Genomic DNA, 122,206 nt, shown 5'->3' with positions numbered 1-122,206 from the left:
TGATCCCCCCGCTTTTTACTGAGAATGACGTGTATGGGATGGAATACCTTCGTTGGTCAATTTTGGGTCACCTGCCCTGTCCACTCCTCTCTGGAGGTGTGACCCCCCCTTCGGCTCTTCACTCATAAGCAGTGAGGAATTTAGCAGTGACCTTGGTTTCTCTAGAAAAAAGTACAGCAAGAGCCTTTTTTCATAACAACCCTACCGGTGCCTCAGTGATAACTACAAACTTTGAGCGTTATCAGTCCTAGAAGCAGACACTGTCTGCAAAATATGCAGTTAGTTTCAGAAAGTGCAGTTACTTAGAAGAGACTTAGCTGAAATTAAAAATCATTGAAAGGAAAATTGGCCTGGTTTAGGTAATTAAGTAATCATTTTAACCCCAGTATAAAACACACCCTTTGGGCCACATATTTAGCTTCAAATGATTTGTACATTCCTGTTATTTTCAAATTGCGCCCCTGCCCGTATTGAGGTTGGCAGACCTGCACAAACAACTGCAACAGAAGCTACAACTGACATTTACCTGCTGAGATTCAAGTATTGTAGTGCTGAGCATTATTATGTGTTTCATAGTTTCCAAGATCAGTCTAAGGAAGGAAACACAGTTGCATACCTTAAGATCATTAATAAGTGTCAACGGCATAAATATTTTAACCAAAGTTATATGGATTCAACAAAAAAAACCCACACCACCAGACAAAAAACCACCACCATTTCCCCTAACATCAAAATAAAGCATACTTTATTTTTTATTTTTTTTTAAAAAAACCCACACCATTTCTTTTTTACAGTTATCATACTAAGTATTGTTGTAGGGGCCAAATAGTCTCCTTATTTCCCTCTCAGTTTCCCTAATGTTTCAGTTACATTTGTCTAACATTTCAAATCATAGAGCTTGGAAGGCATCAAGGAAGCCAAGACACCTGAGAATGGCTAGCAATTGGAGCTCCTGAATTCTAGCCTGTAGCAGGAACATCATGGAGATGCATTGTTTTCAGCTGTATTTATGTCAGAAATTAAATTTCTCATATTACACTTAAAATGCATACATCCATTAATATCAGACAGGATATTAAAAGTTCATTTTAAACTCCTACATGATTCATTAATGAAGGCAGCAAAACAGAGGCAAGGCTCTGTTACAAGCCTGTAATATGTGCTCAGCTATTACAAAGGAGACATAACACCTACCAACTTCCACCTTTTCACAGGCATTTATAAAATACTGCCAAGAACTATGCTTACCAATTTATACAGTCAGACTTCCATGATTTTGCAGAACCTTTGGGGTTTACACATTTCAACTTGTGATTTTTTTTTGTTGTTGTTGCTCTCTATGGTATCTCCATCTTCATTCCTACTGGTTCGATAGTACTAAAATCTCTCATATTTGTAACACACTTTATCACTTTGAAAACCTATTTTAATCAGAATTATGCATGTGTGCACACATGAACAAACAGAAATCCTCTAAATAAACAGGAAGAAAAATCTACCTTTACAAGACTAATGTTTTATTTTGGAAATAGATTTTTACTTTCTTCATTTCTCTTTCCAAATCTTCTGCAGTACTAAAAAAAAAAAAAAACAAACCACAACAAACCAACCAAAACAAAACAGTGTGAAAAGAACAAAAAGTGTAAAAGTAACATCACATTTTTAACTTGCTCTCTGCATGCCTGAAGTAAGAATTTTTCCTGCAAACCACAGATTATTCAGGCCAGGAATATTTTAGCATATGGAACTATGTTAGTGAATTCTAGCCATCACTAGTTTTGCAAATTTACGAAACACATCAGATACTGAACTACATTAGGAGACTGAGTAAAATATTTCTTCCCCATATTTTCCTCTCAATTTCCTTTATTTTCACCAGACTCCTGCAAAGTACTGAACATTAATCCAGAGTTTTCACTAAAAAGGAGTAACTAGAAGAGAACCTCCAAGCTCAGTTCCAAAACCTTCTCTTTATTTTAAAATACGTGAAAACTTTGAAATTATCAAATGACATACCTCTTGATAAGATTTTATTCAATGGCATGATTAGGGTAGCTTTCTTGACCTGCAAAGCAAGAATGTCACTAAAATAGCTGTCCTGGTTTGGCTCAAACCAGGCCAATTTTCCTTTCAGTGACTTTTACTTTCAGCTAAGTCTCTTCTAAGTAACTGCACTTTCTGAAACTAACTGCATGGTTTGCAGACAGTGTCTGCTTCCAGGACTGATAACGCTTGAAGTTTGTAGTTATCGCTGAGGCACCGGTAGGGATGTTATGCAGAAAGGCTCTTGCTGTACTTGTTCTTAGAGAAACCAAGGTCACTGCTAAATTCCTCACTGCTTACGAGTGAAGAGCCATGGGGGGGTCGCACCTGCAGGGTGTCTTCTCCCTTCTCGCCCTTCTGGTATGGCCAGTGTCCAAAGAGGACTCTGTCTGTTTTCCTGCTGCCCCCGATCCCGATCCGTGCATCCTTGAATCCAGTTCCTGTCCGTCGCTGGGCCCAGCCTGGGCCTTCCCAGAGCCTGCCCTGCAGTGCTGGTGGTGACGTGACTGACATCAGGGGAGCTTGATCTTGGTTTTGTATATATTTGTATATATTTGATTATTTCTATTATTATTATTATACTCTTTTCCATTATTATAGTTTATTAAAACTTTTAACTTTCCAACCCATAAGTCTCTCTCCCTTTTCCCTTTCCCTTTCCCTTCTGGAGCCGGGGGGAGGGTTAATAGAGAGCGTCTGCCACAGGTTTAATAGCTGGCCCAGCTTTAAACCGTGACAATAGCACAACAGACAGACTTTTAAACACAATCTATAGAGCATAAAGGATAAGCAGTTTGATGGCTATACTAACAAGGTATTTCTTATTCTTACCTCCACACCTCATCATCTCTTCCACTGTTAGTGAGACTACACTATCAATCAACTGTATCATCAAAGTAATAATTAGGCTTTAAAATATTTCCATTTAGTACTTTTTAGGCATGCTAGAGCTGGCTCACAGCATTGCTCTATATATGCAACTGGCTGGTTCAGTAGAAGAGAACATAGATAACACAAACACAATGAGAACAAGAAGAAACACCTTAAATCAGTATTGCTGCCAAACACTTCACATTGTAAGGCTTCAGCCCCAGTGATCAGATTCCTGAAAGCCATCATCACAATTTAAGCTTTGTCAGTGTTAAAGGAGTCTAAAGTGAAAATCCAAGAGGAGAAAGGGCAGTGGGCAATACTCATATGGCAGTTTTGTAAGCTCTCAAACATGTCTACAAGAGCTGTCTAGAAAATGCAATAAGATTCTCATCCAAGCAAAACATTTCATTGTTATAACAACCACTTTTGGGAAATAAAAAAGAGTCATTTTAAATATATACATTAGTCATGCCACATACTTTATTACTGTAATATCACATCCCATTAAGAGAAAGCACAGGAGGTTGTTGGAAGGAGTTAGAGTAGGGAGACACTTACTAGCATGAGCTGCTGCTTCATCTGTTCCCACATACTGGAGCAGAGGCAAAGTGAAAATGGTCAGACTCAACGCTGTGGCCCAGGAAAGCAAGCGCTAAGAGGGCCCTGCCGTAGCCACCACCCTTCACACCCAACCCAGCGGCTCCCCCTGCTCCGGTCTCCTCAGAGCCTCCGACACTCCAGCGGCTCCCCACCCTTCTCAACACTGACCGGAGCAGCGTGAGGATGTCCAATTTCGCCTCTGGCTTGGCTGACAGCTCGGCCTTGGCCACTGCGCCCAACTCCCACTGCAGCAGCTCCATGGCTGCTCCTTCAAATGTCCCACGCGCACTCCTCAGCAGCACAGCCATCTATTGCTTCCGCCTGGAAGGACAGGGCTCCCCAGCAGCCCACATGCTTCTAGCCAATCCCGGGCCTCTTCCTCTGTATCCGCTTTTCGGCTCTCGGCTGCTATGTGGGAGGTGATGACAGTAATAACTGTTTCCTTACAAAATGGCCCCCACGGTGGGGCCAAAAATGCACCGGGCAGTGAGTGGGGACAGCCCCAAGCCTACCTTGTGACAGTTAGGCCTAAATCAAAGCCCTGTGTTAGTCACCTCGCGTCAAAGGTCATCAAAAGGACATTTGTTAGTTGCCGAGCTTATTTGCCACTAAGCCCTCCCAGTAAAAAACCCTTGACTTGTAGTAGGCACAAGAAAGGAACAAGGCAGCCCTTTCTCTCAGGTATTTTTCAGATAAAGAACAGAAGGGAAGCTAGAGTAAAGTTAAATATTTGTAACAAGGGCAAAAAATGGGGAGAAGGGTAGGCAAAGAACAATTATCACTTCTAAGTGAAGGCAAATACAGCTCTCTGACCAGTATTTTACTAGAGGTAGAACTGATAGTTATTAGATAAGTTATTAACAAAAATATACTACAATAAATAAATATTAAGTTAATAGAGCTGCACTCTGTGGAACTTAGTATTTGACTAATCTGGCAGCAGCAGCTAGACTGCCACCACATTTAGTGGAGCTTATGCCAACACTCCTGCCTGTACACCTAACCTGGAGGCTCAGCAACTGAAGAGCTAACCCCAGAGTTCACATAACACCTCTCAACACTATTCACAGACTCTATGGAGATGCTTCAGCTGTAGGGGAAAAGTCAACTGTACTATCACAAAGAACACAAATAAGACAGCACTGGAGTAAAAGGCAAAGAAGTGCTTTATTAAAAGCCTGAAACACACAAATAAGATACATTATGTACACAGTGGCACATAGTGCCAACATTCTGCTTGAGTTCATGTAGAAGTTATAACAGTTTGGCCAGAGGTTTTGCTAGATTCCGTATGACAGCAGAGTTCAGCTATGCAAGGGTGCTTGGCATTTTTGCTGCTGGCATATTTGCTCTTGATTGTCTGCAAAGAGATAAGCTCAATTAATTTCACCCTGTTCATAAACTTACACTACTCCAGCTCATCTGAGGCTTAGTGGGCAGGCTAAGACAGTTCTAGCACCTGAGACCAGATCATGGCTGGCTCATGCCACTTTGGCAAGATAGAGATCGTCAGCTGAAGTGAGCAGGTCTGATACAAATCTGATACCAGTGATTCAAGTCACAGCTAAGCTAACTTCAGAAAGCCACACATTGACACTTGAGCACATATACTCCCCACCTGCACCATGAAATTCTTACTATGTACTTGGTAAGGCCCCGATTCACAAGAATTATGTTCTTTGCCATGTGCTGCATAACTAGAAGGTCACTCTCAGTGTAAGACGTAGCATTGCAGAACTGGTGTCTGAAAGGAAGGGAAGTTATTAGACAAGCCTACTAGAACAATCTAAGTTCATTGGATTCTTTGTCTTCTATTGGGCTCAGGCAGTTGCAGTCTCCTTTCTAACAAGAGAGGATTAACAGTTACTGCCCTAATTCTGTCCCCTTGTAATGGGCCAAGGGGAGACAAGAACATGCTGAGATACCATGAGGGAAGAGAAGGCATGTACTTGGGCCAGAGCAGCCTTTTAAGCTGGTGCACAGGCACACCAGGTCCCAAACTAGGAGGTGGTCTGACAATCATGACTTACCCACTCTCCTCCATCGAGGACTTTCAGAGCCAAACAGGAAGCAGCAGCTGCAGTCTTGAATGGAGGGAAGTGAACCACTTCATAGTCCACAATGGACAACTCCATCAGGTACTTGGCCAGAGTGTGCTGTTCCAAGTCCACCTGTAGTAAGTCAGAGTTGAGTATTGGCTATCTATCTCCAAGGCAAGAGCATCCTGTCAAGCCTTTGTTTAGTCAAGCAGGAAGAAATACTTCCTTAGCAAACATTTTCAGAGCTATAGGCTTGAAATTCAAGTGGCTTAATCACAGAGCAGTTCTGAGCTGTATTAGGCTGCTCAGAGTGTAGGATTACTCCTTTCAGTGGCAGTCTAGCAGTCACCTGCAGTAGTAGGCAGGCATTTTAACTCTGGTTTTGCCTGGGTTAAGCTCATGTGACCAAAACCAGATAAACAAGATTTGTTTCTATGTGGGAGACTGCTCAGTTGCTAAACGGTTGCAATACTGTCCTGGTTTGGCCTAAAACAGAACCAATATTCCTTTCAGTGATTTTTACTTTCAGCTAAGTTTCTTCCAAGTAACTGCACTTTCTGAAACTAACTGCATGTTTTGCAGACAGTGTCTGCTTCCAGGACTGATAACACTCAAAGTTTATAGTTATCACTGAGGCACTGGTACGAATGGTATGCAGAAAGGCTCTTGCTAAGACTTATTCTTAGAGAAACCAAGGTCACTGCTAAATTCCTCACTAATTACGAGTGAAGGCCACAGAAGGGTCGCACCTCCAGGGAGAAGCAGATAGGACAGGTAACCCAAAATTGACCAATGAAGGTATTCCATCCCATACATGTCATTCTCAGTATAAAGTGAGGGGATCACGGGGTGTCTCTCTCTCTTCTTCTATGGCCAGTGTCCGAAGAGGACTCTGTCTGTTTTTCTCCTGCCCCCGATCCCAATCCGTGCATTCCTGAATCCAGTTCCCGTCCATCACTGAGCCCAGCCTGGGCCTTCCCGGAGCCTGCCCTGCAGTGCCGGTGGTGACGTGACTGTCATCGTGGGAGCCCGATCTTGGTTTTGTGCATATTTGTATATATTTAATTATTTCCATTATTATACTCTTTTTCATTGTTATAGCTTATTAAAACTGTTTTAACTTTCCAACCCATAAGTCTCTCTCCCTTTTCTCTTTCCTTTTCCCTTCTGGGGGTGGGAGAGGGTTAACAGAGAGCGTCTGCCACAGGTTTAATAGCCGGCCCAGCTTTAAACCGTGACAAATACTTAAAAGTTCTGAATCATATTAACAAGCTGCCACAGTCAAGTGTTGCATCTTCCAGATACTGCTTACAGTAACACCCATTTTCAGCATTACCTCTGCAATCTTTGAAGCCCTCCTTAGTGAGTGTAGAGGGAGAAGGCAACCCAGATCAAAGTCCAGTGCTCGCAGGATCTTCATCTCCATCTGGCAAATCTGGGACTTTGTGTAAGTGTGATCAGTTACAAAGGCAAAGTCTCCAATTTCTGGGGGATACATCTCTTCATATTTGCTGGCAATTAACATAGCTGTGACACCAACCAGCTGCAACATGTTCTTGGAAATAGCATTGTCATGTAGTAAGCAGCAGTAGAGATTTGTTTATCTGAACGACTTGGCTCAGAAGGCAGCTTTTCAAGGTAGCCAACGTAAGGTTTGTTCTATGGCAGGATGATCATAATGGCAGATGCAGAATAACTGTACATCTGTTACCTCTATTAGCATCTGCAGGGGTATTAGAAGGCTTTGAGATCAATTCAGGGAGAGAAGCAAGCAGTTTTGATATATCAAGTCACTGTTCATAGTTGAGGGGGTTATATGATGCATGCAATTCAACATCAAATGCCCTTTGTTGGTCAACTGCTGTAGAATAATTTTAGTTAATTGAATTTTTTTAACTGCATCTTTTAACTGTATTCTGTTGTCTGAATAGTCTTGCTTAGCATTGGTAGCTAAAGTTGCTGAAGCCCTGGGCTCCAACCATTGCGAACTCTTGAACCTATCTTGAACTGTTGCTTGAATACGTGAAGGAAGGCCCTGAGACCAGTGCAAACTGGAAGATAAGGAGGCTACAGCTGTCAGAAGAAGCTGTAACTCTTGCAGATAAGATTTTTCACGGCTCGCTTGGAAGACCAAGAATCCAATAAGAAACAAAAGGACCCCAGACCGTTAACTACCATTGGACCAAGAGGCACGTGCAGAGCACATAAACAGAGTGCGAAGAGCGGGCACATAGGTTGTAAGGGTATAAATGCCCAGGGATTTCTTTGTTCTGCATCCCTCCCTGGAGGCACCTAGACTGAGCTGTCCCTACGGCTGCACTATTCAATTAAACTATTTATTTTCCTGGAAATTGGCATCTGATACTCTGCTTCAGGAAACCTAGGGTGAAGAAATTTCTTTAACAGTTTGGCACCCCAGATGGGACCCTAGGCCACCACCTTCGGATCTTCTCGTCTCCAAACATCCAACTGCTGGCATTGTGTGAGTTCACCTGGGACCTGTGGAGCAGGAGGCATCGAAGGAAGGGTGAGTGTTAAAATTCCCTAAGCAGATTCGGAAAAAATACTGTAGGGGGTTTGAGTCCTCCTTAGTATCAGGGTGGATTCAAGTCCCTCCCTTGCTGCAGCTTATTCACAAGTGCGCAGCCTGATTAGCGTAAGGCGCGTGTAGAAGGGGGTTTGAGTCCTTCTTGGGAAAAAAGAAAGGGGTTCGAGTCCCTCTTAGAACATATTCCTTTAGACATAAACCGTTGACCAAGTCTGACTAGGACTGGATCCAGCCACACCTAGACTCCTCTCTGAGAAGGAGTTTAGAAAGCAAGGGGGTCCTTTCTGAACCTTGTGCCTCAACGAAAGGGTCTCCCTGACAGTTGCCTTTTTTTCTGACAATGGGAAATAAACTCAGCATAGAAAAGGGGATGCCCTTGGCTGAGGTATTGCAAAATTGGGAAAAGATTTATGGTACAGCTAAATTATCAAAAAGGTGCGCAGTTACTTTATACCAAGAAGGCTAGCCATTCATAACCAGAGATGGAAACCTGGCAGAACGTTGGCCACTGCAAGGAACTTTCAATCAGCAAAAACTTACCTTTTTGCAGCATCATCTAAAGAATAGATTCCCAAGACAAATGAAATATTAGTATATATGAGATAACTGGGCATACGACCACCATAAAGAGGATGGTCGAAAACAAATACGAAAACCTCAAGAACTTACTTTAGCTGCAGCAACTGTGAGTAATTTAACCAAGGTGCCTACAGAGCTGATCTCTGCACCACCCTATAGTCCTCCGTCTGTATCGCTTCTTGCTTCTGCTAGGCTTTACCCTGTGGTTTCCAATGTGATCCTTAATCCTCTTTCAGTGCAGCCAGTGGCAGCGGGGTGTGTGTGTGTGGGGGGGGTGAAATGTTCCTCCCCCACCTCCAGTGTTGTTATTGAAAGAGTTTTTTGGTCCAGACAGAAAGATAATTGAAAAGAATGTGAAATTAACCCTACAGGCAGGGGAAATTGGACTGCCTGGCCTCAGGTTGATCCTAATTGGGATTATAATAATCAAACAGATAGAGATAGTTGCCAAACAGTGGTTAGAAATCTGATAAATGTGATTAAAGTTTACAAGGAGATAAAAAAATAAATTGAACTAAAGTACAAAAATGCAGGCAGAGACCTGATGAGCATCCTGGTGATTTTTGGGGACGGCTCCAACAGGCTCTGCTGGAGTGCAGAGGAATGACGCCACAGGATTTCAAGGACGCATCCGTGATTAGCGTTTTTATGTGAATTAGGCAGCCCCCAATATATGGAAATATTTTAAGGAACACATGCCTGGGTGGCAGGGAGAGAATTTGCAAAAGATTTTGAATGTTGCTGTGTTTATATATGATGGGCACGAGAGAAGGCAAAAGGCTGAGCTGATTGAAGAGGGGGGGAAGGTGAGAGAGCAGGAGGCAAATTTACTGGCCATGGCTTTAGCAAGGAATTTACAAGTGAGAGATAGGGGCTGGGAAGGAAGAAGACTGAATATGAGATCTGAACTATGACCAGGAAAAAGGGAAAGGGGAATGAGAAGGAATGCTGGAAGAAAGTGTTATATATTCCAGTGTGGGAATGCCCACTCTGGCCACAGGAAAGGACAAAAGAAGGAAATTATCACTGGGGAGAATTGTCCCAGGAAGACTCACAATCACAATGACTGGAGGAAAAGTTCCCTGCGGATCTTGGAGAGGGGGAGGGGGGCGGCCAAAAAGAGTAGAGATTTTTAATATGTGGGTAACCCAATTGGACCAGCGGGGACATATTATAGGTAAAATTGAAGGCTGTGAAGTTAAATTCTTGGTAGATACGGGAGCCACATTATCCCTTTTGAATTTTACCCCGAGAGGGTCTAGGACCACAGACAGAATTTTAATACATGGAGTCAGGACAAAGAGAACAGAATTTGAGCAAACCCCTATTAGTAACAAGAGTATATGGGGGCAATTTGTATTAGCAGAGGACTCCCCAGAGTGCCCGTTAGGAAGAGATCTCTTGCAGGCTCTGAACGTAGAATTACACTTGTCACCTGAAGGAATAGACTTAATAATCATGGGAATGACTGTGGTCCCTGAAAGCCCAAATAATGAGCTAAAAATACTAGAAATATTAAAATCTGTACCAACAAAGCTGTGAAGTAGAACCAGCATGGGTGTAAGATTACTAGTCTCAGCTCAAGCCATAAACATAAAAACAAAGGGAGGAAACCCCGCTCCGGCTGTAAAACAGTATCCTATTCCCCAAGAAGCTGAGAAGAGCATTCAAAAGCAAATAGACTGGTATTTAGCCCAAGGAATTTTGCAAGTGTGTATGTCACCGTATAATACTCCTATACTCCTTGTAAAAAAAAAAAAAAGACTAGATTAGATGAAGATGGGGACCCGGAATACTGTTTTGTACAAAATCTATGGGTAGTTAATAAGCATATAGTGACTCCTCATCCAGTAATGCCCGATCCCTCTACCATACTTTTACAAATACCACATTGGGCAAAGTATTTTACTGTGACTGATCTAACTGCTGCCTTTTTTAGTATCCCGTTAGACAAGAGCAGCCAACTTTTGTTTGCCTTTACATGGAAAGGACAACAATTAACCTGGATGTGCCTCCCACAAGAGTTTGCAGGGTCTCCTACAATTTTTTCACAAATACTGGGAAATTATTTGAGAGACATAAAACTACCAGGCAAGTCAGCTCTTGTATGATAAGGAATATAACTCCTTTTTCTTTTTTTACTTGCTATTTGATCTGGGTGTGAGCTATCCTAGGGGTTGAGAAATTCTTTGCCTGTGAGCTCTCCTAGGGGTTGAGAAATTATTTAATTCTTTATCTTATCAGCCTGCTGCGTAAATTAACTGCCTAAGTCTATACTGCTGCCTCTGTCTATACTGCTGGAGGCTGTCCTGAGGAGCCCCGGACCCCTGAGGCCCCAGAAGAAGTCAGGATAGAGGAGGAATCTGTCTTGGTAGATGAGGGCTGGGTCAGGGACCAATTAAACAATCTGGACGTCCATAAATCCATGGGCCCTGATGGGATGCACCCGCGGGTGCTGAGGGAGCTGGCAGAAGTCATTGCTAGGCCACTCTCCATCATCTTTGCTAAGTCGTGGGCAATGGGAGAGGTGCCCGAGGACTGGAGGAAAGCGAATGTCCCTCCAGTCTTCAAAAAGGGCAAGAAGGAGGACCCAGGTAACTATAGACCGGTCAGCCTCACCTCCATCCCCGGAAAGGTAATGGAACAACTTGTCCTTGGTGCTGTCTCTAGGCACATCAAGGATAGGGGGATCATTAGGGGCACTCAGCATGGCTTCACCAAGGGGAAGTCATGCTTAACCAACTTGATAGCCTTTTATGAGGACGTAACCCAGTGGATAGATGATGGTAAAGCTGTGGATGTGGTCTATCTCGATTTCAGTAAAGTGTTTGACATGGTCTCCCACCGCATCCTCGCAGCTAAACTGAGGAAGTGTGGTCTGGATGATCGGGTAGTGAGGTGGAAAGAAAGGTCTGAAGGAAAGAAGCCAGAGAGTGGTGGTCAATGGGACTGAGTCCAGTTGGAGGCTTGTGTCTAGCGGAGTCCCTCAAGGGTCGGTACTGGGACCAGTACTATTCAATATATTCATTAATGACTTGGATGAGGGAATAGAGTGCACTGTCAGCAAGTTCGCTGATGACACCAAACTGGGAGGAGTGGCTGACACACCGGAAGGCTGTGCAGCCATTCAGAGGGACCTAGACAGGCTGGAGAGTTGGGTGGGGAGAAATTTAATGAAATATAATAAGGGCAAGTGTAGAGTCCTGCATCTGGGCAAGAACAACCCCATGTACCAGTACAAGTTGGGGACAGACCTGTTGAGGACCAGCGTAGGGGAAAGGGACCTGGGGGTCCTAGTGGACAACAGGATGACCATGAGCCAGTAGTGTGCCCTTGTGGCCAAGAAGGCCAATGGCATCCTGGGCTGTATTAGAAGGGGTGTGGTTAGTAGGTCAAGAGAGGTTCTCCTCCCCCTCTACTCTGCCCTGGTGTCACGGTTTAAAGCTAGGCTGGCTATTAAACCTGTGGCAGATGCTCTCTGTTAACCCTCCCCCCCCCCCCCCCCCCCCCCCCACGGGGAAAGGGAAAAGGGAGAGAGACTTCCGGGTTGGAAAGTTAAAACAGTTTTAATAAACTATAGTAATGAAAAACAGTATAATAACAATAATAGAAATAATCAAATATATACAAATATATACAAAACCAAGATCGAGAGCTTGGAAATCCTCCTCGGGCAGAGTTGCTCCCCCAGCACAGGCAGAGGGGAAAAGGCAGTAGCTCCACCCAGCACAGGCAGAGGGCAAAATACAGTAGCTCCTCTGCCATCACACCTGCAGGCTTTTAACTGGAGATTTGGCAAAGCTGGTACCAATCAGTGGGAGACAGGAGAGCCCCTCCCTCCTGGGCCCCACCTCCAGGAGGCAGTGGGTTAGTGATAAATAGGAAAGTGAGAATGACATGTATGGGATGGAATACCTTGTTGGTCAATCTTGGGTCACCTGCCCTGTCTGCTCCTCCCTGCAGGTGCAACCCCCCTTCCGCTCTTCACTCATAAGCAGTGAGGAATTTAGCAGTGACCTTGGTTTCTCTAAGACTAATTGGCCTGGTTTGGGCCAAACCAGGACATTCCACCCCTTATTCCATACCATTCACATCATACTCAGATCACCACTACCTTTTCATTTTCAAATATATATACACATATCACTAGTTTATGATTCATCTCTATACAAAAAGTTCATTAAGTTCATTTGGTTGAGGATTGTGGGTTTCCATCTGGCTAGCAGTCTCTCAGCAGTCTCTCTTTTGTCATGGTTCGTGCCCACGGGTTGCAGGTTAAAGATGTCAGACTCGAGGAGGTTACTGGACGCCACTTGATGAAGCTAGCTCCGGTCTCATCACCACTGTCTTAACCTGAAAGACACTTATGCAGCAACAACATACAGTTCAGAATTAAGTAGTCTCACCCAGAATCAGATCACCTTCAGGGACACATCGGACTTCACCATCTTGCAACATCACCCACCAAGTACATCCAGGTCCCTGAGCAAAAGCAATCCCACAAATGGGTTTACCTTTGCCCGTAGCAGGAAGAATCCAGACAGTTTTTCCCAATAGATTCCTTTCATGCACCACCGGGACTTTATCTCCTTCTACTGTACGTAGAAGGTCTGACTGAGCAGGGCCAGCTCGATTGATAGATCCCCTGGTGTTAACTAACCAGGTAGCTTGTGCCAGATGTTTATTCCAGTTTTTAAAGGTTCCACCCCCCATTGCTTTCAGGGTAGTTTTTAACAGCCCATTATACCGTTCAATTTTCCCAGAGGCTGGTGCATGATAGGGGATGTGATATACCCATTCAATGCCATGCTCTTTGGCCCAGTTGTCTATGAGACTGTTTTTGAAATGAGTCCCATTGTCTGACTCAATTCTCTCTGGCGTGCTGTGTCGCCACAAGATTTGCTTTTCAAGGCCCAGAATAGTGTTCCGGGCAGTGGCATGGGGCACAGAGTATGTTTCCAGCCATCCGGTGGTTGCCTCCACCATGATAAGCACATAGCGTTTACCCTGGCAGGTTTGAGGGAGTGTGATATAGTCAATTTGCCAGGCCTCCCCATATTTATATTTCAACCACCGCCCCCCATACCACAAAGGTTTTAACCATTTGGCTTGCTTAATTGCGGCGCATGTTTCACAATCATGGATAACCTGTGCAATAGAGTCCATAGTTAAGTCCACCCCTCGGTCACGAGCCCATCTGTATGTTGCATCTCTCCCTTGATGACCTGAAGTGTCATGAGCCCACCGAACTAAAAATAGTTCACCTTGTCCTTCTGTGGCTTCTGCGACTCATCGTATGGGACTCCATACAGCAGCTTTCCACTTCCGATGCTTTCCTACAAGACGGCAGGATCCATCGGTGACCAGGGCATACTGCTTCTCATCCTCTGGTAATTCATTATATGGTGGGGCTCCTTCAGCACTTGTCACCTCAATTAAGAAATGGATTCGTGCTGCTCACAGGGACTGGACCTTCATTTCTCCTATTCACACTTGGGAAAAAGTGATTTGAGGCCCATCTACCCTGGCTGGGGTCCTGCTCACTGGTAACTGGAGCAGCCATCCTCCTAGAAAAATTCTCTCTGGTATTTCTGTTAGCTTGCAACTCACGTACTCGTGCCTGTAGGGTACTGGTAGGTTGTCCATGCCATCTACTCATGTCCTCCCCATAACCACGCAGGGTAAACCACAGGATACCTCGTGATGTGTTCTCTTAACAGCTGCAACACGCGCCTGTGTAGGTAGAGAGTCAAGTTTATTCTCGATCCTGGACAGTTTGTCTGACAGTTGTTTAAATGAGTCCTTGTTCTCCTTAGTCAGTTTTTCCACAGCCAAGATGCGTGCCTGCAGTGGGGAAGAAATACTATCTTCATACTGTCGCATACAGTTAGCCATTTCGCCCACACTAGATCGTGCCATAGCATCTTCTCCCCATACTAATATTGACAATGTATGGGTATATGTCGGTGGAGCATTCTTCACAACCTTCCGGAACATGGATCGGTTGCATTCCACTTCATCAGGATCTACAGGATCTACAATGTCCCGTGGGTGTCTATAAATGATCTCTTGCACAGCTAGTTCTCTAAGGTAGTTAATACCTTTTCCTATAGTGGTCCATTTGCTTAGGTGGCTCATAACATCATCTTTATAGGGATACCTGCTCTTTACAGCTGACAAGAGTCGCCTCCAGAGACTGATAGCGTTTGACTTTCTTGCGAGCGCCTTATCAATACCACCATCTCTGGACAGGGATCCCAACTGTCTGGCTTCTCTACCATCTAATTGCATGCTGTCTGCCCCATTATCCCAGCATCAGAGCAACCAGGTAATAATTGGCTCACCATCATAATGGCTGAAGTCTTTCCTTATATTTCTCAGGTCCTTCAGGGATAAGGAGTGGTAGGTTATCTCTACGTCCGAGTCCTCCTCTTGTGATAGTTCTGCTTTAGAAGGACCTTTCTTCTGTGATGGGTCTGCTTTAAAAGGACGATCAAGGGAACCCCCATCTGTGTCGGGCCCTAACTCTGCCTGAGAAGGGCCCTCACCTGGGTCATATGATGGCTCTGCCTTAGAAGGCTCTGAGTCATCATCCTCCTCTTCACGAGCTGGTTTCTTTTGGTATTTCTTCCTGGTTACAGGAGCAATTGGTACAGATTCGATAGATGCTGGGGTCTGAGTAGATGCAGTGGCTGTCGTGGGAGTGCTGAGAGTCTGAGTAGCTGCAGTGGCCATCTTGGAGGATGTAGCAGCTGTGGTACAGGCTGCCAAGGTTTCAGTGGGTTTAGTGGCTGTAGCGGCAGTACACACTGTAGGATCTGAGGTGGCTGCATAACACCTACAACTGTCCCTGCACCGATATTTAATCTTATCCCACATCAGAAACACATTCAGGACAAACGAAAACAAAAACATGCCACCTAGACAGCACCATCCTAATTTCGCAAAATCTGGTGGTATCAGCTTGGCAGAAAAGGAGAAGGTGCTATTTCCCGAAGTAAAACTGGAAGTGTAATCACTAACAGAATCAGCTAAAGGACGCCTGGAGCGTGCAGATGAAGTCGCTGCTACGGATTCGCAATTAAAGCTACCCATCATTGTGTCATAGACATAAGAGATCGGAATATTAACTGCCCAGTTTATCACAGCATAAATCAGTATCAAACCCCATACCAAAACGATACATTTTGACCAGCGCCCACTGCTAAACTGCATGTAAACATTCATAAGAAGCAAGCAATAACACAGTGCCCACGGCAGGTAAGGCATCATTGCAATACTCAACTGTGAAAGAAACTCCATAAAAAGATGAGATAACACAGCATTCAAAAATGACATCACCATCTTCACTATCTGTTTTAACTTTCCAACCCCTTGTAAATCTCAAAGGAAGAAATCTGATATTCTCTCAGCTGAGCTCTCCAGGTCTCCTCCCACCAGAGCCAGGATTCAACTTATCAGAGCAACCTGTTGGAGCTTCTCTCGAGCCCCACATTGGGCACCAATAAATCTGTCACAGTTTAAAGCTGGGCTGGCTATTAAACCTGTGGCAGATGCTCTCTGTTAACCCTCCCCCCCCCCCCACCCACGGGGAAAGGGAAAAGGGAGAGAGACTTCCGGGTTGGAAAGTTAAAACAGTTTTAATAAACTATAGTAATGAAAAACAGTATAATAACAATAATAGAAATAATCAAATATATACAAAACCAAGATCGAGAGCTTGGAAATCCTCCTCGGGCAGAGTTGCTCCCCCAGCATGGGCAGAGAGGAAAATGCAGTAGCTCCACCCAGCACAGGCAGAGGGGAAAATGCAATAGCTCCTCCTGCCATCACACCTGCAGGCTTTTAACTGGAAACTGGCAAAGCTGGTACCAATCAGTGGGAGACAGGAGGGCCCCTCCCTCCTGGGCCCCACCTCCAGGAGGCAGTGGGTTAGTGATAAATAGGAAAGTGAGAATGACATGTATGGGATGGAATACCTTGTTGGTCAATCTTGGGTCACCTGCCCTGTCTGCTCCTCCCTGCAGGTGTGACCCCCCTTCAGCTCTTCACTCATAAGCAGTGAGGAATTTAGCAGTGACCTTGGTTTCTTTAAGACTAATTGGCCTGGTTTGGGCCAAACCAGGACACCTGGTGAGGCCGCATCTGGAATATTGTGTCCAGTTCTGGGCCCCTCAGTTCAAGAAGGACAGGGAACTGCTAGAGAGAGTCCAGCGCAGAGCCACGAAGATGATTAAGGGGGTGGAACATCTCCCTTATGAGGAGAGGCTGAGGGAGCTGGGTCTCTTTAGCTTGGAGAAGAGGAGACTGAGGGGTGACCTCATTAATGTTTATAAATATGTAAAGGGCAAGTGTCATGAGGATGGAGCCAGGCTCTTCTCAGTGACATCCCTTGACAGGACAAGGGGTAATGGGTGCAAGCTGGAACACAGGAGGTTCCACATAAATATGAGGAAAAACTTCTTTATGGTGAGGGTGACCGAACACTGGAACAGGCTGCCCAGAGAGGTTGTGGAGTCTCCTTCTCTGGAGACATTCAAAACCCGCCTGGACGCGCTCCTGTGTGATATGATCTAGGCAATCCTGCCCCGGCAGGGGGATTGGACTAGATGATCTTTCGAGGTCCCTTCCAATCCCTAACATTCTGTGATTCTGTGATTCTGTCATTCTAAGCATAGCTCAATAGAACAAGTTGCAGACCACTAAGGTTGTGCAAAACCCAGCTAGAACTGGTCTTGCGGTTTGACTGAGAGCCAAGATGCTACCACGCCTACGCAAGAAGGAAAGGTGAAAAGTGCACAGCGAGAAAGACATATGGCCTTCATCCCTGAGACCCCGGCCCACGACCACCAGGAGGAACTGCGTGTGCGCAACCAGGAGGAGTTAAAGGTGGAGACTATGGAAAAGATCTCCCAGAACTCATTATAATAAAGACTGCCTTCTCGGGGAAAGTCATGAATATGTATAGGCGTCCTTGAAATTATGATGAATATGTAACACTTTGCTACATAAATACAAGATGAACTACCGCGAATGGTGCGCACGACTTTGGTGGGACTACCCCCCGTGCTGCCCAGAGCTGAATAAACATACCTACTTTACAACCCTGCCCGTTGTGGAGTCTGTTTTCCGCACGTCATGTACAATATGTAGATGATTTGCTAATAACAAGTAAAGATGAGGACGCCTGTATAAAAGACACTGTACATCTATTGTCAGTGTTCGCGAGAGGGCACGGAGACACTGCACGCAGACCAATATGATCATTAAGCAGATCTCGTTTATTTACGTATCTGAGGGTACATTTATACTATTCTATTGAGGGTACATTTATACTATTCTATTTTTGTACACACTCTGTGTACATGTCATTTCTATTATGATTGGTTAGTATGCTTTGTTCACACGCCTCTATATTAGTTCTGATTGGCTTATGCTAAAAAGTTATATCTTGCAGGTGCAGCATTCTTTCTTATTTTTCAACTTCCCTACATATCTTGTTGGTCTCATAGCTAAGGCCCTTGTTCTGTATTATGATTGGTCAGTTCATTACCACCCCATTACCACCCCCTGGACATGCCTGGACATAGCTCGTTCAGTACCTCGTTCCCACCATTGTCCCGTGGGAACCCCACAAATCCCCCTTTTTGTTTTTGAATGAGCTATGTCCTGTCCTGTCCTTTTTGTCTTTGTTTCTTAATTGAACCTGGTTCCCTGTGTCTCGCAGAGCCCGGTCAGAGAATCCCAGCCTTGATTACCCATAAATCCTGCTCTCTGTTGTTGTGCCAAAAAGGCGGTAGTGACCATTCATTGCACAGTTCTCTGCAAACATGCAAACAAACAGGGTAACACAAGTAGGATAATGCCTATTATAAACATTCCCATAAGTAAACTCTATCTACAAAACATGCAGTTTGCTTCAGAACATACTGTTATTCTCTGTTATTCTAGCTGAAAGGAAAATTACTGACAGGAAAGCTGATTCTGTGTAAAGGTAACACAGAGCAGGCCTTTTAGAGCCTACTCTGAGGCCTACTCTTGCTAAATCGTTGCTAAACCATCTGGTATCAATTTCCCCCTTTGGAAGTAGTTAGATTTATTATCTCACTACTTCCATATACTTTTCTCAATGATTGTCTTAACATAACCCATGTTTTGTTGAGCCAACTATTTTCTGCTGCATCCCTAATTGCCCTGCTGTCTTCTGCTACTCTCTGTCGGATCTCCGGATCTAGATTCCACCTCCACATATGGTTTAATACATTTGATCGGAAACGATCGTACGCCTGTGCCTGTAGAGACAGAAGCATAACCTCGACCCATTAGTAATAGTTCCCCTGGTCCCAACCACTCGTTAGTACCTGGTTCCCTATACCACACTTTGCCTTTGTTTTGCACATAGCTTGCTCCCTTTCAAACTGCCTCCCAATGTATTACAATCGGGGGTCGCTCCTTATCTCCTGCTAAAGTTAAATGGTTAAGTACATAAACAGCTTTTGCAAGTCTCTCAGAAGGTTCAGTCACCTCTCCCCCTTTTTGTTTTTTGCAGAAGCTGTTTCAATGTACTATGAGCACGTTCCACAATCGCCTGACCCGTAGGCGAATGAGGAATCCCAGTGACATGTATAATACCCCATAGTTGACAAAATTGATGAAAAATCTGTGAACAGTATGCTGGTCCATTATCAGTCTTAAGTTGTTGTGGAACCCCAAGACTTGCAAAGCAAGCAAGTAAATGTCGTTTGACATGACGACCTGTTTCCCCAGTTTGTGTTGTTGCCCATATTACATGTGAAAACGTGTCAACAGATACATGAACATATTTGAGCCTTCCAAATTCTGCAATGTGAGTAACGTCCATTTGCCACAGTTGCAACGCACTCAATCCTCGAGGATTTACCCCTATTCCAATTCCTATGCCAATTTTCTGACAACTAGGACAAGCACTAACTAATTTACGTGCTTGTGCTATGGTGAGCTGAAATTGTTTCGCTAGCATTTTCGCTGATTGATGAAAGAATTGATGGGATAGGCGCACTTGTTCAAATAAATTTGGTGATATTTGCGTATAGGATACAAGCGTGTCTGCTTTATTATTTCCAATGCTCAAATCTTGATCAAATTGATGACTACAAATGTCAGTAACAAAATAAGGTATCTCTCTGAGGTTTATTGCCTGATGCAACTGTAGCAAAATTGTGTAAAGTCGCATATTCTTCACTGGTCGTATAAAAGCTCTTTCAATTCAATTTACAATGCCTGCTGCATAAAGAGAGTCTGTTACAATATTTACAGGTAAGTCCTTCCATTTTATAAAGACCTGGTATATCGCAAAAAATTCAAGTGTCTGCAATGAGTCCTCAGTTTGTCCTGAGAATTTGCAATGTTTCCATTGTCCATCCTCTTGCCAGGTAATAACTGCTGAGTGTGATCACTTCCCTGCATCAGTAAAAACAGTTAGTCCAGTCACAGGTATCTCTGATCTGATAGGTTATTCCTCCCAATCCTGTTTGTAAATAAACTGTAACTTTTTATCTTTTGGCAAATGTGTTAACAATTGTCCAGTAAAGTCCTGTAAGGCTATTTGAAAAATAGTTGACTGATTTGTTAACCACTGTAGATATTCCTTCTTGATAGGTAAATAGATATAATCTGAGTCTAGTCCAGTAATGTCTAGTCTGGTAATGTCTAGTCTGGTCGAGCATTGCCTTCTGCAATAAACCCAGGCAAATTAGTATGATTTCTTACATGTAGAACATAAAACAATGCAGTTCAGATTTGAATTTCTTGCCACAGAGCTCGCAGCAATTCAAAAACACACTGATTACATGTATGCTCTATAACAGATCTATCCAATTGCTTTACAATGCCAGCTACATATGCTGAATCAGTAACCAAATTAAAGGGAATGGGAAAATTCTGAAATACTTCTAATACAGCTCGTAATTCTACCACCTGAGGTGAACCCTTTTTTTGTACTACCATAGATTCCCACTTGCCGTCAGAATACCAGACAAGGCCCGCCTTGCCTGTTTTCCCAGATCCATCTGTAAAAATGGTAATTCCATCCACGGGAGTGTCTGAACACCACACTCTCGTGGCAATTGGAAGTTCCGCACTCAATTTTATAACAGGATGGGAGGGCAAGTGGTAAACAACCTGTCCCGAGAAATTCTCCATAGCTGTTTGTAAAGCAAAGCTATTAGCCATACACCACTCAAAATATTGAGCTGCAATAGGAACAGTTAGTGAGGCAGGATCTCTGGCCACAAGCTCCCAACATCGCATCCGTCCTTTGATGATAATCTGTGCCAATAGCTCTGTAACGAATCTGATCATTCTGAATTCCATTGACCAATTATTGCATACGGAATTTGCCTATCAAACAAAGTGATAATTTGTATTTCCTAATTCAAATCAATACGATGTACAAATTTGGAATGTAGCCTGCTTTCTATTTCTGTAATCAGTTGCTGTACCTCTGCAGTAGTCTGTCATGGTGCTGTTAAATTTGTGTCCCCTGCTAACAATTGGAATAGAGGCTGCAATTGTGACGACGCAAGCCCCAAGTACGGCCGCAGCCATAACTTGAGCCTTATGTCCCACATCTGTACTCGTTCCACAACGGCTGTTTGCCACAGGTCCAAAGCTTGGCAGCTGCGCAGGTTAACCCTGCGTGGAAACACCAGTCCTGCGCTCCCTGCGGTTCGGGCTGCGAGTTGACTGCTTAGGCCTGGAACTGGTTGGGAAGATTCATTTCTGTCAGTATACAGTTTCTCCCCGTGTTTTTTCTCCAGTTTCCCTGTACTCTGCAGCTGGTTGTTATCAGCTGACCTTGAGCATTATACTTAGACCTGCACAGCTTCACAAAATGCCCTAGCTTCCCACAGCAATGACACATCAAAACAGAGTTATCTCTCCCACTCAGCTTCGACTTCTTAAGGCAGTTTTTCTTAAAGTGACCTTCTTGCCCGCATGTATAACAACGATGAACTACCTTAACTGCCGCCGCAAAAGTTTTTGCTAAATGCTCCATCTGAAATGTAGTGGTTCCTACCTTCCCGCAAGCATCCATTAGCTCAGTTAAGGTGGGGTCACGATTCGCCATCCCTGCAACAACTCTCCTGCAGTCCTCATCTGTGTTGTCCCTCGCTAACTGTAGTAACAATGCTTCTTTTACAATTTTCCAATCTAACGGTTGCCAAATATTTCTTCCCTCAGGACCCGCATCATAACTCCTTCTAATAACACATCTCGAATGATCCCTTTCCATTTTACTCCTCCCCCCCTTCCCCTGCATACGCGGGTGGACGCTGATCCTCTCCCTCACCTCCCACATTACCAGATGGACGCAGACCTCCCCCCCCGCCCTGATCTAAAGGCGGAGTAGGGAGTTGTAAAGGAGGTTGAGGTGGCCCTAATACTTGTCCCGAACACAGAGGGGGGTTTGGGGGAGACATAGTCACGTGTCTCGAGGTGTTGGCTGAACGGTGCTGCTGCAATTCCGTCTTTAATTCTTCCAGTCGTCTACCAAGCTCTGTCATGTCAAGTTCGTGTCCATTTCGTGATGGTAACAGTCCTTTAAGTCCTTGTGACTCTGGTACTGCTGACTCCGTAAATGGTGACTTTAACGGTGGTCGTTTAGCACCGGAATGTAAACTTTGTTCAACAGACTCAGGAAACGGCGAATCCGGTAAAGGTGGATATGAAGCAGGTTTACCCTCCTTCTTGTTCTCCTGCTCAGCCTCATCCGTAGAGAGATCAATGAGAGGAGGGGGTTTCGGAGGGGGTTTTGGCCAAGTGTCCTGTTCAGCGTCTGAATCAATTAGTCCAAATCGAGTTCATGTTTTAGGGCGCACTACCGGTTCTAATGGATCTGTAACTATTTTTCTCACTCCCCGCTCCTCAGCTTTTTTCGGAGCCATCCGTACCGACGGCGATAAAGGAGCTGCCACCGGTACAGCCACCGGGGCCGTGGGAGGTGTTGGTCCTGCAAACAGTGAGGGGGTAGTAGACATCTGCGGTCCTAAAGCCATAAAAGCTGTATGTGTGACTTCTCTCTCTGCTTTTATTCCTTTTAACGCTTCGCTAACCAGCCTCCATGTAGCAGACAATTTAAAGGCTTCCTTATCACCACTTGACACTGCATCCCAGAGAGAGTCACCAATCTTCTCCCATAAAGGCACTTCAAAGACATCATTAAAGGTTGTAAAATGTCCTTTATCTTTTGCCCAAGACAGTAACTGCTTTAACGCAGCTTCGTCGTATTTAATTCCTCTCTCAGAGAGTATATGTTAGAGGAGTTTCACCACTGCCACTTCTGTCTTGGTCAGGGTAGACCCCATTCCTCCCCCAGCTGCCTGGGAAGCCCTACCCAGGTTTTCCTTTGCTAGCAAAACTCGGGCTTACCGCATCCGTTCCTGCCGGTGCGAACCGCATCCGTTTCTGTTTCCCGGTGCGAAAATCCAGTGCCGGGGCAGCACCCTACAGCTGGCTTCCTCTCATCCCCCTTTCGGTCCGTTGTCCGCTGCTTCTCCGCAGTCTCCGGGCCGACGAGTCCCTGTTCGGGCGCCACTTGTCAGTGTTCGCGAGAGGGCACGGAGACACTGCATGCAGACCAATATGATCATTAAGCAGATCTCGTTTATTTACGTATCTGAGGGTACATTTATACTATTGTATTGAGGGTACATTTATGCTATTCTATTTTTGTACACACTCTGTGTACATGTCATTCTATTATGATTGGTTAGTATGCTTTGTTCACACGCCTCTATATTAGTTCTGATTGGCTTATGCTAAAAAGTTATATCTTGCAGGTGCAGCGTTCTTTCTTATTTTTCAACTTCCCTACATATCTTGTTGGTCTCATAGCCAAGGCCCTTGTTCTGTATTATGATTGGTCAGTTCATTACCACCCCATTACCACCCCCTGGACATGCCTGGACATAGCTCGTTCAGTACCTCGTTCCCACCATTGTCCCGTGGGAACCCCACAGTCTATGTACTGTTTTAGCAGAGAAAAAAAAAGATCACTGTGCATCTCTTTCTAAGCTTCAGCTGTGTTACCAGGAAGTAAAATACTTAAGATTCATATGATAAGGGACATAACTCCTTTTCCTTTTTTTACTTGCTATTTGATCTGGGTGTGAGCTGTACTGGGGGTTGAGAAATTCTTTGCCTGTGAGCTGTCCTAGGGGTTGAGGAATTCTTTAATTCTTTATCTTATCAGCCTGCTGCGTAAATTAACTGCCTAAGCATATCTCAATAGAACAAGTTGCAGAACATTAAGGTTATACAAAACCCAGTGAGAACTGGTCTTGCGGTTTGAGCCAAGATGTTACCACGCCCGTGCAATAAGAAAAGGTGAGAAGTGCACAGCGAGGAAGACATACGGCCTTCATCCCTGAGACCCCGGCCCACGACCACCAGGAGGAACTTATTATAATAAAGACCGCCTTCTCGGGGAAAGTCATTAATATGTTTAGGCATCCTTGGAATTATGATGAATATGTATGTAACACTTTGCCACATAAATACAAGATGAATTACTGCGAATGGTGCACACGATTTTGGTGGGACTACCCCCCGTGCTGCCCAGCGCTGAATAAACATAGCTACTTCACAGCCTTGCCGGTTGTGAAGTCTGTTTTCTGCACATCAATATTAAAAGAGGAACAAAGATTAGTAGACCCAGAACGGTTCCAGGCTATTGTAGAAATACCTCGACTGGTTGTGACGGACAGAGTTTGTATGCCTTAAACTACTGTTTGACAACTCTGGCTGGAGGAGGGGATGTGTGCTACAGAGGCCTGGAAGTCTGGCAAGAGATAAGGGCCTTGGGAACAGAACAATACCTCTTCTGTGCCTTAATTGTTGTGATTTACAAGTCTGGCTGGAGGAAGAGATAAGTGTCCTGTGGAGGCCGGATGGTATCTTTTCCTTGGGGACAGCCTACATGTGCAACAACTTTGCAAGGCATCAACCACGCTTGTGCAGAAGTGGGGTCATAGAGCGGACACCACAACTAGGGGGGATCACGGCCACCAGACACCCCTTGGGGGACCACCGACTCATTTTGAGAACAATTTAAGACTACAAAGCGCAGGTGTCCCAATTAGCATGAGAAGCGAGCAGAGGGGGGAGACAAGAGGGATATTACCAACCTCTCCTATCTCGCATGCAAATGACGTATTTAGACCTTCTCGCTTGGGATGCTGGTGCGCGCTCCTGCCCGCCACCTGAGGACCGATCCTGCAAGCGATTTACCGATTTACCGGAGGAGCAACTCTGCAAGCAACTTACCGACTCTACAGACAACTTACATCGCTGAATCCAAGGGTGGTGATCTCTCTTTTCCTCTCTCTCATAGTCTCTATCCTCTTTCTCTTTTTCCTTTTCTCTCTTTTCTCAATGCCTTTAGAAACCCAAGACACTTATGACCATGCCATTTTCCCTGTATTAATAAATTGTTCTTGATTTCATACCAGTTATTCGGTGTCGTTTCACCTTAATTTACTCCAAGGTATTTATGAACTAGTTGCGACCAGGTCGTAACACTGGTAACAAAAAAAAAAAACTGCGAGGATTTTTAGGCACAGTAGGATACTGCAGACCCTGGATACTGGGGTCAGGGGAGTTAAATAAGCCATAGACAGAAGCTACCAAGGCAGAGGAAATAGAGCCTATATGTTGAGGTCCAGAGAGAGAAAAGGCTTACCAAGCTATAAAAGGAGCTTTAACTTCTGCTCTGACACTGGGATTGCTGTATTACTCCAAGCCCTTTGAACTATTTGTGCATGAGAACAAAGGAGTAACCAGCCGAGTCCTTACTCAAAAGCTAGATCCACATCATTGCCCTGTGGCTTGTTGCTCAACTTGTCTGGGTCCTGTAGCAGCAGGGAATGGTTCCTGTGTTGAAGCAATAGCAGTGACAGCGACTATCATAGAAGCAGACCATTAATTCTGAGTCACCCAACAACCGTGTATGTCCTGCATGAAGTAGAACTGATTCTTAAACATGCTACACAAGCATTTTCCGCACAGAGAGTGCATTGTTATGAATTAATGATTATAAACGCAGATAATATTATTTTTAAAAGATGTAATGTTTTGAATCCAGCAACTTTACTGCCTGTTCCCTCCGATGGCGAGCCGCATCATGATTGTGCTCAGGTAGTGTTTCACGCCAGCCACCTATGGGAAGATCTGTGAGATCAACCTCTAGAAAACTCTGATCTAACCCTTTTCACTGATGGATCTTCATACTACGTGAATGGAAAACGACACATGGACTATGCAGCGGTGAGAAACTTAGACATACTTGAAGCAGAACCTCTACGACCCTCAGTGAGTGTCCAAGGGGCTGAATTAACTACATTAGCAAGAACAGTCTAATAGGGAAATAATCAGCAGGTAACTATTTATACTGATTCTAAATACGCTCTTAGAGTATGTCATGCAATGGCTATGCTATAGAAAGAACGTGAATTCCTTACCTCGGCAGAAAAGAATATTTCTAATGGAACTGAAATCTGAATGCTGTTGGAAGCTATTAAGCTTCCAAGGGAAATCACTGTAATACACTGTCTAGCTCATACCAAAGGTTCCAACAAAATTGAAAGAAGTAATAAAATTACTTGAACTGGTAGTCAGACAGGTTTAAAATGGCCTGAAGTTTTAAGAATAGTAGTATGGGATATTAAGATATTGAAAATACCACTCGCCAACCTCTAGGGTTGTCATCATCAGGAATAGTGTTTGGCAGACACTTAACTATACCCAGGACCTTTATTCCTGCTAGGACCAGCCTCTTAGATGGAGATGAATGGTTGACCCAGTATGTTTTCTATATGCAACAAGGGTTTGAGGAAAAAAAAGGAAGTATGCTCAATGGTGTCAGCCCACACCACCTGAAATACAGGTACATGATATACAGCCTATAAGCTTTCTTGTAGGCCCCCTTCAGGTACTGGAAGGCTGCTATAAGGTCTCCCTGGAGCCTTCTCTTCTCCAGGCTGAACGAGCCCAACTCTCTCAGCCTGTCTGCATAGGAGAGGTGCTCCAGCCCTCTGATCATCTTCATGGCCCTCCTCTGGACTCGCTCCAACAGCTCCATGTCCTTCTTATGTTGGGGGCCCCAGAGCTGGACGCACTACTCCAGGTGGGGTCTCACGAGAGCAGAGTAAAGGGGCAGAATTGATACCAGACAGTTCAGTTCAGCAACGGTTTAGCAAGAGTAGGCCTCAGAGTAGGCTCTAAAAGGCCTGCTCTGTGTTACCTTTACACAGAACAAACTTTCCTGTCAATAATTTTCCTTTTAGCTAGAATAATAGAGAATAACAATAGGTTCTGAAGCAAACTACGTGTTTTGTAGATAGAGTTTGTTTATGGGATTGATAACAAGGTTCTAGTAAACAAAGATTCATGCTGTTTACGCTTAGTCCTAGAAAAACAAAGGTCTCTGCTAATTATATAAGGCCAAAAGACAAAACAAAACTGTAAAGAACAACTTTGTGATGTCTAAATTAACTTGATTCATAAACTCTTGTGTCAGAGGAGAGATAAGTCCAAAATGATATCTTCTTCTTGGGAACACATGTACTTGTAAACAAGAAGGCCTCAACCATGCTTGCGCACAAGCACGATTTAAGGGGGATTGGGACCACCAGCGACCCCCAGAGACCACCCAAGACCCCTTCCCCAATTTAGTACGCATGCGTAAAGACATTATGTAATGCATTACATAACGTATTATGTATAAGTTTTTGTTTTGGAATGTGTGGGCTTTGCTTGGAATTATGTATATAAGGAGCAAGCTTTTGTTCTTAGGTGTGCATGCTAGGAGGAGAGATCCCCATGCACCCAGCGCTGCAATAAACCAATGTCGGCTTTCTAAACTATCATTTGGTTTGGAGAGTTTTCTTGGTTACTATTTTCCAGTAACAGAATCACCTCCCTCGACCTGCTGGCCACGCTTCTTTTGATGCAGCCCAGGATACGGTTGGCCTTCTGGGCTGCAAGCGCACATTTCCGGCTCATGTTGAGCTTCTCGTCAACCATCACCCCCAAGTCCTTCTCCTCAGGGCTGCTCTCAATCCATTCTCCGCCCAGCCTGTATTTGTGCTTGGGATTGCCCTGACCCACATGCAGGACCTTGCACTTGGCCTTATTGAACTTCATGCGGTTCACACAGGCCCAGCTCTGAAGCCTGTCCAGGTCCCTCTGGATGGCATCCCTTCCCTCCAGCGTGTCAACTGCACCACACAGCTTGGTGTTGTCGGCAAACTTGCTGAGGGCACACTCAATCCCACTGTCCGTGTCACCCACAAAGATATTAAACAGGACCGGTCCCAATACTGACCCCCGAGGAACGCCACTTGTCTCCACTTGGACATCACTATGTCCTTCACATATTCGCTGCAGAGATTAGAGTCAGTACCATCTTCCACATCTATGTCTTTCACATCAAGCAAGCCATCAGAAAAAGCCTGACACAGCATGTCCTCTGAGAGGGCACATCCAGACCTCTCCATGGGGGTTAGAGATGGAGACTCCAACTATAAGTAAACACAGGATCAGCTCGGGCAGCACCTCTGCAGGCCAGTGCAGGCCAAGCAAAGGCTCCCATGGTACAAGCTGCACCAGCACCCCTGCAGTGTGGGAGCACTGGCAGGGACTCATGACCCCTTTTTCAGAGGCACCAAATAAGGCTGTGCTCCTCACTCAGCCCAGCCTCGGTGCAGGGTTAGTGCAGATCAGGGTTGGGGAGGAGGCACCCAGGCCCAGGGAGGCTGCAGGTGGTACCTGAGCAGGCTCTGGCTGGGGCTCCGGGGCTGGCAGCAGCGCCTCCTCCGCGGCAGCCCTCAGTGCCTTCCTGAGCGCCACCTTCTCTGGGGGAGGCGGGCGGGGGCCCAGCGCCCGGCTACCGCCCGCAGCCCCCCGCCACTGCCTTCTCGATGGTGGCCCGCGGCTGCAGCTCAGCGACGCGATTGCCGATGTCCCCCAGGGCGGTGCGGGGGCGCAGCCCCGCCTTAGCCACCGCCCCGCGCTTGGCAACAGGCAAGCTGCTCTTCGCCGCGGTATCGGCCACCGTCCGGGTGTGCTGCGGTGAGAGATGAAGACGGTCAGATGCACCGTAACGGGCGATCAAGCGGGGGGGGTGACGGGCCTAGTGTGCGCCCCCCAAGCGGCAAGATTAGAGGGGGTACCTGAGGGTTGCACGGCTGCATCCCCCCTCAGAAACTGGGGAGTTGGAGGAGGGGAACCGGGAGGAGAGTTGCACACCCCCCCTACCCCTCCAAACTGGTGGGTTGAAGGGGAGGAGCTAGGAAAAGGGTTGCACGGCTGCACCCCACGAAACCAGAGGGTTAAAGATGCAGACCTGGGGGGTTGTATAACTGCACCCCCCCACACACACACACCGGGTCCCCTCCCCTTGTTGCCCAAAAAGTGGGATCTTCTACCCGGTATGCAAGCCAATACACACAGGGTTGAGGTATTTCTTTTATTGCAGATTTGTACAAAGCTGGGAGCTAGGTGGTGTTCCACAGAACTAGCTCAACTCTAGCACAGAATCGCTGCACATTTACAGAGAGTAATTAACATAGTTTTCCATATACTCTCTCTTATTGGTAATATTTAAATTATTCTCCCTCCTGATTGGCTTCTTCCTTTCTCGCTTCAATTTAAAGGAACTGTAGTCTCACGTCCCACAGCGCATGCCCTAGAGAAGGTGGGGGTGTAGTAGACTCTGTTCCCAATTAGGTCAGTGGTCTCTATTTCCCCTACCAATTCTACCTTTACTCTAGTTACTACTTCTTTCGTATTTCTTGGCGATCTTCCCATCTTCAGTTCCTCTGCAAAGACCAAATGTTTCCTTATTTCATTGCTCCCAAAAGCCATTCACATCTACACAACAGTTAACCAATCTTCCCTGACAACCCCTATTACTTAGTAGCTCTAGTTTAGATTATTATTAACTTACCCCATCTATCTTCCTAGACCTCTCAATCTTAAGATTAGTCCCCAGAGTTAGTAAAAATATGCCCTCCTCTGATTTTGCTAACACAATCCTCAGGCTTAGGGGGGACCAAGAAGGGGTGACACAAGAAAAGGAGAAGCAAGTTCACACACACACCACACCCCACCAAGGAGAACTTGGTGGAAGAATTCAGGACGGTTGCCCTGCTGCACCCTGCTCTCTCTCTCCCCTGAAGCTACAGGGTTTCTAGGTGGTGGGAGAAGGGAACAGGACGCGAGTGTCACCGAAATCGGGAATAAAACCTCTTCACACCAATGTAGTATTAAGAAGCAGGCACTTCTTTATTGCAGCGCTGGGGACATGGGGGATAGCTCCACCTACATGTCCACCTTAGCATCAAAATTTAAGGGTTTTTATACACTTTTTCAGTCAAGTCATTGTTACATAACCTTTACATTGATTGGTTTCACCCATCACACGATCACATCAATATTCCAATCTTACTATAATCATTGGTTAGCTCTACTGATCGATATCCTTGATATTTAAATCAAGATGGGAAGGGTAAAGGGATTTCCAAGTAGCATTGCAGAGAAAAGGACTCAGCACACGATCCAATGTGAATCAAGCATAAGCCGTTTATTAGAAGAAAAAGCCCACTTTTATAACATATTTGCTTCTGTACATGCAGCCAGGCACTGTCCATGCAAAACCCGACTGGTCACCCCCGCTTCTGCCACACGCTGTCCACGTGCCCCCCTGCAACCTCCCATTGGTCAGTCCTTTCACCATCCCCCTGTGCTGTAACATGATCCTGCAGGTGCCAAGTCCAGCACTGTTGCCGCTTGTCTGCAGCAAGCTCCGTTCGGTTGCTGGCTGGCCTGAGGCTATCCGCACCCCAGGGCCATTGAGCACTGACACCAATGTGAGGATGCAACAAATGGCGTTTATTTAACTGCGCAACAGCCTTATATAGTCGTCTTGTCCCGTACGAACTCGCACGATAACGACACATCCTGCTCCTTTCGCCATGCCTACCTTCCGTTACAGCCCGAGATTTTCCGGTCGCCGTACCCTAATCTACCTACATTTCCCCCTCCCCATGCTTCAAGTCATGCAAAGTAAAGTGTATCGCTGATTCTGGAGCCTTGCATCAAAGCGTAAGCGTAGCTGGCGGATACAACATCCCGAGCCCAGGTTCTCCAGTAAGATTCCCCTGCAACTCCTGAGATGCAAAGCAAAAGCAAGCTAATCATAAGCGCATTGTTTAAAGCTTTTGTTTCACTCAGCAACGGCCGCCGTTCCTCATCTTTCTTGGCACCCCGCCGCTTTACCAGACTCTCTGTACTGTCATGACTCCTCACGTCTGAAGGTCGAGGCTGGTGCTGTTTCAGCTTCCCCCACAGGTACTCCTGCAAAACATAAAGCTCGGACAGCGTACATATTACTTCGGGTTAGGATTTTGTTTTAAATCAGGGCGCAAACAGCGTGTAGGGACCCACTGTATAACATCATCCCGTTTGATGGCGGCATACCCCCTCCCGTGATGTAGCAGCTCCCAACCTGTTTTCCACTCTGCTGTCCCAGGGAACCGAACCTTGACTGGGGGGCCCACTTCTGGCACCCCTGGACCCCAATGTTGCTCAATTGGGGCACGCTCTTGGTCTCCCCGGGCAAAATGATTTAACGAATAAAGAGCGCGATGTAAAGTGTGAGATTGGTAGTTGACAGGAATTACATCTGGGAATCCTTCCCCCTCCCCAAGAATCTTAATTCTGTGTTTTTGTTTCTTACTCAAACCTGGTTCCCTGTGTCTCGCAGACCCCAGTCAGAGAATCACAGCCTTGGTTACCCATAAATCCTGCTCTCTGTTGTTGAGCCACAAAGGTTGTATTGACCATTCGTTGCACAGTTTTCTGCAAACATGCAAACAAACAGGGTAACACAAGTAGGATAATGCCTATTATAAACATTCCCATAAGCAGACTCTATCTACAAAACATGCAGTTTACTTCAGAACATACTGTTATTCTCTGTTATTCTAGCTGAAAGGAAAACTACTGACATGAAAGCTGATTCTGTTTAAAGGTAACACAGATCAGGCCTTTTAGAGCCTACTCTGAGGCCTACTCTTGCTAAACTGTTGCTAAACCATCCGGTATCAATTTCCCCCTTTGGAAGAAGTTAGATTTATTATCTCACTACTTCCATATACTATTCTCAATGATTGCCTCAACACAACCCACGCAGATCCCTATGATAATTATAATCACAACTATATAAACTATTCCCTCTAATAATGTGGCTAACCATCCTTTTAGAAACAATCCACCGTACTCCTGCGCCTGTAGAGACAGAAACATAACCTCGACCCATTAGTAATAGTTCCCCTGGTCCCAACCACTCGTTAGTACCTGGTTCCCTATACCACACTTTGCCTTTGTTTTTCACATAGCTTGCTCCCTGTCGAACTGCCTCCCAATGTATTACAATTGGGGGTCGCTCCTTATCTCCTGCTAAAGTTAAATGGTTAAGTACATAAACAGCTTTTGCAAGTCTCTCAGAAGGTTCAGTCACCTCTCCCCCTTTTTGTTTTTGCAGAAGCTGTTTCAATGTACTATGAGCACGTTCCACAATCGCCTGACCTGTAGGCGAATGAGGAATCCCGGTGACATGTGTAATACCCCATAGTTGACAAAATTGACGAAAAATTTATGAACAGTATGCTGGTCCATTATCAGTCTTAAGTTGTTGTGGAACCCCAAGACTTGTAAAGCAAGCAAGTAAATGTCGTTTGACATGACGACCTGTTTCCCCAGTTTGTGCTGTTGCCCATATTACATGTGAAAACGTATCAACAGATACATGAACATATTTGAGCCTTCCAAATTCTGCAATGTGAGTAACGTCCATTTGCCACAGTTGCAACGCACTCAACTCTCGAGGATTTACCCCTATTCCAATTCCCATGCCAATTTTCTGACAACTAGGACAAACACTAACTAATTCACGTGCTTGTGCCGTGGTGAGGTGAAATTGTTTCGCTAGCATTTTCGCTGATTGATGAAAGAATTGATGGGATAGGTGTATTTGTTCAAATAAATTTGGTGATATTTGCGTATAGGACACAAGTGTGTCTGCTTTATTATTTCCAATGCTCAAATCTTGATCAAATTGATGACTACGAATGTGGGTGACAAAATAAGGTATCTCTCTGAGGTTTATTGCTTGATGCAACTGTAGCAAAAGGGTGTAAAGTCGCATATTTCTTATTGGTCGTATAAAAGCTCTTTCAATTCGATTTACAATGCCTGCTGCATAAAGAGAGTCTGTTACAATATTTACAGGTAAATCCTTCCATTTTACAAAAACCTGATATATCGCAAAAAATTCAAGTGTCTGCAATGAGTCCTCAGTAAATTCCTGAGAATTTACAATGTTTCTATTGTCCATCCTCTTGCCAGGTAATAACTGCTGAATGTGATCGCTTTCCTGCATCGGTAAAAACAGTTAGTCCAGTCACAGGTATCTCTGATCTGATAGGTTTTTCTTCCCAATCCTGTTTTCAAATAAACTGTAGCTTTATATCTCTTGGCAAATGTGTTAACAATTGTCCAGTAAAGTCCTGTAAGGCTATTTGAAAAAGAGTTGACTGATTTGTTAACCCCTGTAGATATTCCTTTCTGATAGGTAAATAGATAGCATCTGAGTCTAGTCCGGTAATGTCTGTAATCCTTTTATGTACTTTGACAAGCAATTGTGCTATTGCTTCCACTCTGGTACAAAGTGTTGTTTTAGGATGAAAAACCAAAGAGTCCACTCGAGCATTGCCTTCTGCAATAAACCCAGGCAAATTAGTATGATTTCTTACATGTAAAACATAAAACAATGCAGTTCGGATTTGAATTTCTTGCCACAGAGCTCGCAGCAATTCAAAAACACACTGATTACATATATGCTCTATAACAGGTCTATCCAATTGCTTTATAATGCCAGCTACATATGCTGAATCAGCAATCAAATTAAAGGGAATGGGAAAATTCTGAAATATTTTTAATACAGCTCGTAATTCTACCACCTGAGGTGAACCCTTTTGTTGTATTACCATAGATTCCCACTTGCCATCAGAATACCAGACAAGGCCCGCCTTGCCTCTGTTCCCAGATCCATCCGTAAAAATGGTAGTTCCATCCACAGGAGTGTCTGCGCACCACACTCCTGTGGCAATTGGAAGTTCCGCACTCAATTTTACAACAGGATGGGAGGGCAAGTGGTAAACAACCTGTCCCGAGAAATTCTCCATAGCTGTTTGCAAAGCAAAGCTATTAGCCATACACCACTCAAAATATTGAGCTGCAAAATAGGAACGGTTAGTGATGCAGGGATCTCTGGTCACAAGCTCCCGACATCGCATCCGTCCTTTGATGAATAATCTGTGCCAATAGCTCTGTAACGAATCTGATCATTCTGAATTCCATTGACCAATTATTGCATGCGGAATTTGCCTATCAAACAAAGTGATAATTTGTATTTCCTGATTCAAATCAATACGATTGTTCTGGTTTGGCCCAAACCAGGCCAATTAGTCTTAGAGAAACCAAGGTCACTGCTAAATTCCTCACTGCTTATGAGTGAAGAGCCAAAGGGGGGTCGCACCTGCAGGGGGGAGCAGACAGGGCAGGTGACCCAAGATTGACCAACGAGGTATTCCATCCCACACACGTCATTCTCACTTTCCTATTTATCACTAACCCACTGCCTCCTGGAGGTGGGGCCCAGGAGGGAGGGGCCCTCCTGTCTCCCACTGATTGGTACCAGCTTTGCCAAATCTCCAGTTAAAAGCCTGCAGGTGTGATGGCAGGGGGAGCTATTGCATTTTGCCCTCTGCCCGTGCTGGGTGGAGCTACTGCATTTTCCCTTCTGTCTGTGCTGGGGGGAGGTACTGCCTTTTCCCCTCTGCCTGTACTGGGGGCAGCAACTCTGCCTGAGGAGGATTTCCAAGCTCTTGATCTTGGTTTTGTACATGTTTGTATATATTTGGTTATTTCTATTATTATTGTTATTATATTCTTTTTCATTATTATAGTTTATTAAAACTGTTTTAACTTTCCAACCCATAAGTCTCTCTCCCTTTTCCCTTTCCCTTGGGGGGGGGGGGAGAGGGTTAACAGAGAGCATCTGCCACCTGGTTAATAGCTGGCCCAGCTTTAAACCGTGACAACGATGTACAAATTTGGAATGTAGCCTGCTTTCTATTTCTGTAATCAGTTGCTGCACCTCTGAAGTAGTGTGTCGTGGCGCTGTTAAAGTTGTGTCCCCTGCTAACAATTGGAATAGAGGCTGCAATTGTGACAACGCAAGCCCCAAGTACGGCCGCAGCCATAACTTGAGCCTTATGTTCCACAGTACCCACTTTTGCACATGCCTTTATCATAGCATTCAAATCTGTTTTTCCAGGTAAAGCTTCAATGATCTTTTGACAATCAGCATTAGCATTATCCCTGTTTGCCACAGGTCCAATGCTTGGCAGCCGCACAGGTTAACCCCGTGTGGAAACACCAGTCCTGCGCTCCCTGCGGTTTGGGCTGCGAGTTAACTGCATAGGCCTGGAACTGGTTGGGAAGATTCATTTGTGTCAGCATATGGTTCCCCCCCCTGCATTCTGCAGCTGGTTGTTATCAGCTGACCTTGAGCATTATACTGAGACCTGCACAGCTTCACAAAATGCCCTAGCTTCCCACAGCAATGACACATCAAAACAGAGTTATCTCTCCCACTCAGCTTCAACTTCTTAAGGCAGTTTTTCTTAAAGTGACCTTCCTGTTCGCATGTATAACAACGATGAACTACCTTAATTGCCGCCGCAAAAGTTTTTGCTAAATGCTCCATCTGAAATGTGGTGGTTCCTACTTTCTCACAAGCATCCATTAGCTCAGTTAAGGTGGGGTTACGATTTGCCATCCCCGCAGCAACCCCTCTGCAGTCCTCACCTGTGTTGTCCCTCGCCAACTATAGTGGCAATGCTTCTCCCACAACCCTCCAATCCAACAGTTGCCAAATATTTCCTCCCTCAGGACCCGCACCCACAATCACCGGATATGCCCGTGGAATCACAACTCCTTCTAATAACGCATCTCGAATGACCCCTTTCCATTTTACTCCTCCCCCCCTTCCCCCGTATACGCGGGCGGATGCTGATTCTCTCCCTCACCTCCCACATTACCAGATGGACGCAGACCTCCCCCCCCGCCCTGATCTAAAGGTGGAGTAGGGATTTGCAAAGGAGGTTGAGGTGGCCCTAATATTTGTCCCGAACACAGAGGGGGGGTTTTGGGGAGACATAGTCACGTGTCCCGAGGCGTTGGCTGTACGATGCTGCTGCAATTCCGTCTTTAATTCTTCCAGTCGTCTACCAAGCTCTGTCATGTCAAGTTCGTGTCCATTTCGTGATGGTAACAGTCCTTTAAGTCCTTGTGACTCTGGTACTGCTGACTCTGTAAATGGCGAATCCGGTAAAGGTGGATATGAAGCAGGTTTACCCTCCTTCTTGTCCTCCTGCTCAGCCTCATCCGTAGAGAGATCAATGAGAGGGAGGGGGTTTCGGAGGGGGTTTCTGCCAAGTCTCCTGTTCAGCGTCTGAATCAATTAGTTCAAATCGAGTTCGTGTTTTAGGGCGCACTACCGGTTCTGATGGATCTGTATCTATTTTTCTCACTCCCCGCTCCTCAGCTTTTTTCGGAGCCGTCCGTACCCACGGTGATAAAGGAGCTGCCACCGGTACAGCCACCGGGGCCATGGGAGGTGTTGGTCCCGCAAACAGTGAGGGGGTAGTAGGCGCCTGTGGTCCTAAAGCCATAAAAGCTGTATGTGTGACTTCTCTCTCTGCTTTTATTCCTTTTAACGCTTCACTAACCAGCCTCCATGTAGCAGACAATTTAAAGGCTTCCTTATCACCACTTGACACCGCATTCCAGAGAGAGTCACCAATCTTCTCCCATAAAGGCACTTCAAAGACATCATTAAAGGTTGTAAAATGTCCTTTATCTTTTGCCCAAAACAGTAACTGCTTTAACGCAGCTTCGTCATATTTAATTCCTCTCTCAGAGAGTATATGTTGGAGGAGTTTCACCACTGTCACTTCTGTCTTGGTCAGGGTAGACCCCATGTAAACACGTCCGAGCCGCATCCCATGTCGCCCAGTCCTCCCGCGCAGTCCGTAGCAGCCACAAGATAACTCCCCATGTTTTTAATTCTTTGGCAGAACCCGCTGCCATAGCTCGCTCAGCGAGCTGCATCGAGCACCGCTCCCAGGTATTCGGCTGTAAACAATCAGCCGGTCCTGCCACCGCCCCCCCCTTTAACGAGACGGTCCACACACTGGGCTACGTCTTTCGATTTCACAGAAATCTTAAATTCCCCGCCCAGTAACGAAATCACCTTTATCAAGGTTTCCATGGTTCGCGAACCCACTCCGACCGCCTGCGGTCCGCCAGCCCAGCAATCACGTCGGGGTCACCACTTGTTGCCGCTTGTCTGCAGCAAGCTCCGTTCGGTTGCTGGCTGGCCTGAGGCTATCCGCACCCCAGGGCCATTGAGCACTGACACCAATGTGAGGATGCAACAAATGGCGTTTATTTAACTGCGCAACAGCCTTATATAGTCGTCTTGTCCCGTACGAACTCGCACGATAATGACACATCCTGCTCCTTTCGCCACGCCTACCTTCCGTTACAGCCCGAGATTTTCCGGTCGCCGTACCCTAATCTACCTACACAGCACTGTTCACAGTGATGTTTACTGTCAAGTATGCAGAGGCTCCGTGGGAAGCACACAGGAGATTGGCCTGTGGCCTTGCTTGGAGAGCTTGTTGACTTCAGCTCTTGATTCTTTCCGTTAGCTGCAACAATATCCCCCAACAATTCCCCCTTTTTGTTTTAAAAAGATCATGGATACATCCGTATTTCCTTCATTCCCACCATTTCCTCAGGCATCATAGGATCAGCAGATCCCATAAGTTCTTGAACCATCCATACCTTTTTCACTGCTGATTCTATCATGCCCGAGACACACCACAACAAACAACATCCAAACAACAACATCAAAAATATTACCCGTGCCCATATGCTAATAGAAAGAAAATTAATAGCAGTCCTATTTTGCAGTGTAGTGTGTCTAACTGAGTCTACATCTAACAGCAAATTACTTAAGGCCGCAGAAGTAGCATTGGTCTGTTTTGAAAGCCAGCATCCCAACTTATTCAAGGTACTTAACGCTCTAGCAGCAGCTGCTCCAGGCACTAGTAAAGAAGCTGCAAAAATTTTTAATGTAACCCAGACATTGGTTTTCGCTTGAGATGGTATCCATGCTGTAAGGCTTGCTATGAGAGTATATAGAAAAACAGCTATATACAACCCTCCCATCTTCAAGTGGCTGTCTCCTGATTCTGAGTTACTTCTTTTTCCTTTCCCACGGCGGGACGCACACACCTGGCTGGCATCCAACGAGGTCCTACATCTGTGGAAACACAAGCATAACCCCGTCCCCAGGTTAACAAATCATGTGGTCCCGTCCATTGCCCTGTTTGTAAATCTCGAATAAAAACTTTTACACCAGGTTCCATCTGCTATTGTCCTTTCATTGATCCAAAATGCATTACAACAGGAGGATCAGTTTTATCAGTTCGAATTTGGAGAAAGTTCAATACATATACTGCTTTATCCAGTCTAGCTTCAGGTGTCTCACCACTCATTCCCCCTTTTTGTTTTAAAAGCATGCGTTTCAGAGTCTGATGTGCTCGCTCGATGATTGCTTGTCCCGTGGGAGAATGAGGGATGCCAGTAACGTGAGTAACACCCCAAACCTGTAAGAAAGCTTGCACCTTAGCAGAACGATAGGCAGGCCCATTATCACTTTTTATCTGTTTAGGGATGCCCGCAGTTGCAAAAGCTTTTCGCCGGTGTCGAATGACACGACCAGCATTTTTGCCTGTTTGCGCTGTAGCTGTAATCAAAGAAGAAAAAGTGTCAATCGTTACATGAACATATTTTACCCTGCCGAATTCAGCAATGTGAGTTACATCTGTTTGCCAAATGTCCAAGGCCTGCAGTCCTCGAGGATTGGTTCCTTGTATCTGCGTAGGTTGCGGCAGTAGCTGACAATCAAGACACATAGCCACAATATTCCGAGCATCACTGTGTGACAAATGAAATTGTCGTCGCAGTGCCCGATGTCCTTGATGAAAAAACTCATGTGACATACGTGCCTGCTGTTTAATGTCCGGCACCTGCACAGTCATTGTAGTAGAATTTGGGGGGTCAGAAACCAAAGAGTCCACTCGAGCATTGCCTTCTGCAATAAACCCAGGCAAATTAGTATGATTTCTTACATATAAAACATAAAACAATGCAGTTTGAACTTGAATTTCTTGCCACAGAGCTCACAGCAATTAAAAACCACACTGATTACATATATGCTCTATAACAGATCTGTCCAATTGTTTTACAATGCCAGCTACATATGCTGAATCAGTAACCAAATTAAAGGGAATGGGAAAATTCTGAAATACTTCTAAATCAGCTTGTAATTCTACCACCTGAGGTGAACCCTTTTGTTGTACTACCATAGATTCCCACTTGCCGTCAGAATACCAGACAAGGCCCGCCTTGCCTGTTTTTCCAGATCCATCCATAAAAATGGTAATTCCCTCCACAGGAGTGTCTGCGCATAACACTCCCGTGGCAATTGGAAGTTCCGCACTCAATTTTATAACAGGATGGGAGGGCAAGTGGTAAACAACCTGTCCCGAGAAATTCTCCATGGCTGTTTGCAAAGCAAAGCTATTGGCCATACACCACTCAAAATATTGAGCTGCAATAGGAAAGGTTAGTGATGCAGGATCTCTGGCCACAAGCTCCCGACATCGCATCCGTCCTTTGATGATAATCTGTGCCAATAGCTCTGCAATCATGGGAACAGTTTTCTTTGTTCTTGAAGGTAGAAGCAACCATTCTAATACATGTAACAAATTTGATCATTCTGAATTCCATTGACCAATTATTGCATATGGAATTTGCCTATCAAAGAAAGTGATAATTTGTATTTCCTGATTCAAATCAATACGATGTACAAATTCGGAATGTAGCCTGCTTTCTATTTCTGTAATCAGTTGCTGTACCTCTGCAGTAGTCTGTCGTGGTGCTGTTAAATTTGTGTCCCCTGCTAACAATTGGAATAGAGGCTGCAACTGGGATGACGTAAGCCCCAAGTACGGCCGCAGCCATAACTTGAGCCTTATGTTCCACAGTACCCACTTGTGCACATGCCTTTATCATAGCATTCCAATCTGGTTTTCCAGGTAAAGCTTCAATGATCTTTTGACAATCAGCATTAGCATTATCCCTAGCTAATTGCGTAACTAGTGTATCTCGTAAACCAACATCAAAAACTTGCTTTTCAACTGCTTCTTGTAGCCTCTCAACAAAGGATAAAAAGAGCTCCTTGGGTCCTTGTCTTACAGTAGTATACAATTGCATTCATACCCAGCGCTTTTTTTTTTTTTTTTAAAAAAAAAAAAAAAAAGGACCTCCCATTGGTCAGTCCTTTCACCATCCCCCTGTGCTGTAACATGATCCTGCAGGTGCCAAGTCCAGCACTGTTCACAGTGATGTTTACTGTCAAGTATGCAGAGGCTCTGTGGGAAGCACACAGGAGATAGGCCTGTGGCCTTGCTTGGAGAGCTTGTTGACTTCAGCTCTTGATTCTTTCCGTTAGCTGCAACAATGTTCCCCAACATAGCATTACTGGTGTTCATTGTATTTAACTAGCATCCATGATGGTCTCCTAACAAAACGAGAAGTCCAGTAACTTACCTAGTGGGGTGTCTATGGTTACCTGTTTAAAGTTTAACAATCCTATAGCTAACTTTATAGATTCTAAAGCAGAACACAGCACTTCTATTATTATACCTATTCTATTAAACTTATCTTCTTATGATTTTATATTAAATTTCATTTAATTTCAAATATTTATAACAGGAGGGCCGCACAGCCTCCTCTTCCCTATCCTGCTTCTGCCACAGGTTTAGGCGAGCAGCGAGCCTTAGCTAGGCCACAGTACACCCTCCCCCCCTGCAGCATGACACCCCCAGGACACCCCGCTCCCCAGCCACCCCCTCCCCTACGTGACAGTAAGGCCCCACCAGGCCACTCTGCCCGGCCTGTCACCAAAATCGGGAATAAAACCTCTTAACACCAATGTAGTATTAAGAAGCAGGCACACCTTTATTGCAGCGCAGGGCAGCACGGGGGGGTAGTCCCTCCAAAATCGTGCACACCCCCCTCGGTAGTTCATCTTATATTTATGTAGTAAAATATTACATATTCATCACAATTCCAAGGATGCCTATACATATTCATAACTTCTCCCCGAAAAGGCGGTCTTTATTATAATGAGTTTCGAAAAATCATTTCCATAGTCTCCACCTGTAGCTCCTCCCAATTGCGCACACGCAGTTTCTCCTGGTGGTCGTGGGCCGGGGTCTCTGGGATGAAGGCCGTATGTCTTCCTCGCTGTGCACTTTTCACCTTTCCTTCTTGCGCAGGCGTAGTAGTACCTTGGCTCTCAATCAAGCCTCAAGACCAGTTCTGGCTGGTCTTAAAGCAAGAAGTCCAGTAACTCGATTGTATTCAACTAGTGTCCATGACGGTCTCTAACAAAACAAGAAGTTCAGTAACTTACCTAGTGGGGTTTCTATGGTTACCTGTTAAAATTTAACAATCCTATAGCTACCTTCATAGACTCTAAGGCAAAACACAGCACCCCTTCCACCATTATACCTCTTCTACTACACTTGAATTTCATTTAATTTCAAATATTTGTAACAGGCCCACACCTACCCTGGTAACCCTAAGAACCATAGCGGAGAGAATTGATAGGAACGGTGCAGAACCCAGCCTAGCCGCCGCGGGTTTAAACCTCGCATCCGCTGCCGCTCATTGGCCGCCCGCCGCCTCCCTATTGGCTGCCGACGGGCCTTCCCCAATGCGTTACCGTGGCGACCAGGGCCGGACTGCTCTGGGTATTCGAAAAGGAGGCGGGGTTCCAGCCGCGACCGTCTGCCGTTCCCGCTCCGCGTGCCGGGGTGATGACTCAGCTCGTGCGCGTCCCTGAAGCGATTTCGGGCTCTTCCCCTGATGGGGGTCCCAGCCTCCACGAGAACGCGCGGCTCATCCGCGCAGTCTCTCCTGGGCCAGCAGCACTGCCTCAGGAGAGGGGCGGGGCGCGGCGCGGCGCGGTGCCCGCGGCGTGACGGGGAGAGCTGGGCCAGTGTGGGGGACTTACAGACACGATGGCTGACTTTTTTTCTGAAGAAATGAGGTAAAAAGCATGTTTCATGGCAAAGTCCCATTTTACAATTCACTCGGCTGACTTTGATCATCTACATAAGACAGGGCTGCCGTGAATTGATGAAGCCTAGGTCAAGGTCTTCAGATAAGAGAAATGCCCGGGAAATGCCCAGGAAACTTCTTTTTAAAGCATGTTCTCAAGCTGCCTATGTAAAATCAGCTCCTGTGCAACCAGCTCGAGATGAAAGCTAGAACTCTGTATTTATACTGGCTTTTTTTAAAAATCTATTTTCCTATTTTCATCCCAAATAAATGTTTAACCAGAAAAGTCAAAATGCACTATATAAAATTAAAACATTATTGAAAAATAAATGTATATTTTCCTCCTTATATATACATATATTGCTTGCTGCCAAATGTACAATACATAGCTGCAGTTTGTATTAAATCAGTTTCATCTTTGAAAGTCTTTTGTTGCAACTGTCTGCATACAAATCAAATGACTAGACTAAAAACTCCCTCACGGTTTCCGTACTCAGGGCTACCCGAGCAGCAGCCCCGAGTCCCGTCTGGACTTGGATGTTCCCGGCAACGAATCAGGCAAGGAGGGGGCATAGGCGGAAGCACCGCGGGGGCCAGCACGACCGACCGTTGATCAGGTGATAAGAAGCCTCCGGGAGGGACTAGTCGCTGCCCACAGGGGACAGGGCGAGCAAACAGTGATTGGGCCGGGCCACGCCATGCCACGCCACGCCACGCCACGCCACGCCACGGCTGTTTGCAGCTCGTTGGGCAGTTACAGCTGAGCTGCTGTTTGCAGCTCGTTGGGCAGGGTGCTGATACTCTCCCAGTGCACAAGGTGAGTGGGATCGCTCTAAGAGACCCGGAGAGCTGTGAACAGTTGTGGGCAAACAGGGGCGTGGTATGGCAGTTCGCGTGGGGCAGTTCGCATGAGCAGGGCGCACGAGGAAGGCGCCAAGGAGCTGTGAACCAGGGGTGTCACCAGGAGGTATTTACCAGCTCAGTGAAAAAACAATGGTCTCCACCCGGCGGAAGAAGATCAAAATGGATGTGGGAACCCAGACAGAGCTCCCACGGAAGGAGGCAATGGTGCAGGTCGCAGGCTGCAGGGAATGCCACAGCGTCTCCCTGGTAACAGGGGGCTGTGTGCGCTGTGAGCAGGTAGATGATCTGCTCAGCCGAGTGACACAGCTGCAAGGCCAGGTTGAAAGGCTTCAAGCCGAAGTAGAAAGGCTTAGGAGCATTCGGGAGGCTGAAATGGAGATAGACTGGTGGAGCCAGGCTCTGCCCTCCCTGCAACAAAAATGGGAGCACCTGCCAGAGAGCTCCCAGGATCGAGGGGCCCCTGTACTCTGCCCTTCTCAGGTGGAAAACAGTAACCTAAATGAAAGGAGTGAGTGGAGGCAAGTCTATGGTCGTGGCAAAAGGCGAGTGCCCTCCTTGCCTACCTCGCCTCCACAGGCGCCTCTGAGAAATAGATATGAAGCCCTAGTGGAATACAGCCAGTCCAATGGGGATGTGGTGGAGAGGCAACCTATATCAGAGGTCTCACCACAGTCAGAAAAACCTGACAGGCGTATAGCTACCTCCTCCACAAGGAAGAAGAGAAGAGTTTTAGTTGTTGGAGACTCCTTCCTAAAGGGAACTGAGGGCCCAATATGCAGAGCTGACCCCCATCACAGGGAGGTCTTCAGTCTACCTGGAGCCCGAATCAGAGATATCACCAGGAAACTCCCCAACCTGGTGCAGTCAACAGACTACTACCCCCTGCTGATCTTGCAGACAGGTGGGGAGGAAGGTGCATCCCATAGTCTGAGGGGAATGAAGAAAGACTTCAAGGCCCTAGGACGGTTGGTGAAAGAGTCTGGGGCGCAAGTTGTTTTCTCCTCCCTCCTTCCATTTTCGGGTGATGATGTGGGATGGAATAGTAGGATTCTCTCTATTAATGCCTGGCTACGAGACTGGTGCTACAGGCAGGGCTTTGGCTTCTTTGATAATGGCTGGTTTTATAAGACACCAGACCTGACAGTAATACATGGGAAAGGTTTATGTCGTAGGGGCAAAAGGGTTCTGGGACAGGAATTAGCAGGGCTCATTCGGAGAGCTGTAAACTAGATTCGAAGGGGGATGGGGTTATAGCTGGGCTTGCACCACTGGGGCAATGCTCTAGTGTTGAAGACCAGGAGGCCTCCCATCCCCCTAGGGTGAAATCGGTGTGCTCAGCTCGCTCCCTGAAATGCCTGTACACCAATGCACGCAGCATGGGGAATAAACAGGAGGAGTTAGAAATCCATGTTCGGTCGGGGGGTTATGATCTAGTGGCAATTACAGAGACTTGGTGGGACGCCTCGCATGACTGGAATGTGGTCATGGATGGCTATGTCCTGTTCAGGAAAGACAGGCCGCTAAGGAGAGGTGGTGGAGTTGCTCTTTATGTGAGTGAGCAGCTAGAATGTATTGAGTTCTATCCAGGGGCGGATCAGGAGCGAGTTGAGAGTTTGTGGGTATGAATTAAGGGGCAGGCTGGCAGGGGTGATACTGTTGTGGGTGTCTATTACAGGCCACCAGATCAGGATGAGGAGGGTGATGAGGCCTTCTACAGGCAGCTGAGAGCAGTCTCTCAATTACAGGGCCTGGTTGTTGTGGGGGATTTCAACTACCCTGATATTTGCTGGGAGGCCTATTTAGCCAGCCATCCTCAGTCCAGGAGGTTCCTCCAGTGCATTGATGATAACTTTCTGGTGCAAATGGTGGATGAGCCAAGTAGGAGAGGAGCGTTGCTGGATCTTGTTCTCGCTAACAAGGAGGGTCTGGTTGAAGAGGTGAAGGTTGAGGGCAGCCTTGGTTGTAGTGACCATGAGATGGTGGAGTTCAGGATCTCATGGGGCAGGAACAGAATAGCTAGCAGAATCACAACCCTGGACTTCAGGAGGGCCAACTTCGGCCTTTTCAAGCAATTGCTAGGGGAAATCCCATGGGACAGGGTACTAGAAGGTAAGGGGGCCCAAGATAGTTGGTTAGCATTCAAGGACTGCTTCTTCCGAGCTCAAGATCAGAGCATTCCAACAGGTAGGAAGTCAAGGAAGGGTACCAGGAGACCTGCATGTTTAAACAGGGAACTGCTGGGCAAACTCAAGTGGAAGAAGAGGGTGTACAGATCATGGAAGGAGGGGCTGTCCACTTGGGAGGAATATAAGTCTGTTGTCAGAGGATGTAGGGAGGCAACTAGGAAAGCTAAGGCTTCCTTGGAATTAAACCTTGTGTCAAGGTTTAAAGCTGGGCCAGCTATTAAACCTGTGGCAGACGCTCACTGTTAACCCTCCCCCCCAACCCGAAGGGAAAGGGAAAAGGGAGAGAGACTTACGGGTGGGAAAGTTAAAACAGTTTTAATAAACTATAATAATGATAGAGTATAATAATAATAATGGAAATAATTAAATATATACAAATATATACAAAACCAAGACTGAGCTCCCCCGATGTCTGCCACGTCACCACTGGCACTGCAGGGCAGGCTCCGGGAAGGCCCAGGCTGGGCCCAGCGAGGGTCGAGAGCTGAATTCAGGGATGCACGGATTGGGATCGGGGGCAGCAGGAAAAAGGACAGAGTCCTCCTTGGACACTGGCCAAAGGCTCAAGCCGCAGAAGCAGCCCGAAGCAGCAGAAGCAGCCCAAGCAGGCAGAGGCCTCCAAAAACAGCAGGCGGGGGCGAGACCCTTGTGATCCCCCTGCTTTATACTGAGAATGACGTGTATGGGATGGAATACCCTCGTTGGTCAATTTTGGGTCACCTGCCCTGTCCGCTCCTTCCTGCAGGTGCGACCCCCCCGTGGCTCTTCACTCGTAAGCAGTGAGGAATTCAGCAGTGACCTTGGTTTCTCTAACAATAAGTACAGCAAGAGCCTTTCTGCATACCATCCCTACCGGTGCCTCACTGATAACTACAAACTTCGAGCGTTATCAGTCCTAGAAGCAGACAATGTCTGCAAACCATGCAGTTACTTTCAGAAAGTGCAGTTACTTAGAAGGGACTTAGCTGAAAGTAAAAATCACTGAAAGGAAAATTGGCCTGGTTTAGGCCAAACCAGGACACCTTGCAAGAGAGGTCAAGGAGAACAGAAAGGGCTTCTTCAAATACATTGCAGGTAAAACCAACACTACAGGCAATGTAGGCCCACTGATGAATGAGGTGGGGGCCCTGGAGACAGAGGATAAAAAGAAGGCGGAGTTACTGAATGCCTTCTTTGCCTCTGTCTATACTGCTGGAGGCTGTCCTGAGGAGCCCCGGACCCCTGAGGCCCCAGAAGAAGTCAGGATAGAGGAGGAATCTGTCTTGGTTGATGAGGGCTGGGTCAGGGACAAATTAAGCAATCTGGACGTCCATAAATCCATGGGCCCTGATGGGATGCACCCGTGGGTGCTGAGGGAGCTGGCGGAAGTCATTGCTAGGCCACTCTCCATCATCTTTGCTAAGTCGTGGGCAACGGGAGAGGTGCCTGAGGACTGGAGGAAAGCGAATGTCACTCCAGTCTTCAAAAAGGGCAAGAAGGAGGACCTGGTAACTATAGACCGGTCAGACTTACCTTCATCCCCGGAAAGGTAATGGAACAACTTGTCCTTGGTGCTCTCTCTAGGCACAACAAGGATAGGGGGATCATTAGGGGCAGTCAACATGGCTTCATCAAGGGGAAGTCATGCTTAACCAACTTGATAGCCTTTTATGAGGACGTAACCAAGTGGATAGATGATGGTAAAGCTGTGGATGTGGTCTATCTTGATTTCAGTAAAGTGTTTGACATGGTCTCCCACAGCATCCTCGCAGCTAAACTGAGGAAGTGTGGTCTGGATGATCGGATAGTGAGGTGGATTGTGAACTGTCTGAAGGAAAGAAGCCAGAGAGTGGTGGTCAATGGGGCAGAGTCCAGTTGGAGGCCTGTGTCTAGTGGAGTCCCTCAAGGGTCGGTACTGGGACCAGTACTATTCAATATATTCATTAATGACTTGGATGTGGAAATAGAGTGCACTGTCAGCAAGTTCGCTGATGACACAAAACTGGGAGGAGTGGCTGACACACCGGAAGGCTGTGCTGCCATTCAGAGAGACCTAGACAGGCTGGAGAGTTGGGCGGGGAGAAATTTAATGAAATATAACAAGGGCAAGTGTAGTTCCTGCATCTGGGCAAGAACAACCCCATGTATGAGTACAAGTTGGGGACAGACCTGTTGGAGACCAGCGTAGGGGAAAGGGACCTGGGGGTCCTAGTGGACAGCAGGATGACCATGAGCCAGCAATGTGCCCTTGTGGCCAAGAAGGCCAATGGCATCCTGGGGTGTATTAGAAGGGGTGTGGTTAGTAGGTCAAGAGAGGTTCTCCTCCCCCTCTACTCTGCCCTGGTGAGGCCGCATCTGGAATATTGTGTCCAGTTCTGGGCCCCTCAGTTCAAGAAGGACAGGGAACTGCTAGAGAGAGTACAGCGCAGAGCCATGAAGATGATTAAGGGAGTGGAACATCTCCCTTATGAGGAGAGGCTGAGGGAGCTGGGTCTCTTTAGCTTGGAGAAGAGGAGACTGAGGGGTGACCTCATTAATGTTTATAAATATGTAAAGGGCAAGTGTCATGAGGATGGAGTGTTAGGGCCTGGATCGTGGAAGAACTATAGAGAGAACATACGAGTACACTGTTATGTAAGAGCATGAGTCAGCAAGAAAGCATAACGATGTGGCTTGCTTAGGCTCATAGCAAGTATCCAATCAGAACAGTAGAAGTGGCGCGCAGACAGAATGTGCACAGTGCTTGCAGCCAATAGCTTAAGGCATGACCGAGAGATAAGAAAAGTATGTATGTTATAAAAGAGTGTGTTAACTACAATAAAGGGGGCTATTAGAGCATCATATTGGTGTGCTGTAGTCCGTTCCTCGCATGGACCCTAACAGATGGAGCCAGGCTCTTCTCAGTGACATCCATCGACAGGACAAGGGGCAATGGGTGCAAGCTGGAACACAGGAGGTTCCACATAAATATGAGGAAAAACTTCTTTACGGTGAGGGTAACTGAACACTGGAACAGGCTGCCCGGAGAGGTTTTGGAGTCTCCTTCTCTGGAGTCATTCAAAACCCGCCTGGATGTGTTCCTGTGTGACATGGTCTAGGTAATCCTGCTCCGGCAGGGGGATTGGACTAGATGATCTTTCGAGGTCCCTTCCAATCCCTAACATTCTGTGATTTATTAAAATATAAATCTGTTGGCCTATACTTTTGAGTTGAAAGCCTGCCCTTACAGCACAGTTCTAATAGATCTTGCAGGGAAGCCTAAACCCTTCCTTGGAGGATTATTGTCAGATAAGGGCTCTTGTTAAACTAATTTAAGATGGACAATGTTAATTACCATCGTCTTCCTGCCAGAGTAGCCAGGAAAAACACTGTGCATGTGTGTTGGGTAAAACATGAAAAGCTGCCAAATGCTTGTTAAGATGCAGGTTTGGACTTGCCTGTTAAGCATCCAGGTACTAGGTGATCCTCACTGCCATGGCTCAATCATCTAACGTGTTCTCAACCACCTTAATTTGTTTTGGGTCCTGTTGCTAGCTGCTGAAGTGGGAAATCGGCAATTGCTCCAAGTTGAGACAAACATGAAGGCTCTTCAATTATGTTAAGCTAACTTGATTTAAAAAGAAAGAATCACTCCCTTTTCACCTACTTTATCAAGATTGGGCTAATGCTTGGTTTGGTAAAATGCTGTCAGGTCCAGTACAATCACCTCAAATATGAGTGGCACGTGTAAATATTAACTGAAGCTTTTTGTTTGGAAATGGTTTTCAGAACCAAAAGATCACTCTGCTTATGGGCTGAGTATAATTGTAGCACTGTTATTCAACTGACCTGAGCCTTCTGGAAGAAGCAAGGTGAGAAAACCACTTCAAAAGGCATAAATCAGAAGAAAAAAGGATCAAGCTTTGAGAATTATGCTGGTTCTGCAGTGCTGTCCTGAGAAATGAGGGACTTTGATTTGCATAGTCAATCTTGATCACTTTATGTAAAAGCAATGCAACTTTAAGAAACTTTCTGACCATGGTTTTTCAAGTCAGTCCTGCACTGCAGATATTATTTTAACACAGCACTAAGGGAAGAGAATGGAATGCTGTCTCCTTTTAGCCTGCATCCAGGGCTAAACAATAACCAGCTGTTCTATCACCCAATGACCCCTCCCCAGCCAAGTAAGGGAATTGGGAGAAGGAGGGAGACTCATGAGTTGAAATGGAAACAGATTTAATAAAATAAGAGAACCAATATTAATACTAATGGTAATATAAAATACACAGTTATACTCAGCCCATATAGTGGTCACGAGCTGAGCACTCCCAGCAGCGAATCATAGAATGTTAGGGGTTGGAAGGGACCTCTGGAGATAGAGTCCAACCCCCCAAATGCCAGATGTCAAACACTGCGAGCACCACAGCTCCAGTGAAAGCGTGACGGTCACAACGAACAGGAGAGCAGGCCTTGGGAGCAGAATGACGGGCGAGACCCTCCAGGGATGGTGACCATTGAAGAGAGAGAGGGCTGTCCCCAGCAAACTTACCATTTTATAGTGAACGTGACATTTATGGTACAGAATACTTCCCTTGTCCAGCCTGGGTCAGCTGCCCTGGCTTTTACTACTTCTAGTTTAAGCACCTGGCTAACTAAAAACTGCTAATGGCCTTGATCACCATGGAAACCTGCATACCATGGCTGGCAGCAAACTAAAACAAAGTGTCTTATCAACTTTGTTCCTGCCATATCCAGTGCTGCAGCCTTCTCAAAAGTGCAGCTTTTCTGAACAGAAAATTGATTCTATGATTCTGTCCCAGCGAAACCAGGACAAATGCAAACTTGTTTAATAGTTACAAAAGAAACTATAGAGTTTATATAAACAGTCTGATCAGAAGAGAAGCAGAATTCCTCAAGGACATTTCAAACTGGATTGCTGGTGAATCTGATCTGATAAGGTAATTCCTATATAACTCTGTCCTCAAATTCCACTAACATTAATTCAGGTCTTTATTATGATACTCAGGTACTGATCCTAAATACCAGAACAAGAAACCAACATGACAAAATAAGATACATGGAATGATGAAAGATGTACTCATTCTTGCTAACCACTGAATTGATTGATGAATTTCAAGGAAAATATCTAGGGGCTTCAGACAAGAAGAAAATGGGGCACGGGAAGACTGTAACAGATGTAAGGATAACTTCCTCTGAAGACATATGTATTACACTGTTAACAGTTTTTCCCTAAAGACAGAGATTTTTCTTCACAGTATTAAGACCCTCAACATGCATAATGCTTTCTTAAACAGAGCCTTTCTCTTTTCAGTCAGGAAGTCTGAATTTACAGTTTGTTTCAATAACTTGCCAAGTCCCAGACTACTTGCACAGTTTAGCATTCTAACCCTGGACTGCTTCCTTGGGTAATACACAATGGTATAGTTAGCTACAGTACATATGCAGCTGCATTATGGTACAGTTTAAATTTTGAATATTTTTTTTTTTTTAAAGCATGCCCCCCTATTACCTATCCAGAATGGCAAGTCTCTTCTTTTGCCTAGCTAGATATTCAGTCACCACAGCTTATCTTGAACAAAAAAGGAAGAAAAAACAACTGAACCGCACTTTAGCAATGAGTGAGCCACAAATAGTAAAGATTTCACCTGCCAGGTCACTCATCTGCTCTCCATGTAAAATAGATTAAAAAAAAAACATTTCCAATGTAAAATAGATTTTGGCACAATTGAAAGCTATGGAATGCAGCGGGCGGAAAAGAATGCATGGACTCTGCGATCGAGGATGCAAGGGCCAAAAGCCAAAAGGCCTAAGGCTCCTTTATTGTTACTCTACTACCCTATTTAAATGCTACAATGCAGGAGCGCGGACTATGCAGTTCACGATGACATCAGCATTCACACGATAAGCGCTCATCACCCATTCCGGGAAGAGCCACAGTGTTCTGGGCTCAAAACATCAACAACCATTCCTTGTTTTCAGTTCTGTGTTCAGAACTGACTTTCAACATATGTTTACTTCTTTCATGCCTCAAAAGGCCCTGTGAACTGGTCTCAGCTTCTTTATCTTAAAAGCAAACAAAAACTATTCTCAATGCAGCGTTTCCAAGCGAATCCTCTGCTCTTCAAGTAAAGCACAGCTGTTTGCAGGCTGATGGTCTTCCACATTTCGCCCTTTTTTGTTTATTTTGATGACAAGGGTGGTCATGATGTGGGTTTCGGCTTTTCAGAGTCCTCTGATTGCAGACCAGGTAAAGTGAAAGACTATAACAAAAATAAGATTATAAAACCTCCCACTATTGCAAACATCCATAACCGTAAGTTTAGACCCATAAACCAGTTCCTTAGATTTAACCACTTAACATTGTCCGATATATCATCCAAGACACTCTTTTGCTAATTCCTTAAGTTTAGATAATTGATTTTGTAGGGCAGCTTTTAGGTCTTGAACTTAGCTATTTTGAGTCATTGGTCAAAATAGGGATTTCGGGATCCCACCACGTTATGGGTGCAAACAATAGGGGTTCCAGCATGTGTGCCCAATACAGCATATCATCTGCCATACTCCCTTGAGGACAGACCCAAAACAAACAGCTTATTATAATCACCTTTGAATTCACAGAGATTAAAGCAAAATAAGATAAAAGGGTGTTACAGGGTGTAGGCTTAGCCTCAACTTGATACCAGACTGAGGGATTGGACTGGGCTGCTGGCGGCCCTGACCTTGAAGGAATGGAGCTATGTCCTTGAAATGGTTAAACCTGAGAGTGAAGAGGAATTTAGCAAGAAAACAGGATGTGAGAAAAACAAGATACGGAGAGACATTCCAGCTGCCAACCATGGACTCGTGGCCAGCACGTGACGGCCAATCAGCGGTTGTGGTCGGGCACGTGAACAGCGAGCGCAACCAATCATAAAGCTAGCCAGCTAGAGGGGGAAGATATAAAAAATGGAGTAAAATAAATGCAGGCGCTCTTTTGCTTTTGCTCTTGCTTTGCTGCCTGCTTGGAACTATCCTTCTGTCTCCTCTGTTTTTATTTGACCGCCGTGACAAATATAACGACAAATGGTGCCCCGTATGAGGCACGACTGGAGCATGTGAGGAACAACCGGAGCATTTAGAGGTGCTGAGAGACCATAGACGACGAGCGGTGACGGCGGTGCCCAGCGTAGCTGAGACAGGTGGAGTTGAGCCTGAGGTCCGGACCACTGTAACAGACACCTGGAGAGGTGAGCCGTTGGGGACTGATTAACGTGGGTGCTAAAATTTCAGCTGAGGAAAATTCCATACTAATGATACTGATGAGCATACTTGAAAGGAGGGGCATCAAATATGAGGAGAATGCCCTGAGAACATTGCTGGTGCGGTGTAAAAAGAATAATTTGCCAGCTACGGCGCAGACTGCTTTCAAAGTTAGTACGTGGCAAAGCGCTGGAACGTCTCTCTTTGAGGCTGCCTCAAGGGGGGACGAGATCGCCACTGCATTGTTGATGATGTGTGTTGCCGCTTGTCTGCGGCAAGCTCCGTTCGGTTGCTGGCTGGCCTGAGGCTATCCGCACCCCAGGGCCATTGAGCACTGACACCAATGTGAGGATGCAACAAATGGCGTTTATTTAACTGCGCAACAGCCTTATATAGTCGTCTTGTCCTGTACGAACTCGCACGATACTTGCACATCCTGCTCCTTTCGCCACGCCTACCTTCCGTTACAGCCCGAGATTTTCCGGTCGCCGTACCCTAATCTACCTACATTTCCCCCTCCCCATGCTTCAAGTCATGCAAAGTAAAGCGTATCGCTGATTCTGGAGCCTTGCGTCAAAGCGTAAGCGTAGCTGGCGGATACAACATCCCGAGCCCAGGTTTTCCAGTAAGATTCCCCTGCAACTCCTGAGATGCAAAGCAAAAGCACGCTAATCATGAGCGCATTGTTCAAAGCTTTTGTTTCACTCAGCAACGGTCGCCGTTCCTCATCTTTCTTGGCGCCCCGCCTCTTTACCAGACTTTCTGTACTGTCATGACTCCTCACGTCTGAAGGTCGAGGCTGGTGCTGTTTTGGCTTCCCCCACAGGTACTCTCAAACCTGGTTCCCTGTGTCTCGCAGAGCCCGGTCAGAGAACCCCAGCCTTGGTTACCCATAAATCCTGCTCTCTGTTGTTGTGCCAAAAAGGCTGTATTGACCATTAGTTGCACAGTTTTCTGCAAACATGCAAACAAACAGGGTAACACAAGTAGGATAATGCCTATTATAAACATTCCTATAAGCAGACTCTATCTACAAAACATGCAGTTTGCTTCAGAACATACTGTTATTCTCTATTATTCTAGCTGAAAGGAAAATTACTGACAGGAAAGCTGATTCTGTTTAAAGGTAACACAGATCAGGCCTTTTAGAGCCTACTCTGAGGCCTACTCTTGCTAAACCGTTTCTAAATCATCCGGTATCAATTTCCCCCTTTGGAAGTAATTAGATTTATTATCTCACTACTTCCATATACTATTCTCAATGATTGTCTTAACACAACCCACGCAGATCCCTATGATAACTATAATCACAACTACATAAACTATTCCCTCTAATAATGTGGCTAACCATCCTTTTAGAGACAATCCACCGTACTCCTGCGCCTGTAGAGACAGAAGCATAACCTCGACCCATTAGTAATAGTTCCCCTGGTCCCAACCATTCGTTAGTATCTGGTTCCCTGTACCACACTTTGCCTTTGTTTTTCACATAGCTTGCTCCCTGTCGAACTGCCTCCCAATGTATTACAATTGGGGGTCGCTCCTTATCTCCTGCTAAAGTTAAATGGTTAAGTACATAAACAGCTTTTGCAAGTCTCTCAGAAGGTTCAGTTTCCTCTCCCCCTTTTTGTTTTTGCAGAAGCTGTTTCAATGTACTATGAGCACGTTCCACAATCGCCTGACCCGTAGGCGAATGAGGAATCCCGGTGACATGTGTAATACCCCATAGTTGACAAAATTGACGAAAAATCTGTGAACAGTATGCTGGTCCATTATCAGTCTTAAGTTGTTGTTTTAGGATGAAAAGGTGGAAAAACCCATTCTATGATTTGCTGTTTAATGTCCGGCACCTGCACAGTCATTGCAGTAGAATTTGTAAGGTCAGAAACCAAAGAGTCCACTCGAGCATTGCCTTCTGCAATAAACCCAGGCAAATTAGTATGATTTCTTACATATAAAACATAAAACAATGCAGTTCGGATTTGAATTTCTTGCCACAGAGCTCGCAGCAATTCAAAACCACACTGATTACATATATGCTCTATAACAGATCTATCCAATTGCTTTATAATGCCAGCTACATATGCTGAATCAGTAATCAAATTAAAGGGAATGGGAAAATTCTGAAATATTTTTAATACAGCTCGTAATTCTACCACCTGAGGTGAACCCTTTTGTTGTATTACCATAGATTCCCACTTGCCATCAGAATACCAGACAAGGCCCACCTTGCCTGTGTTCCCAGATCCATCCGTAAAAATGGTAATTCCATCCACAGGAGTGTCTGCGCACCACACTCCTGTGGCAATTGGAAGTTCCGCACTCAATTTTATAACAGGATGGGAGGGCAAGTGGTAAACAACCTGTCCCGAGAAATTCTCCATGGCTGTTTGCAAAGCAAAGCTATTAGCCATACACCACTCAAAATATTGAGCTGCAATAGGAATGGTTAGTGATGCAGGGATCTTTGGCCACAAGCTCCCGACATCGCATCCGTCCTTTGATGATAATCTGTGCCAATAGCTCTGTAACGAATCTGATCATTCTGAATTCCATTGACCAATTATTGCCTATGGAATTTGCCTATCAAACAAAGTGATAATTTGTATTTCCTAATTCAAATCAATACGATGTACAAATTTGGAATGTAGCCTGCTTTCTATTTCTGTAATCAGTTGCTGTACCTCTGAAGTAGTGTGTCGTGGTGCTGTTAAAGTTGTGTCCCCTGCTAACAATTGGAATAGAGACTGCAATTGTGATGACGTAAGCCCCAAGTACGGCCGCAGCCATAACTTGAGCCTTATGTTCCACAGTACCCACTTTTGCACGTGCCTTTATCAGAGCATTCAAATCTGTTTTTCCAGGTAAAGCTTCAATGATCTTTTGACAATCAGCATTAGCATTATCCCTGTTTGCCACAGGTCCAAGGCTTGGCAGCCGCGCAGGTTAACCCTGCATGGAAACACCAGTCCTGCGCTCCCTGTGGTTCGGGCTGCGAGTTAACTGCTTAGGCCTGGAACTGGTTGGGAAGATTCATTTGTGTCAGCACACGGTCCCCCCCCCGCGTTCTTTCTCCAGTTTCCCTGTATTCTGCAGCTGGTTGTTATCAGCTGACCTTGAGCATTATACTGAGACCTGCACAGCTTCACAAGATGCCCTAGCTTCCCACAGCAATGACATCATCAAAACAGTTATCTCTCCCACTCAGCTTCAACTTCTTAAGGCAGTTTTTCTTAAAGTGACCTTCTTGCCCGCATGTATAACAACGATGAACTACCTTAACTGCCGCTGCAAAAGTTTTTGCTAAATGCTCCATCTGAAATGTGGTGGTTCCTACTTTCTCACAAGCATCCATTAGCTCAGTTAAGGTGGCATTACGATTTGCCATCCCTGCAACAACTTTTCTGCAGTCCTCACCTGTGTTGTCCTTCGCTAACTGTAGTGGCAATGCTTCTTTTACAATTTTCCAATCTAACAGTTGCCAAATATTTCTCCCCTCAGGACCCGCACCCACAATCACCGGATATGCTTGTAGAATTATAACTCCTTCTAATAACGCATCTCGAATGATCCCTTTCCATTTTACTCCTCCCCCCTCTTCCCCTGTATATGCGGGCAGACGCTGACTCTCTCCCTCACCTCCCACATTACCAGATGGACACAGACCTCCCCCCCAGCCCTGATCTAAAGGTGGAGTAGGGAACTGCAAAGGAGGTAGAGGTGGCCCTAATACTTGTCCCGAACACAGAGGGGGGTTTGGGGGAGACATAGTCATGTGTCCCGAGGCGTTGGCTGAACGATGCTGCTGCAATTCCGTCTTTAATTCTTCCAGTCGTCTACCAAGCTCTGTCATGTCAAGTTCGTGTTTTAGGGCGCACTACCGGTTCTGATGGATCTGTATCTATTTTTCTCGCTCCCCGCTCCTCAGCTTTTTTCGGAGCCGTCCGTACCGACGGCGATAAAGGAGCTGCCACCGGTACAGCCACCGGGGCCGTGGGAGGCGTTGGTCCAGCAAACAGTGAGGGGGTAGTAGGCGCCTGTGGTCCTAAAGCCATAAAAGCTGTATGTGTGACTTCTCTCTCTGCTTTTATTCCTTTTAACGCTTCGCTAACCAGCCTCCATGTAGCAGACAATTTAAAGGCTTCCTTATCACCACTTGACACCGCATTCCAGAGAGAGTCACCAATCTTCTCCCATAAAGGCACTTCAAAGACATCATTAAAGGTTGTAAAATGTCCTTTATCTTTTGCCCAAAACAGTAACTGCTTTAACGCAGCTTCGTCGTATTTAGTTCCTCTCTCAGAGAGTATATGTTGGAGGAGTTTCACCACTGCCACTTCTGTCTTGGTCAGGGTAGACCCCATGTAAACACGTCCGAGCCGCATCCCATGTCGCCCGGTCCTCCCGCGCAGCCCGTAGCAGCCACAAGATAACTCCCCATGTTTTTAATTCTTTGGCAGAACCCGCTGCCATAGCTCGCTCAGCGAGCTGCATCGAGCACCGCTCCCAGGTATTCGGCTGTAAACAATCAGCCGGTCCTGCCACCGCCCCCTCCTTAACGAGACTGTCCACACACTGGGCTACGTCTTTCGATTTCACAGAAATCTTAAATTCCCCGCCCAGTAACGAAATCACCTTTATCAAGGTTTCCATGGTTCGCGAACCCACTCCGACCGCCTGCGGTCCGCCAGCCCAGCAATCACGTCGGGGTCACCATTTGTTGCCGCTTGTCTGCGGCAAGCTCCGTTCGGTTGCTGGCTGGCCTGAGGCTATCCGCACCCCAGGGCCATTGAGCACTGACACCAATGTGAGGATGCAACAAATGGCGTTTATTTAACTGCGCAACAGCCTTATATAGTCGTCTTGTCCCGTACGAACTCACACGATACTTGCACATCCTGCTCCTTTCGCCATGCCTACCTTCCGTTACAGCCCGAGATTTTCCGGTCGCCGTACCCTAATCTACCTACAGATGTGGAGATTAGTTTTAGACTCACTGGAGCAAATGAAGGCGGACAGAGAGGCAAAGGCGGTGGCTGAGGAGGCTACAGCTCCTTTCACAGTGACTTCGCCCTCCGCACCACCAGAGCCCCCCCTGCCCCGGCCTCCGTGCTGCCAGAGCCACCCCCACCGCCCAGATAACAGCAGTGGAACATTGATCCTTCTACCGTCCAGTTACCCGAATCTGAGGCTGAGCCACCCTTAACAGACCTTTCTGAAAAGATGGAAGCAGGACATAGTTGCTTCAGAGCCCGAGGGTCAGGAAAGTCAGGCGGTAGCGTGGAGGAGTTATTCACGCTGCAGCAGGTCGGGGTTACTGTGTCTGGCCTGGACCCGGCCAGGTTCTGGAGAAAATTAAGAGAGCACGCACTTGCGGACGGCGATTTCGGGGCCGTGGCTGCTATAGGTGGCGGGGTATTGGCTTGCCCGGTATATCGAGGGGACGGAAGCAGCCCACCCGAATGGGAGCCATTCAATTGGGGAGTGATTTGCTTTAGACAAACAAATACAAAACGGGGCTGCTAAAGAAGCATTGTTACTACAGTTAGCGAAGGACAACGCAAACGAGGATCGCAGGAAAGTTATTGCAGGGATGGCAAACCGTAACCCCACCTTAACCGAGCTAATGGATGCTTGTGGGAAAGTAGGAACCACCACATTTCAGATGGAGCATTTAGCAAAAACATTTGCGACAGCAGTTAAGGTAGCTCATCGTTGTTATACATGCAGGCAAGAAGGTCACTTTAAGAAAAATTGCCCTAAGAAGTCGAAGCTGAATGGGGGAGGTAACTCTGTTTTGATGTGTCATCGCTGTGGGAAGCTGGGGCATTTTGTGAAGCAGTGCAGGTCTAAGTATAATGCTCAAGGTCAGCTGATAACAACCAGCTGCAGAGCGCAGGGAAACTGGAGAAAGAACGCGGGAGGGAACTGCGTGCTGACACAAATGAATCTTCCCAACCACTTCCAGGCTTATGCAGTCAACTCGCAGCCCGAACTGCAGGGAGCGCTGGACTGGATGTTACCACAGCAACCGCAATCACAATAGAGAATAGCAGAGTGCATAAGGTTCCATTGAATGCTGTGGGACCCATTGGAAACAGGTTAAGTGCACTATTACTCGGACGTTCTAGTGTAACCTTGCAAGGTCTATTTGTTTTACCAGGAGTTATTGATGGAGACTATACATTTTGGTTATTGATCTGAAAGATTGTTTTTTCACCATCCCTTTACATGAAACTGACAAATGCAAATTTGCTTTTTCAATACCTAGTAGGAACAACATGGTGCCTTGTCAACGATATCAGTGGACGGTATTACCGCAAGGCATGAAAAACAGTCCCACAATATGTCAATGGTATGTAGCAAAGGCATTGACACCAGTACGGGAGCAATTTCCACAGGTCTACTGTTATCATTACATGGACGATATTCTTGGGTCAGCTGCAGATAAAGCAGAACTTCAACAAGTATATCCAGTTCTGTGGCAATCATTGGCCACTTTCGGGCTGTGTATAGCACCGGAAAAAGTTCAGCAGCAGGCCCCATGGAAGTACTTAGGAGTTAAGGTCTTGGATCAGACATCAAAACCCTGAATGATGTGCAAAAATTATTAGGGATCATCAATTGGGTAACGTCGTACTTGGGCCTCCCGACTGCTCAATTGAAGCCGCTCTTTGACCTATTGAAGGGAGACACTGATTTGATGTCTCCCCGATCATTGACAGTGGAAGCCACCTTGGCTTTAGAGGAAGTGGCCAGTGGTATGCGACAGAAAAAGGTACATTGTGTGGATTTAGAGACGCCAGTAAGTTTATATGTAGCCATTGCCAACTATCATCCCATGGGATTACTGGGCCAGCGGAATGAGCGCTGGCAGGATCCGCTACATTTTCTAGAGTGGCTGTTTTTATCCGTTCAACCACGAAAAACAGTGAGCACTCAGATTGAGCTGATATAAAAAACAATCACGAAAGGACGCACACGATGCGTTCAACTCATGGGCCGAGACCCCGGTCGACTGATAATTCCCATTGAACGCGATTATGTAAGCTGGTGTATGGCAAACAGTTTACTGTCGGTGTTCGCGAGAGGGCTCGGAGTAACTGCACACAGACCAATATGATCGTTAAGCAGATCTCGTTTATTCACGTATCTGAGGGTACATTTATACTATTCTATTTCCGTGCACGCTCCTACTTTATTATGATTGGTGCTTAATAGCAATCACACCGTAGCAACCCGCTTATGATACGTTAAGTCTTTTTGTCCATGCTCCCCCCTGCAACCTCCCATTGGTCAGTCCTTTCACCATCCCCCTGTGCTGTACCATGATCCTGCAGGTGCCAAGTCCAGCACTGTTCACAGTGATGTTTACTGTCAAGTATGCAGAGGCTCTGTGGGAAGCACACAGGAGATAGGCCTGTGGCCTTGCTTGGAGAGCTTGTTGACTTCAGCTCTTGATTCTTTCTGTTAGCGGCAACAATATCCCCCAACAGTTTACCATTTCAATTGGCCCTGGAAGGATTTGAAGGGCAGGTATCTTATCATCTTCCCAGTCACAAATTATTACAAGCTCATTCAGAGTTACAAGTGATTCAAAAGCCACTGGCAGCAGATAGCCCAGTACAAGGCCCCATGGTCTTTACTGACGGCTCTGGAAAATCGGGAAAAGCAGTAGTTACCTGGTATGACGGAAGGCAATGGCAGGAATTGGTGCATTTAGTACAGGGATCACCTCAATTGGTTGAACTTAGTGCTGCCATTGTTGCTTTTAAAACATTTTCGCATTGTGCTGTAAACATTGTTACGGACTCTGCTTATGTAGCAGACATTGCGCAGCGTGTTGATCGTGCGCTACTCAAAGAGGTAAACTCAGAACAATTATTTTCGTTGCTAAAAATGCTATGGACTGTAGTGAACCAACGTATGCATAGGTATTATATCTTGCATATTCGCAGTCACACCGGTCTGCCAGGATTCATATGTGAATGGAACGCGCGTGCCGACGCTCTCGCAGCCCCCGCTTGGACCCCTCCAGTGCCAGACCTAGTTCATCAAGCATTTCTGTCTCACCAGTTTTTTCACTAAGGGGCTCGGGCGTTCCCCAAGTAATGCCAGGTGTTGGGTTGACTGTTCTACGTCACTTGCGTGGTCCCTGTACTTTCAGCGTCTGCATTTCTGGTACCGGGTTCTGGTTGTGGCTTCTCCAGCTCATGGTATGGCTTCACGCATCTCGCAGGTAGCCAACGAGGACCTGTTGGGAGTAAAACACAAGCATATCCCCTCCCCCATGTCAACAATTCTACTGGTCCACGCCAATCAGTCGGGCCTTGCAGATGTTTATACCAAACCTTAGGATTTTGTGTAAAGGGAACTTTACCCTGAAAATGTCGTTCCACTGCCCTGGTATCTAATCGAGAAGATGACCGATTTAGAAAATTTAAAGTGAACACAGCCATATCTAATTGTTCTTGAGGAGTTGTGGCTACACTCCCTCTTCTTTGTTTTTTTAACATGTATTTCAAGTTTTGATGTGTCTGTTCAATTATGGCTTGTCCAGTGGGGGTGTGCGGGATACCTGTAACGTGAGACACACCCCACTGTTGTAGGAATAAGGCCACTGCTTGAGATACATAAGCAGGTCCATTGTCTCTTTTTATTTGTTTGGGGAGGCCCATAAGTGCAAAGCACCTTGTCCAATGTTTCTTAACATCCTGAGTCCGTTCCCCTGTAGCTGCAGAAGCAACAACATAACCAGAAAAGGTATCCACAGTAACATGAACATACTTTTGCCTGCCAAAAGGTGGATAATGTGTAACATCTGTTTGCCAAATTTCATTAGCCTTCAGTCCCCTGACATTTACACCATCATGATAAGTTGCAGTATTATATAATTGACAATCGTTACATGCCCGAATAATATCACGAGCCTGCGTTTTTGTCAGAGCAAATTCTTTCTGTAAACTGCGAGCATTTTGATGGAAAAAGGAGTGAGATAATTGTGCATGTTGAAATCGTTGAGTAAGGGAGGATGATGTTATGGGCAAAACAGTGTACTTATCAGCTACTGCATTCCCTTCTACCAGAGGTCCTGGCAAGCGAGTGTGAGACCGAATATGAACAATAAAGCAAGGATGCTGTCGTTGCTGAAGCAGAGCTGCAATAACTAGGAAAAGTTTATACAGCTCTTGATTGCTAATTCCTTTGATAAATGCAGCTTCTAAGCGGTTAATAGCACCAACAGCATATAGTGAATCTGATACAATATTAATAGGTTTGCTTGCAAACAATGTCAGAGCTAAATGTATTGCAGACAATTCAACAATCTGAGTGGACGCTTCCACAGTAATTGATGTGTGTTGCCATTGTGCCTCTTCCTTCCATGTCACTACAGCCTTCTTTGTTTTACCTGAGCCGTCTGTAAAAACCGTTTTGCATTTGGTATAGGGTGAGGCAGCATCACTCTCTGTGGTTGTAAACAGAGGGAAGGTAAGGCTTGCAAGATTTTATTCTGTGGCAAAGTAAAATGGATATCATTCAAATAATCAGCCAGAGCAGCCTGAAATTCAAGGCTGTCCCTCATCAGAGTAAGGTGGGTTTCCTTATGAAAGGGTAGGTAAATAATGTCAGGGTCTCGACCTGTCAGCTGCTGTATCCTGAACTGTCCTTTCTGAATCACCATAATGACCATCTCCAAAGGGGTCATAATGGTTTTTGTAAAGGTGTGTGATAAGAAAATCCATTCCAGGGTAACTAATTGCTATGATTCTGTCAATTGAGCAAACAGCCCATAAGGCTGGAATTTCGTGTGAATCACAAAAAATAAGAGAGGCAAATGTAAGATTATACGTCCTGCTTGGGAAGTTGTAAGTTTTTGAATTACCAATGCCAATTCCTGTTTTGTTTTGTCAGAAAGGATTCGAGGGGAAGTTAAATCTGAATCCCCCTTCAAGGTGTTAAACAGGGTACTTAACTCTTCAGTAGAAATACCCAGCACAGGATGAATCCAATTAATTGTCCCTAGTAGTTGCTGCAAATCATTTAATGTAGAGATATTGTTTACCAAACAAAGTTGTTGTGGTCGTAAGGTTCTGGTAAACATTACCCATCCCAAATACTTCCAGGGCGGTTCTGTCTGTATTTTTTTTCTGGGGAAATATGAAGCCCAAATTGTTGTAAAGAGTCTTTTAGATGATTTACAGTTTTCATCAGTTCTGTCTGTGTCAAAGCTGCAATGAGAATGTCATCCATATAATGGTAAATAAGAGACTGTTTAAAAACACCTCGAGTCGGCTCTATTGCAGCAGAGACCACTAACTGACAAATTGTGGGACTGTTCATCATGCCCTGTGGGAGAACCGTCCATTTGGTACCTTTTCATAGGTGCCTGATTATTAATGGAAGGTACAGAGAAAGCAAAACGTGGCTGATTGATTGTCAGGATGGAGGGGTATAGTAAAAAAGCAGTCCTTCAAATCAATTATATATAACTGCCAATCAGAAGGGATCATTGCTGGACTGGGTGTACCCGGCTGTAAAGCTCCCATAGGCTGCATTACTGCACTGACAGCTCTAAGATCCTGCAATAATCGCCATTTGCCAGATTTCTTTGGAATCACAAATATAGGTGTATTCCAAGGGCTAGTTGAGGGTACGATATGTCCAACCCTTAACTGTTCATTTACTAATTCCTCTGCCTGTTTTTGTTTCTCCCTGTTAAGGGGCCACTGATTTACCCAAACTGGTTTTGTTGTTAGCCAAGTCAGTTTGAGCCGGGGTAAGAGATCAGTGACCCTTGGGTTAAATGTGTCATCATAGCTGACAATACAATTCCCCACGGAGCTAAAAGATCATGTCCCCACAATGTAAAAGGAACTGAAAGAAGAAAAGGAACTAAGCAAGTTCGCTGATGACACAAAACTGGGAGGAGTGGCTGACACACCAGAAGGCTGTGCTGCCATTCAGAGAGACCTAGACAGGCTGGAGAGTTGGGCGGGGAGAAATTTAATGAAATATAACAAGGGCAAGTGTAGAGTCCTGCATCTGGGCAAGAACAACCCCATGTACCAGTATAAGATGGGGACAGACCTGTTGGAGACCAGCGTAGGGGAAAGGGACCTGGGGGTCCTAGTGGACAGCAGGATGACCATGAGCCAGCAATGTGCCCTTGTGGCCAAGAAGGCCAATGGCATCCTGGGGTGTATTAGAAGGGGTGTGGTTAGCAGGTCAAGAGAGGTTCTCCTCCCCCTCTACTCTGCCCTGGTGAGGCCGCATCTGGAATATTGTGTCCAGTTCTGGGCCCCTCAGTTCAAGAAGGACAGGGAACTGCTAGAGAGAGTCCAGCACAGAGCCACGAAGATGATTAAGGGAGTGGAACATCTCCCTTATGAGGAGAGGCTGAGGGAGCTGGGTCTCTTTAGCTTGGAGAAGAGGAGACTGAGGGGTGACCTCATTAATGTTTATAAATATGTAAAGGGCAAGTGTCATGAGGATGGAGCCAGGCTCTTCTCAGTGACATCCATTGACAGAACAAGGGGCAACAGGTGCAAGCTGGAACACAGGAGGTTCCACATAAATATGAGGAAAAACTTCTTTACAGTGAGGGTAACTGAACACTGGAACAGGCTGCCCAGAGAGGTTGTGGAGTCTCCTTCTCTGGAGACATTCAAAACCCACCTGGATGCGTTCCTGTGTGACATGGTCTAGGTAATCCTGCTCCAGCAGGGGGATTGGACTAGATGATCTTTCGAGGTCCCTTCCAATCCCTAACATTCTGTGATTCTGTTACCGTTTTTCCTTCAGGGCCCACCACACACAGAGTACGTGCACTTTGCAATGGAATTTGCAACCCTCCTACTCCATTCACAGCAGCAGCTACTTGTTTAAGAGGCCAATATGATGGCCAGTCGTTTTTGCTCATGATGGCCACATCAGCTCCAGTATCTAACAGACCTGTGAATAACCGTCCATCAATTTTTATTGTGAGCATAGGCCGATCATTAGTTACCTTTTGATTCTACAACACCTGTGGCGTATTACTACTGCCAAATCCTCCTGTGCCGCATGGATGTGGATTCACCGCTGGCACAGTATATGGTATCAATAGCAACTGTGCCACACACTGGCCTTTAGGTATAAAACAAGGTGGTTCTGATGTCCATAACATGATTTTAATTTGGCCCATATAATCTGAATCAATAACTCCGGGTATGACAAATATATTTTGCTTTCCCACAGAAGAACGCCCAAAAAATCAATCCTACCAGTCCCGAAGGGAGAGGTCCGTATACATTGGTATCTATGATCTTAGTCCTTTTATCATTCCATTCTGTATCAGTGGCTGAGGCCAGATCCAACCCAGCGCTGCTGTCTGTGCTGGCAACAAGTTCTGAGACTGTCCGTTTATCAGATTCGTGGACTGAGCATGTGCACAACAGACCCTGTTGTATTGGGGAACACCGGGCCTCGCGCCCCTCCTCCAGTTTCCCTGCATGGGGTTTCCATCCTTATCAAACCTTGATCGACACTGATTGCTCCAATGATAGCCCTTTTCACACTTAGGACATAATCCTCTGGGTGTTCTAGGTCTTTTTGATCCTTTCTGCTCATCTTTTTCTTTACTGTCAGATTGGGACAGTTCTTTTTAATATGTCCCATTTGATTACACTCAAAACATTTAATTTCTGCTCATCCCATGACGAGTTGCTGAGCCAAGGCACTTGCAAGTAAAGTAGCCCTATGCTCTTCAGAACCTACATTCTGACAGGCTTTAATAAATTCTGCTATACTTCTGTAAGAGTTTTTTAGAGGGGCCAAAATTTTTTGACCGTTTGCATTTTCATAAGCCAATTGTAATAACAGCATTTCTACTGCATTTTCATCATCAATCTTCCTGCTCAATGCAGTTTGTAAACGATCAATAAATGTAACATAGGGTTCTTGAGCTCCTTGCCTGACTGCCGCAAAAGAGGGCTGGCGTTTCCCTGCCTCCGGAACGCGTTTCAGGCACTTTAAAGCCAATGCAGAGATCTGTTGTAAACGCTGCCGAGGTAGCCCTGCCTGTGCCTCTGGTGTCGCATAGCAATTAGTTCCCAACTATTCATCTAAGCCTGCTTGCATATTTTCCAAAGTGTCTGCAGAAGCAGCCTCCTGGTACTCTGCCAGCCACACTGAATATTGTGCAGGTGTTAAAATCATCCGTAAAAGTGACTTCCAATCATGTGGAGTCATAGTATAGGATTCCCCAATAACTGTTATCAAATTTAAAGTATAGTTACTGTGCAAACCATAGTCTCTCACCGCAGCCCGTACTTCCTTAATCATTTCATAACTAAGGTATTGATACTCAGGAGGATGATTTGGGTGATAGATTACCGGCATCGCCGTCAGCATGGTAAAATCTCCTTTACGAGCAGCTTCCTCTCTACATTTTTCTGCCAGCGTTTTGTATTTCATTACAGGAGACTCTGGTACCTTTTCAGCAAAGCCAATAGGTGGCACGGCAGACACAGGATATGGAGGAGCTGTTGGTGTTAACTGTGCTCTAGCCGTAGCCGCTGTGGCTACTGCTGCCGGCTGAGAGACCCCCCGCACTGAAGGGACGGCCGCAGACATTTCTTTTTACCTATGTTAATGGTGGGTATAAATTGGACTGTATCTCTGGATCTGTGAAATCAGGATCGTAAGGATCGTTTGATTCTCCGGAGACTGTTTCATATACAGGCTCCTGTTGCTCCTTCACATCCACCAAGGTATTAATAGGAGTGGATGCCTGAGATTGCAAATACTCCTCTGCAGGCTGGAGTGCAGAGTGCTGTAAAAACAACCCTCCACGTTGCTTCTAAATCCTCTAGAATATCAGACTGCAACGTGTTTCGTTTTTGTATTTCTACCCCTACTTTCACCCAGATCTTTGCATCATAAGTCCCTGATACAGGGAACCAGGTACAGTTGTCTTTGATCCATACTAATAACTGCACCAATTTCGCTAATTGGACCTTATAGCCCTGTTTGCGTAATATACGCTGTAATACCTCAGTGTAGAGCTTATGCTCTTGGGAACTACACTGTCCCATGTTTATTGTGATTGCGGAACTCACCGATTCCTGAGGGACTCACCGATCCTGGGGACTCTCCGGTCCTGGGGACTCACTCTCTGGTCCTGGGGACTCACCGATCCTGGGGACTCTCCGATCCTGGCGCACGCTAGCCCCTGACAATTGTTCGATCACAGAGTCACCGCTGCTTCGTTGATCTTCAACCTTGTTTGGGTGCCATTTGCGGTGGGCGGAAAAGAATGCACGGACTCTGCGATCGAGGATGCAAGGGCCAAAAGCCAAAAGGCCTAAGGCTCCTTTATTGTTACTCTACTACCCTATTTAAATGCTACAATGCAGGAGCCGGACTATGCAGTTCACGATGACATCAGCATTCACACGATAAGCACTCATCACCCATTCTGGGAAGAGCCACAGTGTTCTGGGCTCAAAACATCAACAGACCTGTGTTCAGAACTGACCTTCAACACATGTTTACTTCTTTCATGCCTCAAAAGGCCCTGTGAACTGGTCTCGGCTCCTTTATCTTAGAAGCAAGCAAAAACTATTCTCAATGCAGCGTTTCCAAGCGAATCCTCTGCTCTTCAAGTAAAGCACAGCTGTTTGCAGGCTGAGGGTCTTCCACAATGGAACACTGGTAAGAAGCTGCATCACAGGAAGTTCAGATTGGACATCAGGAAAAGGTTCTTCACTGAGAGGGTGGTTGGTCAATGGAACAGGCTCCCCAGGGAAGTGGTCACAGCACCAAGCCTGTCAAGTTCAAGGAGCGCCTGGACATCACTCTTAGTCATATGGTTTAGTTTTAGGTATTCCTTGGAGGAGCAGGGAGTTGGACTCGATGATCCTTATGGGTCCCTTACAACTTGAGATATTCTGTGACTTAATACTAATTATCACAAAGCATATATAAAGATTAAGTCCATCCAACTAATTAGTAGGTATGAAAAAAAAAATCAAGTAAATGACAGAATAATCTTTCTTTAAGAGGTAAAGTTTAACTGAGTGCTAGGATGCTCAAACTATTGCATTTGCAGTCATTCATAGAAAAAGTAGAAAAAGAATTATTTTACTGAGTGATTTTTTGATCCTGAGTCTTCCCAGGAAACAGAGAAGTGTCTGCAATTTTTTCCCCTCCAAATTTCTCACTGTTAACCTGTGGATTTCTCTCCTTAAAAAAATAATTTGGTATAAATTTTAAATGATAACATCTATTTGCTCTGATGCAATAAAATTAAGTTTAGAAATCAGTTTTGTATGCAGAGACAGAATATAAAAACTGTATATTACTATTATCTAACAAAGTCTGCAAAAAACTTAGTACAGTTTTTTACTCCTCATAATAAATATATATTTTTTTTATTCAGTCTTCCAGTCTTCAAGCTATGTGTGAAAGAAAAATATTTTAAAGTTGATTTTATATTTTTCAATATGAACTATTTCCATTTGCCACTGCTAACATGACATTATAATCATGATGTTCCATACTTAAGAGAAAGTATGGAATATATACATGCTTATCCACAAGTTGCAAGACTTCTGTTTAGTAAACACCAAGTACAGTGTTTAAAATTTCCATTATTTTCACATATTGTCATGGTTTAAAGCTGGGCTGGATGTTAAACCAATGGCAGATGCTCTCTATTAACCCTTCCCCCCCCCCCCCCAAAGAAGGGGAAGGAAAAGAGAAAAGGGAGAGAGACTTACAGGTTGGAAAGCTAAAGCAGTTTTAATAAACTATAATAATGAAAAAGAGTATAATAATAATGGAAATTATTAAATATATAAAAACATATACAAAACCAAGATCGAGCTCCCCTGATGACGATCACGTCACCACTGGCACTGCAGACAGGCTCTGGGAAGGCCCAGGCTGGACTCAGCGACAGGCAGGAATTGGATCCAGGAACGCACAGATTGGGATCGAGGGCAGGAGAAAAACAGAGTCCTCTTAGGACACCAGCCATAGAAGAAGAAAGCAAGACCTTTGTGATCCCTCAGCTTTATACTGAAAATGACGTGCAAGGGATGGAATACCTTCGTTGGTCAATTTTGGGTCACCTGTCCTGTCTGCTCCTCCCTGGAGGTGCGACCCTTCTACAACTCTTCACTTGCAATTAGTGAGGAATTTAGCAGTGACCTTGGTTTCTCTAGGAATAAGTCTAAGCAAGAGCCTTTCTGCATACCATTCCTACCCTTACTTCAGTGATAACTATAAACTTTGAGCATTATCAGTCCTAGAAGCAGACACTGTCTGCAAAACATGCAGTTAGTTTCAGAAAGTGCAGTTACTTAGAAGCAGCTTAGCTGAAAGTAAAAATCACTGACAAGAAAATTGGTTCTGATTTAGTCCAAACCAGGATATGCCACCCCTTATTCCATACTATTTATGTCATGCTCAGGTCACTACTGCTTTTTTTGTTTTCAAATATATACAGATATCACTAGTTTATGATTAATATCTCTACACAAAAAGTTTGTTGAGTTCATTTAGTTCATGATTGCGGGTTTCCATCTGGCATAGCAGTCTCTCAGGGCAGGAGAGATGGTATGAGATTTGCCATGGTTCGTGCCCACGGGTTGCGGGTTAAAGATGTCAGTCTTGAGGGGGGTACTGGACGCCACTTGATGAAGCTAGCTCCGGTCTCATAACCACTGCCTTAACCTGAAAGACACTTATTGAACACTGTTAGCATTATGTAGCAATTAACATAATACAGTTCAGAATTAAGTATTGTCACCCAGAATTAGATCATCTTGGGATACACATTGGACCTCACCATCCTTCTGCATCACCCACCAAGTACATCCAGGTCCTTGAGTGAGAGCAATCCTACGAATGGGTTTGCCTTTGCCTGAAGCAGGAAGAACCCAGACAGTTTTCCCCAACAAATTCCTTTCATGCACTACAGGGACTTTATCCCCTTCTACTGTACATAAAAGATCTGACTGAGCAGGGCCAGCTCAATTGATAGATCCCGTGGTGTTAAATAACCAGGTAGCTTGTGACAAATGCTTATCCCAGTTTTTACAGGTTCCACCCCCCATTGCTTTCAGGGTAGCTTTTAACAGTCCATTGTATCATTCAATTTTCCCAGCGGCTGGTGCATGATAGGGGATATGATATACCCACTCGATGCCATGCTCTTTGGCTGTTGTCTATGAGACTGTTTTTGAAATGAGTCCCATTGTCTGACTCAATTCTTTCTGGTGTGCCATGTCACCACAAGATCTGCTTTTTGAGGCCCAGAATAGTGTTTCGAGCACTGGCATGAGACACCGAGTATGTTTCCAGCCATCCAGTGTTGCCTCCACCATGGTAAGCACATAGCGTTTACCCTGGCGGGTTTGAGGGAGTGTGATATAGTCAATTTGCCAGGCCTCCCCATACTTATATTACAACCACCGCCCCCCCATACCACGAAGGTTTTCACCACTGAGCTTGCTTAATTGCAGCATATGTTTCACAATCATGGATAACCTGTGCAATAGCCTCCATGGTTAAGTCCACCCCTCGGTCACGAACCCATCTATACGTTACATCTTTCCCTTGATGGCCTGAAGTGTCATGGGCCCGCCGACCTAAAAACAGTTCACCTTTATGTTCCCAGTCCAGATCTATTTGGAACACTCTAGCAGCCTGGTCTGCTTGTTGGTTGTTTCAACGTTTCTCAATGGCCTGACTTTTAGGTACGTGAGAATCTACATAGCGTAACTTTATGACTAGTTTCTCTAGCCGAACAGCAATATCTTGCCACAATTCAGCAGCCCCAATAAGTTTACCTCTGCGCTGCCAGTTGCTTCGCTTCCACTGCTTTAACCACCCCCACACGGTATTTGCTACCATCCATGAATCAGTGCAGAGATACAACCTTGTCAACTTTTCTCATTCAGCAATATCTAAAGCCAGCTGGATGGCTTTTACCTCTGCGAATTGACTCTATTCACCTTGTCCTTCTGTGGCTTCTGTGACTCGTCGTATAGGACTCCATACAGCAGCTTTCCACTTCCAATGTTTTCCTACGAGACCGCAGGATCCATCAGTGAACAGGGCATACTGCTTGTCATCCTCTGGTAGTTCATTATACAGTGGGGCTTCTTCAGCATGTGTCACCTCCTCTTCTGGTGGCATTCCAAAGTCTTTGCCTTCTGGACAGTCCATGAACACTTCTAAGATTCCTGGGCGATTAGGGTTTCCTATTCGAGCCCGCTGTGTAATTAACGCGATCCATTTATTCCATGTAGCATCAGTTGCATGATCACAGAATCACAGAATCAACCAGGCTGGAAGAGACCTCAGGGATCATCGAGTCCAACCATTGCCCTGACATCACCCTGTCAACTAGACCATGGCACTAAGTGCCATGTCCAGTCTTTTAAACACATCCAGAGATGGTGACTCCACCACCTCCCTGGGCAGCCCATTCCAATGTCTAATAACCCTTTCTGTAAAGAAATTCTTCCTGATGTCCAACCTGAACCTCCCCTGGCGAAGCTTGAGGCTGTGTCCTCTTGTCCTATCGCTAGTTGCCCGGGAGAAGAGGCCAACTCCCACTTCACTACAACCTCCCTTCAGGTAGTTGTAGACTGCAATAAGGTCACCTCTGAGCCTCCTCTTCTCCAGGCTAAACAACCCCAGCTCCCTCAGCCGTTCCTCATAGGTCAGACCCTCCAGACCCTTCACCAGCTTGGTCGCCCTCCTCTGGACTCGCTCCAACACCTCAACATCTTTCTTGAAGTGCGGGGCCCAGAACTGGACACAGTACTCAAGGTGCAGCCTCACCAGTGCCGAGTACAGAGGGACGATCACTACCCTAGACCGGCTGGCTACACTATTCCTAATAGAGGCCAGGATGCCATTGGCCTTCTTGGCCACCTGGGCACACTGCTGGCTCATGTTTAGCCAGCTGTCGATCAGCACCCCCAGGTCTCTTTCCACCGGGCCGCTTTCTAACCACTCTTCCCCCAGCCTGTAGAGCTGCATGATGAGTAGTAGGAACCTGACCCTTGAACATCTAGCCCAGTACTGGTAATCGGGGTGCCAGGAGGAGCTGTGCATCTGTATCAGTTATCTCTGAAGCAGCTTTAACTCCTTCATATGCTGCCAGTATTTCTTTTTCAGTTGGAGTATAGTTGGCCTCTGAGCCTTTTTATCCTCAACTCCAAAATGGTAGGGGCCAACCTCGAGTCTCCCATGGTACTTTCTGCCAGAGGCTCCAGGTAGGACTGTTGTCCATAGCTGCAGTGTAGAGCATATTTTTAACATTTTTTTTTTTTTTTAAATCATTCTTCTTTCAGGTCACTTCATAAAGACAGTGTACAATCTGGATGTAATCTGGGATATGCATTCTCCAGAAACCCACAACGCCTAAGAAGGCTTGTGTTTCTTTTTTGTTAGTTGGTGGGGACATGGCTGTTATTTTGTTGATCACCTCTATCGGGATCTGGCAAGACCCATCTGTCTTTCTTTAGCCCACACCCAGGGCTAAACAATAAACAGTTGTCCTATCACCCAATGTCCCTTCCCCAACCGAGAATTGGGAAAAGGAGGGAGACTCATAGGTTAAAATTTAAACAGATTTAATAAAATAAGAACACTAATATCAATGCTAATGCAAAACACACAAAATAATACTTAGCCCACAGAGTGGTGGTAAGTCCCTCCAGGAATAGCAATTAGGGGGAAGGACAGCAGAGCAAAAAAAAAAAAGCCGCATCCCTCCCCAGCAAGCTTTCCCTTTTATAGTGAACCTGACATTAATGTTATAAAATACACCTATGGGCCAGCCTGGGTCAGCTGCCCTGCATTTAACTGCTAATGGCCTTGATTACCATGCCACAGCTGGCCACAAACTGAAACAAAATCTAACAGAAAATTGATTCTATAAATTTTATCCCCACAAAACCAGAACAGGATTCCACCCCTTATTCTATATCATTTATGTCAAGTCACTATTATTATCCCCGTCTCTCAACATATATATATCCATATATACACACAGATATCATTCTCTTTAGTCTATGGGCTATCTCTCTAAGAAGTACATTGAATTAATTTAGTCCAAAACCATGGGTTCCATTTCTCATAACAGTCTCCGAGGGCAGAAAAAAAATGGTGTGGGATTCACTCAGCCAGCAGATCTGGACCAGGCCTGAATACAGTGTGATGGACTGGTGAAGTTGGGCACAGCAAGATGATGTGTTGCATCTGGAGCTTGCAGCTGGTGTATCTGGTGCAGCCCATGTTCACAGTCTGGGGTGATTCTTACTGTGATGAATGACAATTAGCATGATACAGTTCAAGTTATTGGCTATTTTCACCCAAAATCAAATCTCCTTGGGGTACACATTTAACTTCCCCATCCTCCTACATCATCCACCACGTGCACCCAAGTCTTTGAGCAAAAGCAGTTCCATGAGTGCGTTTGCCTTTGCTCAAGGCAGAAGTAATCCAAACTGTTTTCCCCAACATATTCCTTGCATGCACCACAGGGATTTCATCCCCCTCTATAGTGCGCAACAGTTCTGATTGAGCAGGGCCAGCCCGATTGACAGATCTCCTGGTATTAACTAACCAGGTAGCTTTTGCTAAGTGTTCATCCCAGTTTTTGAATGTCCCAGCACTCATCACTTCCATAGAATCATAGAATAATTTTGGTTGGAAAGGACCTTTAAGATCATCAAGTTCAACCATTAACCTAACACTACCAAGTCTTCAACAGTCCATTACATCGTTCCACTTTCCCGGCAGCTGGTGCATGGTAGGGGATGTGATATATCCATTCAATACCATGCTCTTTAGCCCAGGTGCCTATGAGGCTATTTCGGAAATGAGTCCCGTTGTCTGACTCGATTCTTTCCGGAGCACCATGTCGCCACAAAATTTGCTTTTCAAGGCCCATAATAGTGTTACAGGCAGTGGCATGAGGCACGGGGTATGTTTCCAACCAGCCAGTACTTGCTTCCGCCATTCCAAGCACATAGTGCTTGCCTTGCTGGGTTTGTGGAAATGAGATGTAATCAATTTGCCAGGCCTCTCCATACTTATATTTTAGCCATCGTCCTCCATACCACAGGGGTTTTAGTCATTTGGCTTGTTTAATTGCAGCACAAGTTTCACATTTCTGGATGACCTGTGCAATAGTGTCCATGGTCAAATCCACCCCTCGGTCACGGGCCCATCTATATGTAGCATCTCTGCCCTGATGGCACGATGTATTATGGGCCCACCGAGCTAAAAATAATTCACCTTTATGCTGCCAGTCCAGATCTACTTGAGCCACTTTGATCTTAGCAGCTTGATCCACCTGCTGTTTGTTTTGATGTTCCTCAGTGGCTCTGTTCTTGGGGACGTGGGCATCTACGTGACGTACCTTCACAACCAACTTCTCTAATCGGGTAGCAATATCCTGCCATAATTCAGCTGCCCAGATGGGTTTGCCTCTGCACTGCCAGTTGTTTTTCTTCCATTGCTTCAGCCATCCCCACAGGGCATTTGCTACCATCCATGAGGCAGTATAGAGATAATGGACTGGCCATTTTTCTCAGTCAGCAATATCTGACCAAGAAATATCAGCAATATCACTGCCAGGGAGGGATGCCCCCTCCCTAGCAGTGTTTAAGGCCGGGTTGGATGGGGCTTTGAGCAACCTGGTCTAGTGGAAAGGTGTCCCTGCCCATGGCACGGGGGTTTGAACTAGATGATCTTTATGGTCCTTTCCAACCCAAACCATTCTATGATTCTGTGAAAACAAAGGGGCAAGACAGGGAAAGATGACAAAAAATATTAGCTTAAAAAGATAAAACATTCTTTACAGTAAATATATATTTACCTCAGTGGTCCACAAAGAGTGAGGCCAAAAAAACCCACAGGAGTGATATGATACATCCCACAACAGCATGCTTAAAAATATTGATCCACTACAAAAGAAAGGTATTTCATTATAATTTTCTCCACAGTTTCAAAATAAACACCCCATTATTAGCATTATTTTAGAACAGTAGCTGTAGAAATAGAGGGGAAAACATATGCTCTGCAAGTTCTGCAAAATTTAGAGCATGATTATTTTCTTACCTACTTTGCCAGGCAGCTTAGGTTTTTTTGGACATATTATTAACCAGAATTTTTTATTTCTTTTCTACTACACTACTAGATTCTGTGGTACAGTCAGATCTCTTGAAAAAAAGCCTGAAAAAATATGCTGAAAAAAATTCAAGTCCATTTACCTGTCAAAAATGCTGTTTATTTTATAATCTATTGTATGTATCTGATGAACATATATAGAACTAGATAAAACATCCAAGATAAAGAGACTAAGACCTGAAGTCTACAAATATTTATGCATGTGTTAAATTCTTTCTTCAGAAAGCAGGTTCTAATTCAGCTATTCAATAAATTATTAACTTCAAATGCAAGTTTTTGAAGAAAAGTAATTCATTTTGGAAATACATTAAACAAGACAAAGTGCCTACGACGAACATCACATCTTCAAAATCCAGAATTTTAATTTTTTTAGCAAAAGTGAAACCATAAATGGACAGATTTTCCCAAACACAAATCAAAGATGCTATTTATTCCATACATGTCTAATTCTGAAAGCAGTTAACATTTGGAATATTTCTGAGGCTATCCTTCAGATTCTCTCTACTTAGCACATACACCGATAACATTGTGCATGGATCAAGTTTTTGCACACACAGTTACATAAAAACAAGATGAATATGGAATAGGTGAAGAAAATATATTTCTTACAAAGCAGCAGGTTTCAGCCTGAGCCCTACTCTGACTTCTCAGTAGACTGGGAACTCAACACAGGTCTGAAGAGCAGTTAGACTAGCCCCTCATCACAATGCACCAGTCGTGGGGGGCATGACTGGAGCACTTTGACATTCTGGCAGTCCAGAAATTGCCCTTTGAAAATGACAAAGTCAGCTAAGTAGACTAAGCTGTTTTTGAAAATCCAGTCCTCAAAACAGATGCTTGCATGGAGCCAAAGACCAATCTTTTCACGATACTCTCAAAAGGAGTTGACAAAAGCTAAAAACACTGATCATTTTTTACAGTGCACTAGATACAAAGTTAGTTACACACTTCTGGAAGTTGCAACCACATCTTCCAAGTGGAGTAACCTTTGTTCCGCTTTCATTTTTTTTTGCAAGAGCCATGTTGTCAAGAATATCTACAAAGATGTGAATCACTATTACATATGTCAACTCACCTGACACTTGGTTATCACTTTTCCAGAAGAAAATGGTTTTTGAAACAAAACCATAAAAAATGCAGACCTGTTAAAAGTAGAAAGTTTTCTCTATTAGTGTATTAGCAGTCAGCTTTTTATTCAAGCCAGCTCTAAATAACTAGGTCTCTCCTCATATCAGGCTCATAACAAAACTGCTTCCTCTACAGTTTTCACTAAAAGGCCACATTGACCACACTCACTAGTTGCATTTTCCCTGCTGCATTATGTATGTCAGATACCAGTACAGAGTTGATGACAAGTGAACTTCAGTTCTGGTCAATTTTACATACAAGGTTTTCAAGAATAGCTAACGAGAAGTCTATCCCCGATTTACAAAAATCAAAATAACTTATCTCAGAGGTGCTGAGGAGAAATAATACTATGTTTTTTATTAGTGAGATACATACACCCAAAGGCTTCTTCGCATCTGGAATGCTGAATACACAGTCTTGTTAGAAATGGTAAGAAACAGCATGCATCTTTCTAAACTGTGATCAAGAGTAAGTGATGAGGAAAAACTACAGTGCTTGGGAACATGAAAGTGAGAAGCCCAGAAATGTAAACAAATTTGAAATAAAAGGGAAAAATGAGGTTCCAAATGTTCCAACTCTGCCAAAGTTTATTATAGAAATGCTCTTCCACATCATATAAGCTAAACATCAAGCAGGATTGTGTCTGCAAAGGTTGTTTCTGTATACTCACTATCAGTTTCTCCAGTTTAGTTCTCAATCAGGGAAAAATAGCAGTTGAAGCTCACAAGAACTACAGGAATGCAAATTATAAGGAAGAAAGCTTGTCTTCTACACCTTTCTTAAGAAAATTTGGACACTCCTGAGTTTCCTATGATTAGTACCATCGTAGTATGATCTATTTAAAAGTAGCAAATACATTGAAGTTTCTGAAATTATAGTGAGCATAGATATGAAGGAAAACCACTGCTATGATCAGAATATTTCCTGGTTTGACCACTATGCCACCTTCTCCTCCTCGATTAATCTATAATAACACAATGCAATGTATAAGCTTGATGCTGACAAAGAACACCATAGACAAAGCGTGCCATAACGGTGGCGGACAAGGATTCACCCTCAGCACACTCACCCCAGCTGTACTATAAAGAAACTGCACAAGGTTGACCGCTTTCAGAATATCATAGGATTTAAGCAGCCCCACAGCTTTCAAAAACTTGGCGAAGCACAGCAGGATGATATACCAAGTCAGCCTGCAAAAGGAGAGAAGGCAGTTTGCATCTGCGACCACGCACATGCCATCGCTCTCCGGGCCCAGGACCCGCCGCGGGGAGGCGGCCCCCCTCCTTCTCCCCGGCGACCCTGCGCCTCACGCGGAGGAGGCTGCCGGCTTCCGCTGCCCCTGGAAGGCTCAAGAGCAATGCTCGCGGCTCTCCAGCGGGACGGACAGTAATGGGCAGTCCCCCGAGGCCGGGGCTCGCCCGAGGCACCCCTCACCCAGCGGAGCAGCCGCCCCCCCGCGGCCGGGCGCTGGGCACATCCATGGGCCCCAGTACTCCGCCGCCGGCCAAGGCCTGCCCGCTGTACTTCTTCCCCATGCCGGAGCGGGGGAACGGGCACGGCCCCGCACCCGTGCGAGGGAAGGGATGCAAGCGCGGGCACTCAGACGGGGCACGACCCGCCTCTCCCGCCGCGGGGGCGCCCCATCCTCCGCGGCCGGCCGGCCGGCCGCCGCTGCAGGAGGGGGACGGGAGGCCGACGGAAGGCGGGGCCGGGCACGTCCGCGGGCGCCGGAACTGGTGCTGGGGCAGGAAGCGGCGAGGGTGTTCCCTACCGATGGAGGAGCCCTGAGGGGTTAGGCTTTGTCCATGGTCTTTCAGGGTGGGGTTCAGCTGCCTTCACTGAGGCATCTGCCACTTGCAGTCTGCTGTCCCCAAAGCACCTTGGTTGGTCGTCAACTGCGGGTGCAGGAAGGTGCGTGTCCCCTGTGGGTCCTCCCTTGTGCCTGCCTTAGGTGTCTGATGCAAAAAGCAGCTTTGTGATTTTGCATTGTATTGTTTTATAGAGACCTTTTTTTTCCCCATTTAGTGAAGTGCAGGTTTTTTTTCGTATGTGACACTTTATGCCTGACGATATTACACTGAAGAGGGAAGTCATGGATTCTTTGTGCACAGACATACAGACCATGGGTAAAACATTTAAAAGTGATATGCATGTATACTACAGAGGAATTTGCCAGAGATTTTTTGTGACTTACTTTCATAACCCATACTCAGGTTTTCTCTTCTACTTTTACTGTCCTTTAAAGGAAGTGTTTTTGTCCTTAAATTTCTATATAGAATAATAGAATTGTTAAGGTTGGAAAAGACCTAAAAGATCAAGTCCAACCATTGACCCAATGCCACCATGCCCGCTAAACCATGTCCTGAAGCACCACATCTAAACTTTTTTTGAACACCTCCAGGGATGGTGACTCCACCACCTCCCTGGGCAGCCTGTTCCAATGCCTAATGACTCTTTCAGTGAAGAAATGCTTCCTAAGATCCAGCCTGAACCTCCCCTGGTGTAACTTGAGGCCATTTCCTCTTATCCTATCGCTGGTTACCCCGGAGAAGAGACCAACCCCCCACCTCACCACAACCTCCTATCAGGTAGTTGTAGAGGGCGATAAGGTCTCCCCTTAGCCTCCTCTTCTGCAAACTAAACAACCCCAGTTCCCTCAGCTGCTCCTCATAAGACTTGTGTTTCAGACCCTTCACCAGCTTTGTTGCCCTTCTCTGGACACGCTCCAGCAGCTCAATGTCCTTCTTGTAATGAGGGGCCCAAAACTGAACACAGTATTCGAGGTGTGGCCTCACCAGGGCTGAGTACAGGGGAGCAATCACTTCCCTCATCCTGCTGGCCACACTATTTCTGATACAAGCCAGGATGACGTTGGCCTTCTTGGCCACCTGGGCACACTGCTGGCTCATATTCAACTGGCTGTCCACCAGCACCCCCAGGTCTTTTTCTGCCAGGCAGCTTTCCAGCCACTCTGCCCCAAGCTTGTAGCATTGCATGGAGTTGTTGTGACCAAAGTGCAGGACCCGGCCCTTGGCCTTGTTGAACTTCATATAGTTAGCTTCGGCCCATCGATCCAGCTTGTCCAGATCTCTCTGCAGAGCCTTCCTATCCTCAGGCAGATCAACACTCCCACCCAGCTTGGTGTCGTCTGCAAACTTACTGAGGATACACTCAATCTCCTCATCCAGATCATCAATAAAGACATTAAACAGTATTGGCCCCAAGACTGAGCCCTGGGGGACCCCACTGATCACCGTCCACCAACTGGATTTAACTCCATTCATTACCACTCTCTGGGCTCGGCTGTCCAACTAGTTTTTTTACCCAGCGAACAGTACTCTTGTCCAAGCCCCAAGCTGCCAGCTTCTCCAGGAGAATGCTGTGGGAAACTGTGTCAAAGGCTTTACTGAAGTTTAAGTAGACCACATCCACAGCCTTTCCCTCATCCACTAGATGGGTCACCTGGTCATAGAAGGAGACCAGGTTGCTCAGGCAGGACCTACCCTTCATGAACCCATGCTGGCTGGGCCCGATCCTGTGGTTGTCCTGGACATGCTGTGTGATCGCGCTCGGGATGATCTGCTCCATCACCTTCCCCGGCACTGAGGTCAGGCTGACAGGCCTGTAGTTCCCAGGATCCTCCTTCTGGCCCTTCTTGTAGATGGGCATCACAATGGCCAGCCTCCAGTCATCTGGGACCTCCCTGGTTAGCCAGGATTGCTGGTAAATGATGGAGAGCAGCTTGGCAAGCTCATCCGCCAGCTCCCTCAGTACCCTCGGGTGAATCCCATCCGGCCCCATAGACTTGTTCATGTCTAGGTGGAGCAGCAGGTCGCTAACTGCTTCCTCCTGGATGACAGGGGGATTGTTCTGTTCCCCATTCCTGTCATCCAGCTCAGGGGGCTGGGTTCCCTGAGGATAACTGGTCTGACTGTTAAAGACTGAGGCAAAGAAGGCATTAAGTATCTCTGCCTTTTCCTCATCCTTGGTGACAATGTTTCCTCCCACATCCAGTAAAGGGTTGAGATTCTCCTTGATCCTCCTTCCGTTGTTAATGTATTTGTAAAAACATTTTTTGTTATCTTTCATGACAGTGGGCAGAGTGAGTTCTAGCTGGGCTTTCGCCTAATTTTCTCTCTGCACGCACTGACAGCATCCTTGTACTCTTCCCGAGTTGCCTGTCCCTTCGTCCAAAGGTGTGTCATGGTTTAAAGCTGGGCCGGCTATTAAACCTGTGGCAGACACTCTCTGTTAACCCTCCCCCCCCACCCGAAGGGAAAGGGAAAAGGGAGAGAGACTTATGGGTTGGAAACTTAAAACAGTTTTAATAAACCATAATAATGAAAACGAGTATAATAATAATAATATTGGAATAATCAAATATATACAAATATATACAAAACCAAGATTGAACTCCCCCGATGTCAGCCACGTCGCCACCGGCACTGCAGGGCAGGCTCCGGGAAGGCCCAGGCTGGGCCCAGCGACAATCAAGAGCTGGATTCAGGGATGCACGGATCGGGATCGGGGGCAGCAGGAAAACGGACAGAGTCCTCCTTGGACACTGGCCAAAGGCTCAAGCCGCAGAAGCAGCCCGAAGCAGCAGCAGCAGCCCAAGCAGGCAGAGGCCCCCCAAAACAGCAGAAGGAGGAAGGGAAGGGGCAGGGGGCCAAGACCCTTGTGATCCCCCTGCTTTATACTGAGAATGACGTGTATGGGATGGAATATCTTCGTTGGTCAATTTTGGGTCACCTGCCCTGTCCGCTCCTCCCTGCAGGTGCGACCCCCCTTCGGCTCTTCACTCATAAGCAGTGAGGAATTTAGCAGTGACCTTGGTTTCTCTAACAATAAGTACAGCAAGAGCCTTTCTGCATAACATCCCTACCAGTGCCTCAGTGATAACTACAAACTTCGAGCGTTATCAGTCCTAGAAGCAGACACTGTCTGCAAAACATGCAGTTACTTTCAGAAAGTGCAGTTACTTAGAAGAGACTTAGCTGAAAGTAAAAATCACTGAAAGGAGAATTGGCCTGGTTTAGGCCAAATCAGGACAAGGTGGTAAACTCTCTTCTTATTCCTGAGTTCTAGCCAAAGTTCTCTGTTCAGCCAAGCCGGTCTTCTTCCCCGCCGGCTCATCTTACAGCACCTTGGGACAGCCTGCTCCTGTGCCTTTGTCTTCATTTAGCCCACACCCAGGGCTAAACAATAGCAGTTTTTCTCTCAACCAATGTCCCTTCCCAAAATGAGAAAGGGAATTGGGAAAAGGAGAGGGAGACTTGTAGGATGAAGTTAACCAGATTTAATAAAATGAAGAAATCAATATAAATGACAACACAAAACAGACAAAAGTATACTTACCACAGATCACTAGCCAGTTGCTCTAGCAATCACAATGAGGAAGAAAAGAGAAGAGGCAGGGAGAGGAGGAAGACCCCCAGCTCTTCCCAGCAAACCCTCTCTTTTATAGTGAGCTTGATGTCAATGATATAGAATATACCTGTGGGCCAGACAGGGTCAGCTGCCCCAGATTTAACTGCTAAGGGCCTTGATCACCATGGCTGGCCACAAACTGAAACAAAATCCCAATGAAACCAGGACAGGATTCCACCCCTTATTCTGTATCATTTACATCAAGTCACTACTGTTTTCCCCATCCCTCAACATAAATGCACATCCACACAGATACTCTCTCCAGTCCATGGGCCATCTCTCTAAGAAGTCCATTGAATCAATTCAGTCCAAATCCATGGGTTCCATTTCTCAGAATATTTCCCAGGGCAGGAAAAAAAGTCAGTGTGGGAACCACTCAGTTAGGAGCTCAGGACCAGGCCTAGTACGGTGTTCTGGACTGTTGAAGTTGGGCACAGCAAGATGGTGTATTGCATCTTCATCTTGCAGTGCATGTATCTGCTGCAGCCCATGTTCAAGGTCTGGGGTGATTCTGACTATAATAAATGACACTTAGCATCATACAGTTATTGGCTATTCTCGCCCAAAATCAAGTCTCCTTGGGGTACACATTTAACTTGCCCACCCTCCTGCATCATCCACCAGGCGCACCCAAGTCCTTGAGCAAAAGCAATTCCATGAGTGCGTTTGCCTTTGCTCAAGGCAGGAGTAATCCAAACTGTTTTCCCCAACCTATTTCTTGCATGAACCACAGGGACTTCATCCCCCTCTACAGTGCGCAACAGCTCAGATTGAGCAGGACCAGCCCAATTGACAGATCCCCTGGTATTAACTAACCAGGTAGCCTTTGCTAAGTGTTCATCCCAGTTTCTGAATGTCCCATCACCCATTGCTTTCAGTGTCATCTTTAACAGTCCATTACATCGTTCCACTTTCCCGGCAGCTGGTGCATGGTAGGGGATGTGATATATCCATTCAATACCATGCTCTTTAGCCCAGGTGTCTATGAGGCTATTTCAGAAATGAGTCCCATTGTCTGACTCGATTCATTCCAGAGTGCCATGTCACCACAAAATTTGCTATTCAAGGTCCATAATAGTGTTACAGGCAGTGGCATGAGGCACAGGGTATGTTTCCAACCAGCCGGTACTTGCTTCCACCATTGTGAGCACATAGTGCTTGCCTTGCTGGGTTCGTGGAAGCGAGATGTAATCAATCTGCCAGGCCTCTCCATACTTATATTTCAGCCATCATCCTCCATGCCACAGGACTTTCAGCCATGTTGGGGCCCGCGTGAGGAAGGAACTACAGCACGCCAATATGGTGCTCTAGTAGCTTCTTTATTTTGGTTAACACACACTTTTATAACCTACATACTCTCTTATGTAACGGTCACACACTAAGCTATTGGCTACAAGTATTGTCCATAATCTGGCTGCGTGCCACCTCTACTGTTCTAATTGGATACTTACTATAAATTTAAGCAAGCCACATCCCTATGCTTTCTTGCTATCTCATGCTGTTACATAACAGTGTACTGGTATGTTCTCTCTATAACTTTCCCACGGTCCAGGCCCCTACACAGCCATTTGGCTTGTTTAATTGCAGCGCATGTTTCACATTCATGGATGGCCTGTGCGATAGTGTCCATGGTCAAATCCACCCCTCGGTCACGGGCCCATCTGTATGTAGCATCTCTGCCTTGATGGCCGAATGTATTATGGGTCCACCGAGCTAAGAATAATACATCTTTATGCTGCCAGTCCAGATCTACTTGAGCCACTTTGATCTTAGCAGCTTGATCCACCTGCTGGTTGTTTTGTTGTTCCTCAGTGGCTCTGTTCTTGGGTACGTGAGCATCTACGTGACATACCTTCACAACCAACTTCTCTAATCAGGTAGCAATATCCTGCCGTAATTCAGCTGCCCAGATGGGTTTGCATCTGCACTGCCAGTTGTTATTCTTCCAGTGCTTCAGCCATCCCCAGTATACAGGTAGAGTACTGGCCATTTTTCTCACTCAGCAATATCTAGAGCCAGCTGGATGGCTTTTACCTCTGGAAACTAACTTGACTCACCATCTCCCTCACCCGCTTCTGACACTCGTCGCATGGGACTCCACACAGCAGCTTTCCACCTTCGCCGCTTGCCTATAATACTACAAGATCCATCGGTGAACAAGGCATGATGCTTCTCATTCTCTGACAGTTTATTATATGGTGGGACCTCTACAGCGCGCATGACCTCCTCCTCTGGCAACATTCCAAAATCTTTGCCTTCCAGCCAGTCCATGATCACTTCCACAATTCCTGGGTGATTAAGGTTCCCTTTCGGGCCTGCTGAGTAATCAACGCAACCCACTTACTCCACGTGGCATCAGTTGCATGGTGTGTAGAGGGGGGTCTGTCCTTCAAACATCCAGTTCAACACTAGCAATTGGGGCGTCAGGAGGAGCTGTGCCTCATTCCAATGACTTCTGAGGCAGCTCAAACTCCTTCATAGGCTGCCAGTATCCCTTTTTCAGTTGGAGTATAACGGTCCTCTGATCCTCTGTATCCCCAGCTCCAAAACCCCAGGGGTCGACCTCGAGTCTCCCCTGGTGCCTTTTGCCAGAGGGTCCAGGTAGGACCGTTCTCCCCAGCTGCGGTATAGAGGATGTCCTTTACTTCTGGTCCCATCCGGACTGGTCCAAGGGCCACTGCATGGACTATCTCTTGTTTAATTTGCTCAAAAGCCTGTTGTTGCTCAGGGCCCCATTTAAAGTCATTCTTCTTTCGAGTCACTGCATAGAGAGGGCTCACAATCTGACTGTAATGGGGAATGTGCATCCTCCAGAAGCCTACTACGCCTAGGAAAGCTTGTGTCTCCTTTTTGTTAGTTGGCAGAGACATGGCTGTTATTTTGTTGATCACATCCATTGGGATCTGATGGCAGCCATCTTGCCCGTTGATCCCTAAAAACTGGATCTCTTTTGCAGGTCCCTTGACCTTACCTCATTTGATGGCAAAACCAGCTTCTAGAAGGATTTGAATGACTTTTTCCCCTTTCTCAAAAACTTCTCCTGCTGTATCACCCCATACAATGATGTCATCAATGTACTGCAGGTGTTCCTGAGCTCCACCCTTCTCCAGTGCAGTCTGGACCAGTCCATGGCAAATCGTGGGGCTATGTTTCTACCCCTGGGGCAGTCGATTCCATGTGTACTGGATGCCCCTCTAGGTGAAGGCAAACTCTTGCCTACACTCCACTGCCCAAGGAATGGAGAAAAACGCATTTGTGATGTCAGTCATGGCATACCACTTCACTGCCTTTGATTCCAGTTTGTAATGGAGTTGTATCAAAGATAACAAAAAAAGCTTTTACAAATACATCAACAGCAAAAGGAGGGTCAAGGAGAGCCTCCACCACTTGCTGAATGAGGAGGGTAGTGTAGTGTCAGGGGATGAGGAAAAGGCAGAGGTGCTCAATGCCTTCTTTGTCTCGGTCTTTAATGTCAGGACCGGTTGTCCTCAGGAGACTCAGCCCCCAGAGCCTGAAGTTAGGGACAGGGGGCTGTGTGAAGCCCCCATAATCCAGGAGGAGACGGTTAGTGACCTGCTGTGCCAGTTGGACACCCACAAGGCTATGGGCCCGGATGGGATTCACCCCAGAGTAATGAAGGAACTGGCAAATGAACTTGCCAAACCACTCTCGATTATCTACCGGCAGTCCTGGTTAACTGGAGAAGTTCCAGCTGACTGGAAATTAGCAAATGTAACGCCCATCTACAAGAAGGCCCGGAAGGATGATCCAGGGAACTATAGGCCTGTCAGCCTGACCTCGGTGCCAGGCAAGGTGATGGAACAGATCATCCTGAGTGCCATTACACGGCACATGCAGGACAATCGGGGCATCGGGGCCAGCCAACATGGATTCATGAAAGGCAGGTCCTGCTTGACCAACCTGGTCTCCTTCTATGACCAAGTGACCTGCTTAGTAGATGAGGGCAGGGCTGTGGATGTAGTCTATCTAGACTTCAGTAAGGCATTCGACACTGTCTCCCACAGCATCCTCCTAGACAAACTGGCTGCCCGGGGCTTGGATGGGTGGACTCTTTGATGGGTTAAAAACTGGCTGGATGGCCGAGCCCAGAGACTGATGGTGAATGGGGCAAAGTCCAACTGGCAGCTGGTCACTAGTGGTGTTCCCCAGGGCTCAGTTCTGGGGCTGGTGCTGTTCAATATCTTTATAGATGACCTAGATGTAGGGATTGAATGCACCCTCAGCAAATTTGCAGATGACACCAAGCTGGGTGGGAGTGTCGATCTGCTGGAGGGTAGGGAGGCCCTACAGAGGGATCTGGACAGGTTAGATAGATGGGCCGAGACCAACGGCATGAGGTTCAACAAGAACAAGTGCCGGGTCTTACACTTCGGCCACAACAACCCCATGCAGCGCTACAGGCTGGGGGAAGAGTGGTTAGAAAGCGGCCCGGTGGAAAGAGACCTGGGGGTGCTGATCGACAGCCAACTAAACATGAGCCAGCAGTGTGCCCAGGTGGCCAAGAAGGCCAATGGCATCCTGGCCTCTATTAGGAATAGTGTAGCCAGCCGGTCTAGGGAAGTGATCGTCCCTCTGTACTCAGCACTGGTGAGGCCGCACCTTGAGTACTGTGTCCTGTTCTGGGCCCCGCACTTCAAGAAAGATGTTGAGGTGTTGGAGCGAGTCCAGAGGAGGGCGACCAAGCTGGTGAAGGGTCTGGAGGGTCTGACCTATGAGGAACGGCTGAGGGAGCTGGGGTTGTTTAGCCTGGAGAAGAGGAGGCTCAGAGGTGACCTTATTGCCATCTACAACTGTGGGGTTCCCACGGGACAACGGTCAAGTACTGAACGAGCCATGTCCAGGCATGTCCAGGGGGTGGTAATGGGGTGGTGATGAACTAGCCAATCATAATACAGAACAAGGGCCTTGGCTATGAGACCAACAAGCTATGGGGGAAGTTGAGGACGTTGGCTATGAGAAAAATAAGATATGGGGAAGTTGAAAAATAAGAAAGAATGCTGCACCTGCAAGATATAGCTTTTTAGCATAAGCCAATCAGAACTAATATAGAGGCGTGTGAACAAAGCATACTAACCAATCATAATAGAAATGACACATACACAGAGCGTGCACAAAAATAGAAAAGTATAAATGTACCCTCAATAGAATAGTATAAATGTACCCTCAGATATGCGAATAAAGGAGATCTGCTTAATGATCATATTGGTCTGCGAGCAGTGTCTCCGTGCCCTCTCGCGAACACTGACATACAACTACCTGAAGGGAGGTTGTAGTGAAGTGGGAGTCAGCCTCTTCTCCCGGGCAACTAGCGATAAGACAAGAGGACACGGCCTCAAGCTTCGCCAGGGGAGGTTCAGGTTGGACATTAGGAAGAATTTCTTTTCAGAAAGGGTTATTAGACATTGGAATGGGCTGCCCAGGGAGGTGGTGGAGTCACCATCTCTGGATGTGTTTAAGAAAAGACTGGACATGGCACTTAGTGCCATGGTCTAGTTGACAGGGTGGTGTCAGGGCAATGGTTGGACTCGATGATCCCTGAGGTCTCTTCCAACCTGGTTGATTCTGTGATTCTGTGATTTTGTAACATGTCTAGCACGGCAGCACTTAGTGGTGGTGTTACTTCATTCAGGCCATGATAGTCCATAGGTAGTCTCCATTCCCCACTGGACTTTCGCACTGGCCATATGGGACTGTTGAAGGGGGAGCGCGTTTTGCTGATCGCACCTTGGCTCTCCAGTTGACGGATTAGCTCATGGATGGGGATCAGTGAGTCTCTTTTATTCCGATATTGTCGTCGGTGGACCATTCTAGTAGTATTAGGCACCTTTGGCTCCTCAACCCTCATCAGCCCCACAACAGAAGGGTCCTCTGATAGACTGGGCAGAGTAGACAGCTGTTTCATTTCTTCCATCTCCACAGCCGCTACAACAAATGCCCAACGGTACCCCCTCAGGTCTTTGAAATACCCTCTCCTCAGGTAATATATACCAAGAATGCATGGGGCATCTGGGCCAGTCACAATAGTGTGCGTCTGCCACTCAGTCCCAGTCAGACTCACTTCAGCTTACAATACAGTCAGCTCTTGGGTGCCCCCTGTCATGCCAGAGATAGAAATTGATTCAGTCCCTTTATAGTTTGACAGTATTATGGTGCATTGTGCACCAGTCTCCACTAAAGCCCTATACTGCTGTATTTCTGATGTGCCAGGCCATCGAACCCACACAGTCCAAAAAAACATGGTTGTCCCTCTCCTCCACGTGGCTGGAGGAAGGGCCCTCTAATCCTGAACATAGTGTTTGTTATCGACATCTCGGCTCGAGCGGCTCACGTAGATTCAATCCCCATTATTCACATCAGGTAAACAGGGATCCGAAGCCCATCTACACTGTTTGGAGAGCTTCCCATTGGAAACTGAAGCAACAAATTTCCTGGAAGAAGCCCCATTCCTAGTCTGTTCAACTTGTAACTCATGTACACGTGTCCGTAAAGACGAGGTAGGTTTTTCCATCCCATTTTCTCATGTCTTCTCCATGGTCGCGCAGGAAAAACCACAGGGTGCCTCGTGATGTGTACTGTCTCTCCCGAGTAGGTCTTGCAGGGGAACGCTGTCTCCTGATGTCTGAGACATTCTTCGGTGCAGGTGGGGAGCGGGATCTGTCCTCCATTTGGGACAGTTTGTCCAACACCTCACCGAGCAGTTCTGTGGATTCATTAGATGGTTTTTCCACAGCAGAGACAGTGGCCTGTGTGGAGGAAACGAGATTGTCTGCATATTGCTGCATCTGATTATCTATGTCACCCACTGTTGGTGCATCGGCATCTGCCCAGCTAAATAATGCTAATGAGTTGCCATATGACGGTGGCGCGGTCTGTACCCACTTGCACCACATGGGTCCGGTAACTTTGAGTGCATCTGCATCTACTGGTGTCTGCGGGTCATCCGGGTCATCAAAAATCAGCTCCCGCACAGCTATTTCTCTGAGATTCTTAACCCCTCTCTCAATGGTTGTACACTTGCCTGGGTGGTATATAACATCATCGCTAAAGGGATACCTGTTCTTCACACTTTGCAGTAGTCGCCACCAGAGAGTGAGGGGCTCTGCATCAGTTGCAAGACCCCTATCAATACCCGCTTCTCTAGCCATTGTTCCCAGCTGCTTGGTTGCACTACCATCTAACTTGAGACCATCAGCTCCGTTATCCCAGCAGCAGAGTAGCCAAGTAATAAGCTGCTCCCCTTCATGACAGCTGTAATCTCTACGTATGTCTCACAGCTCACTCAGGGATAGGGATCGAGTTGTTACCTCTGGCTCGGCCTCCTGTGATGTCCCTCGTAGGCCATCATGACCCGCTCTTTTTGTGGTTTTTGTCTTCTGTACAGGGGCGACTGATACTGGCACTGGTTGAGTCCCTAGGTTAGCTGCATCACCCATCACTGGGGGCTTATTAGCTGCAGCCCTTGTTGCCAAGGTCCGAGTCATCGCAGGAAGTGCTTCCTGAAATTGGGCAATCGCACTGCCCAGTGCGGAGATCTGAATAGCCTCTGGGGTAGCCAGGGTGCCTGCTGTAGGGACTGGCAGGGTCCGAGTATCTGCAGTTCCAGTTGTGGGGACCAGGGCAGCTACGGTGTCTGTTACATTGGTTGCAGCAGCTGTGCCATATCTACCCTTATACCCATCTTGAAGTGATAGCAAGAACTGAAAAACATTCAAAAGGCCTAACAATATGAGCATGGTGGTCAAAACATCCCACAGGTATTCAAAATTTTCAAAAGCCAGTGATATCCGCTTCAAGGGAAAAAGAACATGCAGGTCACTCATTCCCATTCCACAGAAATCAGAAATGGTCCCAGTTCCAAACAAATTTATAATACCATAAATCAATGCCAAACCACATAGCAGAGTGATACCTTTAAGTCCATGCCCAGAAGTGACAAACCGCACAAAACCAGTAACAAACAACGTCAAAACCACACATTTGATTAGCCATCCCAAAAGTGACTGTAAAATCAAACACCAGAGAATGCCACCCAGTGGCCCTGCTACCGACACCAACATGATGAATGCTCGTACCAAAAACCAGTCAAATCTGTGAAAACTTGAACCCTCCAAGACTCTTAGATCAGAAGTCTGCAGTTCTCCCATGTGATCTATTTACATTGGGTGCCAAATAAACAGTCTTCATTTAGCCCACACCCAGGGCTAAACAATAGCATTTTTTTTCTCTCAACCAATGTCCGTTCCCCAAATGAGGAAAGGAATTAGGAAAAGGAGAGGGAGACTTGTAGGATGAAGTTAACCAGATTTAATGAAATGAAGAAATCAATATAAATGACAACACAAAACAGACAAAAGTATATTTATCCACAGATCACTAGCCAGTTGGTCTAGCAATCACAATGAGGGAAAAGAGGCAAGGAGAGCAAGAGCCCCACCTCTTCCCAGCAAACCCTCTCTTTTATAGTGAGCTTGATGTCAATGATATAGAATATACCTGTGGGCCAGCCTGGGTCAGCTGCCCTGGATTTAACTGCTGAGGGCCTTGATCACCATGGCTGGCCACAAACTGAAACCAAATCCCAATGAAACCAGGACAGCCTTTAAGATTACCTCCTTGAAGAATGTCCAGCCTTCCTGGACTCCTTTGCCCTTCAGGACTGTCTCCCAAGAGACTCTCTCAACCAGCGTCCTGAACAGGCCAAAGTCCGCCCTCCAGAAATCCAAGGTAGCGGTTTTGCTGACCCCTTTCCTTACCTCACCAAGAATCGAAAACTTTATCATTTCGTGATCGCTATGCCCGAGATGGCCTCTGACCTCCACATCTCCCACCAGTCCTTCTCTGTAAACAGCAGGTCTAGCGGGGCACCTCTCCTGGTAGGCTTACTTACCAGCTGCATCAGTCCACCTCCTACAGCCTGGTGATTCAGTGGATGAGCCAGAAACATTTGCACATGTGCCTTGCAAGTTACCTGAGCGCTTTTGTTCCTTTGAATAACCAATTCTTTGTGCTCCCACCTGTGGCAGTGTTTACAGTCAGTCTCCCTCCCTTGATGCCCCCACTTTTTGGAGAAGGCATCAACATAACCATGCTTCTACCCAAGCCTGATTTTGCTTGTGAAGCCATTATATGGCTCTTTCTTCGTGCGTGCAGTAAGTCGCTCAAGAATTTCTGATAACAGCCAAGAAGCTGGGAAGTGATGAGCTTTGACAGTGGTGAGCTTTGATATTTATCCTCAGTGAAGTGTCTGACATCCAGCTGGTTTCACCCAACCTCCAGTGTAACGGTAGGGCCTCTGCACAGGGATCGCTTCATTCACAGGTAAAGTGGAGCAACATCCTGGGTGACACAGAAAGTGTGTAACAGTTGTCCTGGTTTGGCCTAAAACAGACCAATTCTCCTTTCAGTGATTTTTACTTTCAGCTAAGTCTCTTCTAAGTAACTGCACTTTCTGAAAGTAACTGCATGTTTTGCAGACAGTGTCTGCTTCTAGGACTGATAATGCTCGAAGTTTATAGTTATCACTGAGGCACCGGTAGGGATGTTATGCAGAAAGGCTCTTGCTGTACTTATTCTTAGAGAAACCAAGGTCACTGCTAAATTCCTCACTGCTTACGAGTGAAGAGCCATGGGGGGGTCACACCTGCAGGGAGGAGCGGACAGGGCAGGTGACCCAAAATTGACCAACGAAGGTATTCCATCCCATACACGTCATTCTCAGTATAAAGCGGGGGGATCACGAGGGTCTCGGGCCTTCTTCTCCCCCTACTTCTCCCTTCTTGCTCCTTCTGGTATGGCTGGTGTCCAAAGAGGACTGTGTTTTCCTGCTGCCCCCGATCCCGATCTGTGCATCCTTGAATCCAGTTCTCGTCCGTCGCTGGGCCCAGCCTGGGCCTTCCTGGAGCCTGCCCTGCAGTGCCAGTGGTGACGTGACCGGCATCGGGGGAGCTCAATCTTGGTTTTGTATATATTTGTATATATTTGATTATTTCTATTATTATTATTATACTCTTTTTCATTATTATAGCTTATTAAAACTGTTTTAACTTTCCAACCCATAAGTCTCTCTCCCTTTTCCTTATGGAGCGGGGGGGGGGGGTTAATAGAGAGTGTCTGCCACCGGTTTAATAGCCATCCCAGCTTTAAACCGTGACACTAAGGAGATGCTACAGAAGAGCACAGGGGACTAGTCCAGTTGAAACTAATGGGAAATTTGAGGCAGACAGTTGGAAATGTCCGTATTGTGTGCTAGCAGCTTTTTTCCAGCCATGTATCAAACTCCCTTGTCTCGGGTCATCCTGACACATTATTTTGGTCCTTAGTTCAGCACTGAAGGCAGGGAAAAGAAATTACAGAAATCAACTGATATGTGAAGGGAGGTGGAGTGGGGAAGGAATGGGACAGGGAAAGGGATACAGATCAAGTATCTCAGAGAGAAGAGACTGGAGAGATGAGAAGAAGGGGGACTGTAACTATTTGCCTCGCCTATTTTAAGTCTTCTCCTGCTAGTATCATGTGTTGAATGAGTCTCAGCAATGGCCAGCTACATCTTAGATTTCTTTGAAGTAATGACCTAGGGTAGCCTTTAACTGGTAAGAGATGGAGGGATGGGAGCACAGAGGAGTATAGCTGCTGGCAAATGAAAGCTTCAGAATTTCAATGTTCAGAAATCAAAGGTTTTTTAAAATTATTTGCAGATTTGTAAATTGTTCCCAGTGCAGATGGGGACCTCTGCATAGTAAACGTAAGCCTATTAAAAGAAATGCTGGCTCTACTATTTCAGCTGCCTTTTGAAGACCCCTTAAAAGTTTAATCCACAGGTCCTGCCTCCTGTCCAAAAGCCCACAATTCACAGCCTGAAGTTCCCTGAAGCCCATGGATCAACCAGAAGATGTCGATAATGTTTAGTTTAGTTACGTGTCATGTGCGCTGTGTCCAGGAGATGGAGATGTTGGCAAACAGCACAAGGGAGAGGACTGCAAACCAGAGGCAGGGGTGGGTGGCCCGGGAGCTGAGCAGGGAGACCAAGTGCTGTGGGAGCAGGCTGAGGGTGAGAGTCAACCCGCTGGGTCAGAGCCATCCAGATGGGGAAAGAAAGACAAAAAGGCTAGAGAGGCACAGGAGAGAATTTTCTGGGATCAAAATTGGGAGAAACACAAAAATAAAGGGGTAAGTTAAATGACAGCATTGCAAAGACCAGGGATGCAGGCATGGATCCTCAACACATTTTAAGGGTGGGAATATATGGCATGCTGGGGCAGGCTGCTGACCATCAGTGGCTCACCTGTGACTCCTGGGTGGTGACAGCACGCACAAGCCTTGTGTCCTCCCAGATACTGGCCTGCAGATTCACTCAGCTGGCCCCCACCGAGCACCTCCTCAACATGTGTCTCAAGTGGCATCCTCCGGGCTGCTGGTGGTGCCAGGTGTCCCAGGCTGGAGTGCTGGCAGGGCACCCCTGTCCAGGCTGTGCACCCCAACAGGACCCCTGGCTCATAGGAGCCCTCCGAGAGGACAAGTATCCTGCTACATCAGCGGCTCCTGCCTCACCTGTACATGCAGAAGCATATCTAGGACATGACCTTACATGCATATGGATCTGCCTGTGGTCTTGACATATTGGAAATCCATCCCTGGCTTGTCAGTCTTGTACAGTGGTATTTGGTTTGGCCAAGACGTGTCTTGATGTCAGCATGTGAATTCTATTATGTGTGAAAATGTATCGCGTCTCCATTAGTTGTGAAAACACACATTACTATATCCCATCAGGGTCAGTGTGAGGTCTGGTAAACTTAGATGTTCATATATTCAAGTGGAGCACCACTGCACAAAGAGATGGCTACCGCCCTGCTGTGAAGACAGGATGCGGATAACTAAAAAACAAAATTGGAGAAGAAAAAACACCTGGTAAAACTGGTCAGGATTGTTCAAGGGAATGGTTGAAATAAATGACTGTTAACCAGAGCAGAGCTGGAGTCTGGCTTGTCTGCATAGGCAGCTGAAGGAGAGAGAAACTAAAGCCTTAGAAGGGATAGACCCAAACCCAGAGACTCTGATTGAAAAGAGAAGCCATACAGAGGAGGATATGGGGTTCTTGGATAGGGTTTGAAAGGGCTCTTATTTAAACCCCCCAAAACATGCAGAAAAGGTGAGAAAAATCAAGGCATAAAACCATACATAAACATTTATTATTTATTGTCTCTTTTAGTTCTAGATGTGCATTAAGCTAGTTTTTTTTGGTGTTTTTTTTGTGCTTTTTTTTGTTTTTGTTTTTAAGAGCCTTGCAAAGCCTGTGTTTCTGTTTGATTAAATATTGCATGCTCTTGAAGACTTGAATTGTAAAATCAGAGTATCTAAAAAGGTAGAGCTCTGGGGAAAAAATGTAATTGGAGTGTTAGCAGTGGTCCTGGGGTATCTGCATTACCCCTCAATGAAAATGTGAGGTGGTAAGAAGAACACATGCCTAAGAAATGTCTTGTGAAACAATAAACCTGATTGTTACTGCAACCTAGTGAGACCAAGGGAAACTTAGAAGAGAAAGGCCAAGAGAAATTTGGGAAGATAAATTTCTTTCATTTTTTTCCACTAAATGAGATCTTGGGGCAATTGAAGCAAAAAGGGACCTGTGCCAGTTTCTAAGTGACATACTTCTTTTTGCTATTTCAAGATTATACTTAAGTATGGTTGATTAAAAAAAAAAAAAATCCTCTCCCCCAAAAGCAAAAGTACTTAATTTTGTTCGCAATGAAGACCTGCAGAGTCATTTCAAGCTTTAGGTTTTGGTCTGTGTCTTCATTTAGCCTACACCCAGGGCTAAACCATAGCAGTTTTTCTATCACCCAATATCCCTTCCCCAAATAAGGAAGGGAATTAGGAAAAAGAGAGAGAGACTCATGGGATGAAGTTAACCAGATTTAATGAAATGCAGAAAAATCAATATAAATGACACCACAAAGCAGATAACAGTATACTAATCCACAGATCACTGATAGGTTGCTCCAGGAATCACAGCAAAGAAGGAGAGACAAGGAGAGCAGGAAAAAAGAAAAAAGAAAAAAGAAAAAAGAAAAAAGAAAAAAGAAAAAAGAAAAAAGAAAAAAGAAAAAAGAAAAAAGAAAAAAGAAAAAAAGAAAAAAAACCAAACATGTCTTCTCTCCAAACCATCTCTTTTATAGTGAGCTTGATGTTAATGATATAGAATACACCTGTGGGCCAGCCAAGGTCAGCTGCCCCAGATTTAACTGCTGAGGGCCCTGATCACCCTGGCTGGCTACAAACTGAAACCAAATCCCAGTAAAACCAGGACAGTCTGTCAAGAAAGATCAAGCTTTTTCCTTCTGGGTGGAACAAAATGATATGTGTGGGTGCCACCCAACACAGAAGTGGTTATTTGGAGCCGACTCTGGACTCTGGTCTGCAGGGAAGCACACTTGGGACTGTGGCAAATGTCCAGGTGGGGGAGCTCTGGCAGAGCTGTGCTGCAGATGGGCATTTATTCCAAGTTGTGCTTTCATTAAGAGTTTGGTTTAGAAATTATCTTAATAGCTTTGTATTTATTGAGTAATAGTAGCACAGATATCTGTTCCAGGAAAAGCTCACCAGGATTAACAAAATAATTGGAATGGCAGAAAATGTCTTCTCTTTCTGATTCAGCATGAGAGAACAGTGACTTTGACTTTGCTAAGAATTAGCTTCTGCATTTCTTCCTTCTGATTCTAATGCAAGCCATGCTCTTTCATTTTTCAGATAGCAAAGAACAACTGAGCAGAGCACGGCATTTCTGGGAAGTGTGCAGACATTAGTGGTCCCTGGATTTCTGTTCAATCATGATAGTAAACTGACCCATAGCAATTTGCAGAAAATTTCAGGATTGGTGTCTGAGGAAGTGAGGAAAGAAGGGGAGCTGTCTCTAAAATAATGTCATGACTTGGATTGCTGTGAATCTCCTTCTCGCGCTGCTGTTGTATATCAGTGTATATCACTATGTAAACTAGTGAAATTACAGTGATAGAAGAGAAAGCAAAAAAAAAAAGGCCTCTATGTTGTAATAATTCAGATAAAATAAATGACTTACCAGGAAAGCCTTATTGTGATTTAAAAATGATATTTTCCTGTTATAAAACTCCAATATTAACTATATAGCAGGCATGAGAAGGGAAAAAGGGTTGATAGAAAACCAGAAAAGTGCCTGAAAATCAGGGTCACTTTAGAGGCTTTCATGATTTCCTGTAATGTGACATAAACCATCTATTGTGTTTTTGCTGGGAAATCTGTAGTTGAGGTCAATGTAGCAGAAAATAGAAGTAGAGAAAACATACACAAGATTGCTGCGCAGCAATGAGAATTGTGTTCCTCATTGAACCAGTCACAGAATGATGGTGCCTGTTCAAATTTACATAAAACAAATGCTAAAGCATCTGTCAGACTGTATTCTAACATCTGTGTTGCTTCCTGTCAGTTCCTGTCAGTTTAATTTTGCATTATCAGAAAGCTGTTGTTTAGATATAAGCAGCTTTTGTTACTTAGACTCATCGACATGGGTCTCTGGCAATGGTTTTCCTTCCACTCCCCGCTGTGGGGTGGTGACACTGAGCAGCAGTGCTTGCCGCAGCCCCAATGCCGCTTTCCCGGCATGATTCTGGCTCTGCTGTGCTCGGCGCAGATGGGGCTGGTGGTGGGGAGCTGTCCAGCTCCGGCACCTCTGGTATGGAGGGCAGTCAGCCTCCTCCGCCTAGCTCCGTGCTCAGGTGCGCAGCCCCGCTGAGAGCTAGTCTGCAGTCTGACCTGGGTTTTCCTGAGAAAATCAAGAAAACCCAGAGATCGGTCGTCCCTTCCATGTCCCCCCTTCAGGGTTTGGCCCTTTGATGGCGGCGATGCATGCAGAGAGCTGAGCATCTCCCAAGGTCATGTGTGTGATTTGCTTAAAAGTTTACCGGAGGGAACACATACAACAAGGACCAGCTAAGTGATGTGGTTTCATAGGGAGCCAAGTCGGGGACTGAACCTCAGTCCTAGGCCAGTGATTTAACCACAAGGTCAATTCCTCATTCATTATGACTTTACTTAATAATAAAACTGAAATAAATACTTGAAATTGTCTCAGAGAATTTTTTGCAACTTTCCAGTCAGAATTAATTAGGTGCTATGAATAGAGCACCTGAACCATTAGAAACGATTCACTGCTTTTCTTCCTAAGGATGTAAATTAACACATGTTCTGTTTTTGCTGACAAAGTGAATTCTGCTTTAGGAAACTCAGGAAGCATGGCTAGTGTGAATAGAGACAAATGCATGATGCTAACTTTCCATACAAAAACAGCAGCTTCAGTTAGCTCTTACTTTATATCATCTTCCCTCCCCTGTGACAGTCCTGAGTAACAAGGAACACATGCTGCTGGGAAGCTGAACCACACAAACCTCTTTCAACAGCATTTTGCCTCAAATTCATAGAATCATAGAATGGTTTGGGTTGGAAGGGACCTTAAAGATCACCTAGTTCCAACCACCCTGCCACAGGCAGGGACACCTTTCCTCTAGACCAGGTTGCTCAAAGCCTCATCCAATCTGGCCTTGAACACTGCCAGGGAGGGGGCAGCCACAACTTCTCTGGGCAACCTGTTCAAGTGTCTCACCACCCTCACAGTAAAGAATTTCTTCCTAATAGCTAATCTAAATCTACCCTCTTTCAGTTTAAAACCGTGACCCCTCGTCCTGTCACTACTTGTCCTTGTAAAAAGCCTCTCTCCCGCTTTCATGGAGGCCCCCTTCAGGTACTGGAAGGCTGCTATAAGGTCTCCCTGGAGCCTTCTCTTCTCCAGGCTGAACAGCCCCAACTCTCTCAGCCTGTCTTCATAGGAGAGGTGCTCCTATGTTGGGGGCCCAGAGCTGGATGCAGTACTCCAGGTGGGGTCTCACGAGAGCAGAGTAAAGGGGCAGAATCACCTCCCTCGACCTGCTGGCCACACTTTTGATGCAGCCCAGGATACGGTTGGCCTTCTGGGCTGCAAGCACACACTGCCGGCTCATGTTGAGCTTCTCGTCAACCATCACCCCCAAGTCCTTCTCCTCAGGGCTGCTCTCAATCCATTCTCCGCCCCGCCTGTATTTGTGCTTGGGATTGCCCTGACCCACATGCAGGACCTTGCACTTGGCCTTGTTGAACTTCATGCGGTTTACACAGGCCCAGCTCTGAAGCCTGTCCAGGTCCCTCTGGATGGCATCCCTTCCCTCCAGTGTGTCGACCATACCGCACAGCTTGGTGTCGTCGGCAAACTTGCTGAGGGCGCACTCAATCCCACTGTCCATGTCACCGACAAAGATGTTAAACAGGACCGGTCCCAATACCGACCCCTGAGGAACGCCACTCGTCACTGGTCTCCACTTGGACATTGAGCCATTGACCATAACTCTTTGAGTGCGACCATCCAGCCAATTCTTTATCCACCGAGTGGTCCATCTGTCAAGTCCATGTCTCTCCAATTTAGAGACAAGGATGTCATGTGGGACAGTGTCAAATGCTTTGCACGAGTCCAGGTAGATGACATCAGTTGCTCTTCCCCTATCCACCAGTGCTGTAACCCCGTCGTAGAAGGCCACCAATTTTGTCAGACATGATTTGCCCTTGGTGAAGCCATGTTGGCTGTCACCAATCACCTCCTTGATTTCCATGTGCCTCAGTATAGTTTCCAGGAGGATCTGCTCCATGATCTTGCCAGGCACAGAGGTGAGACTGACTGGCCTGTAGTTCCCTGGGTCTTCCTTTTTTCCCTGCTTGAAGATGGGTGTTATGTTTGCCCTTTTCCAGTCAGTGGGAACTTCACCAGACTGCCACGACTTCTCAAAAATGATGGATAGCGGCTTAGCAACTTCATCTGCCAGTTCTCTCAGGACCTGTGGATGCACCTCATCAGGTCCCATGGACTTGGGCACCTTCAGGTTCCTTAGATGGTCTCGAACCTGATCTTCTCCTACAGTGGGTGGTTCTTCATCCTCCCAGTCCCTGCCTCTGCCTTCTGCGACTTGGGTGGTGAGGCTAGAGCTCTTGCCGGTGAAGACTGAGGCAAAAAAGTCATTGAGTACCTCAGCCTTCTCCATATCCTGGGTAACCAGGTCTCCCGTTTCCTTCCAGAGAGGACCCACATTTTCCCTAGTCTTCCTTTTATCACTGACATACCTCTAGCAGCATTTCTTGTTGTCCTTGACATCCCTGGCCAGATTTAATTCTGTCAGGGCTTTAGCTTTCCTAACCTGGTCCCTGGCTTCTCGGAATATTTCCCTGTATTCCTCCCAGGCTACCTGCCCTTGCTTCCATCCCTCTGTAGGCTTCCTTCTTGTGCCTGAGTTTATCCAGAAGCTCCTTGTTCATCCATGCAGGCCTCCTGGCGTTTTTGCCTGCCTTCTTTTTTGTTGGGATGCATTGCTCCTGAGCCTGGAGGAGGTGGTCCTTGAATACTAACCAGCTTTCTTGGGCCCCTCTTCCCTCCAGGGCTTTATCCCAAGGGACTTTCCCAAGCAGGTCCCTGAAGAGGTCAAAGTCTGCTCTCCTGAAATCCAGGGTGGTGAGCTGGCTGCACGCCCTCCTTGCTGCCCTATGGATCTTGAACTCCACCATTTCATGGTCGCTGCAGCCAAGGCTGCCCTTGAGATTCACGTCCCCCACCAGCCCCTCCTTGTTGGTGAGGACAAGGTCCAGCATGGCACCTCTCCTCGTCAGCTCCTCTATCACTTGGAGAAGGAAGTTGTCATCCACTCATTCCAGGAACCTCCTGGATTGCTTGTGCCCAGCTGTGTTGTCCTTCCAACAGATATAGGGGTGGTTGAAGTCCCCCATGAGGACCAGAGCCTGTGAATGTGAGGCTACACCTATCTGTCTGTAGAGGGCCTCATCCGCTCGGTCTTCCTGGTCAGGTGGCCTGTAGCAGACACCCACTATAAAGTCTCCCGTCCCTGCCTTCCCTTTAATCCTGACCCATAAGCTTTCCGTCAGCTCCTCCTCCATCCCCATGCACTCAAACTGATCATTGACGTAGAGCGCAACACCCCCTCCTTGTCTCCCCTGCCTCTCCTTCCTAAAAAGCCTGTATCCCTCCATTACAATGCTCCAGTCGAGTCATCCCACCATGTCTCTGTGATGCCAATAAGGTCATAGCCTTGCAAGTATGTGCACGTGTCTAGCTCCTCTTGTTTGTTCCCCATGCTCCCTGCGTTTGCATAGAGGCATTTCAGTTGGGCCCCCGATGAAGCTGCCTTACTGCCTGAAATTCCTTTCCGTGGCTCTTCTGGTGCTCTCCTGCTGACCTGCCATCCTTCTCCAGTCTCTGGGCACCTATTGCTGGCCCTGGCATCGGACTGGCTGAATTGGGATGGACTGAGGTTCCCCTCCCCCGGCAAATCTAGTTTAAAGCCCTCTTTACCAGCTTGGCTAGCCTATGACCCAAGATGGTCCTCCCCTTCTCTGATAGATGGACCCCGTCGGCTGCCAGAAGACCAGGTTTCTCAAAACGAGTCCTGTGGTCTAAGCAGCCAAACCCCTGGCTGTGGCACCAGTCCTGTAACCATGTGTTGATTTGCCTAATATGACTGTCCCTTTTAGTCCCCTTCCCTTTGACTGGAAGGATCGATGAGAAAACTACCTGGGCCCCAGATTCCTTTACCACTGCTCCCAGGGCTCTGTAGTCCTCCTTGATACGTCTCAGACTGCTCTTAGCTGTATCACTGGTGCCCATGTGAGACAGCAGCAGTGGGTAACAGTCCGTGGGCTGTACTAGGCTCGGTAGTCTCTCCGTGACGTCCCTGATGCGAGCCCCTGGTAAGCAGCACACCTCTCTAGAGAGCGCATCAGGTCGTCAGATGGGTACCTCTGTGCCTCTCAGTAGAGAGTCACCTACCACTGTCACCTGTCGCTTTTTCTTGGTAGTACTGGTCTTTATATGGGGAGCACACTGGGCTGCCTTACTGGGCTCCAGCATCTCTCCTGATGCGGCAGGTCTTTCCTCCTCAGACTGCAGAGGACTGAAGCGGTTCTGCAAGGGCACCTCAGGCTTCAGGGGAAGTCTCTTCCTCCTGCTAGTCCTTGCCTTTGCATCCTTCTATTCCTCTGCAGTTATATCCCCCCTTCCTTCTGTGTGTGCTACTGGGGGGTTCTGCAGGGGCACCTCAGGCCTTGGAGAAAGTCTCTTCCTCCTGCTGGTTCTTGTCTTTACGACCATCCATTCTCCTGCAGTTTTATCCCCCCTTCCTTCCAAGTTTTGGCGGGTTTTGTCTGTTTGGCCATGGACTGTGGGGCCACTGCAGACTGCACTTGAACCCCATTTTCCAACTCCTTCTCAGCCTCCTTGATATTACACAGCCTCCTCAGTGCCTCCTGCAGCTCAACCACCTGCTGCAGGAGGTCCTCCACCTGTGCACACCTGATGCAGGCAGGTCTGCTGCTGCCCATCCCTGCCCCAGGCAAAAGATCAAGACACTTACCACAGCTCCCCTTCCCTAGCATGACTGAAGGCAGCAGTTATGGAGTCACAATCACATAAACATTAGCAATAAAAACACTGTCCTCTCCAACCTCTTGGATGATATGGAGATAAAAACATTGATGATCAGTCTACACCAGCCCACCATGTTTTCTAACACTAGTAGAAAATTGAAGAGAACTGGCAATGTAGGCACTGGGAGATGATGGAGACATAGTGAATTCAAGGCAATTGACGGTCTAAGCCCTGTGACCTACTTCCCCACCCTCCTGCCTCCCCCCAGATACTGCCCAGGGGCTTAAAAAACAAGGCCTTGGGCATGTGCTTAAAAAAAAAGTGCTTAAAAAACACTTAAAAAAACATGCCAGGCTGGGTCTCTGGTTTAGTGGTGGACTTGGCAGTGCTAGGTTAATGGTTGGACTTGATCTTAAAAGGTCCTTTCCAACCAAAACTATTCTATGATTCTATGATTCTCTCCTCCACCTGGATGCATATTTTCACAAAACTCTAGGAACTGAATGTCTCTATGTCAGGTTCCGGATTAAGATCTGCCTTAAAAGTAAATCTAGAAATAAAATGCAGTCAGTCCCGAGAGGGACCCGCCTGATTGGTAAAAGTGAATCTAGAAATTAAATGCAGTCAGTCCTGAGAAGGACCCGCCTGATTAGTAAAAAAGTAAATCTAGAAATTAAATGCAGTCAGTCCTGAGAAGGACCTGACTGATTAGTAACTCCAGTGCAGTCAGTCCACGTGGGACCCACCTGGTTCAATGCAGTCAGTCCATGCGGGACCCGCCTGGTTCAATGCAGTCAGTCCACGCGGGACCCGCCTGATTATAAATCACCCGGTATGCTTTAACCTGCCTGCAGGTAAAGCACCCCCAAAATCCTGACCAGAAATAAAATAGATGCGTGATCCTTGAGTTCGGACAAAGCACAACCGAGGCACGGTATCAATAAACTTAACTTTGACTTTATTAAGTCCAACAATGAGGCAACTTAGTGAGCAAGGAAGGGGGGGGGGGAGAGAGAGAGAGAGAAGTAAAAGGAAGAGAGGAAAAGAGAACAGTTGAGAGGGAAAGGATAGTCACCACCCTGGATCCCGCGGCGTCCCGTGGGTCCTTTGTTGATTCTCGGCAGTCGGCGGTGGGCACGCGCGCGTGGTCGAGCGAACCCGCCTCTTTTATAGAGTTTTTTGGCAGAGTCATGTGACATGGAGCTGCCAGTCACAGTTCGCACCACTCACAGGCCCGAGGGTGGGACAAGTCCGGTTCCTGCGCCGTAGGATTGGCCCATTGCCAGGCTGTCGCCGGATGTGTCTCTGCGGAGGGGGTGAAGGGCTGCAGGGCAGAGACGTCCCTCAAGTCGGGGCCTAACTTCTTGCCTCACAAAATGTCGTCAAGGTCAGGTAATCTGGTACCCCATAAGATGGCGTCTGAGCACGTGGCATAGGACGGTTTCTGAGACAATGCCGAAAGAAAAAAAAAAAAAAAAGGGGGACCAGGAACAGATCCCCACACCACCCCGTGGCTCAGAAATCGTCAATGTCAGTGGTTCGATTCCAGGGGGTATAGAAAGGTAAGGACGGAAAAAGATAACAGGTTAAAAGCAGGAAAAGGGAAGAGAAAAGCATACAAGGAAATAAAGATAAGTCCAATGACTTGCGATTGGTATCATTCTAATAAACAGAATGAGTCACCTCCTCTTCTTTACAGAAGTCTAACAACAACAATATCATCAATAACGACAAACAACTTTTGATAAAATTATAGTGCAGTTATAACATGTCGTAAACAAAATGAGGAAAGAGTTATATAATGTAACCACATTTCCATTATCATCAATTTTCAAGAAACAATTAGAGTCATTTAATTCTGCACAAACTCCTCCTTCTGCTAGCAGGTAATCGAGAACCAGTCAATGTTGATTGGTTCTCAAGCACCACTGATTGGTTCATTGGTGTTCCAGGTTGCAGGTCCATAATACTCAATAATTTGTTGGGGATCATATAATTTGATTCCCAATTCTTAGCTGTCAATTTTCAGAAGTATGAAGAATAGTGGTCATATCATCCCAATATAACATACCCCAGGCCAATTTTTTGGTAGTATTTTGAATGCATGGTGCCCGCAAAACCAATAATGACCTTTCAGGGTTCACATCCCATTTGCAAAGGACTTGGCCATGATTAGGCAGGGCAGTAGTCCTTTGACTCAGATGGTTCCCAGGCCAAAGGGGTCCCCTGTCACACCACAGTTAATGCGGTTCATTTAATTCCATCACCATTTACATTACCATGCTCCTGCCCACTGTTTCCAAACACAATTTGTACCTAATATTTCCCCAAAGTGAGTGTAATCAGTGGGGGACCAGAAAATCTTCTCCTACCAGGGACTGATTGTACCACCCTCCCTTTTGGGTGTAACTAATAACAATAGCGACCAGGAGCAGGGTGTTGTATAGGCCAAGATGAGGGTGATTCTTCTCACAATCCACTCGTGAGCAAGAGGAATGGAGATCCACAGCCAACTTTCCAGACCAAATGGTCCGCCACACACCCAGCAATTAATAAGATTAAAAGCTTGAGCGATCAATTTTCCCAACAACAAGAACTCATTTTCCCATGTTAAACCTGAAAACAAGGAAGTGAGGTTCTCGCCGGGCATGCTTTGAACAGTACAGACGAGACAACATACAACTGCCCAAAACAATTTTGCCAATGGTGATAAAGGCATACTGCAAAGATTATTAAAGCTATACAATTTACAACTATACACACAATCAAAACTTCCATTAAATGTTACTTTCTTCTTCTTCTTCTCTGAACTTCTATCTTACAACCTGTAAATGAACAGAAAAAGAAACTTCTCGGTCCTATTAGTGAAAGGACCAGATGAGGTTTTGGTTAAAATGATGGAACAATCCATCGTGTATTAATTTTATGCTCCTTTCCCAGTGCATCTTTTGCTTTCCACGCACATTCATTAAACGGAGTAACAAGTACCAGTGGAACTTCTCCCACGGTAGGGAGTTTTACCAGTACTGGTTGTCCTGGATGATAAGATGAATTTATGGGATGATCTGGACCTTTGAGGGCAGGTATAATTGTCGGGGGCTCCGGATAAAAAGCTGTAATTTTTGGACTTCCAAATTTTCCCCACCGGTTGTTTACCAAAGTGAGAACATCCCATAACCGGCTTGCCCATCCTGGGTCATGCGGTTTTAGGAATCGCTTTAGTAAACCATTGGTCCTTTCCACTATCCCATTTGCTTGGGGGTAGTAGGGTGTGGAAAGTCCATTTGATTCCTTCTTCGGTTGCCCAATCTTGAACCATCTTTGCTGTAAAATGTGAACCATTATCCGATTGAATCGATTGAGGTTTTGGGAAAGAACTAAACCATCCTTTTAAGGCTTGGACGCTGTTTGCCCCAGTGGCTCGGGCAAACGCTTCTGCCTGTACCAGTCCTGATACCACTTCCACTCCCACTAACACATATTGTTTTCCTTCTGATTTGCGGAAAGGCCCAATATAATCTATTTGCCAGGTTTCCCACAGTCCTTTTCCGCTTTTAATGTGTAGGGGAGGGCTGTCTAGGGGATGTCTGTCGAGTCGGTGGCGGCATAAGCTGCACTCAGAAATACATGTTCGACAGTTTTCTCTTGTGACAGGCCAGCCTCGAGCTTGTGCTTCGCAGTAAAGATCTTTGGCTCCTGTGTGTCCTCGTTTGACATGCAGCCACTCCAATGGTCTCTCCCAATTTTCTGTTACTGGTTCATTTTGTAAGGGAGCTAGACGAGACAATTCGTCTGCTTTATTGTTCAATTGGCTAGTTAGATCATCACTGTTTTGGTGAGAGGGCACCCAGGCTATGGCAAAATTCCCTCGTTTGGCAATTCTTAAAATGTCCTGCCACTTTTCCTTTTGCCATACCGGTATCCGGTTGACTTCCCACCCATTTTTCTCCCAGAAAGGAAGCCACTCGGTGCACCCCTTGAAGACAGCAAAAGAATCAGTATAGATATAGACAGGAGAAGAAGATTGAGCCTCATGTTGGAAAACACTCCAAACGGCAATTAATTCACCCACTTGTGCACTACCTTCACCTTCTGTTATGATTTTCTCATCAGTCTGGACTTGTAAGGCAGCGGCTCGATACTTCCACACTTTTCCTCGCGTTTGGCTGAGGCATCAGTGAACCAGGCATTCGGTAATTGCTTGGAAAATGGAGGCGCTACTTGTATGACAGGAGGTGGGAGGTTATTCTCATGATCTGGAGAGAATTCCTCCTGTATAGCTAGTTTTCTAGGTGTGCCTTCTGATACGTTAAAGATGCCACAATAATGTTCAATTTGTGCATACCATTTCCGCACGGATGCTCGTTGTGCCACCCCGTCAGGGGAGGGGTCCCTGCTAAAATTGGTTTTATTACCTTAAAGGGGCCTCTGAGAATGATTGGTTGCTGGCGAATGGTGCGCTCGGCCTCTCGTAGTGCTAAGCTTACCACAAACAATCCCTTTTCCCATACTGTGTAATGTTTTTCTGCGTCTTTAAAACTACGAGAATAAAAGCCAACAGGTCTCGGGGGTCCCTCTGGTCCCTTTTGCCAGAAGTGAAGTGACAGTCCAGATTCAGCAAATCCCCATTCAATTTGGATGGGATCAGTAGGATGAATTGGACCTAAGGCTTGGTGACTAGAAGCCTCAAACATCAGTAGTTGTAGAGCTTCCTCATGGACAGGGGTCCACTCCCAAGAGACACCTTTTCGTAACAAATTATACAACGGCCTAGCTATTATGGAAAAGTCAGGGATATGTTTTCGCCAAAATACCAAGGTTCCTAGTGCTTGCTGCAATTCTCGTTTCGAGGTAGGTAATTTTACCTGGTCTAAAGCTAGCAGAGTATCATCTGGAATGCACATAGTTCCTCCTTTCCACCAGATTCCCAGAAATTTAACTTCATTTGTAGGTAATTGAACCTTCTCAGGTGGGACTTGCAATCCCAACCCTTCCATGTGCGTGATAATTGCTGACTGCACCTTGCCCACAGATTCAATTTGGTCTCCCCCTATTAGCACATCATCAATATATTGATAAGTTTTGACATTTTTTTCCAGAGGGATTTGTTCTAATTCCCTTGCCAGGGCGTGATGTGCCAGAGTTGGGGAGTGCTTAAACCCTTGGGGTAACCTTGTAAATGTATATTGCTGTCCTTCCCAAGTGAAGGCAAAGCGAGCCTGATCCTCTGGTTGGAGAGGAACCATGAAAAACATATCTTTAACATCAATAGTTGCCAAAATAGGGTGGGCTTGCTCCTGAATGGTACTAATGAGTTCAGCAATGTTAGGCACAGCAGCAGTTAGGGGTCCTGTGTTGGCATTCAATCGACGATAATCAATTGTCAGTCGCCATTTTCCATTTGGTTTTCGCACTGGCCATACCGGAGAGTTGTAGGGCGAGTGCGTGGGAACTATAATTCCTTGTTCCCGCAATTCTGTCAAAACAGGGGCTATGCCTTCTCTGGCTCCCAGGGGTAGAGAATATGGTTTCACATTAGTCACTGTAGATGGGGGAAGGGGAGGGGCTGGAATCAGGAGTCTCAAATTTAGTTTGGCAACTCCAAATATCCAGTTACCTCCCTGATTGTCTGTCCACTTACGGCCCTTTAAGACATCCATTCCCAATAGATTTGATGGGAATTCTCCCATTACCATTTCTACAGTAATTGATGTGTCTCCCCCGGGGAGTCTGAGAGAGGTTCGCACTAATGTCTGTACCTTAACATTCCCGAATGCATCCGACACCATCAGGGGTTTTTTTGAAGGTTTTATTCCACATCGATGGGCATCATTCTCCTGTATAGCAGAGATTTGAGCACCAGTGTCCACTACAAAAGGAATAGGTATTTGTTTAGGTCCCACCACACAAAATAAAATCAAATCACCTTGAGGGGTGAGAGTGAGCTGTCTAATGTGCATCCACCCTTCGCCCATCCGCTCATGAGAGACGGGCGAAGGAACTAGCTTTCCTCCCTTCTGGGTGAAAATTTAGAAACTACCTCCTGCTCCACCCAAGGTGGGGCAGAGGGAATTTCGTACCTTCCCCCAGGGGCATTAGATGATGGTTTCTCGGGTGGTTTCATTACCCATCCCTCATCAGTGGTAATTACTCTTGTGTCTTTCCCTGGCCACTCTAGTACCATTTTCTCCAACTGTTCTGTACAAAGCCCATTCATACACTTCAGGGGTATTCCCTTGTGTTTTCCTATTAACCACAATGCTCTCCTTTGAGATATATTATCTTTCTTTGAATTCACCGGGTTCGAGGGAGAGGGCCTCGCTGGAGGAAACTTCGCCTCCGCACGTCTCACATTCTTAGGTTCTGATTTCACTGGACCATATTTCCGCCCATAGTTAATCAATTCTTGAGCTACTTCCCCCCACGTCCACACTTTTTGTCCTGGGATATGGCGATCCGGGGTTAAAGCTCCAGTTAAAGCAGCTGTCACTCATGCACTCTGAGGGGTATTTCTGATAGTGCCTTGTAATTGAATTCCTAAGGGTTTCAATGAATCAGGCAAACCTCTAATCAGGGGAGTCATCCTCTCAGGATCTACCGGTATCATCATTGGGGATTCCTGCCTAAGCTTCAATTCCCGATCATGCATCATCTGCAAGCCGCCTTGTGCACATTCTCCACAAGCTGATCCACCGAGCCTGTAAGCGCAAGAGGATCTCCCCTCTCCAAGGGATTCAAACCTCCAGCCCAATAAGCTGCTCGCTGGGTGAGAGACCAAGGGGCCCTATGATCACCAGTAGTCAAAAACACTCCAGGTCCCCAATATCCCTCAGCTTCTCTTTCACTCAACATAATCTGATCTCCACCAGTTAACGACACTCTCCACACATACTCGTTCTCAGACTCCTTTGGACTGCGTGAATATTCTTTTTTCAACTTAGCCAATTCAGTTGCTGTATACGGCACCTCCTTAGTAACCATCTTAGGGTTATTGTCCTCACTATCCTCATAAGCATATTCTACCTTGAGCAGCGGTCGAAGGGGTTGCGGAGGACCCTGCGGTAAATTATATCGCATCCTCACTTCCTCTGGTTCTCCACTGGGGTACAAACCATCCCCTTTGTGATAATCACCATGGGACAGGGCTGCATCAGTTGCCTGTTGATGATTCCGTCGCCCCCTGCAGTCACAAGCAAGTAACTTTTCTACAAAAGCCTCCTGCAAACACCTTACATTCTCTTGTTCATTCCCTACTTCATCCTGCAGAGTTTTAACCTGTTCCTCCAATTCACAGTTTCTTTCCTCTAAAGTTACCACCCGCTCTTGCAGCAACTGCACCAAAAGCTTTAGTGCCTGTGGCGTCTGTGCCGGGTCCTCTAATTCCTGATTTTGGGCTTCAACAGATGCACTCAGAATTGCGCCCATTTTCTCTGAGCTATTGATACCTTCCAAAACTCAAGGATCCTGTCCGTGACGCCAATTTAAAATGTCAGGTTCCAGATTAAGATCTGCCTTAAAAGTAAATCTAGAAATAAAATGCAGTCAGTACCGAGAGGGACCCACCTGATTGGTAAAAGTAAATCTAGAAATTAAATGCAGTCAGTCCTGAGAAGGACCCGCCTGATTAGTAACTCCAGTGCAGTCAGTCCACGTGGGACCCGCCTGGTTCAATGCAGTCAGTCCACGCGGGACCCGCCTGATTATAAATCACCCGGTATGCTTTAACCTGCCTGCAGGTAAAGCACCCCCAAAATCCTGACCAGAAATAAAATAGATGCGTGATCCTTGAGTTCGGACAAAGCACAACCGAGGCACGGTATCAATAAACTTAACTTTGACTTTATTAAGTCCAACAATGAGGCAACTTAGTGAGCAAGGAAGGGGGGGGGAGAGAGAGAGAGAGAGAAGTAAAAGGAAGAGAGGAAAAGAGAACAGTTGAGAGGGAAAGGATAGTCACCACCCTGGATCCCGCGGCGTCCCGTGGGTCCTTTGTTGATTCTCGGCAGTCGGCGGTGGGCGTGCGCGCGTGGTCGAGCGAACCCGCCTCTTTTATAGAGTTTTTTGGCAGAGTCATGTGACATGGAGCTGCCAGTCACAGTTCACACCACTCACAGGCCTGAGGGTGGGACAAGTGCGGTTCCTGCGCCGTAGGATTGGCCCATTGCCAGGCTGTCACCGGATGTCCCGGATGTGTCTCTGCGGAGGGGGTGGAGGGCTGCAGGGCAGAGACGTCCCTCAAGTCGGCGCCTAACTTCTTGCCTCACAAAATGTCGTCAAGGTCAGGTAATCTGGTACCCCATAAGATGGCGTCTGAGCACGTGGCATAGGATGGTTTCTGAGACAATGCCGAAAGAAAAAAAAAAAAAAGGGGGACCAGGAACAGATCCCCACACTCTAGGACCTGTACTGCTCTGTCAGTAGCTATGGCTGGCCAACAAGTAAAAATATCTTAGGAGGGGATCAATGCAAAGCCAATGAAATTACCTGTAGGCACTGCTTAGGAAAGCAGGCTGGTAGAAAAGTACACATCCATCAGCAGTGAACCTAACTAGTAAATTAAGTGGTGAACAGGCCTGGGCACCGGACTGAAGTGTCTGCATTGTAAAATGGTTTGACTGGCTCTTAGCATGTGTGGCCCTGGACAGTGGGTTCCCTTGGGCTGTCTTGGGGTATGGGTTTGGTTCTGGCCCCAAGGAAACTCATCAGCATGACTACTCACAGCTTATTTGCTCTGTGAGATTTCATGGGTGGAGGCAGGGTGCAGTGGAGGGTGGCTGGCTGTCTTAAGGAGGGAGGTGCATGGAGTTGCTGGGGGCCAAATGAGGTAGCTTGTTCTGGTGTCGTGGAAGGAAGGGAACCTAAGTGATAAGTCCTTGTTGGAGAAGCAATGGAAACAGAAATCAAAGGAAGAAATGAACCCTGGGATTGCAAGGAAAGGAGCAGTTAAATTAAGATGGAGGTGCTCTGACAAATTTCTTTCATAATCTGGTTCTGCATACAGTTCTGAGCTCATGTTTTTGTACTCTCCAGCTTGCTTCATCTGCTCCCACTTGCTCTTTGGCAAGGCTGAATGTTTTCATGGCTGGGCTACAGAGTACCCAGCTCTTTGGCATAGCCAGTGGCTGGGATCAAGACTTGCATTGCATTCTGGCTTGGCAGGCTGTGCTTCCCCTCACTGCAAATCTTTTTGGCTTTTGCCACCCAGGCTTGTTCTTTCCTGACTGAGCGTAGCCTGTGGTCCCAATTAAAGCAGCACTGCTTCCCTCTCAAATGGACCAATAGGAGCCTGTGGTGAAGAGGCTACAAACGTGTCCTTTCTTACCTGACAAGTGAAAATCCTCTTATAGCAGAGCTTCCTTGCCTTTTGGGGGGGTCTAAATCACTGCAGCTGTATTTCACACAACTATCTAAGACTCTCTGCTTGTTGCAGGCTGCAAAAAATAGCAAGAAAGGACATGGCCAGTAAGACAATTCCCCAGATAACTGTGGAAACATGTTTAATCTTGTGTTGCTGTGAGCCTGTTGTTTGTTTCTTGATGACAGTAGTTAGAACATTTATCATAGCTGCTCTGAATTATCTCAACATGCCATGATGTCAGGCAGGGTGAGAGTCTCCCTTTGAAGTGACCTTTCTTTCAGTAGGTAGATTTAGCAAAGAAAAGGAGAAAGGATTTAGTCAAGGTTATTGGAACAGCCCGCGACCACTGAGCTCACTTGGAGTGGATGCTTTGTGTGCACTGAGACAGCAGCAGCTGATGGGTAGCCCTGTAGGAGCACCGACGATAAAGAGCAAGATTTGACACTGGCATCCACAAGTGCGGGTCCACTGAAACTAATGGAGTGGCCTATTATGCCAGGTCTGGATTTGGTAGTGAGTGTAAACACAGATGGAATGTGGAAGAAGGAGATTACCAGAATTCAGGAAAAAGCACTGGGATAAGTAGTTAGCCCATACTAGAGATGATCAAACTGCTCCTTGTCTCCTGATAAACAATTACTGGGATTATGGGCTGAGGGACATGTCATGTCTCAGTCCTTCTAGTGACGCCTATTACCGAGGCTCATTTTTCTCATGTCCGGAGCAGCTGGAAGCACTTGAAATGTGCTATGACATGGAGAGCTTGAGTCTTACAGCCATTAAAACACAGCCATGGGGCAGGCTGGAGGGATCAGCACTAGCTCTGCCTGTGCTCAGAGCTGGTCGGACACCAAGCAGCTCAGCCTGAGTGTGCGGTGGCAAGAGGTTCAGCCAGAGTGAGTGCATGCTGCATGCATGTAGGATTATTAGTTTAGCTCAGCACCAGGCTAATGTGGCCATGAACTTCCCAAGAAGGCATGGCTCACATCCTGCCAGGGAGGCAAAGCAGGCCTGTTCCTCCTTTTGATCTACCCCATAGACATGTCTAAAGTGTCTGGGATGATGCTGGTGCAAAACTGGCTTCAGCTTGGCAGCTGTTGCAGATTCCCCCGTGCAGGTGAGGACGTCAGATGAGTGATCCACCCTCACTGAAGAGATACACTGACTCTATAGCCTCCAGAGGTACTGCTGCTGGAGAAACCCGAAGCTGCAGAGGGGATGGAGTGAGGAAGATGGCAGGGCTCAGAGCCACATTGCATATGAGGATCTGGGGGAAAGCCTGTGGATTTAATTGGGACAACTAATGCATTTTACAGCTTGATATACTCTGCAGTACCAAGAGAGCAACATGCCTTCACCTGTATGTGTTCCAGTCAGGAAGTTTGGAATCAGTACCATAATGGCTAAAACCCATCATTTTTGCCCCTTTTTCCCACAAAAAGAGGGCTGTTATAGAAGCATTGATTTCATATAATTTTCATGAAAATGGCAGCCTGGATAGAGAGGAGAGATGCCACAGAGGGCTCCTTTGAGGGGCTGGTGGCTGTCTGCATTCACCCTTTATTGAACCCTGTAGAAAATCTACACGGGAAAGGGATATTTTGGATGTTCCTCATAAAAGAAAGCTTCACCTGGAGTTTGCGCTCAGTTAGAAAGCCCAAGCCTGAGAGGCAAAGCAGCAGGAAACCAAACTCCAGTAGTTCAATGGCTCCTGGTGCTGCTTCTCCCTCCTTCTCCTCTTTAATGGATGTGCAGACCTGGGAGCGGGTTTGGCTGGTGGCACGTGGGCATCATGGCGTGTTTGGTTTGAAGGAGCTGAACCACACAAAGAAGCTCAACTCATTTGCAGCATGCTACCACATCAGGGGCATGCTGTGAGCTGGGCTCAGAGGCACTGGCCCAGAGGAGGATGAGGCCCAGGAGTGAAACTGGGGGGATGGAGCAGGTTTGGCTGCTGAAGTCATGGAAGAGCCAACCCCATCTTACCGATTCGTTTCCTTCTTTAGGAGCGCTCCTATAAAATGTAGCTCACTGAAGGGCATTGTCCCATTTGCCTAAATGTTTTGACACTGTTAGTTATTATCAGATTTTATTGGTGCTCTTTGAGGTTTCATTGGTTGGTGGAGACCAAGCCTTCAGGGCATATGACAAGGGATATGAGCTAGAAAAACAAGCAGCCTTGTACTGCAAGAAGTCATGTTTCTTTACTGTAAACACGTGGAAATTCTTTGCTAAAAACACAATATGGGAAAAGCAAACTTTGATGAAAACTAGATCAAGGAATGACTGAGCCAATACAGTTCATATGAAAATCAAAAATAATACTCAAAATAAAGAAAGCCAGGAGCTTTCTTGGCTGTCTTGCAATGATCGGGAACATTTAAATTGTGAATGTAATTAGTTTGTGTTTTTCTTGAGGTTTACAAAATTCTAGCTAGCCTTTTTGTTCTCCTTTTTACATCTCTATACTTCTTGTTTTTAGACATTACCACAGAAGAACCCAAGTGTTATAAGAAAGATTGGTGGTGTTATATTTCTGGCCAGACTGAAATGAGGAATTTTCGGATTCTTTCCTGGAAGAAAAGGCATGTGATGTTGTCATTTTTCTAAATCAGGTAGTCTTGGACACTTCAAAACTATGCCTCAGGCTACTGCTTGCTCTACAAATAAAAATGCAGGACTCCCTATGCTAGAATATTGAGTTACCTATTTAGCTGAACCCTACATTTCACATGTAACTATTTAACAGGGACTGAATTCCTGGAGACAACTTCCCATTTACATTACAGTCTCTTCACCACCATGGTAGTGCAAATGGATACTTACGCTGACATATGTACATACACACAGCTGCACCCGCAGCTACACACAAATGTATGCATGCAGTTATCCCTAAAATGCATACGTATTATATCTAGATATATTTTTTTACAAGTGAATCCAGACAGCAAGTACAAAACTTCTGGTGTATACGTGATGATTGTGGAGATCTCCTCTTGACAACAGTGGAAGATTGATCATACAAAGAGTCAAGGGTCAGCTCCTTTTGTGATACCATAGAATCATAGAAATGTTTTGGTTGGAAAGGACCTTTAGGATCATCAAGTCCAACCGCAAACCTAACGCTACCAAGTCCACCACTAAACCATGTCCCTAAGCACCACATCTACATGTCTTTTAAATACCACCAGGGATGGTGACTCAACCACTTCCCTGGGCAGCCTGTTCCCATGCTGGAGAACCCTTTCAGTGAAGAAATTTTTCCTGATATCCAATCTAAACCTCCCCTGGCACAACTTGAGGCCATTTCCTCTCATCCTATCATTCCTTACTTGGGAGAAGAGACCAAAACTCATCTCGCTACAACCTCCTTTCAGGTAGTTGTAGAGAGTGGTAAGATCTCCCTTTAGCCTCCTCTTCTCCAGACTAAACAACTCCAGTTCCCTCAGTCACTCCTCATAAGACTTGTGTTCTAGACCCTTCACTAGCTTCGTTGCCCTTCTTTGGACATGCTCCAGCACCTCAGTGTTTGTCTTGGAGTGAGGGGCCCAAAACTGAACACAGTATTCGAGGTGTGGCCTCACCAGTGCTGAGTACAGCGGGACGACCACTTCCTTTGTCCTGCTGGCCACACTATTTCTGATACAAGCCAGGATGCTGTTGGCTGCCTTGGCTACCTGGGCACACTGTTGGCTCATATTGAGCCGGCCATCGATCAACACCCCCAGGTCCTTTTCCACTGGGCAGCTTTCCAGCAACTCTTCCCCAAGCCTGTAGCATTTCATGGGATTGTTGTGACCCAAGTGCAGGACCCGACAGCCTTGTTGAACCTCATACGGTTGGCCTCGGCCCATCGATCCAGCCTGTCCAGATCCCTCTGCAGAGCCTTCCTACCCTCAAGCAGATCAACACTCCTGTCTAACTTGGTGTCGTCTGTAAACTTACTGAGGGTACACTCAATCCCCTCGTCCAGATCATTGATAAAGATATTAAACAGAACTGGCCCCAATACTGAGCCCTGGGGAACATCACTTGTGACCAGCCGCCAACTGGATTTAACTCCATTCACCACAACTCTTTGGGCCCAGCCATCCAGCCAGTTTTTTTACCCAGTGAAGCGTATGCCCATCCAAGCCATGAGCAGCCAATTTCTCCAGGAGAATGCTGTGGAAAACGGTGTCAAAGGCTTTATTAAAGTCTAGGTAGACAACATCCACAGTCTTTCCCTCATCCACTAAGTGGGCCACCTTGTCATAGAAGGAGATCAGGTTAGTCAAGCAGGACCTGCCTTTCATAAACCCGTGCCGACTGGGCCTGATCACCTGGTTGTCCTGTACGTGCCCCATGATGGCACTCAAGATGATCTGCTCCACAACCTTCCCCAGCACCAAGGTCAGACTGACAGGCCTATAGTTCCCCGGATCCTCCTTCCAACCCTTCTTGTAGATGGGCATCACATTTGCTAATTTCCAGTCAACTGGGACCTCCCTGGTTAGCCAGGACTGCTGAGAAATGATGGAAAGTGGCTTGGTGAGCACTTCTGCCAGCTCTCTCAGTACCCTTGGGAGGATCCCATCCAGCCCCATAGACTTGTGTGTGTCTAAATGGTGTAGCAGGTCACTAACCATTTCCCCTTGGATTATGGGGGCTTCACTCTGCTCCCCGTCCCTGTCTTCCAGCTCAGGGGGCTGGGTACCCAGAGCACAACTGGTCTTACTATTAAAGACTGAGGCAAAGGCGGCATTAAGCACCTCAGCCTTTTCCTCAGCCTTTGTCACTATGTTTCCCCTTGCATCTAATAAAGGATGAAGATTCTCCTTGGCCCTGCCTTTGTTGTTAATGTATGTATATAAACATTTTTAATTGTCTTTTACTGCAGTAGCCAAATTAAGTTCTAGTTGGGCTTTGGCCCTTCTAATTTTCTCCCTGCATAGCCTCACAACATCTTTGTAGTCCTCCTGAGTTGCCTGCCCCTTCTTCCAAAGGTCATAAACTCTCCTTTTTTTTCTGAGTTCCAGCCAAAGCTCTCTGTTCAGCCAGGCCGGTCTTCTTCCCAACCGGCTCATCTTCCAGCACATGGGGACGGCCTGCTCCTGCGCCTTTAAGATTTCTTTCTTGAAGAGTGTCCAGCCTTCCTGCACTCCTTTGCCCTTCAGGACTGCCTCCCAAGGGACTCTGTCAACCAGGCTCCTAAACAGGCCAAAGTCTGCCCTTCAGAAGTCCAAGGTAGCAGTTCTGCTGACCCCCTTCCTTACTTCTTCAAGAATCAAAAACTCTACCATTTCATGATCGCTATGCCCAAGATGGCCTCCAACCATCACATCACCCAAAAGTCCTTCTCTGTTTGCAAACAAGAGGTCCAGCGGGGCACCTTCCCTAGTTGGCTCACTCACTAGCTGTGTCAATTCTCTCCCACACACTCCAGGAACCTCCTAGACTGTTTCCTCTCTGCTGTATTGTATTTCCAGCAGACATCCGGTAAGTTGAATTCCCCACAAGAACAAGAGCTACTGATTGTGAGACTTCTCCCAGCTGCTTATAGAATATTTCATCTACCTCTTCATCCTGGTTGGGTGGTCTATAGTGGACTCCCACCATGCTATCTGCCTTGTTGGCCTTCCCCCTGATTCTTACCCATAAACACTCAACCCTATCATCAACATCCTCAAGCTCTAGACAGTCAAAACTCTCCCTAACATACAGGGCCACCCCACCACCTCTCCTACCTTGCCTATCTCTTCTGAAGAGTTTATAGCTGTGGGGATCTGTCCCCTTCCTTTTGAGCATTGTCTCAGAAATCGTAAACCACGTGCTCGGGCGACATCTTATGGCGGCTGCCTGGAATGCCTGAGCCTGGCAACGTAAGATGGCGCAATAAGCTAGGCGCCCGCCCTCCACCCGCCTCCGGATGTGTGTCTCCGGTGACAGCCTGGCAAGGGGCCAATCCTATGGCGCAGGAACCGGACATGTCCCGCCTTCGGACCTGTGATTGGTGCGAACTGTTGACTGACGGCTCCCAGTCACATGACTCTGCCGAAAAACTCTATAAAAGAGGCTGGATCGCTCGAACACGCAGGACCCCACCGCCATCTTCCAAGTAGGAAGGAAGAATTTCCCGCGGGACGCCGCTGGATCTCAGGGTGGTGAATATTTTTTTTTCTCTTTCAACTGTTTTCTCTGTTTCTTTCTTTCTTTTACCTCTCTCTCTCTCTCTTTTCCTTGAATATTGAGTTGCCTCATTGTTGGACCTAATAAAGTCAGAGCCAAGTTTGTTGATACCGTGCCTCGGTTGTGCTTTGTCCGAACTCAAGGATCACGAATCTTTAATATTTCGGGTCAGGATCTTTTGGGGGTGCTTTACCTACAGGCAGGTTAAGCATACCGGGTGTTCGCATTGAACCAGGCACGCCGCACGTGGGCTGCACTGGAATTATTTATATTTTTTGTGGGCCCTGCGCGCGGGCTGTCTGCATTGAACCAGGCACGCCGCACGTGGGCTGCACTGGAATTACTAATTAGGCGGGTCTCTCTCTTGGAAGAGGGATTGTCTGCATTTTATTTCTAGATTTGCTCCTTTTTTACTAATTAGGTGGGTCTCTCTCTCTCCCTCTCTCTCTCGGGGAGCAGGGGGGGCGGACGGGGACTGTCTGCATTTTATTTCTAGATTTGCTTTGGAGGCGGACCTTAAATCCGGAACCCGACAATAGCTATCCATTGCAGCACTCCAGTTGTGCAAGTCATCCCACCATGTTTCCGTGACAGCAACTATGTCATAGTATTTTTGATGCACAATGGCTTCCAGCTCCTCCTGTTTGTTGCTGTGTGAGCCGACACAGGCAGGACGCAGGAACAACCACAAGACCACGGATAAAATGCAAAGAGCAAATTTATTCCTGTTACCTCGCAAACCAGGGGATCTTTGAAGCAGCACCTGGGGCAAAGGCACGCAAGCGGGGACGCAGGCACTGCGGAGCTCAGTTCCTGCTAGAGAGAGAGTGAGAGATTCCGGGCCTGCTGCCTTCGCCTGTATATTAGGGGTTTCTTGCAGGCGGTAGTTTTCCACTGCGCTTTGATCTTTCTCACAGCAGGGCAGGAATCTCCAGCATGAACAATTAGGTGCCCCTGAGTCTTATCACAGGCCTATGTTATCTAACTGCAGATGTTCTACTTGTCCAGCACACAAGACTAAACAACAGTTACTAGTATGATATATGTGTTTTTCGACACCCCATGTGCAAGTCACTTGAGCGTGTTTACAATCCTCCTCGCCAATCTTCCGTTATATTCCCACAGTTGCCCATGCTGCATTCATTGGTGTAGGTGCACTTCAGCTGGGCTATTGATCCTGCCACCTTTGTAGGGGGAGAAGCCCTACTTCCTGTATGACCATTCTGGGGCACTTCCATGGTTTCTAAACCATCACTAACCCTTGCATCTCTGTTGCTGCATGGCTCTCCATCCCCTGCCTCCACTGAGCTGGCAGACTGAAGGACCTCATTAGCACACTGTCCCACAATCATTGGCGTGCTGTCCCCAGGCTTGTCTCTAGTGAGCCTGGTTTTATCCCTTCCCCCCTTCCATACTAGTTTAAAGCTCTTTCAATGAGCCCTGCTAACTCCTCTGCAAAGATCCTTCTCCCCCTTTGAGATAGGTATACCCCATCTGTTGCCAGCAGGCCTGGTGTTGTGTAGATTGACCCGTGATTGAAAAACCCAAAATTGTGCCAGTGACACCAGTCTTGGAGCCAGGTATTGATCTCCTGGCTCTTCCTGTTTCTTCCTTCGCCCTTCCCTGCAACTGGGGGGATACAAAACTGCACTAACTCACCAGGAAGTCAGCAACATTCTTCTGATTATAGGGGCTTGGGAGCAATCAGGCACTGTCTTTCACATCCAAATGCACAAGAAGAGACACAACGTTTTATCTTGTTGATGATAAAATTTCTTCACCGAAAGGGTTATCAAACACTGGAACAGGCTGCCCAGGGAAGTGGTTGAGTCACCATCCCTGGAGGTATTTAAAAGATGTGTAGATGTGGTGTTTAGGGACATGATTTAGTGGTGGACTTGGCAGTGCTAGGTTAATGGTTGGACTTGATGATCTTAAAGGTCAAACAATTCTATGATGGTTCTATGATTCTATGTTTTCATGGTACCACATTTTCCTGGTGAGGACGTGAAAACCTGTGGGCTGATATGAGAGAATGGTTTGCTGGCTGCTCACCAGTTGCCAAGGAAATTCAGAGGCGGGAATTTCTTGATTTTATATGTATGAACAAGTTGTTTGGAAGAGCTTGCCTGGGGCCTCAAACTGAAGGCAAATTGAAGAGCAGCTTTGTTTGGAATAGTGATTTTTAAGCATGAAGAAGCATCAAAAAACAGTGTAGTATGTGCTTCTGCTAAAGCAGTTGAGGGTTATTGTATCTCCCATTCTCAAGAGGTACAGGTGGACAAGGGAAGCATGTTTGATCATCTTGGAGTGGGAGAAGATTAATATTTGCAATCCTTTTGTTTGGTGTTGCTGATCCAGAGCACTGGCTGCTTCAGTGATTCCCTTCATTATAGCTCCAAGCTCAGTTCAGTTTTCCTGTCATATATATTTTTATTTTGCATTTAGTAGAGTTAGATCTTAAAATAAATATTGACTTTTGAAATATTTCTGCTGCTTACAAGAATGACTTATTTAAACTAGCAGATAAGTCTGATATAAGAGGGAGAGTATCAGGAAAACTTGACATGAACAGCCTTGAAATCATAGAATCATAGAATGGTTTGGGTTGGAAGGGACCTTAAAGATCATCTAGTTCCAACCACCCTGCCACAGGCAGGGACACCTTTCCACTAGACCATTGTTCAAAGCCCCATCCAATCTGGCGTTAAACACTGCCAGGGAGGGGGCAGCCACAACTTCTCTGGGCAACCTGTTCAAGTGTCTCACCACCCTCACAGTAAAGAATTTCTTCCTAATATCTAATCTAAATCTACCCTCTTTCAGTTTAAAACTGTTACCCCTTGTCCTATCACTACATGCCCTTGTAAAAAGTCCCTCTCCAGCTTTCCTGTAGACCCCCTTCAGGTTCTGGAAGGCTGCTATAAGGTCTCCTTGGAGCCTTCTCTTCTCCAGGCTGAAGAGCCCCAACTCTCTCAGCCTGTCTTCATAGGAGAGGTGCTCCAGCCCTCTGATCATCTTCGTGGCCCTCCTCTGGACTCGCTCCAACAGGTCCATGTCCTTCTTATGTTGGGGGCCCCAGAGCTGGACGCAGTACTCCAGGTGGGGTCTCACGAGAGTGGAGTAGAGGGGCAGAATCACCTCCCTCGACCTGCTGGCCACGCTTCTTTTGATGCAGCCAAGGATACGGTTGGCCTTCTGGGCTGCAAGCGCACATTGCCGGCTCATGTTGAGCTTCTCATCAACCATCACCCCCAAGTCCTTCTCCTCAGGGCTGCTCTCAATCCATTCTCCACCCAGCCTGTTGTGGGAGTCTGTTCCACGTTCGGCATTGTCTCAGAAATCGTATACCATGTGCTCGGGCGACATCTTGTGGGGGCTGCCTGGAATGCCTGATCTTGGCAACGTTTGATGACACAATAAGCTAGGCGCCGGCTTAAGGGAGGCTTCCTGCCCCCCCTCCACCCGCCTCCGGAGAGATGCATCCGGTGACAGCCTGACAATGGGCCAATCCTACGGCGCAGGAACAGGACATGTCCCGCCCTCGGACCTGTGATTGGTGCGAACTGTTGACTGGCGGCTCCAAGTCACATGACTCTGCCGGGAAAAACTCTATAAAAGAGGCTGGATCGCTCAACCACGCGGGACCCCACCGCCATTTTCTGAGAAGGAACAAAGGACCCTGCGGGACGCCGCTGGAGCCAGGGTGGTGACTATTCTTTCTCTCTCAACTGTTCTCTTTTCCTCTCTTTCTTTTACTTCTCTCTCTCTCTCTCCCCCTCCCCCTTCCTTGCTCATTGAGTTGCCTCATTGTTGGACTTAATAAAGTCAGAGTTAAGTTTGTTGACACCGTGCCTCGGTTGTGCTTCGTCCGAACTCAAGGATCACAAATCTATTTTATTTCGGGTCAGGATTTTTGGGGGTGCTTTACCTGCAGGCAGGTTAAGCATACCGGGTGATAATTTGGCGGGCCCCGTGTGGGGAGGGCTGTCTGCATTGAACCAGGCACGCCGCACGTGGGCTGCACTGGAGTTATTTATAATTTAGCGGGCCCTGCGTGCGGGCTGTCTGCATTGGACCAGGCACGCCGCGCGTGGGCTGCACTGGAGTTACTAATTAGGCGGGTCTCTCTCTTGGGGACTGTCTGCATTTTATTTCTAGATTTACTCCTTTTTACTATCTGCATTTTATTTCTAGATTTACTCCTTTTTACTAATTATGCGGGTCTCTCTCTTGGGGACTGTCTGCATTTTATTTCTAGATTTACTCCTTTTTACTATCTGCATTTTATTTCTAGATTTACTCCTTTTTACTAATTATGCGGGTCTCTCTCTTGGGGACTGTCTGCATTTTATTTCTAGATTTACTCCTTTTTACTATCTGCATTTTATTTCTAGATTTACTCCTTTTTACTAATTATGCGGGCCTACGTAGGCTGTCTGCATTTTATTTCTAGATTTACTCCTTTTTTTACTAATTAGGTGGGCCTACGTAGGCTGTCTGCATTTTTATTTCTAGATTTGCTTTTAAGGCAGACCTTAATCCGGAACCCGACACCTGTATTCGTGCTTGGGATTGCCCTGACCCACGTGCAGGACCTTGCACTTGGCCTTGTTGAACTTCATGCGGTTCGCACGGGCCCAGCTCTGAAGCCTGTCCAGGTCCCTCTGGATGGCATCCCTTCCCTCCAGCGCGTCGACCACACTGCACAGCTTGGTGTCGCCGGCAAACTTGCTGAGGGTGCACTCACTCAATCCCACTGTTCATGTTGCCAACAAAGATGTTAAACAGCACCGGTCCCAATACCGACCCCTGAGGAACGCCACTCGTCACTGGTCTCGACTTGGACATCGAGCTGTTGACCACAACTCTGAGTGCGACCATCCAGCCAATTCCTTATCCACCGAGTGGTCCATCTGTCAAGTCCATGTCTCTCCAATTTAGAGACAAGGATGTCGTGCGGGACAGTATCAAATACTTTGCACGAGTCCAGGTAGATGACATCAGTTGCTCTTCCCTTATCCACCAGCGCTGTAACCCCATCACAGAAGGCCACCAAATTTGTCAGGCACAATTTGCCCTTAGTGAAGCCATGTTGGCTGTCACCAACATGGTGGTGACAAATGTGGTATGCAAGCTTGTATCATGACCCAGTGAGATGCATTCATGCCTGACATACATATTTTTAAAATACTTGAGAGTCAAACTCAGCCAATGCAGGTTTGTGCACCTCTTTCTTACATTTGCAGTTCACATTGTCTGTAAATATCTACTCATCCATGTCAAACGCTCAAGAGATCCCCTCCATTCCTCCTGATATCTTTGGATTTCTTTCAGTACTGTACACTGTAGAAGTGAGACTCAGCCCCTCTCTTGCCTGTACTTATTACGCAATTCTTGGAGGAGCCAGTTTCACCAGGTAGCTGAAAATCTCTATAATGGAAGGAGCACAGGGAATTTGTCCTTTGTTTCCAGCAGGAATATACCAAGGAACACATCACATTTTATTTTCTATGTACCTATGTCTCACTTTCTTTATATAGTTAAATGATTTGCAATGAATGAAATATATAATCCACTTTATCTGCTACTTTATGATGTATTGCAAACGAGTTAGTTAGCAATTTTTAGGACAGGGACTGTTGAATTGTTATGTGTGTGCATACACTGTGTAATAGGACAGGGCGTGGTTTCTAAGGGTTACTGTATATATAGTAGGTATACATCCTCTATGCCTGGTAAAGATGGGTCTCAAATCATAATATTTACTAAAGAGATACAATACTACATCCATACTGCTGTGCAAGAGACTTCTGAAACAAAAAACACAACACCCCTAGAACAAACACACCATATTTAAGGGCACTATTAAAATACTGTTTTTCATTACACACTTTAAAAACACAACAAAGTACTCCTATTAGACATAAACCCACTGTCCTGGTTTGGCCTAAACCAGGCCAATTTTCCTTTCAGTGATTTTTACTTTCAGCTAAGTCTCCTCTAAGTAACTGCACTTTCTGAAACTAACTGCATGGTTTGCAGACAGTGTCTGCTTCCAGGACTGATAACGCTCGAAGTTCGTAGCTATCGCTGAGGCACCGG

The 122,206-nt window shown here is 46.3% G+C and overlaps 1 protein-coding gene across 1 annotated transcript; it reads right to left on the bottom strand.

The window, feature by feature from the left end:
- Positions 1-4,770: 4,770 nt before the first annotated feature.
- LOC137677087 (G2/mitotic-specific cyclin-B1-like) lies at positions 4,771-46,619 on the bottom strand. Its single transcript, XM_068424272.1, is given in 10 exon segments — positions 4,771-4,837; positions 4,839-4,876; positions 5,155-5,239; positions 5,241-5,260; positions 5,547-5,687; positions 6,892-7,159; positions 28,078-28,241; positions 28,489-28,644; positions 28,646-28,786; positions 46,614-46,619. Coding segments are annotated over 10 exon segments (1,086 nt in total).
- Between the last annotated feature and the right edge of the window lie 75,587 nt (positions 46,620-122,206).

Source organism: Nyctibius grandis, assembly GCF_013368605.1.
Source record: "Nyctibius grandis isolate bNycGra1 chromosome W unlocalized genomic scaffold, bNycGra1.pri SUPER_W_unloc_1, whole genome shotgun sequence".
NCBI lineage: Eukaryota > Metazoa > Chordata > Aves > Nyctibiiformes > Nyctibiidae > Nyctibius > Nyctibius grandis.
This window is presented reverse-complemented; position numbering and strand designations above follow the sequence as displayed.